At 42.9% G+C, this 144179-nt stretch overlaps 1 protein-coding gene and 1 long non-coding RNA gene across 3 annotated transcripts; both read left to right on the top strand.

The window, feature by feature from the left end:
* The first annotated feature begins 39819 nt into the window (after positions 1-39819).
* LOC132250289 (uncharacterized) lies at positions 39820-53365 on the top strand. The gene is made up of 3 exons (XR_009461965.1): positions 39820-39900; positions 49004-49149; positions 53293-53365. It is a non-coding gene; the product is annotated as an uncharacterized LOC132250289 (long non-coding RNA).
* An 8564-nt stretch (positions 53366-61929) lies between these two features.
* On the top strand, positions 61930-120173 carry LOC102568455 (uncharacterized). 2 transcript variants are annotated; one of them, XR_009461962.1, is made up of 6 exons: positions 61930-62477; positions 64392-64461; positions 68063-68121; positions 77280-77513; positions 107189-107323; positions 119771-120173. XR_009461962.1 is itself a non-coding variant. In XM_019496395.2 (5 exons), exons 1-5 carry the CDS (start codon positions 64272-64274, stop codon positions 119867-119869), a joined length of 717 nt encoding a protein of 238 aa, XP_019351940.2. In that variant the 5' UTR covers positions 64101-64271; the 3' UTR covers positions 119870-120173. The 2 variants fall into 2 exon arrangements, 1 of the variants encoding a protein (XP_019351940.2); XM_019496395.2 differs by lacking the exon at positions 61930-62477 and having other exon boundaries at positions 64101-64461.
* Positions 120174-144179: the final 24006 nt, after the last annotated feature.

Genomic DNA, 144179 nt, shown 5'->3' with positions numbered 1-144179 from the left:
CCGTGCCAGGGCCGCGGGCACTCCTTTCACTCAATGTTTCCTATCTCTGAACTGACTGACTCCCTCCCACATCCCCTCTGCTTTGGCTTCCATCCCATTCACTTGCCTACAAACTCTTTTCCAAGGGAGTTACAAGGAGTAAGGCAGTTGGAAGGCATGAAAGAGGCCCAGCTGCTGTATGGCTAAGTTACCTGTTTGGAAAGTTAAAAAGCAGGCAAACAGCACAGGGTTCCTCCAACCTCCTAGGCATCCTGGACTATCCCAGGGTGCACTGTAATAATCTCACTGATCACAGGTTGGAGTTACTGTGGTTAAATAATCACTGCAGCTCATGTATGTTGAATATCAGGTAAGAAGAAGGGGGCTTACCAGGATGCACAAACTTCTTCATTTGGCTTCAGGATTCTTTGTCATTCCCACAAGTATTGTATTTAAGGCAAGATTCACAAAAGGACTCGAGAAGAATTTAGCTGCTTATTTCCAAGAGAGCAATTCCAAGAAATCTTGACTGATGACCTGGTATGCCCAAGACCTCCTAAGCGCCTAGAATTTTGCCAGAAAATCTACCGAGGTGCCTAAAGCTCTTTTATTACATATGCTCAGAGATACCACTGAGTGAAGCATTTAGATGCCTATCACCCACCTAAAGCTATTAAGGATTCATGGACTAGGTATCTCTTTGCCAAAGCCCCCAGTGATGCCATGTAGGGTAGCCATGCACCAAACTCACCTAATGCCCACTAAGAATGCAAGTGTCCAGTTTCCTTCAAAAACAGGGTGGCAGGATGAGGGGATAAGCGTACCACAACTGCTCACCTATATAAGGAGGGCAGTGATTACACCACTTGAGTGGGAAGTCCTGGTTCTCAACCATTCTTAGCCTGAGAGATGCAATCCTTTATTTGCTGCCTCCCAGGAGTGTGCCTCACCTGCTGACTTGAGTCAGGGGCCTTTGTAAAACTAGGATTCATAGCCCAAATACTGATCTGGATTCAGGCATTTATATTGCCCTTTTGGGTATAGGTGTCTGGCTTGCAGGGTTGCTGTTTTTTTTTTTTTGGGGGGGGGGGGTTAAACACAGCTGGGATAGAGCTGCCACCCACCTTTTTGAAGTGATAGCCTGATGATTAGTGCACTAGCTCAAGCAGTTGGTGACTTGGGTTCTGGGCTTGTCTCAGCCTGATGAGTGTAAACCCACATCCCAGGGGAACAACTTAACCATCCAGTTACAGGCTAGGCTGAGATGAGGAGTCTCCTCTTGATGAAATTATGTCACTGTGTAGCCAAAATAACAAGATTCCCAGTACTTGAGGGAAAGAGTACAAGAGGAGAAGTGACTTCATAGCTCAGTGAGGTGGGTACTGCTCTGGAAGATGGGGATGGGTTCTGGTTTCTGCTCCAGAGACTGATTATGCATTATGCTTTAAAAGGTCATTAGTCAAAATGCATAAACAGTATTGGGAGCAGAGCCCAAGAGCCTCCTTCTTCCATCATATGTCCTCATTACTGGGCTTTCCCTGATCTGAGGAATTTTACATTCAATTCTACATGGCAGCACAGTTTCAACAGAAGGAGTGAAGCACACCTTACCACATTCAATTAATAATGGATGTTTTCTTTCACTACAAATCAGTTTTACTTCATTCTAAATTCTACTAATAGAATTCATTTTCCATCAATATGGGCCAGTTAGTTATGAAGATTAAAGTTCAGACTGTGTGTTGTTTGCAAACAGTTGGTTAGGGCTGTTTACTATTTGGGTTTAGTCCACATTTGCATTGTGCTTGGTCTGTGGACACTTGTCTGCTTTATGATTGGGTGGCTCAAATTTTTCCAAAGAAAGAATGAAGGGGAAAAATGTCTAGTATGAATTTTCAAATGAACAATCATTTGTACTAACATTTGTTAAAATATTTCTTTCAGATTATCAAATAAATAATATATCTTCTCCAGAGCTGAGTGAAATTTGGAGTCTCTGTTCTATTGGAAATTCCAATATTTGTACTTTTTTTTTTTTTTTAACTCTAAATCAAAACAAAAGAGTCAAAATATCAAGATCTTGCAAAAGGAAAAGTTTAGAAAAAATTATTTGAAAGAGTTGAAACATTTTGTTTTGACACTTTCTCAATCAAGATGAAATCCTTCAACATTCCTAAGTTGAAGCATTTCATCTAAGCACATTGCACTGAAAAACAAAGTTGAATTGGCTTGAGTTTGCATTTCATCTGCTTGGAGTGCCTCAAGGGAGTTAGAACAGGTTTCTTTGTCCCCAGTCTATTCCAAGGACCATGATCTTTTGTCAGCCTACTCCTCCCTCAAAACCCTGGCAAAGTGGGGACTGAGGTGCATCTTGTGAAAAATAGTTTCACTAGGAAGCCTGGCCTACAGGAGAGAATGAGAGCATGATGCAAGAAGCTACAGTACACAGAAGCTTCCTGTAACAAGAGACCATGTACCCAATGCAAATGCAATTTAATGTCTAACTGAAAAGCAAAACATATGGGTTCAGTTCAGAAAAATAAAATCCTTTGATCTAGGGCAGTTTGACTTGAAATGAAACCTGTTGTTTCAATTTTCCTGATGGAAAACTGAAAAAGGAAGTTGGCAAAATTCAAATGCACCTATAGAAAATGGTTTTTTTTTGTTTTTTTTTTTTTGTTTTTTTTTGTTTTTTTTGACAATTGCATTTTCCATGGAAAAATAATTTTGATTTTAATTTTGATGTGCAGCTGTGGTCTGCTCAAATCCTTACAAGCAAAACATTTGTAAATACACCTGAACTGTAAAAGAGTTCAGAATTCACAAAAATGCAATTATTTTCCTAATATTTGTCATACTATAGATATAGTATAAAGGTGAAAATGGAAAGGCTTGTACAGAGAGATGCCCACCCACATACAAAAACTCCAAAAGGGATGCTTGTCTTATCTATAAAAAAAGTAGGTACTAAATAATGAAAGATTGTTATACTTCCTTAGGCTTATCATCATAAGGATGCAGCTGGTATGTTGTTAATAACGAGATATGTTTTTGTTCCACAAAAGACCCACCGTTTAAGTTAAAGTAGAGGTGTCTACATCCAGTTGAGACCAGATCTGGTTCATAGAGCCCCTTCATCTGGCCTACTAAGCCAGTGAATTTGGTAGTGTTGTTAGCAAGGGGACTGCAGATGTGAACCATAAGGAACCCCACAGTCCCAATCTGGCTTGGGGTACAGGCTGAGTTTGTCATCCCTGCCTTAAAGAAGGGCGGAGGGGGGGGGGGGGGTGGTTTGATTGACCTAAGTAAGAGACCTTCCAACAGTTTACAAACAATGCATTGTATCATCCTAGACAGTATAAAATCCCTATTTGCTTACAATAAAAAGACTGATGAGGCTGTGTGTTTCTACATTGCACAAAAATCTTCATATTCTGGTCATCAGGTCATAGCGTTGTATGTGTATTTCAAATGAACCCCATGGTCATTTCCAAAAACTGAGGCTAGTGTATGTGTTTAACATGATAAATATCTCATAGAAAAACTCATTAGCCCAATGACTGTCTTTAACACCTTGGATGAACCAGGTCTCTTGGCTCTGTTAATTATGAATTCATACCAGGTCTCTTTTCAGTTCTGAGAGGGCGCAAGCCTGAAAGGCATTTTAAATACTGAACACTGATTATTGAGTGCGTGAATACTTTTGCAGGTAGGCACAATTCATATTGGACAGCCTGGATACTAACTGCCACAGAATTGTATCGTATTTGTCGACAACTAGACAGAGTCTATGCATCAGTCACATAATCTGTAAATCCAGTAGTGGCACCAACAAGTCTTCTTATTACTTTTTTCAGCTCTGGCTTTGTGGCCATGACTTGGTATATAACAGCCAAATGACAGGGCAAATATTGTTCTGAACTAAAATGGAAAATGGAATGGACAATTTTAATGGGAATTTTAACCTTGGGAACCCTGCTGCTGGCTTTTGGGTTTTGTTATCAATGACCATAATTAAGCAGAATTATTAGACTGTATTTAAATTTAAGTCTTAATTCTGGAACCTCCTTCCTTTCCTAGAAACTTTAACTTTTGATTCTGCAAGCCACCTAAACATGGGATTAAGTCTCTCCAGTATGCTCTTAGATGGTTTGCTTACTAGGGATGACTTAAGTATGTGTTTAATATTAAGAATGGATTTAATGCTTTGGTAACTAGCCTGCTAAAATTTGACAAATAGGAAGATAGACAGATGGAGTGATTTAATTCTCTGTTTTCAAGTTTGTACTAAAAAGACACTGGTTAAAGTTTTTAAAAGTGTCTAAGCTTTAGGCGCCTAGATTCCCACAAAGAGTTCATAGGATTCAGACATAAAACTATTCCCACATATACAGAAAAATGGAAAAGAAATAGCATCATCTGATTATTTCTTTTTTTCAGTGACAGTTATAGAGTCACAGAGAAGTAGGACCGAAAGGGACCTCCAGAGGTCATGTAGTCCAACTGCTTGCCTGAAGCAAGATCATCCCTATCCAAGCCATCCCATATAACCATAAACTAAATGCTACATAAGACTACCATTGAACCTGACACAACATAGATTTAACAGCCTAACCTGCCACAGGTAAAGCAGGGGAACCACACCACCCAAGGTCCTGCTTCTATAAATTGTTGTTTATATACTCTCAAGAGGTCCTTGGCAGAATGCCATGCCCCTGTTATAGAGGAAGGCAAAACCCTCTACAATCTGTACCAATCTGGCCATGGAGTAAAATTCCTTCCTGACCCCAAATCTGGTGATTAGTGTGACCCTGAGCAGAGGGGCAAGACACTCTAGCCAGGAACTAGGGGTGTGCAAAATGGGCCATATTCAATTTGGATTCAGCCCAAATTGGGGACAGTGATTCAATTTGTTGATTCAGATCACTATCCCCAATTCAATTCAGCCGAATCTGAATCTGAAGATTTTATGCTGATTCAGAGAATCAGCAATTCGACTGGAGACAGAGCTTTAAATGTTTTTTCTACATACCTTAAGGTACCAGGCACGGTTCATGAATGCTGTAATGCTGAGGTGGATGGAGCATCCCACAGGAGCACAGGGAGCGGCCCCCCCCCCCCCCCCCCCCCCCCCCCCCCCCCCCGGTGTGCCTGGTGCTGGACCTGGAAGTACTTCCAGTCCCCTTCTGCGTCCGCTGCCAAACGTACTCTCTGATTAAAAAATAAATAAATAAAAAATCCCTAATTTCCAGATTAAAAAAACTAACTCAAAATATATATTTTATGATCAAAATGAAACGCCACTAATCTCTCTCTCTATATATATCTATAGTGGTATTTCATTTTGATCATGAAAAAATGTGGATTTTGGATTAATTTTTTTAATCCAAAAATTGGGGACTTTTTTATCAGAGAAAACCAAGGGGTGATCAGTCAGAAATCTTCCAGGTGCTTGTACATGGCCTTTCTTAGTATATGTCCAGTAACTTCCCTGGTGTGGCTAACTCGTTTGTAGCTCCCAGGGTCCTCCTTCTTGCCCCTTTTTAAAAGAGTGGAACTACATTAGTTCTTTTCCAGGCCTCTGGTACCTGGCCTGTCTTCCACACCTTCATGAAGATCATTGCAAAGGACTCTGAGATCTCCTCTGCCTGTTCCTTCAGGAATATTAATTCTTTAAAAGGTAACAAGATATTCTTAGATAAGTGGTAAAAGCATGTAGAAAATTCATTAGATTTAGAAGGAACTTTCTTAATTCATTGTTAGTAACCATGTGATTCCTTTTGTATTATAGAGTCTCCGTAAATTCCGCAGAGCAGTTCTGGTTATCCAGGTCATTCGCAATCTCATTAAAATGTACAGGTAATGTCTGCCTATATCGGAAACTGTAGCAAATGGAAACAACTCTCTGGAATTAACATTAACCTTGGTATCAAATTCAATATGGTATCCTTTAATATTTGATTTGGATGTAACCACTTCTGAAAAGATGCTTAGGCAGCAGGGTAAATTGAGCGAGGGAAAACAATGTGATTAATTTGTACATGATAAAGAGTTCACTCCTCATACCAGATGGGTTTTCTATCTACCCATCAAAAACTGAGAAACATTTGGAAGAAGGAATATATTTAGGGAGTTTAGTTTCTGATCTAGCTTCTTGTGAATGACCTTGGTTTCGCGAGTATGGTCATTATTCAGAATTGGTCTATGAACTGCTTGTGCAAACAAATTCAGACTTGTGATTATGCATATTTATGTGAGTAACCCTTTATTTCTGTTACAATATTGGTCATCTAATCCACATGATGTTTTTTTAGCCTTCATGAGCAGATCCATAGTTCAGCAACACATGTAAATATATTAAGTGTAAGTGCACAGTGAGATTTAAAATAATGAAACTTAATTATGTACTAAATTGGGGCTTGGGCTTCTTGCGGTAACCTCTAGATACTACTTGGGCTTTTGCCAGAATAAATTTTTGTTACTAAGCAAATACTTGTGACAAAATAAGTAACTTCTGAGTGGGTGTGTCTACACCAGACACTTGATTGTGCCATAGAATAGTTTACTATGCAGTAAGCAAGTGTGTCTACACATGTACATGCTTACTGTGTAGTAAATGGCACTAACCATGGGTAAATTTGCTACCTGCAAATGCAAGTAGCAAATTTACTTGCGATTACTTACTGCACAGTAGTGTTTATGTAGACGCCTGACTGGGAGCAAATCTGCTTCTGGTCAACTGGCCACCAGGGGGTGGAAGATTGCTCCCTGTCCCTGGGAGCTGTCTGCTGCTGGGGCAGGCTCTGCTGCCAGAACCCAAGTGAGGACTATGTCCCCCTTCCTTGGCAGCAGGGAGCTCCAAGCCCCTCACTCTAAGACTGTGGCCAGGGAGTGGGTGCTGGGAGATCCTTACCTCTCAGCCCCCACTTCACCATTGTGATTGGATAATAGGGGGCTAGAGCTCCCTGCTGCCAGAGATCAGGATCTCCCAGCACCAACTCTGCAACCACAGAGCTGGCACTGGGAGCTCCCTGCTGGTGAGGGCTGGGGAACCTGTTCTGCACTCAGCTCTGTGATCATGGAGCTGGGTGGGGAACAGGCTCTCCATGCTCTGTCCTTGCTGCTGCTGGACTAGGGGGACATTGCACCCTACCCCCAGGGGGCTGCCTGTTGCTGGGACAGAGACAATGTCCCAGCCCCAGCCAGGACACAGATGTCTCCTGGGCAGCTCCCAGGGGGAACCTAGAGCTCCCCCTGGTGGTGTCTTGCTGCCATTAGCAGCAAATCTGCTCCCGCTTCTCTGCAGATGTAGACACCTGCCCAGAAGTATTTACTTGCAAATAAACTGCTCTTGCATCAAATACACATGTAGATACATCCAAGAAATAGCTGCTTGCTTTACACTTATCTTGTTGTTCTTTTGACCTAGGAAGTTAACTCAGAGTTGCAAGTTTGTTTCCATTAGAAGGAACAATTGATGGCATGTGTCAGGCATTGCTTCAGATCAAACCTGTTTATTTATGAAGACTGTACTGTTTCTCTGAGCACTGTAGAAACAAACAACAGCAGTCAGTTTTCTTGTTCTTGTTTTCTAAGTCTCTTTCCTAACAGTTCTGTGATCCAAGGAGTTTTTGCTACTCCTCATATCCATTCTCATAACTACTTCTCTTCTGTTTTTTTCCTGGCCATAAGCCTCTGTTATAGCTCATAGCTTCCCAAACAATCCTCTAGCCCCTGCATTTGCCAGACCAGATAGTTTAGCCCTATTCAGACTTCTGACTCTCTTGGGCAGTAGCTACTACTATCTGCTGCTTTCTCTTTCTTTTTTTAAAGGGGTTTAATTGCTCCTTTCAGTTAGTCTGGAAGAAGAATTATGAACACACAAACACACCCATCAGCCTTAGGCAGCTCTTTGATTAATGGCAAGCATTAATGCCTCTAGCTTAACAATATAAATTATTTAGTGTTCACCTGAAAGCTGATTTGGAAGGGTATATAATAAGGCTACGTGTGTGTATATATAGCTCGGAATGCACAATGACAAGACCTTATCAGAAATTTTCCATGGGTAAAAATGCAGTTTCCACAAAAAACATTTTTGAAAAATATTGAATTTGCAAGAAGTTTTTAATTTTATGGGAAAACTCCAAAATGACTATTTTGCTTCAGGTTAGTTCTACTCTAGTTGGAATAATCTGTTTTGTTCAATTGATACTGAATGTTTTCATTTCAAACAAAAATGAATTTGATTTAGTTCAGTTGAAAAATTTAAACTTGTTTGCCTTTATTGATCTGGTGCTGAATAGGAGATATAGGTTGGATCACATTTTCAGCTGTTGGCAAGAATGCCTGAAGAGTTAATAGTTCCCAAAATTGCAGTTCCTAAAGTGTATTTCCTTCTGAGTGAACTCTGCGGTATGACCTGGGAGCTGAACAATTCTGGATCCATTAAAGGAAATGTAGTCTGACCTAGAATGGAGGGCATGGAGCATAACATCAGGCTCTTGAACTATAATTCTCATGAGGCAGGGCACTGGAATAGAAAAATGCACTTTAATACTTGCTCAAAATAAAGCATTTATGGTCAGTTCAGTAAGCTCAAATGAAACATTTCCATTCCATCAAAATGTTTCATTCCAATCAGCAATTGTTCTAAAATTCTTGTTTTTTTTTCTATGAAAAAAAAATAAATTTAAACTTTTATATAATTTTTTGGAACAAAAAAAGGTAAAATGTCACAAGTTCTCAGAGAATGAAATTCTGAATTTTGCTCAGCTTTAACCATAATACATTTTTGCAAATATTTTGTGCTTCTGTGTTGATAGTTTTGTTTGCAAGTTGCATACTGATGTGAAGTGCTGTAACGTTTGGGAGCAACATATGATTTTCAAGTTACAAACTGTTATGCTTTATTCCTTAGTTTCTGAGTTCTTTGTGTCGGTGACCATTTTTTATTACCATATTTACCTGAATCCAAGACAACTTTGAATTTAAGACAACCCCCGCAATAATTAGATTACAGAATCTAATTTTTGGAAGGTCATCTTAAGTCTGCACCCCCAACCACTGCAGCAGGGCAACCAGCAGTCAAAGGAAAGCCAAAGGAGAACCAAGTGACCTGACCCCTGCCCTCCCTTCTGGTCCTTGTGTGCCTTCCTGCCTGTGGTGCCTGTACCTCCTGTCTGTCCTTTTCACCACTTGTCCCCCCTCCACCCCCTGCCACCACTGCCTACTTTCTTGTTGCAGTTCTGGTTCTGGCTAGACCCCTGATCTGGCCCAGGGCAAAGAGCACAGAGCACATGCTGCCTGCAGTTGCAAGCCAGACATGCAGAAGCCCCAGAGCCTGCCTCAAAGACAGCCCCAGAATTGCCTGCACTATTGCACGGCCGTGGTGGGGCTGGAAGCAATTCATACTCCTTGCTTCCTGTCCTACCAGCTGGAACTGGAGCTCTGATGAGAAGGTAAGCGATAGTGGTGGTGGCAGAGGGGGTGGCAATAGGGAGCACAGCCTGTGGGTAGACAGGTGTGTGGGGAAGCAGTGGTTGCACCATTCCTCCCCCTTTCCACTTGTACTTGAATGTAAGATGAGGGGCTTCCCCCCATAGGTTGAGTGGGAGGAAAAACTCATCTTGGATTTGAGTAAATATGGTAAGTTAAGTTTATGGGCTTCAGGGCCTGTTTAGGTGATCTAGCTATTAGCACAATACAAATAGGCAGACCCTTAACTACTTAAATAAACATTTACCTGGGGTGATTTAGTCAAGGGTGATCCTGCCTTGAGCAGGGAGTTGAACTGGATGACCTCCTGAGATCTCTTTCAGCCCTACTATTCTCTGATTCTATGTTAATATTGACAATAACTTTATACTGGTCATCATCCCATGATCCTTCTTTTTCCATCTTTCGAAATATCAGTGTGTACATGTATATGTGCTCACACACGTGTATATACACATACATGGGTAATTAATTATGTATCCATACAATAAATAATCCATATTATAATTTGGATCCATTTCTCTCTTTTATATGTAAGTGTTTGTCAGCTTCAAAAGTTCATTTTAGGCCTAGGGATTCCAACAGAAAAGAGTTTGCTAGGATTACCCCTTCAGCCCATATTGACTTTGAGTCTTATGAGATTTCCTGTTAAAGACTACTGAGGTTTTGTGCTAGTTATAGAAAAAAAGCACCAGTATTAAATCAGAAGAAAAGCAAACTTGAAAAACTAAACATCAATACTCTCCAAGGAATCTAAGCAACAAGAGACTCAACATTGTCTGGGGCTGGGAAGCTCAACATTTGATTTTCTTTAAGACCATTGTAGCCACAAGAGGAAAACTTTAAAAAAAAAAAAAAAATAAAAATATATATATATCTTAGTTGTTTTTAAATAACCGTGAAGACATTTTATATTTTTAATTAATACAGATGAGAATTATTATACCCTTAGGTCCTGCTTTTAATGATAGGTCTATGCACAAGCACCTTGGTGAGTTGGGGTCTTCAAAGAGCCCATCCTGAACTCTCTTACTGAAGGCTTTCTAGCAGTGGACCTTTAAATATTCAGTGAAACCTTTTGTGGTGCACACTGTGTTCTGTATTTTAGAAATCACCAAAAATCCAACATGACAGCAATCTATATGTGGGTAGTTAGGACTGGCTCTTGTGGGTATGGCATATTTTCTCACATATCACATGGCCCTAGATAAAGACATGCACCTTATTACTTTCAGAAGATTGAATGTAGAAAAAAAGATTTTTCCAGAATGATGACCACAGCCAAAAGTTACTGCTAGTTAAATAGCAGCTGTGAGGGAGTTAAATCTGATCCCTGCTGCTTGCTGAGCCAGTGAGAAGGGGAAGTCATTTCAGTAGCCATTATAGCTTAGCATCTCCATGTTTCTGTTTCAGTAAACAAAAATCAGCTTCTCTGCTTCAAAAAAGCACCCCAATTTTGGTAGAAGAAGTCCTTGTGGTTTGTGACTAAATACAATATTTTATAAGATGCTGTGACTGTAAACTTTCTCCACGTTATTTTTCTTGGACTTCTTTGCGCTTTACTGAATTATCTCCTGCTAGAGTCTGAATTATTATTTAATCCAGATACATAGTAGATGTTAATCACAAGGAAATTCTACTCTGATCCCTCTTGTGGTCTTCCAGTCCCCTCTTTTCCCCTTCTCCCCTTTCCCCCAAAAGGCTACTTTCACTTGAACTGCGCTAAGGGCTGTTATTTCTAAGCATGACACCTAAATCCAAATATAGACAAAAATGCTTTGCCATTGCAGTTCCCATCGACTTCAGGAAAAGCTATGCTGCAAAAGCACCCCTGAAATAGTTAACTGTTAGAACCGGTCGACAAATGGGTTTTTGCTTTCTTTGGAAAAGTAGATGACAAGTAAATTTTCATTTAATTTGTGTTAATGAAAACAAAATTGGCATTTCATACAAAAAAAAAAAAAAATCAAAGCTCCAAAAATTTAATATCTGGAAGGAGGTGATTATTGTTTTTTCTGCCTTCTCCCCCCCACCTCACCCCCAGTCCAATGTAAAAAAAAAAAAAAAAAAATATGTGTGTGTGTGTGTGTGTGTGTGTGTGTGTGTGTATATGTATGTGTGTATATATATATATATATATATATATATATATATATATATATATATATATATATATAATATGTATATGCTTTTTTGCAAAAAAAAAAAAAAAAAAGATACCCATTTAATTGGAAAACCAATTTCTCATTAAAAAAAAGTTTTGTTGGAAAAGATTTGACCAGCCCTGCTAACTATAAATATAGAAGCTTAACTTTAGTTATTTGAGTTTCAAATATTTGGCTTATGTTTTGTTCCTCAGATTCCCAAATCTTACGTCTCCTTCTGCCTACCTCTGCCTGTGTTCTGGTGAGCTGACCAATCAGCTGCAACAATGACTCAGAGAAATCCAGGGCCAGAGTCTGTGCTACCTATTAAATGTCCAAATAGACTTGGGAAATTCTATTCCACTTTGTTCCACCCTGTTCAAATCCTTGAAAATCCATTACTAATTCTATTTTTTTTTTTTTTATATCAGGAAGAAGTTGGCCTTTAAGATTGAATCACAAAATGCAGTAAGGAGGAATATGACCTGCCCACTTTGGTTTTAACAGTTTTTCAGGGACTTCAGGGAGGAATAGAATTGCCCTTGGGTGCATAAGGACACTTCAGCAGCAAACAGGTCAGATAGAATCTGGTCCCCACTTATTTTTCAGGAGAATCATCATGGGCAATGGAGATGTAGTTTTCAGGCAAACACTGACAGTCAGTTACAATATGGTACTATACTAATTTTCATGCTGTTCAGAGACGTATGCAAAACCTACTGCTTAGTTTGTTGATTCTTGCTGTCCTTTAAAGCAGGACAACGTTTGGGTAAATCTGTAAGTCTCTATTTTGGGATTTAACTTCTATTTTCTTAATCATGTCTGTGGAGATTAAATTTAAGAACAATTGATAAGGAAGAGCTTTATCCAGCTCTCAATTAGATTTATATGCAAGTCGATGGGAGTTGAGAGAATAAGGTTTCCCCTTAGGATACTGCTTAATATAAAGCAAGGTGCTGAGATTAATGTGCTCTTCATTATGTTTTATGGAGATAATTTTGTGTTGGTGTTTATATGGTTGCTGTTGTTCTTGTTCTCATTGCAGGGACTATGCAGCATCTAAAGCTGAATTGCTATCCTTTGCTCAGCTTCAATACACTGGATCCAGCACAGAGACTGAAAACCTCCTCTTTGACTGTGCTTATTTTAAAGCTAAAGTAGAGGTAACTTACACAATGCCAATGCAATAAAGGCATGGTTAATTGAGTTCTAATAGCTTGGTCCAGCAAAGATTTGCAATAGGAATCATTTTGTTGATGGAATAGGAAGGCATCCCTACAACAGAAATAGTTCAATAGGAAACAAATGCTGCATTTTATTACAAAGTTACTCCAGAGGTCTCTGGAAAAACATGTCCTCAAACAGTGTATATAAGACATAGGGTCATAAAATCAATTGTGTCAACCACAAAGTTTGGTGAGCATTATAATTTGCAGGCATGCTGATGTTTGGGTGAACCTTTGGGAAAGCTCTCTAGTCTCTTCTTTCTGTACATTGTTTTTTCTTCATTGGCCCCAACTCAAATCTAAAGACAACTAGAGAATGAGAATCACTCAAAATAATTTGACTTGACAAAGTTATGCTACTACTTGTGGAAAACCTGTATTTTGCATAGTTGCCTTGGGATTGGAGAGAAAGTTCTTTTCTGGACTGAGACCTGGTTAAAAGATAGGAAGCAAAGAGTAGGTCACTAAATGGTCACCTTTCAGGATGGAGGGAAGACAAGGTGGGGTCCTGCAGGGATATGTGCTGGGCCCAGTTTTGGTCAACATTTTCATCAATGACCAGGAAATGGTGGATAGAAAACTGGTCAGATCATCAGGCTCAGAAAGTAGTAATTAATGGCTCAGTGTCTAGTTGGCAGTCAGTATCAAGTGGAGTGCTCCAGGGGTTGGTCCTGGGGCCAATTTTAGTCAATATTTTTATCAGTGACCTAGAAGATGGGGTGGAGTACACCCTCAGGAAGTATACAGATGACACCAAGCTGGGGGGAATATCAGATATGCTAGAGGGTAGGAGTAAGATTCAGAAAGACATTAACAGACTGGAGGACTGGGCCAAAAGAAATCTCATGAGGTTTACTAAGGACAATTGAAAAGTGCTGAATTTAGGATGGAACAATCCCATGTACTGCTACTGACTGGCTAAGCAGCAGCTCTGCAGAAAAGGATCCAGGGGTTGCAGTGGACAATAAGCTGAATATAAGCTTGAATATAAGTCTTGGCATACCCTTGTTGCCAAGAAGACTAATGGCATACAGGACTGCATATTTGGAGTGTTGCCAGCAGATTGAGGGAAATGAATCTTCCCTTGTATTCAGCACTGGTGAGGCCACATCTGGAGTACTGCATCCAGTTTTGGGCTCCCCCCACCACGGGAAGGATGTGGACAAATTGAAGAGAGTCCAGTGGAAGGCAATGAAAATGGTGAGAGTGCTGGGGCACATGACTTCTGAGGACAGGCTGAGGGAACTGGGTTTATTTAATCTGCAGAAGAAAAGACTGAGAAGGAATTTAATAGCAGCTTTCAACTACCTGAAGTGGAGTTTGAAAGAGGATAGAGTTAAACTGTACTCTGTGGTGGCAGATGACAGAACAAGAAGCAATTGTCTCAAGTTGCATCAAGGGAAGTTTAGGTTAGATATTCATAGCAGTGATATTCATAGATGTTAGGGTTGGAAGGGACCTCAATAGATCGAGTCCGACCCCCAATATTAGGAAGAACTTTATTATGAGGAGGGTGGTAAAGCACTGGAACAGGTTGCCCAGAGAGGTCGTGGAATCTCCATCCTTGGAGGTTTTTAAGACCCAGCTAGACAAAGCCTTGGTGGGAGTGATCTAGTTGGGGATGGCCCTGCTTTGAGCAGGATGTTGGACTAGATGACCTCCTGAGGTCCCTTCCAACCCCAATTTTCTATGATTCTAACTGAGGTTAGACAGTGAAATCTCCAAATTTGCAGAAGATGCCAAATGATTCTGGGTAGTCAAACTGTTGGAGAGGAGCTGCAGAACAATATCACCAAGCTAAGTGCATGAGTGGGCAAAAAAAGTGGCAGGTGAACTCAATGTCAACAAGTGCAAGGTGGGGAAAATAACCGTAACTATACAAACGGCTAGATTCGGAATTAGCTGTTACAACTCGGGAAAGAGACCTTGGAATCATTATAGATAGTTTACATGGTGCATCTGCTTCTTGAATACTGCATACAGGTCTGGTCCCCACATCTCAAAAATGATGTAGTAGAACTGGAAAAGCTTCAGAGAAGGGCAGTCAAAGGATCAGAGGCATGGAGCAGTTGCCATACCAAGAGAGACTAAAAAGGTTAAGACTTCAGCTTGGAAAGGTGAAGGCTGATGGGGGGGATAAGATAGAGGTCTATAAAATCATGAAGCAGATAGACCAAGTGAATAAGGAACTGTTGCTCACCAAATCTCAGAGTGCTGAGACTAGGGGGCACTCACTGAAATTAGTAGGTGCCAGACTTAAAACCAAGAAGAGAAGGTACTTTTAACTCAATGAGTAGTTAACTTGTAGAATTCATTGTCACAGGAGGTGATGGAGGCAAATAGCATAGCCAGGTTCAAAAAGGGACTGCTTAAATTAATGGATGATAGATCAATTAATGGCTATTGAACATAATGATTAGAGTTGTTTCCTCTGGCATCTGTAAACCAATAATGGTGGATGCCAGGGAAGGTATTGAATAAGGGATAAATCACTTTAGAGATCTGGCTCAATGCTCTGACTCTATAGCCTCCAATCTTGCCACTGTCAGAGACAGGATACTGGGTTAGATCAACCTATTGGTCTGACCCAGTATAGTTGTCTTGGGCATTTTTAGATGTGTTCTGTGGGTGGCCCCAAGAGCTGCTCTAATTAAAGTGCCACAGCATGTTGTGTCAGTGTCCTCATGCTTCAAAATGGTGGCAGAGGGACTTCAACTAAAGCTTATTGAATGAGCTTTAGTTAAAGACCCCCCCGCCACCCCATTTTGAAGTGTAGGGATGCTGATATACAATAGAGCTGTGCTAGGCTTCGGACTGTGCTTCAGATCCAGAGCAGCTTTGGACACTTTGGCATCTGAAGCAACAAGTCCAGATCGAAGCCCTGGCTTCGTTAGGCTTTCCGAAGTGGTTCGGAGCTTCTGAAGCGCTTCGGAGATCTGGCCACAGGGTATAATGGGGAAACAATGAAATATCTATAACTTGGTTGATTTTTTGTCTGATTTAGATGGAATTTGCAGGGGTTGTAGCCTCCGCTGAGAGCATAAAGGCATAAAGCCTGCCAAGTTTCAAAAATATCGGTGCAGGGGTTTGGGGGGAACTGCACCCCAAATTCTTGAAAGCAAAACTTGTGCCACGTCTATATGTTACAACACATGGGGGTGAAAATGGCAGAGATGGTACCCCCTGGTGAGGCCACAAAGCCTGCCAAGTTTCAAGAAGATCGGTGCAGGGGCTTGGGGGGAACTGCACCTCAAGCTGCCGACAGGCAAAAGTCATGACATACATGACCCTGTGTGGGTTATGGTGCAGTGGGCTGAAAACTGTAGTAGTGGTGGCCCCTGCTCAGGCCATAAAGCCTGCCAAGTTTCAAGGAAGTAAGTGCAGGGGTTTGGGGGGAACTGCACCTCGAGCTGCAGACAAGCAAAGCACGTGACATGGGTGACACTGTATGTGTTAAGGCGCAGCAGGGTGATAGCTGCAGGGATGGTCACCCCGCTGCAGCCACGAAGCCTGCCAGCTGTTGAGGAGATCGATGCAGGGGTTCTGGGGCCTTGCACCCCTAGCTGCTGACAGGCAAAACTTGTGACATGGGTGCTTGTGCAACTGTGTCTGTCTGGGGGGGGGAGGTGAGGGGAAAGTACTGCAGACCTGGCTGCTAAGCTATTGTGTTACCAGTTACCAATCAATCATAATTCACTTTTATGACCAGATTACGAAACGCCTGGACACAGGAGGAGGGTTGGATGTCATATACTTGGACTTCAGGAAGGCCTTCGATACGGTATCCCACCCCATACTGGTGAACAAGTTAAGAGGCTGTGACTTGGATGACTACACAGTCCGGTGGGTGGCAAATTGGCTGGAGGGTCGCACCCAGAGAGTTGTGGTAGATGGGTCGGTTTCGACCTGGAAGGGTGTTGGCAGTGGGGTCCCGCAGGGCTCGGTCCTTGGACCGATACTCTTTAATGATTTCATCAGCGACTTGGACGAGGGAGTGAAGTTTACTCTGTCCAAGTTTGCAGATGACACAAAGCTATGGGGGGAAGTGGACACACTGGAGGGCAGGGAACAGCTGCAAGCAGACCTGGACAAGTTGGACAAATGGGCAGAAAACAACAGGATGCAGTTCAACAAGGAGAAATGCAAAGTGCTGCACCTAGGGAGGAAAAATGTCCAGCACACCTACAGCCTAGGGAATGACCTGCTGGGTGGCACGGAAGTGGAAAGGGATCTTGGAGTCCTAGTGGACTCCAAGATGAACATGAGTCGGCAGTGTGACGAAGCCATCAGAAAAGCCAATGGCACTTTATCGTGCATTAGCAGATGCATGACAAATAGGTCCAAGGAGGTGATACTTCCCCTCTATCGGGCACTGGTCAGACCGCAGTTGGAGTACTGCGTGCAATTCCAGGCACCGCACTTCAAGAAGGATGCGGATAACCTGGAGAAGGTCCAGAGAAGGGCCACTCATATGGTTAAGGGCCTGAAGACCAAGCCCTACGAGGAGAGACTAGAAAAACGGGACCTTTTCAGCCTCCGCAAGAGAAAGTTGAGAGGCGACCTTGTGGCTGCCTATAAGTTCATCACGGGGGCATAGAAGGGAATAGGTGAGGATTTATTCATCAAGGCGCCCCCAGGGGTTACAAGAAATAATGGCCACAAGCTAGCAGAGAGCAGATTTAGATTGGACATTAGGAAGAACTTCTTCATAGTTCGAGTGGCCAAGGTCTGGAACGGGCTCCCAAGGGAGGTGGTGCTCTCCCCTACCCTGGGGGTCTTCAAGAGGAGGTTAGATGAGTATCTAGCTGGGGTCATCTAGACCCAGCACTCTTTCCTGCCTATGCAGGGGGTCGGACTCGATGATCTATTGAGGTCCCTTCCGACCCTAGCATCTATGAACTTAGGGACCAGCTCAATACACAGTTGCTAGCTAATGTAACCAGTTAATTAGCATCAATTAACACCTACAGAACCACAGACTAAGGAGAGAAAATAATCAATACAGACAATCAACTGCCTCAAGACAGAGACAGTCAGTTGCATAAGCACCCATGTCACCCATGTGACCCATGTCACAAATTTTGTCTGTCAGGAGCCAGAGGTGCAGGGCCCCAGAACCGCTGTACCTATCTCTTTGACAGCTGGCAGACTGCGTGGCTGCAGCAGGCTACCATCCCTGTAGCTTTCACCCTGCTGTGCCTTAGGAGACACTGGGTATGTTATGTCACGAGTTTTGCTTGTCTGCAGCTTGAGGTGCAGTTCCTCCCCCCCCCCAAACCCTTGCACCCATCTTCTTGAAACTTGGCAGGCTTCATGCTCTCAGCAGAGGCTACAACCTCTGCAAATTTAATCCAAATAAGACAAAAAACAACAAAGTTATAGATATTTCATTGATTCCTCATTATACCCTATGGCTGGATTTCCAAGGCTGGATCGAAGCAGAAACCCAGTCAAGAGCTCCGGATCGGATCCCTGGCATCTGAAGCAGCTGGATCTGAAGCTGGATCAAATAGTTGCCTACTTACACAGGCCTAATACACAAGACATGGAGGCTGGCTCTATTAATCTTACAGCATGTTGAAGCAGCCTCCCAGCACGTTTATAGGCACTGCTTATGTTCTTAAGACTCTTGAAAGTTAAAACTGACCTAGTAACAGGTTACATAGACCACACTAATATGTACTGTATGTCTTTGTCTGTCAGGCTGAATGATTCAGAGCCGTTCCTACAGTAAAGTATTTAAGCACATACTTAATTTTAAACAATCAGATTCTACTAAGGATTTCCTTCAGGGCCTCTGTAACATCCTTATCAAGGGCTATGTCATACTACCTCTGCAGCCTTGTGTGGTACAATATAATAACGTTTAGCTACTCAGTAGATTTCAAGAGACCTAAAACGTTTTCTTAAAAATTGGTTTAAATGACCATTATATTGGATATTTATTCTCTTGCCCCCCGCCCCACACAATCTCATGCACATTAGCTGGGATCTGGAAAGCATAAGTAATATGCTATTGAGTATTCTAGGTCACGATTAAAAATTCTGTATTCCCCCATCACCTGTTGTAGTATCAGAGAGGGATATTCTTTAAAAAGTTAACAAAACATCATTTCTGTTTTTCTGAATTTTTGTTTGCACAGTAGCTGTCCAGCTGCTTCCCTTGAGTTTGTAGTGCCATTATTTTGCAATATCTAGGACATCTGATCTGAGTTACAATGACAGCTCTCCATGCACAGTGTATGGATCTTGTCTGCTTAAAAAGCAAAGACATGAGAGGCAAAAGTTTCAAAAGCATCACAGAAACTTAGGCTCCTAAGTCCTATGCACCTTCAGAAAACAGGACTTATAAGCCCCTTCCTTTTTTTACTTGCTGAATGCCATAGCCACATGCTGTGTCTTACAGGTATTTTTTATAGTTCTGTTTCAAAGGAAATTTTTGGGATGTATCTGTTGGGATGCCCTGAAGCATGCCTTGTTCACCTATACCCATCACATGCTTCAAACCTGGCTGGTTAGGTTGCTCTGGAGGTTTTCCTAGCTACTCTCAAGCACACCAGAGACTGGGGTCACCTTGGAGAGATACTTTGGAGTTCCTTCACTGACATATCTGCGTTTGGAGCATGTGAGCAGGTGGGAACCTTTCAGCTGAGGCACTCTGCTGCTATAGTGTAGATATATCCTTAAGTATCTTATGTCTTTTAGTCACTTCTGTGCTTTTAAAATTATCTGTACGATAGAAAATGTTAACTCTGTATTCAGCAAGCAAGAAGAGGAGGGGATTGTTTCACAAAAGTTAGACTTCAGGACTGCTGAATTTCAGGAGGTCTCTACAGTTCAGAAGCCTGCTGAATCAGGTGCCTAGAAATGAACAATCCTTAGTGTCATTGCAGCAGGGTGTACTTTGCTCAGTTAATTGATAGCCTTTATCTGAGAAATCTTCCTGGCAAAGTCACAGTTACTGTAAAATAGCTATGACAAGAGCTTATCATTATCAATATACAGCTAATATGTCTTGTACAATGGTTTCAAGTGTGTCACATGTGGGCACATACCCTGTGTTTTATACTATATCCTTCCAGACAATCTTGCCTTAAAAAGAGAGCACTTCAAAGAATCACAGAAATTAGAAATGGAAATGACCAAGGGATATGTTTTAATTATTAATATTAACAGTGATAATAAATAGCCTTTTATATTTTCATAGCGTTTTGCACAAAGAGTAAGTATTGAACTAACCCTGACACCACCCTTGTGAGGGAGGCAAATAGCATCTCCATTTCACAAGGGGATGTAAATTCCAAACTTAATTGACAACAAAGCTGGGAACAGGACCAGGATTCCTGGCACCCATGAAGCCCTGAGTGCACCCTGGCACCCATGTCCACTTGCTAGAGGCAGAGAATGTCCATACTACATGCTCTGCCTCCAGTGAGTAATTTAGACCAAGATTTTCAAAGCCACATGAGAAATTATTTTTAATAGGAACTGTATCTTCCAACTCTCTTTGACTGCTTTGCAAATCTCAGACTCAGTGCATTCCTCTTTCCCATCAGCATCATAAATCAACAATTGCAGCACCTTGCTGGGTCTGGTAATATATTAATTCCAATCCCTCTCATTCTAACTCCCTACTACTTTTCTCCCATGGTTTCCTCTCAGGATTCGCCTCTTGTAATCATTTCCTTGTGCACATTGCCATCCCATCTTCTCTGTGGTCTTTTTTTTTTTTTTTTGACCTCTTGCCTTCCTATTGCATGTTCAGCATCCATTGTCATGTCCCTGTGCAGCAGTGTCATGTGGCCAAACCAGAGCAGGCATCGTCTTTCTACTTGTATCTTCCAGCTCCCCTGATTTTGCATTCTTCTTAGTCAGACATTCCTCATTCAGACTTGTTTCAATTTCCCAACAGTTGCCCTTAGAAAACTCATTTATATAGTCTGTAACCAGATGAAATTCCCCTTCCTTGGAACTTGAGTCTCCTCATCTTCCATGCAATCAGGATGTAATAATCTCTGTACATTGCCAGCTTTGCTTCCCTGGGGATGTTTCTGTCTCAGACTAACTCTTTAACAATTAGTTAAGTTCCCTGCAAGCTGCAACCTTCTTGTCAATTCTTTTCCAGTCTTTTTGTCACTAATGATCACTGAGTCAAGGTATTTAAATTCAACTACAGTGAAGATTTTACTGCTTGATGTAATTGTTCTGTCTATGGGGTACCATTTTTGGCAACAATCATTGTCTTGCTTCTATCTTTACTAATTTGCACCTGGAATTCTTCTATAAACACATCTGTCCTGTCCTTTCTACCCCAAATATTTACATTTTCACTACTCTTACCACTGAGCTGTTCAAATACAATACAACAAAAATTCAGTCACTGCACTAAGGTGACATGCAGAACCCGCTGTGTACAACTGTGAATTCTAGTACTCTCCTCTGACTGGCTTTAAATGTTTCATGAAATATTTCCCATCATTTCTACTAAAAGACTTTTTCTAACTGTCTTTACTAATTCTCTAAGACTGCATTAACATAGTCGATTGCTTTCAACTGCACCCTCTTAAAATCATGTCCATTGGAGAGTCAATAAGAAAGCAATCACACTGAAGTGTGCTTGCTACAGAGGGAGGAAGAGCTGTTGGATCAGTGCATGTGTGTCTGGAACTCGCACAGCTTAAGCCAATTTTCGTGCCCATGGAGCAGTTCATTTCTTGGCAGCTGAATCATGACAAAGCTCCAAGGCTGCAGCAGCCCACAGCCTGCTGTGACTCAGTGACCACAGAACCTAATTTGTGCTGGATAAAGCCCTAAAGAGATTAACTGACTCATAACATATGCTACTTTACCTTCTACAAATGAACCTCAGATACAGTGCCATGTTTCTGATCTCCCTCTAAATTTTGCAAATATGCCATCACTTAGTCACAGATTTGGGGAACCTGGAAAAAAATCTTAATTTATCATTCATGAATTCTTTGCCAGCACTTCAAACAGGAAGCGTTTGTGCATTATCTGCCAGGGATATGACATTTTACATTAGGAAGCCAACAAAAGTGTTTGCATATTAGTTTGATGATACCTCCAAGAAACAACAATGCAGGTGTTTTACCTGAGGCACTGGGAAAGACTGGAATATCACTGATAATGCTGAGAGTGTGTAACAGCTGAAGGACATGCTAAAAGAAAAGAGACTCCCCAAGCCTGTAAGCTCCTAGTATCTGCATAGGTTTGGAGGGCACTAAGTGTGTTTAGCCACTTAAAGGACTAGACCCAGATTGAGGATGGATAATAGTCTATAGGGCTAGGATTTTCAAGATAGCCTAGGAGTTTGGCATCTGGTGAATTTTAATGGGTCATTTCAATGAAGCTTTTGCCATTGCTTTCAATGGGAGTTGGTTCTGGTTGTAAATTCAGCAACACAGATACAAATAAAGATCAACACTCATCATGAATGTACTTTGAAAACGAGCTCTCTCCACCCCCCGCCACCCAAAAGATAAAATGCATATGAAAGAAATTGCTAAATAACTCCTCAAATGATATATCAGTTAATAATTACACAATTATTGAAGGAAGGAACTCTTAATAATATTAGAAAGGAGTTCTTGGATTATTGCAGAATATCCATTGCCAGATTCTCATCCATTAAAATCTTATATGCTTGACACTCTGAGTCCTCCCTGGTTCTTCCTGGCTATCCTTTTAGGATGAGATTTTTTTCCAGAGGGACTAAGGGAGCTAAGCACCAAAATCTCAATGAAAGTTGAACATCTAATTTAGTGATTCTCAGCCAAGGTGCCACAGCACCCTGGGGTGCCTTGAGGTCCTTTCAAGGGTGCCACAGGGTGCCATGCAATATTAGCACTGGTAGGTGTGCAAATATGATTCACAAGTTAAACCTTGAGCTTTCAAACAGGAATGGATAATGTTAAAAACATTCTGACTGGTTGAGTGTTTCTAAGTTGTTTCTGACAGAAGAATTGCAGTGTTATTTTTCTGTAATCAAACCATGAGTAAAAACTAGGAGTTGGCATTTGCTGAGGAGTGTCTGGAGTCTAATGAAGGGTGCCTGGAGCCTAAAAAAGTTGAGAACAACTTATCTGACTCTTTAAGGCTTTGAAAGCTAAGACATAGGCCCTGTACACTGGTGTTAAAAACGTAGCAGACATTCAGCCTAACTTACGTGCATTCTGCAAGCACTTCTTTGAGAAAAAATTGGTATAAAACTATACTAGTGCACGCTATACCAGTGTAGGTGCTGTGTGTCTGCAGCTTAATCTGGGATAGCCACTTGGTCAGAGCAAACTGGTTCTTAAAAGCTCACCCACTGCCTACTGGCGAGATGTTATAGTACTAGATGCAGGACGCTGGTCTTCTGCGCATTCTAGATTCTGGCATAATTTATATCCGTGTATATGTCTGATGTAAATTATACCACTGTAAACATATTGGGTGCCCAGGACCTTTGACTGATATTGACCCTTGATCAGTGCTCAATACTTGATACATCTGAGGAAGACAAATTCCATCCCACACCCTATCATCATGCCTACATGCTGCAACAGTGCTATGTCTCATCATAGGGAGAAAATTTCTCTCTCAGCTCTAAGAAGCAGCTGGCTTATTCCATGAAGCACAAAGACTGATTTCTGAGCTAGCTCATATGGCTACAGACTTTCATGATGCTCACAAAGTGATCTAATCTGTTGTTTTTATTCCTCTTAAATTATATCATTCATTGGCTCTCAGTGCATTGCAATGAACGGGCTGATCAGTCCCTGTAGGTCGCTGACGGGCTCTTTCCTCTTCTTCACAGACAACTATCAGCAGTGAGGCACGAGTCATTCTCTCAGGGCCTCCAGAAAACCGAACATCAGAAGGCATCAAACTGGTATGATTTAAGGAAAGAGAGTTGTATGAATTTAGTATTGAATAACCAAATGCACAAATACCCTTTAGGGAATGATTGACTAGGCTGCAGTACTGCCAAAAAGACTGGGGGATTGTAGTGGACTGTTAAACAATTGAGAGTCAACAGTGTGCTCCCGTTACAAAAAAAACTCAAAAACCCAACAACAACAAAAAGCCAATAGCATAGTAGACTGTATTAACAGGAGTGTGGCCTGCAAGTGAAGAGGAGTGATTCATCCACTCTATTTAGCACCAATGAGACCTGAGCTGGGTTACTGCGTCCAATTTTGGGAATGACACTTCAAAAAGATGTGGACAATTTGGAAAGAGTTCAGTAGGGATCAACAAAAATGGTTAGAGGTCTAAGAAACAAGGAAAGATGAGAAGAATTGGGTTTATTTAATTTGGACAAGACTGAGGGGGGATTTGATAACAGTCTTGAAATCTCTGAAATAGCTTGAAATTCCACAGAAGGTTGAATTAGATGGCCTCCTAAGGTCTCTCCATGTCCTATTTTTCTGTGACTTTATGCAACTCAAATGGACCCCTGATCTTCAAGCTATTGATTCGTATGTACATTTATATAAAGGCCCAACCACAAAGAGCCAATTCTTTAACTGTTGCAAAATTGTCGGAGCTCCTTTGACTTCAGTAGAATTACCCCAGTTTATACAGGTGAGGATTTCTCCCAGTGCTCAAACTTGGACTTAAACATTTGGAGGTTTGGGGGTTCTTCAGCTCTCAGGGGTACCAATTTAGTGATAAGCTCTCTGGTGAAAACCTTAAGGGAAAAATAAAGAGTTTGAAAATATAATTGGCAGAAAGCAGACTAGAAGCAGCTGTCTCAGCAGACTTACTCCATTCAGATCAAACATAGATGTTTGGAAATAACTCACATTCTCTGTATATTTAACTTCAAGCTTTCCATTTGTTTGGAGGCAATCAGAGATTTGTACTCAAACAAGATTATTCTCACTCAGTTTTTATTCATGAAGCACAGTATTCATTCCACACCAATATAGAACTGTCAGTTTGGCACATGTAACATAGGTAGTCTATAGGATAAAAAGTGTTTCTTGTTTTATTTTGCCATCTTTCTGTCAGACATGCCTGAATGCAAATAGAGGCCTCTTTCCCTCCAGAATATGGGTTTCTTCACTAACTTAAGTGTGTTCATTAAGAAAAAAAAGTAAAGTGGTAACTTTAACTTATAGTCGGCGCATCTACATGTGCCCCCAAAGCAGCTTTGTTACTGCACCATCACTTAGTACTTCCTTTTGGAAGTACTAAGTGATGGTGCAGTAACAGCCCATACTGTGATGTGCACATGGTGCAGTTATTTGGAGCTGCTACATCGCTATAGCAATGCACTATAACAAGGGAGTGCATTACTACAGCAAAAGGATTTGTGACATTGCTGTAGCGCATTGCTTGTAGACGCGCCCGCTGTGATAATTATTACTACTACTTTAAAATCTCTAAGATATCTGTGAATTATTGTTGTCATAGGAGCTCTGACATCTGCCGTACAATCTCTAGGAAAGTAGTTCTCTTCCAAGGTTCAGAGCTTTTCCTGTGTTGTTTGTAGAGATTTTCTGTTTTCAGCAAGGGAAACACTTGAAAGGATATAATTTTTGCTCCACCAGCTTTGTTAACCTGATTTTGTTCTTTTCTTTTTAATTCTTCCATCAATGTCTGCTTATTCTTGAGCAGGTGTATACCAAGGTTTTAATTCTAGTATTTGTAGGCTTAAATAATATAGTAACATACCTGCTTATTTTCAGAACTATCTATGGACCCACGTCACATTGTGGCTATTAAGATCAGTTGCAGGGGGAATCCAAAGTGACAAAATGTAATTACCTGAGTTGGAATCTGGCCAAGATGTGCTAGCACCTGCATTCTTCTGCAGCATATCTCTGGGTCCTAGAATTAAACCCTAGGAGGAAAAGACAACTGAGCAATGGTGACATCCTGGACAGTGCTCTGATTTGCATTACCTGCTGTGTGGTGCTAAGCAGCTTTAAGGATACCTTTGCTACCTCAACTCTTATTGACTTCAGTGGGAGGTTAAGGTGTAGAATACCTCGAGTGCTCAGCACCATGCATGATATAGTCCCTAGATTGTAATCCTGAAGGTTATAATTACTCCTTTTACTGGTAAATGAAAAGAGGCTGGAGAGAGCATCTGTTTAGAAGATCAAAGAGATCCTAGGAAAAGAGGAAACTTGTTGTACAAAAGTTTAAGAATCATTGATTTGGCCAAGGTTTACTAAAGTGGCTATGTAATTTTCAGGGACTCAGTTTAAGGAAGCCTACCTTGAGATACTGGAATGGGGATTGATTTCCAAAGAGAGATCTGTGCAATTCACACAATCCATGCCACATGTGCATGGCTGGAAGTGTGAGTGTGGGATTGTGGATTAGATCCCAGCACCCCTTGCTTCTGGTGCAGGGGAAGCTCAGCATCTTCTCCCTCTGCATTGGCAAAAAGCAAGCTCCTGCAGCTAGGAACCCCACAGGCCCCAGCTGCACTGATTCTCCAGCCCTGGGGGTTTCCTGCATCCTGGAGCCTTAGGGATCATGACAGCCATGATCCCCAGGCCACGGGGGCTTTGCACCTCCACAAGCCCTAGGGATCACAGCAGCCACAGTTCCCAGGGCCATGAGCTCTAGAAATCATGGAAGCTACAGTCCCCAGGGCCCAGGGTGTTTTCACTGGGCTTTGTGTAGTCCTGCAGTTGTGAGTCCTGTTAGCTGACTACGTTCCCAGCTGGAGGGAGACCCTACTACACATGAAAATTAAAGCTTGATAGAAACCAGCTATAAAATTAATACATATTTTCAAAGTCTAACTTTTTAGCTGGTTGGAGCTTTATATATATGTATATATATATATATGTGTGTGTGTGTATATATATATATATATATAGCTCCAACCAGCTAAAAAGTTAGACCTTGAAAATATGTATAACTCTCTCTCTGTATCTATATATAAAGACAAGCTACTTTACACCTGTAGTTTGTCTCCAGGTAATTGTACAACCAACCAGTTAATTGCTCAATACCTGTAATGTGTAGGTGGGGGCTTGGAGGTAGAAGAGGACTTAGCTGGAGTGGTTTTGTACTTCAGTGGTTACTGGCTGCCCTAATCTATATCACAGTCCTACCAGCCTCTTCTGTCATTGAAGAGCACAAGAAAGTTCCCTTTTCACCCCTGCACCAGTACTAATGCTAGCATAGATGTGAATTTGGCTTTAAATCTTTCTTCTTTCTACTCTTTTCAAGTCAGATCTTAATGAAGTGCTTAATGCCCCAGTGAAGTGGTGAATACCTTCAGCTGCTTATATGCATCTCTCACAGGAGCAAACCACTCCTGAGATCTTGGCTGCTAAGGAAAAAACATCTATTTTCATGCTTCAGCTCTGTCTCTGAAAACAAACACTCCCGTCACTGCTTCCTAGCCTCCCCAGCTATCTTGGTTTAGATTTTTTTTTTGTTAATAAAACTCATTAACCCCTTTCCCCAATCACTATTTTGTGTACCCAATTAGGCCATGCTGTCGTTAAAGTCAACAGTCAGTACTTTCTCAGAATACCCTGTTCACATCCAGGAGAAGCTGGCACAGCTGGGTTGGTATGAATGGTAAGTTTGCTGTGATGTCATTGGAGATCTTAAAAACAAGAGGATAAATACTGAAGCCTATTTGATAGATATCTTTCATCTGAAATAGGCAAAAGATTCAGGCAGATAAAAAGAGGAGCAGAAATAAGAATCAATGACAAAGTATGTGAAGGATTGGCAGTTCATGGCCAAAATAAGAAGCAAGCACTCTGAAATTACCTAAATAGTCAATAATTGATTAATCAGATGACTCAAAACCACACAGACATTGCATGTGAACTAATTCAACATATGTAATCATTACTGGTATCTTCCTTTTTGCCTTCTCTTACTTATCACTTCGCCTTTTAAATTAAGCCCATTCCTGCGATCAGGTAAGAATATATGGAGCCTTTCCAAAGGGAGTCCAAAATGGATGGTGAGTTTGTCCACACAGACCGCATGTGCACTGTATTACAGATCTGCCACTGTAAACTCATAACAATGGGGATCAGGTTTTCCTATGTGTTCACAGAGCGATAGAAGCAGTGAGTCCTAATTCTGATCTGGGTATTTGGGCACCTCCACACAAATAACAACATTCCCATTATCAGAAAGCAAGAAGGGAAGACCTGGGTAATTATAGGGCAGTTACCCTAACTTCTATTCCAGGGAAAATCCTGGAAAAATTCATTAAGGAGTCTATCTGCAATAAGCTTGCAGAAGGTAGGATTCTGAATGACAGCCAGCATGGCTTCCTTGTGGGCAGGTTTTGTCTTACCAACCTCATCTCCTTTTATGATCAGGTAACTCACCACCTGGATAAGGGAGAGGAGGTTGACTCCAAAACCTTGACTTCCAAAAGGCCTTTGATCTAGTATCCCATGGTGTCCCCATGAATAAATTGGAAGACTGTGGACTGAACTGTGAGACAGCTAGGTGGGTAGGGAGCTGGTTGCAGGGTAGGATGCAGATAGTTCTAATGAACGGATCTGTGTTGTCCTGGTGAGAAGTGGGCAGTGGTGTCTCTCAGGTGTCAGTGCTTGGTCTAGTGCTTTTCAACATCTTTATCAATGATTTGGATGTGGGGGTGAAGAGCTCAGTGGGCAAGTTCATGGATGACACCAAGTTATGGGGAAGCATGGTCACACTTGAAGATAGGCTGAAGATACAGGTGGACCTAGACAGGCTGGCAAGTTGGGCGGATTTGAATCAAATGAAGTTCAGTGTTGAGAAATATAAAGTGCTCCATCTGGGGACAACTCCTCCCCCCCCCCCCCACAAATGAAAGGGACCTGGGGTAATAATAGACCACAGTATGACTATGAGCCAGCAGTATGATGCTGTAGCCAACCAGGCAAATAATACCCTGGCATGCATCAATTGATATATCTTCAGAAAAACAAGGGAAGTGATTCTTCCACTCTACTCAGCATTGGTGAGACTGCAGCTGGAGTACTGCATCCAGTTCTGGGTGGCACAGTTCAACAAGGATGTGGTAAAGCTCAAGAGAGTCCAGAGAAAGGCCACCCATAAGGATAAGAGAGTTGCATGGCAAGCCATATGAGGAAAGGATGAGGGATCTGGGACTCTCCAGTCTGAGAAAGAGAAGGGTGATAGGGGAGGTGATAGTGGCTTACAGCTACATCGGGGCATACATCAAAGGCTTGGTGAACAACTGTTCACCAGGGCACCCATGGGGATAACTAGGAGTAATGGCCATAAACTCCTGAAAGACTGTTTCAGGCTCAACATTAGAAAAAACTTCCTCACAGCCAGGGTGTCCAGACTGTGGAATAAGCTCCACAGAGGTGGTGCAGTCACCTTCCCTGGAAATCTTCAAGAGGAGACTAAACGATCACCTTGCTGGGGTCACCTCACCCCCCAGTTGTCTTTCCTGCCTGGTGCAGGGGGCTGGACCTGATCATCTTGTGAGGTCCCTTCCAGCCTTTAAAATCTATTAATCATTACCATTATTAATATGTTGACATAGCATCTACAAAGCCTGAGTGCAGATAGTACTGAATGTAGTATTAAGCCATAAAAGTAGTTTCCCTTCTGGGCCTTGGTTCCCCACGAAATGGGGATAATAGTGCTGTCTTGCCTCAACTGGAGAATATACTGTGAGAATGTACTGTGGAAATGAAATGCTGAGATACTAGAGTGAAGAGGGATCTATGTATGTACATGTGTGTATATACACATTGCACCTATTGACTAAATAAGGGGTGTGTGTGTGTGTGTGTGTGTGTGTGTGTGTGTGTGTGTGTAAATATAGAAACAGAGAGAGAGCAAGAGAATGCACAAGCTTTCAGGAACTGAAGTTCACTTCCTCTGAAGTGATCTTTGGTTCACAAAGGCTTGTTTTCTATCTATCTATCTATCTATCTATCTATCTATCTATCTATCTATCTATCTATCTATCTATCTATCTATCTATCTATCTATCTATCATTTGGTTAGTCTATAAGGTCAGGTTCACACATTACACTTTTACTGGTATAAATGGTTGGAAACCAGTCTATAACAGAACAGAAGTTTGATTTTAAAAATGGAAGAACCTGGTCTAAGACTTTTTTACCCCCCACCAGAGGTCAAATGTGCGTTCTGTTTGCTACCGATTTTAACTATGCCACTTACAGAAAACCGTGTAGCTTAGATCAATTCCACCTTGGGATTTTTGAATGTCTGTACCTAACCTAAAGGTACGTATCTACCATGCCTTCTAAATGACTTCAGACTAACATGGCTAACTACCTCGCTCTGTAGACAAATTAACATAGATACAGACCTAGATAAAAATAAATCCCCATAAAATAATTTGTTTTGTAAGTGAATTTTCTACTTTTTCAGGGTCTTGACTAATGATCTTTCATTGTCTGGAATACAGAAGTACTGTAGTTTTGGAACTCATTCCCAGTCAGGATTCATTTTTCTTAAAAAAAAAACAAAAAAAAACAAGACATGGGAAACCTCCAGTGGAGAGTTTCCTCTAAATCTTTAAGGGATAATTAAGTCTTTCACTTTTTTATTTCATAATTAAATTTGTCATCCCTTTGTCATCTTCACATTTATGAGCCTAAAAATGACTAGTTAATATTTTTTTCATTAAATGTTGTGTGGCCTTTTCTTCATAGATATAGTTTTTAACACTCTTATTTGTCACTCCAGTGAAGCAGAGTTGAATGAGCTATTTAGCCATATAATAAAGTAACAATGAATGAAGCAAGAGAAGTACTGAACTGGTGCTATTATTTCAACAAAATCTTTTCAGCAATTGCCTTCTCTTCATATAATGCTTTGTACCATAATTTCACTAAGTGACAGTGTGAATGTAATTACTTTGATTCAGAGTGCTGGAATCTTACAGGTAACAAATTATTCTGCCCTCCAATGAGTAATAATTCAATTATTCAGCAGGTTTATAACTGTTCAAAATAGCCTATTCTCATTTCACAAACATCATATTTACTGCCGGAAATAAACTGTTTCTGCGAAGTGAAATATTAGATCTATATATCTCGGTTCATGTAAGCTAACAAATACATCAACACATAACTACATACCTTCAGAATTTTTAACACTAGAGAGACTAAAGAGATGTTGAAACATTCTGTAATCCATTTTACTGGATTTGTGTGTGTGTGTATATATCACATATAGTTTGCCTATTTATTGCTTGGTGCTGTTATTTGTATTAAGATTTTAAACTAAAAATCAAGCAGTGACTGTTTACGTACTGAGCCAGCTTCTTATCTCTATTTTATCCATGTTCAAATGGAATTACTCAAGTGCAACAGAAAGCAAAATTGGGCCAAGTCACTGGGTATAGTTCTTCTCACTCATTTATCACACATATCGAGTCTCACCTTATGGAAATCAATGGACTATAAAACTAGCGTATGCAAGACTGAATGCTCGTTGTATCTTGAAAGAGATCAGTTAGGCATCTGTCTTCAAGACAGGGTTCAAACCATCAAATCCAAGTGATAGTGGCACCTTCCCATAGTCCTAAGGAAGAGTGGGATTTCATAAGCATTTTGTATTGACCTCTTGATGCAGATTACCACTTACCATGCTGACTACTATGAATGCCATTCTTGGGCAACTAACTTATTCCCATGTAAGACAATCTTATCATAAGTCTTATTGTGACCATTATATTAATCTAGTGGGGAAATTCTCTGCACACTGTGGATACTTTTGCCCAAAATATTTGACTCATCTGTTCACAGACATTGAAATTCACTACTGGCTCCAGTCCTGGTCCCATTCAAGTCAATGCCAAAACTATTACTGAATTAATTGAGGTATGAATTTTATCAGGAGTGGAGGCTCCTAAGTCAGAGCTGTAGATCACCCTACAATGATAAGGCAATGCTAAATATTTTGACACCTAAATTATTTTGTGGATTTAGTCATTACCATCTAAAAAAAATGGGAATCAGATTATTAAATCACTTAGGTGTTTTTGAAATTATTAATCTCATGAGTCTGATGTAAGCATATGATTTTATAACTTCCAGGAACTGAGTTCCAAAGAAAGTAAGTTCACTTCCAGATGTACCAAAGTCTTGTAATAAAGGACCATGAGTGATAACTAAAATAAGGCTAGTGATGAATGCCTACAAGGAAAGATGAGAAAAATGAAAAACAGACTACAGAGGAAATTAAACTTTATATCTACAAGTTTGATATCCAAGGACTCAATTCTTCTTTCCAATATTTAGACACCTCTCCACAAGTCTTAAAAAATATCTACTGAAGCATGTGCCTGCATACACGTAACAGATTTTTCCAAGTTTTTGAAAATGCAACCCCTTGTGCTAAGGAAAGGAATAAAGCCCTCAAATGTTTTGACCTGCTAGTATGCAGCAGAAATGGGAATAGAGAACTCAGAAGTCCTGACCTCCAAATCTCTCCTCTAGTGCTTCTTTCAAATTAATGGCACTATGCTCACACTCAAAGGTAAGCATATAGAAAGTCTTTTCATTATTGGGGACCAAGAGCTACCATGTAGTTCTTCAGGGAAAATTCCTTGCATATTGTAGTTGCATTCAAGCAGCGCATGTAGCTCATGTGTTCACAGAGGATAAAACTCACCATTGGGTCAAGTCCTGGTTACATTGAAGTCAATAGCAAAGCTCCCATCATATTAATGGGGCTATTAATTGTCCCACCCATGCAGTTAGGCGGCACAAGGCTTTTTCAGCTTGCAAGACCAATTTTAAGTTGTAGCATGTTTAAAATTACATCATTGCATAGACTTTAAGGCCAGAAGGGATAATTAGTTGACCCTTCTGTATCCTATCCTGTCTGTAGGATAAGGATTAAAAATCACATATAAATCTTATTTTATATATACACGTACTTATAAATATGTCTCTCCACACACACACACTTTATATGCCATATATTTCTACCTAAAATATTATTTAGATAGAATTAAGGCACCTTAATCCAAAATTATAATCCCAACTATTCTTGGGGAGGTGTTACCTAGCCATGTAGGCATCTGAGTTCTCAGTTTTTGACCTTAAAGTTCCCCAAGGCTAGGGACAGAAATTACACACAAACTGATATAAGTGATTGGAAACTGGTTCAAATCTGAAACATCGGAAGTTCAGCACATGTAAACCACTTTCAAAATAGCTTAAAACAGTTTAAGAGAAACCTGACAGGATGTAGTATCAAACTTAATTGATGTAGGTTAAATTGCTTTATTGAACTTCTGACCCAGATCCCCCCTCCAGATACAAATTAACTCTCAGTCCTTCAGCATCCCAGCATGCTTTGCACCTTCCCTGCAAACCCCACCTCACAGGGTGGGCTGGCTAGCCTTGGCCCAAGCTATCTGCTTCAGCTGAGCAGGAAGGCATGCTCTAGCACACTACAAGCATGTATGGCCCAGGCCAGAATCAAAAGTGAATGTCAATTTACTTGCATATTGGTTCAATCTATGCAGTTTAGCCTAACCTGGGAAGATTGAATTAATTCAGCCTCAGGCTTTTTGACTTTCTATACTCACAACCTAACTGGGATTCAGAAGGTGGATGTTCCTCTGTCAAAGACAGCTGAGGGGCTTAGTATAGTAAGCACTCAGAGAATACCGAGCATATTCTTAACAGGGCCCTATGATACCTGAGTGGTTAGTGTATTTGTCTAGGAAGCAGAATGATTAAGTCCAATTCTTTCTTCTGTTTGACAGGATATAAGCTTACTTCTCTGGAGATTCTCTTAACAATCAGACTACCAATGACTGGGGGTGGGGGATACTTTCATCCTCTCTAGCTGAAGTGGTTGTCCTTGCAGAGAAAAAGTTAAGATTTATTGGGCCAGAGAGAGAACAGAAACAAGAAGGGCATGTCCACACATGCAAGCATGTGTGCTTGCAGCTGCTCAAATAGAAGCAGTACAAATTTGAGCTGGTGCTTTTTGCCTCAGTGCACATGCCCAGACATGCACTTTGTTGTGGAGCAAATTGTGCCACTTGGGGCAAAATAACTCTTCCTGGCTCCTCCCAGATCTGCAGCCAGGGGGAGCTAGAGTCTGGGGCTAGCACCTGTGCTGGCTTCAGCAGCTCAGTGCTACTTGCCCTCAGTAGCTTCTGAGGCCCAGCCACTTGGTATCTGGGGACACTAGCCCCTTGTGTCAGCTAGACCGCTGAAGCAGCATCCAAAATTCACTTTTTAAAATACCCCAAAATCTGCATTCTTCCATAATTAGAACAAAAGAGAGAGAGAGAGGGATTGATCAGATGGGCAATGTTTCATTGCTATATTTACAATGTTAAAGCAATTTGGAAGCCTACCAGCGTATCTAGCATCATAGTAAAATAAATCCTAAATGTCTATAGGTTTTAATATTTGCTTTTGGTTTCCTTATCACATGGTGTGTGTGTGTGATGGCGGATGTGGGGTTTGCAGAAGCAGGGTGAGGGGATGTGGGTGTGTCTATGTGGAGGGATGTGGGGAATGCAGGTTGGTGTGGGGGGACTGTGGGTGTGGGGGCTACTTGGGAGGGTGGGTCCCCTGCCCCCCCACAGGGCAGACCCCCCCCCCACAGCACATGAACTGCCCTGCTTCCAGGGTCTCAGTGCCCCCAGGGGCTACAGTCCCCCCTAAGCCTGCCTCCCAGTCTCCAGCCCCCTCCTTGTTCTCCTCATCTTCAGCCCCCTGCTCATTCCCCTGCTTGTCTCCAGCCTCTGGAGGCTGGAGGCAAGCAGGAGAATGAGCAGGAGACTGGAGACAAGCTGCTGACATGAGCTGGAGACATTCCCCTGCTCATCTCTAGCTCCCTGCTCATTCCCCTGCTCGTCTCCAGCCTCGGGAGGCTGGAGACGAGCAGAGAAATGTGCAGGAAGCTGGAGACAGAAGGGGAACATCTCCAACTCATGTCCAGGGACTTGTCTTCAGCCTCCGGCTTGTCTCCAGCCCCCTGCTCATTCTCCTGCTCTCTCTCTAGTCCTCCAGAGGCTAGCGATGAGTAGGAGAATGAGCAGGAGGCAGGAGATGAGCAAGGTAGCAACCAGGAGGCTGGAGACAATTCAGGGATTCCCCTGGTTGGCTGCAGGCTCCTTATCTTTTCTCTGCTCAGCTCCTTCCCCCGCCATCACTCTCCTGCCTGGCTTCAGCCTCCTGCACTGCCTGCAGCTTACCAGAAGCAGCACCAGTGGTTGAGGCTGCTCAGGCCCTCATGAATTCTTTTCTGCATAAGTGAACAGCTTCAGAAGGAGGACAGTCTTTACCCCAGAGTCAACCAAGCCTACTGGTTAGGATACTTCCTAGTGGAATGGTAGTTGGAATCCACTCAAGCAGAGGGGAGAATTGAACTTTGGTCATCCAGTCCTTTTCTGCAGTATTTCCCTTTTATCTTGCTCGCTGTGTCTTCCTGAAGATCATGCTAATGGTTCTGAGGGGCCAAATTCTCCTCATGCTCTGGATAAGGAGCCTGGGTTCCTCCCACAGGACTCTGGATTTCAATCCAGGAATTAAGCATCTAAAAGGTAGATGTTGAAACAGCAACCATTATGTTGTTTAATTTGTTTTTGGGATATGTCTCTAAGAAACTTGGTTACCTTTGTATGTGGATCCTTACATATATTAATCCATTACATATGTGCACACATACGTGTATTAATTCCCTGCCACAACTAATAGGTTGCTTTATGCTGGAGGGGCTTGCTATAGGGTCCACAAGGTTAGCCAGGGTGATAAAACTGTGACAATCATTCTTATAATCTTTTCCTCATGATCAAAGGCAATGACCCTCTTCCTAGTATGATGGAGATAACCCAAATTACAATTCTAGTGAGAACTATAAGGCTTCAGGGAAGTGGATCTGGGATTTAGAATTAAGTGTTTACAAAAGCATGTCACCTGGCAGCATATTGTGCATTTAACTGGAATATAAATATTTCCTTTCACAGGGAAGAGGATGCCTTTGATATAGAAACTCACATTTTTTGCAACTTCACGGGAAATCAGCTTAGACCAGAACATATTCTAAATGAAAAATTCATAAACAAGATCATATTTTAACCAAATATATACATTCTTCTGGGTGTTTTTGAAACACATTTCAGACTCTTCTGAGCCATCCTAGAGGTTTGAGTGTAGATCAATATTTATATATGGTGTAATAGCTTTATTTGTATATTTCAAATGAGTCTAGTAAAAGAAGCAGAAAGGTTTTATTGCTCTTTAATCCATATTTATTTTATAATTGCCTTACATAGAGCAAAATGGAATCTGGTAAGGGGGTGGATTTGTATTTTATGCTGTGAAGTACATAACAGAACAAATTTAGAAGAATTATGAAAGTAAAGACAGATTTGAAGGACATTTGTTAAAAAGGATAACAGTGAGCCTGATCTGGATTTCTTTCTCAGAAAAAACTTCTGGTATTTCATAAGGATTATATATTTTGGCTAAAAATTTTAAACTTGTCCAAAGGAAAAAGTTTCAGATGCATCAAGATGAATTAGGACCCTAATTCACTGAGATTGTAGGCATTAAGGCTAAGTACAGACAGTCAAAAAGCTCAAAGCTGAACCGATTTGATCTTCCCAGGTTAGTCTAAACTGTGTAGATTAGTGGTTCTCAAACTTTTTTTTCTCAGGCCACTTGAAAATTGCTGAGGGTCTCGGCGGACCACTTGAACTTATTTTTGTTCTACAAATCAAAGCACACAATTCATATTGAATATCAGTAGTCTTACCTTACAAGTACAGATATTCTCGATTGTTCCACAACCTTTCTGCGGACGACCTGAAGGGAGCTTGCAGCACCCAGCACTACTTTTCCTGCCCCATGGAGTGAGCTGCTCTGATTGGCTCAGCCCGGGCTAGGTTGGGGCTGCATCTGCTCCCAGCTCCCACCTGGTTTCCCTGCAACACCTACCTCCATCGCAGGCACGTGCCAGGCTTCCTGGCCACCAGCTCCAAACTGTTGTCTATAAAGTTGTCAGGTATCTGGGCTGCTACATGTGTGAGGTTGAGATGCCCAAATGCCTCCAAAATCTTGCCTTATGTAATTTTTTAAAATCAGATATAGGAGATTTTTTTAATATGAGGACCTTCAGTTCCCACTCAATTTCTGCATTTTATCTCCTTTTGCTTTCTTTAACAATGCTATTCTGAATTACGTAATTACTAGTTTCAGTAATTATTGTATTATAATGGTATGGGAGACATCTGAAAGTACCTCAAGATGTCACCAAAACAATACAACTGCGGTTATCCTGCCATTCTTAGCCCACGTTTTTTAAGAAATGAGAGAGAGAGTTTTGTTTGGATAAAAATTCAAGAATTTTCCCCTTATTTTAAAATCTTTTCTGGTTTTTTTTTCTTTTTTTTCCCTCAGTTTTGGGCCAGGAAGAGTGATCATCAGGCAAGGCCACGTTCCACAGAATTTCTATTTGATTCTCTCAGGCACTGCTGTGGTCACTAAGGTGGCTCTCAACCAACAGACTGGAGAGCTTTATGCCAGAACGGTCGCTTTTCTGAAGAAAGGGAAATACTTTGGGGTACCTCAATACTCTCTTTCATGTTTTTTTTTTTTTTCTTTTACCAAATGTTGCAGGATCTCATATCTCACTGCTGTCCTGTTACACTTTTAGCTTCTCTCATTCCTTGGAGTCTCAGAACAACAGAGACTCCCTATGTCTGAAGAAGGGTGATTGCTCCCAAAAGCTTGCTAAGAACTTTTTTCCAACTACTCAGTTGGTCTAAGAAAAGATTTCACATCTACCTAAAGAAACTTGCTTGCCACAGGATCTGATAGAAACTCAGGGAGAGTCTGACCGACTGCAGGTAGCTTCATATCAGACAAAAAAATGAAATGTATATCTGCATTACCAACTTCTAAAAATCTCTCTAGACTTGCCCTGTGAAAATACCTATCTATATGTTTCATTAAGATGCTTTTGCAAATCCCATTAAGGTTAATACCCTCCTAGAGCAAGGGAGAAAACCTCCAGAAATCAACCCAAACAGTTCCACCCTAGATATACTCTGTATATTAAAAAAAGAGATGCATTCAGCATGCTGAATAGAGGTGGCTGAAAATTTTCCACCAAACATAAATTATGTTTTTTTGTATTTACCTTCCTTGGATTTTTTGTAATTGTTTGTAGGAAACTGCACCATTGAATACTTTTGGGGGTTTTTTTCTAACCAAACTCTTCAGTATTATATGGCTGGAACAATTTTGGTTTTTATTTTTGGAATGGGTTGACGTTTTTTATTTTTGTAAATTTTTGCCCTGGGAAGGAAAAATAATCTATTTTGTGAGCAGCTTTAATACTGAAATCAGGAAGTTTTTATTCCCCTTCATCAGTTGTAGTTTGCTGGATTCATAGTCCATGGAAATATATAATAAAATATCATACAAGATGGCTGATGATAAGAATTTCCATCACACACGAAATTCTAGGGACTGGATATATCATTTCACCCCCAAATAAGCTGAAAATTCAAACAAACTCAGAAATGCTAACAAAATATATTCTGAAGTTTATCATGTTCCATTATTTCAACTATTATGTTATTATTTATATAATAATTTAATCAAAATGATAGACAAAATAATGTTGGAAAAAACCCTTTTTTTAAACTTGTTGAAGCATTTCAGTTAGTTCCTCCTAAAAATTGATTAAACCTATATGCACCCATGAAACATTTTTCAATTTCATGGAGTCAGCATTTTCTGATGGAATAGTCTGTCAGTGGAAAAATTTTCAAATGATTATTGATAATTTTGCTCACTCTCCTGTAAAACCAAGCAAATCCAATTTCCAGGTTTTCACTGGAGTGGGGCAGCCAGAAGCTGATCTGGGAATAGAAACCAGGTCTTCTGAGCCCCAGGCCCATACTCTATTCTCTATCCCATATTGCCTTTTCACGCCTCTCTTCTTTTTCACCAGTGTTTGGGGCAGCCCAGTCAGTCTTATTCCTTATCTTGTTCCTGCCTGTGTTGTGGAGTGGTTAGGATAATGTGTGACAGTGCGGTCCTTCTCTCTTTGGTGCTATATAAATAACAAACAAGAAAAAATGCTTCTGTTTCCCTTGTGGTCATGAGGAAAGATAAAGCCTGGAGGCTTAATGCTAGGAAGCTTTATAGATTCATGCCAGAAGGGGCCATTATAATTATCTTGTCTGACCTCCTGCATAACACCAGCTGCAGAATTTCATCCAGTGATTTCTACATGTGGCTTGACAATGTGTGGTTGAACTGAAGCATATCATTTAGCAAATCATTGGATCTTCATTAAAGATTCCAGGCAGTGGAGAATTTACAGGACCTTTCGTAATCCATTTAGAAATATTACGCAGAGGCCCAGCAAAATTTGGGCATAGAAGCAGGCAGAGCATTGCTTATTGGTTTACACAGCATCACTGCTGGGGCAGGAAGCTTTTTATAATGCTTTCTGCTCTGTGAGGGTTGTAGAAAGTAGTTTCAACCCCCAAATATTAGTGGTAATATCTGGGAATTGAGTTTTGGGCCTGAATTCTCCAAAGTGGGAGCTGTTTTCATTAAACACACCCCTTAAAATGGAGAATTTGATGCAGCCCTTAACCTGATATTGCTAAGACTCCAAGTGTGCCAAACAGGACCCTCACCAAGTATTTAATCCAAAATACTCATACCAGAGACCTGAAGACAACGTGCTCTCACCTCGGAAGAGTAAACTTCACTCTCAGAGGAAACCCCTCTGGGTTCAGCACATGTATTATATTATTATTTCTCTCATACAGTTCCAGGCTGTTTGCTTCTTATATTATAGAGATTCCCGTTTACTGACACCCTGCAGCTCTGACTTGGCTGTTAGCTGTGATTTATTCCATTAATATATAGATAGCAATATTCCTTCATTTTAGCTTATATTTTTCAAAGGCAGTTTTATAGACAACCTCTTTAATAATTCACATCTATTGCTTAACTTCTTCCTAGGATGTTGCCATCTTGACTGGTGCTAGGAGAAATGCCACAGTAGTCTGTCATGATACTGTTTCCCTGCTGGCTCTTTCTAGACAGGTGAGTTCTTTCCCTGAGTTGAGAAACCCTGTGTAATTGTGTTACTTTCATTTTATTTTGCCTGGAGCCCAATCCTGCAAGGCCCTGAGCTCCTGGGACTGCTGCTGGCTTCATCTGGAGATGAGGGTAGTCAGTACTTTGCAGGAGACGCACACCTTGCACATTGATATTCAGTGAGCAGATGACTCTCATTCAGTTTGCAATTAGAAGCTGTAGTTGTCTGCCATTAATCCGCGTGACCAGTTCTGGATAGACCTGTTGGTATCAGCAGCATGCGTCTCATAAGCAAGCTTTGCAAGACTGGTCTCATAATCGCTGCAGATGCTCTGTAAAATTGTAAAATAGCAGGTGGGCACAGATCCTGAGACTCTTAGTTATGTGGAGTTTTCCCTTATTCCATGAGTAGCCCCAGTGAACACAATAGGGTAGGCTAAAATGGCAAGCTCTTAATGATATTGGCCAATGAGCCATGACATCAATGGATTAGGGGCTGATCCTGGCCTCATGTGAGCTAGCGTGAATAAGAAGTTCATCAGGCTGTCACTTCCCAGCAGGTAGTAGCTATGCAAGCAGAGTAATAGTTACATTCAATTCCAGGAGGCAGGGAAACATTTTGAAGTATGTTATTGTCAGATTTTGCCTGTGTGCAGCTCCTGTTGACTTAAATGGGAATTGGCCACAGCCCAGTTATGGCAGACTTTCTTCAGGGGATGGTAAATTAGAGAGGAACATGTCAGGGCTGGCAAATAATAAGAGACACTAAGGATGAGGGTTTCATCCTTTTAGGTGCTGTGTATTTCCCCTTCCAAATGCAGTAATGAGAGTTGCAGGGTTATTAAGCTTTAGTAGAATTTAGCTTAGAAAAGAAAAGATCTGCAGGGGGTTGGGTACGAGCAGGGGGCGAGAAGTGGAGAAGGGGGGTTACTCGGGTATCGAGGATTATGAGGGAGGACTGAAAACTGATTAGCACTTCATTTCTGTAGTGCCCTGAAAGGCATGAACAAGAGGCCACTGGGGAATTAATGGCAGGTTGAATTTAGAGCAATAAAAGCATAAAGTCAGCCCATGGAATTCCTTGTCACAGGAGGGCAGAAGGTCAATGCCTGTGGCTGGATATAAAGAGAAGTTGGGTAAATTTATGAGTGATCATAACATTTGTATTTATGTTACGTACCCAGGTGCTGACACCTAAAGAGAAGTTGGGAGGTAGGGATGTCAGGGGTGAGAGTGAATGAGCCTTGCTGTTACACTAATAGGGACCTCAGCAGGAACGGCTGAGCCTATGTGACTAAATCGCATGCTTCTGGATATAAGTTTCTACCTTTTTGACTGTTTTGTTCCCACAAACTCTAATTGTAAATGCATTAGTTTCTGCTTTGGGAGCATGTCCTACGGAGGTGTCCATCAGAGCCTCCTAAACTTAGGGGGGTTTAAGGAAGTTTAAATAGACAACACACTGCTGTAGAATTCACCCCCTCCATTAAAATTAGTAGAAATTTTCCCATTGACTTCAACTTACAGAAGCAAATTCTAAGGGTCTCCTAAGTCACACTCACAGTCACTGAATTCCCTTTGGGTTTACAGAGGTGAATGCCTGCCAATCTCAATGCTGGTGGAGTTCCAGAGTACAGTCCTTCTCTGATCCTTGCCAAGTTCGAAAAAATATCCAGGGGCAAATCTCTACTAAAAGCTTGCCTGCACAAAGAAATTTAGAAAGAAACACAAAATGATCTGGAAAGGCACTTATTTCAGAATAAGAGTCTACATGGGGATCAACTCTAGTGATATTATTGTACTGAGATAGTTCTGTGGGCCAGTTTCCCCATATAATAGAGGTTTTTGATCCAGAGAGCTGCCAAGGGATGCTGTGCCTTCTGGGAATTGTTAGTTTTGGGGGATTTAATATGTTTTAATATACAATTTCAGGACTGAGGCTGATGGTTCTCTAAGCTGTCTTGTTGTTCTCCTTGTCTCTGTAGCAGCATGCTGATATAACTCAGAACCTCCTTTTACAACTGACTCTGGCTCCTCTTACCAATTGATTTTGGAGGACAGAAAATAGCATCCTTATCCCTGCTGTGTTATCTTTAGGAGGACAAGCATCTGGGTAGCACTTTCCATTCACGACATATATTGGGCATAGTTTATTACTGAAATGTGCTGTAAACTCAGCTTCCCCGGCAGCTGTGCCAACTTAGACCATTGGTGAATTTGGCTTCTTCTGTTTGGATTTATTATCTTCCATGTGCCTGGTTCAGAACTATCCATTTTTGGATGTAAGCCTCTGAATTAAACAGAGTTTAGCCTTTTGTCCTGACAAAATTCACCACCATTTCCTAATGACTCTCAGTGCTAAATATGCTTCTGAACACTTCAACAAGACTGTACCACTGGTGATGGTTAGGAAGGGGGATGCACATTATGGTGCCACATTAGAGCATCCCAGGGAAACCACTGTAGTTTGGATGCTCTGCTTTCCTCTATGTTCTGCACTTGAGGCAAGAGGACCATGATGTCCTACTGACTGCTACTAGCAACTAATATGACACCTTTCTCTTTCTGCCATGGGACTGCATTTAGGGTACGGAGCTAGTATGAAGGTCCCACCATCTTCTACTCCCTCCACATCCATCAGTGCCTGGTGCAGACTCAAAAGCAGGTGACTCCTATTTGTGTGGACTCAGGGATGATGAGACCAATGAAGGGAGGCAAGCAGAGGATTCTTACTACCATGTATGACCTTGTACAAGCATAGAAACCAAGACATGACTGACTGGATTCAGTTGTGTCAGTAAAACAAGGTCTGACACTTAGCTCCATGGCATTTTCCTCTCTGTCTGGACATACCTAGAGCTGACTGGGAGAATGCATTTGTGTTCTGTGATCATTTGTGAGCTTCTAGATTTTTTTTTTCATTCAAGGGACTCTCCTCCCTCTATAGAGAAGAGCCAGATTACCAATGGGGACTTAACCATACCTTTTAATGAAAGAACAGTACTGGGAACATAACCAGTATAAACCAGGGGGTATAGGGGACACTACAATGCCCCGAAGGGGCAGGATTCAACAAAGGTTAGACACTTACAATCATTGACGTATTCATCCAGTTGACAAAAGACAGGGTTAACCAAAATATAAAACACAAACAGCAGAACAAACTATACTGGTTGGTGAAATATAAAAGGCACAAAATACAAAATGTCAAATGACAAGGAATATAGGGCCTAGGTATCTGGAGGGGGAGAAAGGAGGAAAACACAATGACACCTTTCCACTGCAACAATAATTTCTCCGTGTTACTTCACTCATCCTAAGTCATCCCAACTGGGACTTGATCTCAGATTTCCCCCATGGTAGGTAAAAAACTACCACACAGCTACCAGTGCTGGTATTATTCCAAGCTGCTAAGGGTCTTTGCCCTCCAGGAGCCCCGGCCTCACATCAAGCTGCCTGGCCTCTGACTGGAGGAGCTGGAAGCAGAGCTGGGAACCTCTCAGGTTGCTGCTCAGATCCTTGCTGGAGCTGGGGAGCCTCTCTTGCTGGCCACAGCCTCTCATAGGGGATCCTGGAGCCCAGAGGGGAGCCTCTCCTGCCGGCCACATGCCGCACTGCTGAGTGTCCAACTGCTGCCTGCAGGTCCCACTCCTTCAGACTCTTCTGGGGCAACTTCTCCCACCCCACTGGCTCAGCTCTTGCCAGCTCTTTGAGAGTCCTTCCTTGTGGTCTCTCACTGGTCTCCCCTGAGTCAGCCATGCTGCCCCTTTTATCCCCCTCGGTGACCCAAGGGGCCAATCAGGGGACATGGAGGGTGAGTCTCTGGGGTCTGATTGGTGAGGAAAGGGAATCCCAAGTCCTCCAATCATCTTTTACCCCTTCAAAACCCCTGGGCCAATCATTACCAGATTGGTGAGGAAAGGGAATCCCAAGTCCTCCAATCATCTTTTACCCTCTCAAAACCCCTGGGTTAAGTCACTACCAGCCAGCCTGTCACACCTGTGGACCAGTAGAAGTGGGGTACTCTTTGCCTCTGTGACAGGATACATTACCACTGCAGCATAGACAAACTCTCTGTTTCCATTGCCTCCTATTCCATATTATAGATAGCCTTTGAGACTGTTGGATATTCTGGGAGTGTGAGTGTCTCTATCCCCAAGACCCATCTTGAAATTCTTCATGGGAAGCCCATTTTCTACCCATCTTTACCTATCACCCTCCCCCACCCCCCGCCCTAATTGCTGCAAGCAGGGAAATGTCTGATGTCTCTTCCTGCTCTCTCCATATATAGACAGCTACTTAATAATCTGCTCTTTCATTGGATGTAGTTCTCAGTCTACATTTATCAGTGGAATATGTGACACTCTAAGTTACTGATAGGTTGGCATGCCATGACACTGACTGTGATAGTTATTTGAGAAGCAGAATAACAGGCAACTAACTGCATGTAAGGAGACAGCCATGTATAGAAATAGCATCTCATTATTCTCCTTCAGTATTGAAGCCCTTAAAATCAAAGGGACTCTGGTTGTATATTTCCCTATTTGCTGTTCTCAGAAGGTGGCCATGCAGAGCTATAATTCATATTAACCAGCAGGGAAGATGCCCTAAGGTTTACACTGGATTTCACAAAGGCAACAGCTTACACCTTGATTAAAACAGTTTGTTTGGATGAAACATCCCTTTAAACAGTACAGTATCCATTTCTGGCGCTGGGAGTTTTTTCTAGTCCAAATTCCTTATAATTTCTATGAATGCTATAGGAATGGGGAAGATTGATGCTGACTCAGTCACTAGCTCATTCATTTTTCTTTTAATAAGGGTTCCTGTTAGCAATGGGCCTGAATAATGTAATAAACCTGCTCACACTTTTGTGCATATATTTTCTCTCAACATCTGCCCCATTCTAGTAGCTGTCAAAAGGTATGGAAGACATATATTAACATGGATCGAGTCCTTGTCCTCATGACAGTGCTGTCCACTATAATACAGAAGATTTCCCTGAACTCTTCAGCTTTACATTTTACCCAGTGAGAGCTGGGGTGGCTTAGGATGCAGTACCAAACCCTTCGGTTTTCTTGCTGCAAGGTTGCCTCTTAAGAGCGTCTCAAATAGGAGACTTACTAGAAGGAAGGTAAAGGAGACTTCTTTTACCTCTCACTCAGTGTGGTTTTACTATTCTTAACTTTAGCAGTCTTTTACGCATTGGATGGTGACCTCAGTGATAGAGTCCTTAATTTGACATTTTCTATTAAACCCTTATGCAATGTTTATCCATATAGCCTCACTAAGATGAAGATGTATTACAACTCACCTATTTTTTCCTCACCTTTTGAACATATTTTTCTTGTGTTCACCACATTTTTGTAGGAGGATATTAATTACAAAGTTAGCATTTACCAACCATCACCAGAAGGCAGAATGGGGTAGCATTTTAGAATCAAACTAATTGAAAAATGCATAAGTTTTCATGAGCTTTCATAGGTGATAGCCTACTTAAAAAATAAAGGACTTGAGAACCACCATGCAATCAGCAGGGATCCAGGTTTTCAGCTTGTTGGGGAAAAACGGGAAAATGTGGATTTACTCCTTTAACAGAGAAAAATGTAGATTTTCTCTTTTCAAGGAGAAAAAACATGGGAAACCACAGGTTTTCCATTGCAAGCTGGCTGAGTTTCAGCCTGCAAGGGGCTGCTTGGGCCTGCAGGGAGTGGGAGGAGGGTGATCGGAGGCAAGGCGCACTATGTGCATGTTCACATGCACATGTATGTGGCAGCCAGGCAGTGGTAGAGAGCAGCTTCTTCAGCTTTCTCCAGGTTAGTCTATGTTGGGGGGAACAAAGGGGCACGGGCCATGGATTGGGAGGCCAGGGGGGCACAGGTGGGGGAGCACATGCTGTCTGAGATTTCTGCATGCACAGTGGGGCGTGGGGCTGTAGCTGGGCTGGACCAGCTCCAGGCAGGCGCTGCCTCCAGGACCATCGCTGCCAAGGAGAGGCAGCTCCTGCCCACCTGGCAGCAGTGGGGCCAAAACTCCATGCTATTGCCTCCACTGCTACTTCTGCACCTCACTGTAGTGGCACAGCACTTCCTCATGCTCTGGCTCCTGCCCACTGGGCCACGGAGGCAGCTCCTCTGCAGATAATCTGACCCAGCTGCAGTCCCACACCCTGCTGTGGGCACGGCAATCTCAGGGGGCATGTGCCCCCCTGCCCCATTTCCTGTGCCCTCCTCCTTCCCCACACACCACACCCTTTCTCACACACTGGGATGCTGGGAGCAGGGCAGTAGGTCTGGAGTGAGGGGCAGTGGCAGGGCCAGGGGGCTGCAGGTTTGGAGTAAGGGGCATCAGCAGGGCTAGGGGCTGTAACTTGGGAGCGAGGGGCAATGGCAGGGGCAGAGCACCGGAATATCAGGGCTGCTCAGCACCACAGAGCAACTGGTGGGATGCTGCAATTGAACCCACATCCTGGTAAGTGAAAGGGACAGGGGCAGGTCTGATTTTCCATGATAGAAAACCCAATATCAAACAGCAAAATGTATAGGTATTTAGAATTTGTTTTATTATAGTGATTGAGGCACTGGTAGACTTCTAAAGTGCTTTAAAATGGCAAATATATCAATAAAACATTGTGTTCAACTGATACTTATACATATATATTGGTGTTTCATTTTAATTGTGGAATAATGTGGATTTGGGGTTTTTAAATCAGAGAATTTGCAATATTTATCAGAGAATTTGCTGTTTTTAAACACAGAGAGAACACCAGGATCCTTAGTGATCAGCATTTTTTCCCTTGTGGTGGCCATTTTTCTCTTTTAAATTTATTTTAATAACCACCTTATTTCTAATAAAAGAGCCGTTCCAATATGTTTACAGCTACAGAAGCCAAATGTTCTGGTCTATTAGTCTTATCCCTCCATTCTTTAATATTGGTACTATATCCAGATTTCCTCCAGTCTTCTGGTAGCAGCTCTGATTTTAATGACTTTATGATCTATGCCAAAGAATATGCTGACTCTTAGCTTAGCATCCCATAGTGAATCCCATCAGGTCCAGGAGATGCTGATTTGATGTATGCTTGTTCCACTAATAAGCTTTGTAGTTTGGATATGGTCCTGGCCTTCTATTCCCCCAGCAAGAGTTGCCTTCTGCTCCATCTGATCTGTTATGCGAATGTTGCTTGTGACTTGAACACACCAGAAAAGTGAAGTTTTCCTCTTTAGTGTCACATAATAGATTAAACTACAGATTCATGAAATCCATTGTCCTGCCTCCCCCCACACAGTGGTCAGGTCAAGAACACCTGCCCCATAAATCATGAGACTAGTGCTATAGATTGGAGGGAGAAATTCCTTTCTGAGATTTCATTACACTTCCCTTAACACATGTAACTGAGACTGATATGATCAGTCATAAGAATTACATACTTAAAACCTCAGCTACACTATTTGACTCTGATCTCCTGAAACAATGGATTTTTTACCTCCCATACCTTTTGCTTGAATGTTACTAGATATTGATTTTGTGGTTTGACCCTTTGTCTTCATTTAATGGAAGAAAGGAAAGATGAATCCATTTTGCATATTAGTCTTGTTCTGGCAGGTCATCAGGGATCAGCATCCCAAACTCTTTTCAGAGCAATGTGAGGCTAGGCTCACCTCTCCACCAGAAGCAACCTGGTTCCCGTTCATACCTGTTCATTTCTTTTGCATTTTAAAAATCTTCCTTCCATGGGCAGCAGACTGGGCATGATATCTTTTTTCCCTGGGGGACAGAGATTCTCTTCCTGTCTTCTAGTGAGATGTTTGTTATCTCTTGCCATTTCCTGTGTCCCACAGGCCGCTGGGCATGGAAGCAGAGAGAGATGGGAAGCGAACATATTCCACATAGACAAAACACCTAATAGCTAAGTGTGATTGGTATCCTGCTACTTGTGGGGACTGGAATGAGCCAAGCCTAACACTATACACACACAGACATAGTTTCATAGTAGCTAGGGTCAGGAGGGACCTGAACAGATCATCTAGCCTGACCCCCTGCCACAGGCAGGAATGAATGCTGGGCTCATGAGACCCCAGACAGGTGATCGTCCAACCTCCTCTTGAATTTGCCCAACGTAGGGGACCATTCTTATCAACACCCCATCTTTCCTTTGACTACTCTCTGTCTCAAGTCTTTCTAAGCTAAATAATGTATGTTGCTTAATTCTTGAAAACTTCCCTTTTCAAGAGACTTATGTTTTCTTATCTCTCCCTGTGATATTTTATCATTCATCTTCAATGCATAAGAAAACTCTGAAAAATAAGAGTTACACCAAACCCAAATCTTTTCCTTGCAGCATTTTTACCTGTGGACTGTAGTGTGACATGAGTTACCTGCCCATGCAAGGAATAAGAAGTAGCGCACCTCCTTGTGCACTATGTGAATGACTTGGATCTTTGGTTGAATTCCATAAGAATAAACTGGTCTCCTAGTGTCCTTACCCATTCTCCAAAGGATTACAAGATGAGATTCCTCAGCCCCACCAACCCCTATCTGCTGGCTAGAGGAGCTCAGCTAGTGCAGAACATAGTGATTTATTCCTGGTATAGGCCACTAGTAAGTGTATTCCTACCCTCCAGGAGCAAACACCATTGTATTTGTATTGGGTGTATCAGAGACATATAGGGCACCTATACATGTGCTCTGGGGTGGAGTTAAAGCATTTTAATTAGAGCAGCTCTCATTAAAATGATTGCAGTGTGTCGTGTATTCAGCCTCCCGCATTTCAAAATGGCAGAGGGGGCGCTTTAACTAAAGCTCATTTGGCGAGCATTAGTAAAAGTGTCCCCGCTGCCATTTTGAAACACGGGGACGCTGAATACATGAGATGCTGCAGCACACGGGAGTGTTTTGATTAGGGCACTCCATCAGACTCAATTAACTCTGCCATGTTCTAATCAAAATGTATTGGGGCACATGTAAAATTGCCAATAGTAACCTCTGGCCCCAGGCGTTGTGCTGAATGTACCCACTGAGTCCATTGAGAAACAGAACAGTTAGCCCCACTGATTTCTTATGTGATCATTGTTTTCAGCATTTAATGAAGACTCCTTTATTTTCCTAGGACTTCTTAAATATATTTCTGAGCCGGGAATCTACTGAGGGGCCAGATTTTATAGATTTCCTGCACAAGACTGAACTTCTTTCAGGATGGCCAATTGAAAAGTTGCCTTACAACAACCCCAGAATTTGTGCTCAGACCTTTTTCAGGTAAATTATTTCAATTAATGTTGTTCCAGTGGAGTCTTTATCCCAGGGCACAGGTACCAAACTGCGATTTGATGCTGTGGCTATTATTTTTTCAGGTCTTGCAAGCCCTGGGGGAGGGGAAGAGGGTGGTGGGGAGGGGGGAGGGGGGTTGAATCTGAAGTCTTTTGAGGTCACTGGAATGACTAACATTTATGTCATTATCAATACATTTTATTACCGTTGACTAATGTAATAGATACAATTATCCAAATTGGTGCCAATGAATAGATTTTGAAATAAAATTGGTTAGAAAGAAATGTAACCCTGGTGCCTCATGATTGTTGTCATTTAGATGCTTCATTTCCCTTCTTTCTGTGAGTGGTGGGTTTTGTGGCTGGACTGCACCTCCCATGAAGCTTCCTGGTTTCCCATCTTGCTGAGCTATTAAAGTTATAGGGGAATTCCATAGCTATTATGTCTATATGTCCTGGATAACCATATATCCTGGATTGGCTGGGACAGTCCTGTATTTCAGTCTGATCCCAGCTTGCCGGTGAAAATTAAAACAAGCATCCTGGGGTGTGGCACAGGATGGCAGGAGCACCAGAAGCCCTGACAGACAGCAAAAATGCCCTAATAGCTTATCTTGATTAGTGGAATGACTATTAAAAAGGGGATTGTTAATACCTGTGAAGAAAACAATGGGTCATTAACAGGCTGTTGACTCCTTAGTTGCCTGAATAGTAATATCAGTGGTGCTCCACCTCCACCTCTCAATGCATCAGTGAAGGGGGGTGTGTGGAGAGGACAATGTCCCAGATTTCACATTGTCCCATATGGTCACCCTAATTATGTCTCACAGGCCATGTCTACGTGCGTTGCTTACTGCACAGTCATTTTTGTGCAGTCATTTCAAGTACTAAATGACTGCATAGTAACACAAGTTGCAGTGCAGCAGCATCACTGAATGGCTTTATAGGTGACACTGTCTGTGCAGTAGCTCCTTAATACTGTGTACTAGCATCACATAAAGCTTCCTGCCACGCAATGTTACTGCGCAGTAGTAACAAGCTACTGCGCAGTCAACGCCTTATGAAGATGCAGCCACAGAAGGTGTAATATAGCTGGGGACCTTAGTCCATAAGAAAGAGTCTTTTAGTATTATATAACTTTGATGGTCTAGGGACAATTCAAAAAAGCAAGATGTATTTGGTAATGCCCTTTACTGGATTAACTGTAGAGCAGGGAGAGGAGTTAGACAAGATTTTAGGCTCAAAATACTCTTCCTGAACCTTAGAAAGACCCAGGAATAGCATTTTGTGCCGGAAAGCTTATCTAACGTCTCTTCCAACTATGCAGTTAATTGAATAAAAGACATTACCAAACAACTCTTGCTTCTTGCATAAAAAGAGGGCAAGATTCACCCTAACAACTCCCCTGAGAAAATGCAGAAGATTTTCGAAATTCAAGTTTTCAGATATTTGGGGCTGAGAGGTATTAAAAATCACAATTTTTCAGGAAAGCCAGCGCAAAAAAAAATGTTTAGTTGAAGATCCAATTTTCTGTCAAAAAAGTCTCAGGGGAAAATTTCAGAACCAGCCATACTTTGAGGCATGAGAAATTTCAAACAGATGTGAGTTTTCCCTAAAAGACATAATATTAATGATTAATCTGGTGAGAGAAATGTTTTAATGTCACACAACTGAAACCACAAGATAAAGATCCAGTTTTACACTTCCCTACAGGACTCTGTCTAATTTTGTTCCATTGCTTCTAATGTTTTATCTTATTTTATTTTAGACACATATATAAAATCAATAGTAAGAGCTGATGTAACACATGTATATGTGAAAAAGAAATTTAAAAATTTCTGTTCTTTCTGTCCCAAACATCAGAACAAGGTGACATTCAGTATAATTTAAAAAAAAAGTGAACTCAAAACTGATAGGAAGAATTTTTTTTTTCACACCCTGTAAAATTAGATTGCAGAAATTATATTGCCACAGAAAGTAATTGGGGTCAAGAATTTTCCAAGAATTGCAAAGGGATTCAACATTTACATTGATAATAAGAATATCCTGAGTTGTTGTAATTAATTCTTACAAACATTTTGGGAAGAAAATTAAACCTCATTCTTCAGGGCTAAAGCCAATCTCTTATTATAAACATTGAATAAAACCTTAAATAAAGGACAGATTATTCCTTGTACAGCTACTGCAATATTCTCACTTTCTCACAAGCGGTCAGCATTGGCTGTTCCCATTCAAAGGTCTGATCCACTGCAGCAATTTCTAGGCTCTTAGGAAAAGATTCCTGAGAGCAAAGAAAAAAAATATCTCGCATTGTGCTCTCTCCTCTCTGCTTTCAGTTAAATACCAAGAATAAAAAGATAACATGTTGAGAAAAAGATCAATAGACACAGTAGTGGAATCGTGTTTGTCTTTTGAAGATTTACTTTGTTTGAATCTTTTGGTCTTTTTCTCTCCTTTCATATTTATTTCAGCTTTATAAAACTAACTCTAACTGATCTTGCTATTGCCATCAAAGGGATAACTAACAGGCAGATTTTTTTTATTAGTATTTGCAGGAAGTTTAATGAATAAATGTCAGGCCTGTTTATTTCTCTACTTTGAAAAGAAGTTACTGAAAAAAAGTTTGAATACTGAGCTCTAGTGATATTTTTCCTTTTCTGGCAATTTCAATATTTGTATCTATCTCCCTGAATATTCTGTTTGGTCCCCTTCTCCCCTGCTTGGGTTTCTTCTACTTTTAGAAGGATCTAAAAACATCTCTCTTTTTCCTACCAATTAAATCTTGGCTTTCTAGCTGAGCCACAGACAGCAGAAGAGCTGATGGTTGATCTGTTCTTTCTTAATCAGGTATTGATTATCCCAATTTATGCCCTGTTTAAAAGGTGCCCAGATAACAACAAAGAATATAAAGTCACAAAGATTAACTTAATTCTCATTTTGTCCATCAGCATCTCATCAGGTCCAGTTCCATATTTAGAGATTATACTGCACAACTGGGAGTCAGATTTGTGGGCTCATTTGTTCTGCTACTGACTTGTGCGATCAAGGTCATCTCACTATAAAGTCAAAACTGGAATAGCTTTTATCTACCAAGAGTGTGTGTGAAGATTCCTTAATGTGTAGGATTTTTCTATAGAATTTCAGGGTATTATATACTGTCATCTTAGCCATCAAGTTTCCAGCTAAGGAATTTCTGAAAGCAGGAGGCTGGACAAAATGACCTCATGAGGTCCCTTCTAGCCCTACTTTCCTGTGCTCCTAAAATAAGTCTTCCTTCAGAATGCATTCCTGGAAATCCTAATTATCCATTGAGACTACTGTCGCAGTTCAGACATTCAGAAACTAACATGTAACCTGCCCTTAATGATGATTTTTCCCACCAACAGCAGACAGACAAATTACACTTGCTTTAATCATTAATGGGAGTGTTGCCATTGATTACAGTGGGAACAGCAATTGTCTCTATAATTTTAAATAGTTTCTGAAATATTGGAGAGAGGTGGTAAAAGTTAGACTTCTTAAGCCATATTCAAACATGATTTTGGATGGGCTAACAACACAAGACCTTCTGCTCAATTTTCATAAGTATTGTGGGTGCTCAGGGCACTTGGAATTCAGGTCTTATTCTGCTAACACCACTGAGCATTGGTTTGCATGCTTACCTGAAGATGTGGAAGTCTGAAAATGTAGACTTAATTAGAGGTCTTGTCTTAATGCTTCTGCTCCCCTTGAAGGCAACAATTGCCTATGTTCATTTGAAAGTTTTGGCCTAAGTTTGAAATGGAGTAAATCACTAAGATTACTAAAGATTCTGCAGGGAACTCTTTTACAAGGCATTCATTTTCCCATCTTTCCTAGAGGAGAAAACTAGAATGGATAGGGATATGTTATTCTTTACTGTCCTTGAATACAATGTATCATGGCTTACTGCCATTTAAGTGATTGTTTTGTTTGTCCAAATTCCAAAGAAGGGCAATAGAAGATAATGCTACTATTTATTTGGAGCTGTTAAAATGACAATCTGATCTGATTTTTCTGAACCTCTTCATTATATTGTACTGTTTTTTATTTTCAGGAAGAGAAATTAATCACTGGAATTGTAAAGTTAATTTTGTGTTCTATTACTTTTTAGACCAGGCACAGTCATTACAAAGGATTCAAAGTCATCATCCAAAATTTATGTGATCAAAACTGTAAGTAAATCCATAGTATTTACCACTAGGGATACATCTTCTCTTCTACTCCTGGTCATCAGAACTTGTGGCTGATTTACTGCTTAGTATATAGTTATTAGTACCCACTTCTGCTGAAAGTGGGAAAGGTCAGATAGCTATGTGGAAAATGCTGAGGCTGCTGCAATAAGTTATATGTTATATTACTTTTTAGAGTACCGTCCTTAATCAACTTTATCCTTGGTGGCAGTCAGCCAGAAAAGTTGTTCAGAACCTGTGTTCTAAATTTAAAATCCTAGTATACTTGTGGGTTGTTATTATTCAGTGTCAAGATTTGCCAACTCACCTGGGAATTGCAATACTTAGCAACAAGTTTGCAGAACTTGATGGACTAGGCAACAAAGGATTCCTTGAAAGTTGGAGACATCTGGAAGTAATAAACCACAACATAGGGAAACATGCATGCATATATTTATGCCTATCTGTCTGTCTGCACAAGACTAGCAGTGACAGTGAGGAATGAAACCAACATTAATCCAACAGCTACTAAGAAATAGGAAAAAGGGTTTTAGACAAAGTTGGTAACAGGAAAGAAGCAACCACAGAAAGTTAAAAACAAAATCTTGAGATGATGCATCCATATTTCTTCCTTGCTAGCCTGGGAAGCTTTTCATCCCAGTACTGAAAACAAATTGCCAGAACCTCAGCTGGTGCAAATTGGAATACTTCCACTAAAGGCAGTGAATTTAGGCTGATAGATACAAGCTGAGAAACTTGCCAAATAATATCCAGGGTCCAATATACCCAAGCTGTTAAATTGAAAGCCTGGGTATGTTCAGAAGGCTCAAATAGAGTCTGGAAATTATGGCATGGCATAGTCTTTGTAACCATCTCTTTAAACTTACATGTGAGAAGAAGCTTCCTAGATTCTGTCTTTGGAGTTTCTATTTTGGTAGGATTTTTTAACAAACTATGCCAATATCTTTTTGATAAATCTCACAAAAGAAGTTACAAGTTTCAGTACTTTGTCTTACTCCAAATGATACTGAAAAATTCTGGCAGATACTTGACCATGTCATGCAACTGTGTTGCAGGTGATGATGATGATGATGATGTTTCTTCTTCCAACACTAATGTCCCATTTTGATACCAGCATTGCTTCTCTGTAGAATAGGTCAGAATTTTTTTGTATTTTTTTTAATTGGATGATGATTTGCAGAAACGTAGACTTTTCACAGTATCAGTTTTGATGAACTTCCATCGTGAAGGTTGCCAGGGTCCAGGGTGGATTTATGGTAATATCTTCCAGAGATAATGAGACATTCCTCCCTCAACATGTGCTAGGGCCTAAAGAGATATGATTCTGCAAAAAAACTGTCCCCACTCAAGTCAATCCTGTTGGTCATCAATGGAAAGAAGGAGTCTATTCCTGTTTGTTGTTTGGGCATGGTATGAATGGATGTTTCTTCCAAATCCCTGGCAAAAGCCCTACCTTGGGGTTTATCCATGGTTTTTCTGAAGACCTTGGGGGTTTATCATGGTTTTTCTGAAGATTTTAAAAAGTTGCATTTTTGGTCTGTATTGGAACAGCCTTCTAGAGAGACAATAGATCACAAAGAAACAAAGAAACAATGAAGCAATATTGGTCAGCAGAATATGCAGTACTCATAGCACATCAGGATGCTAATCATTATTATGTTCTTATAGGAACCATGGGAAAAACAAATTTTAAGGAGGAACTTAAAGGAAACAAATGAAGTAGCAGCACCTGCAACCTAAGGATCAAATCATTCTCAAGAATTAACTCTTATCAGAGCCCACAGCAGAGAAACTCTCCTATTGCTTAACCAGCTCTCTCTCCAAAAGGATTTCCTTTTTACAGAACAAAAGTCCACCACAGTTATAAACTTCCCAACAGTGAACACATCCTTCTACACTCAAAAAAATCTTTGAAGCCTGTGTTTAATAGTGTCATGTGATGATACCCACCACAATATTAATAATTGAATATACTTGCATTTCCAAAATGCTGTGCTAACATTTAGCAATCATCACTATCCATCCTGGGGACAAATTAATGTCAGAGTAGGTTTGCAATTGCACGGCTCATCTACACGAGATGCTTTAACTGAGATTAGAGTAAATTACTGTGCAGTAAGCATCACCCTGTACACGTGCTGATGCTTACTGCACAGTAATTTGCTCTAACCCAGAGTAAATTTGCTACCTGTAAATACAAGTAGAAAATTTACTCAGGAGTAATTACTGCACAGTGCAGCATGTGTAGACAGCTAACTGGGAGCAAATGTGCTCCTGATCAGCTGGGCAGCAGGGGGCAGGAGATTGCTCCCTTTCCTCTAGAGCAGCCTGCTGCCAGGGTGAGCTCCACCACCGGAGCCTGGGTAGGGACAATGCCCCGCTGCCCCAGCAGCAGGGAGCTCCCAGCCTCTATTCTGTGATTATGATCACAGAGTAGGGGCTGAGGGAATCTTACTTCCCAGCCCTGTCTCTGTGATTGGGGAGTGGGGGCTGGGAAATTCTTATCTTCCAGTCCCAGCTCCATGATCACAGAGTGGGGGCTGGGAGCTCCCTGCTGCTGGGGCAGGGGGGACATTGTCTCCACCCGGGCTGTGGTGGCAGAGCCCACCCTGGCAGCAGGCAGGTCTCAGGGGAAGGGTCCAGGAGACAGTGTTCTGGTGTTTCTCTTTTAGTAATTTATTTCATAATCTAGTTGCAGGTCCTGTGAAAGTCTAACATTGTACGTACTCATGAGTAAAGCTGGCTGAGAGCTGGGAGTTTTATTTGCTGGGAAATTGTCTCATAGCAGAATAATAATCTGTTCTAAATGATAAAGAAATTAAACTTAAACATTCTTCAAAAAACGTTGAAATAATTTTTGGGGGGATAATTGAAATACCCCATTTCTATGGAAATTAAATCTTGGTTTTGATTTTTATTCTGAAAGATGTTCTTTTTTAAAAAATATAAAGGAAATTATAAAACTAACTTGGAAGAAAAATGTTGCTTTTTGGAACTGTCAAAACAAAATGTTTTGACATTGTTGGAATGCTTTATGTCATTTTTTTTAAAAGCAAGATTGTTGAAATTGTCACATTCATGCAGACTGTTCTGATTTTGATTGAATGTTATTGTCCAATGGGAAGAAATTCCGGGAGAAAATTTGACTAGTTCTAGTCTTTTGTCATCATATTTCTATTCTTTTGCAACATAATAGTTGCAACAGAGAGGATATGGCTGTGGAAGGAAGAGGTGATGACTTATTAACTTCATCTAGATAGAGCTTGAAGTAGGAAGTTATTTCAGAAAGTAGACCACTGAGGTGATGTATTCATGGGAGCTGGTACTATTAAACTGAGGGACTGCTGTGTTTCATACCAGTTGGGGCTTTTTCTAGTGGGTGGCTTTCTTCTTAGATATAATGAATTACAATGATATATCCCGCAGGTCATGAAGATGGCCAAAACTGTTGCTCACGAACAGGCATCATGTTCTGGTCAACTAGAGATGGAACGGGGGTATGTTTTGCCATTATGGCATGATAATTTTTTTTTTAACATGCCACAGATAAGTTGTGTATTGATTGTCCTTTTGGGCTCTCTATCCTAGAATCACTAGGGCTGGAAGGCACCTCCAGAGGTCACTTAATCCAACCAACTGCCTGAGCCAGGTTCATCCTTATACAAACCATCCTATATAATCCATAATCGAAACTCAGCATAAGACTACCACCAACCCTGACACAACACAGTCCTAACACCATAACCTGCCACTGGTAAAGCAGGGGAATTACAGTGCCAGTGTTCTGCTTCTATAAAATATTGTCAATGCAGGCAGTCTTCAGACTTATGTCACAACTGGATCCTGAAAACCATGTCTTAAGTTGAAACGTCGTAACTTGGAACCAATTTTCCCATAGGAACAATGTTATAAATGGGGGATTGGTTTCTAAACCAAGGCCTGATACCCTGTTTTCACCAAATATAACCCAGAGTTTTGTACTCAATCAATTATAGATGAGTAATATAACTACATTAATGTATTTATATTGTAAATAGCAATCATATTGATTTGAAAGGACTTCTTTGAGGTGACTTTACTGGACTTTTTGAAGAGTTCTTGGCTGGAATTTTCTCAGGAGTCCTGGCTGCAGGTTTTTCTGGAGCCCTGTCCGCTTTCTTAAAGAAAGTGTTCAAGGAAGTTTGGACAGATGTTCTTCAGGGAGATGCAGCAAACTTGTTCACTGGCATGGTGTCATGTTGGATCAAGCGTTGTAAAGTCAAAACTGACATCGGAAAGTTGAAACAGGGTGGCAATTTATAAACATTGCAAGTGCCATTCATTGTAACTCAAAATGTCTTAAGTTGAGGACTGCCTGTATGTTCTCAAGAGATCATAGGTAGAGGGGCATGCTCCCTATGACAGAGGAAGGCATAGGCCATGCTATGGAGTAAAATTCCTTCCTGACCCCAAATATGGTGATCAATCTGACCCTGAGTGGAAATGCAAGACCTTCTAGCTGGGAAACTCTGGCTTTGTTCCCAGCAGGAGCATTGGCACACCCCAAAGTCCCCAGCCTTGGCTGCAGCCAACACCCAATGTATCTGAGGGAAATTATAAAACACCATGACACTCCAAGGTTTAAAAACACCCTCTAGTTTTCTTTTGTTTAATTGTGAGCATTTTGTTATGTGATACAGGAATAGTAACCACAACTCATACCAAGTACATAATTATAAATACTTAGAGAAAAAATTCAATCCAGCATAAAGTTAGGAAATGTTCTGGGCATTAAATATATTTATTGTTTTTAATAATTAGTGAAAAGCCTCTTCAAAAATTGCTCATAACAATGTTAGCTACTAAGACCCAGGTATTTTCAACCTTCTGTCTTGTCACATGCAAAAAGTAAAAGCATTCTGAGCACAATTTCCATGTCATATTGGTAGCCACAGAGAGGACAAAATAGAATCAAAAGAGCAATCATGTTTCTGGCATTGCTATATATTATCGAAAATGACACAAAGTGAGAATTTCAGGCATGAATGCACAACGGAACACCCTACCTCAAAGGCTTGTTAACTGTAATCCTGCTTAAATCAGTTCTGTATCAGTCAGCACCAAACTCCTTCCTCTTATTTATATTTCTTTTTTTCCCCCCTCTGCAATATTTTCTGCCTTTTCTGATTCATACCATTTTCTAAACCTGGTACGAATCCAGGTTTTTAGCATCTTTAAGATAGGTCTATTGACCAGGATACCATCCATATGCATTGGGACCCCAAGTCAGCAACCCTTTAGCACCTGGCTAATTGGAATGACATGACTTCTCTTATTTACTCGAACATATTGCCTGAACTGAAGCACATGCTTAAATTGGTAGCATAACTAAGATGGGGTGACCCGGGCAGCAGCCTCAGGTACTGACTTAGGGGAACGGGGCAGAAAAATACCAGTTGCCACCACAGCCAATTGGCTGCACCACTGGCACCAGCACTGTCTGCTGCCATGTGCATTGTTGCTGCCTCAGGTGCTGAGATCCCTAGTTACACCTTTGCTTGAAATTATTTGCTGAATCAAGGCCTTAATTTTGGAAACACAGTTCTCCACTGGGCTTCTCTAGATTTTGACACTGTGTATTACAAGCCAGGTAGAGCAGCAGCTTTGGATGCCCTGCTGTGCTTAGAACTATCGCAGAGAGGTTATGTACCAACAATTTAATAGATATAAGATTTACTTTCTTATGAAACCACATGAATTGGAAGAATAATTTTCCCCTTCAAGAGGCTTGATCCTTCCAGACATTCAGCTCAGCTATAGATACAGAGCCAATAGGATTATCTTACATGTTTAAAATTAAATATACCTTTAAGAAGCACTTTGCTGAATTAGAACCAAGACACTCAATGCCCCGTTGAGTTTTTATGCCACAAATGGCTACCTTGTTTTCAGGATTAGTTTTAAAAAATCACTGAAGAGCCAAAATAAGGGATTGAATTTATTTGTCAGGAAGCATTTAATCAAGTGTATGTTTGATATGTTGAAAATGTTTAAATACCATTTTTAACAACTAGTGAGTGCCTTCTGAATCAGCCTGGGAAGAATGTTAATTTAAAATGCTGCATTATTACTATTGTTGTTTTATGTTATGATGATATCTAAGAGGTATTCACCCCTGCCTAGCTCACTGTGGCTGTTTGCAAGTTTATGGCAAACTAGAGGGATTAAATACTTTCCTACTCCAAGAGCTTTTGAACTTTTACAAAAAACCTGATGTCTTGAGCAGGATAAAAGTACAGACAAAGAAACGGTGAGGGCCTATTGCAAGAACTGATGAGAGAAGGCACAGGAGGCAGATTTTGGAAGCTGAAGTGGAGAGTATCAGATCTCAAGATGGACCAAGGCAACAACTAATTTGAAAGGGTTAGACAAAGATGCAACAAGGTGGAATGAGGAGATAGAAGGCTGTAGTTAAAGTGGTTAGGTCCTTGAGGCAAAAACAGAGAAAGAGATTGATAGAGAAATAAGCAGTTACTCCTTTTACTTGAGCTGAAGGGAAGTGGTTTGCTTTGTAGCATAGGGCCTACAATACTGTCGAATGGTCTGCTTCCAGTACAGAGGCAGCCTTACAGGTGGGTGACTTCGGTGACTGCACAGGGTGCCATTGTCAGGGGTTGCATGCATGCACGCATGTGCGCGCACACACACACACACACACACACACACACACACACACGTGAACAGCCCCTGCCCTGTGCCACCCAGGCTGATCCTGACCCAGGCAGGAGGAGCAGTGCCCATCCTAGCCTGCCCCTTGCCTCTAGCAGCTGCTCAGGAGGAGCCAGGCTGGGCATGTGTGAATGGGGTGGTACCTGCTCCAGTCCAGCCTGCCTTCCTGCCCACCTGCCTGGCATACCATGTTGCTCTGCTTCCCCACTGGACTATGTCCCTTGTCTCTGCCTGCAGCAGCACCACTGATTTGCAGGGGTGCCAAAATACAAGTTTGCCCAGGGTGCCATTTTCCATAAGGCCAGCCCTGTTCCAGTACATCAGAGGGAAATGAAGCACATGCATCCTAGTTTATGACAATAACACTGGCTACCAAATTCTGGGGTTCAATACCAATAATATAAAGAGTTTCTTGAGCTTTAGTCATTGGTTTCAGTTGTATTATTGCCAGTGTCACTATAACTTAGATCAGGGGATCCCAACATTTATATGCCCAAGGTTACATTTAAACTTAAAAGAAAAATCAACGGGTGCCAATAGGACAGCATTTTTTTGTTGGAATAATGATTTTTACTGAGTGTGAAAATGTGCACAGGCACCTGAATAAACCTTGCAGGGTGCCATGGTGCCACGGGTACCATGTTGGGAACCGCTGACTTAGATTATGCCATTAAAGGCTCCTAGTCCTCACCAGGTTCACCTCCCAGGTTTGCTTTTTCTCCCTGATAACACTCATGGAAACACAAAGCAGATAACTAATGAAAGATTTTTGGCTGTGAACTATGCTCTTAGAAAGCACACTGGATGTTCATATATGGTCTCTTGGCTGCCTACACTCATGCCATCTGTTAGGATGGCATGGTGCCGACACACAATGTGGCATGCCAGTTCCTTTGGGCCAGTGGTGCCAACCAAGAATGGTTTTGCGTGGGCAGCTTGCCGAACAGAGCAAGTGCCATCTCCCTTGGACCTATCCTTTCTTTTATTACAGGATTGCCACATTGTTGCCATATGGCTCTTTAAACCCACTGATAGTTTTGTGCCCTGACACAATCCTTGAACATTTGAGGGGAACATGAGAGGCTGAAGAGCACTTGAATCTGGCAAGCAGATTTTGAAAATAAGCTTCACTGCAGTGCACATCAGGCACAGAAAGGCCTGGGAATGAAATTCTATAGATCCTATGGATACATTAAAACTTAGCTGTCATTTTTACCGTGAAGTCTTTATAAAAAGAGAAAACCCATGTTATTGCATTTCATAAAAGAATTTGTCAGTATCAAATACATAATGACATCAATTAAGCCCAAAGATTCTGTTTCCTGTGAACAATCAATAACTAAATTAAATAGCTATGAGCATAGGGATGAGATACAAATGGAAGACATTTGGGGGCAAGAGTCAGAGAGCAGAAAGGAAAGGAGAAAGGAAGTTTAATGTAGGATTTGAATGTGAAAAGAACTCAGGAACAGGAGAAAAATAGAAAACGTTTTCCAAAATGAGTTTTCCAACCAGTGAAGCCAGAAACACTGATGGTTTGTGTACACCACAGTAGAAAATTACTCAGGCACACAACAGAGGACAGAAGCCTGCTCCCACTGCTGTCCACATGAGTGCATTATCCTTGACAATTGTGATTACTTGAATAAGGGAGATAAACACCAGGTTAAAGCTGAGAAGAGGAGGGAGGGCTTTGAACGGTATAATGTAGCTTAGACTCTGGTAACTGGATACGTCTAAATACAAAGGGAAACATTTTGCATTTGGATGCATAAATTGCAAGGAGGTGCATTCTGCACTGGATTAAGTACGGTTTCCATGATTTCCACATAGAGCAGAAATGATTGGAAAATTATTTTCCTCCCCTGTCCAATTTATTATTTGATTTTAAATTGTTTCCATTTGGTATCAATACAAGCTCAGGCACTTACGATGCCTTTCTTTGCGGGGAGGGAAGGGATGACTCCAGCAGAAGGCATTGAGAGACAGGCATTTCAGAACAACCCATGAGCACAGCATGCTTATGACTGATCAGAAACCTAGAATTAAGTCGGAGATTAAATCAAGGAATGTAAGCGTTTCAACCCTTCTCTGTCAAGTTCAAGGCGAATATTGCCCATTCAGCTATTGGGCAAGGGGGGTGTGCTCCTTCTGGTTCATAGATCATTTTTGATCTATGTTTGGCCATAGGTTTTCTGAGAGCACACCTCAGATTTCCTCATACTTCACAGACTAGAGTCTTTCTATGTCACATATGGCTTGTCCTGGATGGTAGCGACAGCTTTTCCTTCCTTCTTGGACCCGGTGCCTACAGAACTAGGGAGGAGTATGCCTGGTTGGCATCACATATTGCTGACATTTCCCAGATCTTCAGGCTCCTCACAACCTCCCTGGCTATGTAAGTTGGCCAAGTCATGGATCCGCTAAAAGCTGTTAATGCTTTTGGTCACCAACTCTGAAAGATGCTTTACAGACCTTTGGGTATTTCAGAGTGAGAATGGTTGTTGACCTTGGAGGATAACAATAATGCATTTGTGCTAGATTAGCAAACGTGATGATTGCTTTCATAATAGCAATCACAGTTTGAATACTGGTGTTTATGGAGCAAGATCCTACATTGTAGTGGGAGTGTCTGATTTTGCAGGCCTGAGATGCCCAAGTGCAACTCCAACAAGGAGCAGGAAAGCAAACCTCTACGGAGCTGTGCCAGGAACCTGTCACAGCCTTCCAGCACCAAAGCACCTGATCGAGGGAATCTGTACCAATGCAGCAACCTCTGAGTTGCTGTGACCTTTTGGGAACTGTGGCTTACCATCTTGATGTTGGCAAGTGATCTCTTGGGTTCTCAGTCTGCAATGTAGTTCTTCAAGTGGCATGAAATATTCCTGAAATAACAGCTGTTTTTTAGAGAACGGGATTTCCAAATTGCACTATGGTTTTGCTGAGACACTTTAACCCATTGCTTGCTCACCTAAATGAGCAAAGCAAATCCATCATCCATAAAGACTACTACCCTCTGGTTCTGTAGGACCAAAAGGTCAGGTTCTTGGAGTGGGGAGCTCAGGTAAAATATATGATGTCAGGGAGCTGACAGGATTTACTGTTTATATTCTTGGACAACCTCAAACCTTATTCCCTCCGAATAATATTAATGGGGGTGTTGGTGCCCACTGTTATTCTGGTGGCCCAAGTTCTACTGCTCTTAAAACCATACTCTGAGCTTACAGGCCTGAAGAGAAAATTCATCTACACATTTAGCAATTGCAGGTGGTAATGTAATGTGTACTTTAGTAGGCTCAGACTGAAACTACACAACTAGCTGGTTGATAACGAAGCAAGTGTCATACAAATGATTGTGGCTTGCTATATCTTGTACAACATCTGTGAGATTAAATGAAAATATTTTCATTTGGAAGGGCCCCAGGAAACAAATGGTTAGCCATCTACCAGTATATCTGGCCTTGACCCATCCCCTGAAAGGCAGGTAATTAGTCACAGGCTGTGGTTATGCTTAATTCCCTTAAAGGGCCATTCTGCCTTGTGATGGATGTGTATGTATGGATGGATGATCTGGTCTCTGATATTACTGCTCAGTCCTGGTATCATATATCATACATGAGGCTCTGTGGGTGTTGTATTTGTACATTCTTCATCTTCTGATTCTTTGATGCCCAGTGTACACTGAAAGCACGGGGGAAGAATCTAGCTTTCTGAGTACTGATTCCTTACGGGTGATGGAAGAACTGGTCTGTTCAAATTTTCCATTTACATCGGATTTCACATTCCCTCTTTGAGTTGGCCTGTGAAAACATGTCAAGGCTGTAGCATTTTTGGGCTCTATGAGAAGCACCTGCTGGCCCCCTTTTTTCAACGTGATGAAAGGTATGGCGTGGAAAGCATTGTATGATGACAGGGAGAAATAGCAAGCCAGAAAGAGAGACAGACAGAAGATGATAAACATCTGTGAGAGAAATAGGTAATCTGTAACTGAGAGTCTCACAATGCAAACATAATACATTTTTCTAGGTATTTAGGTAGTAATTACCTCATTATGTTTCAACAATGTATTCGTTATTCCTGTTGCTTTTCAGTCCCTGACACTAATTTTTGTAGCTATAATAATGTAGAAATTACAGTACACACATTGGTACAGACCAAACCTGTTTAATTAGCTGCCTGGAAGAGAAAGATAATGTCTTATTATTTGTCTAGGGATAGTCAACTTGTTCTATGTTTAGAGATAATCACCTTCACTCGGGAGTGGGAAGACATCCTGCAATTACACAGAGCTGAAAACAATTCTTTCTTTCAGGGGAGGCTGCGGGTCTTGAAGGCAGTGACACCTTTGAAACCTCGGTTATCATTAAAGTCTTTCAGATACTGTAAGTCTTCATTTTATTGGAAGCTTTATTTTTTTTTTCCTCTTAAACAGTAACAATTGCATTCCTAGTCCACTCATTCTCCAATACAATCTTATAAATTCCATTTAGCTTCAGGATTCATCAGAGATGTCCTTTCTTTGTACACACCTATGAGCCCTTTGTGACTAGTCTCCTCGAATCTGTGCACCTCTTTCCTCCCTTATTTCACAGTCCTTCCACTACATTGTTTTCATGGTTTGTTTCAATCACTATACCCTGAAAAATATTGAGCCTATTTCTAGTTTCACACCAGCATAAGTCAAAAGAAATCAATTAAAGTCAATGGGAGGAAAAGAGTTTTTAGGTTGACAAACGTGACCAGCACAAGAGAAAATGGCTACTGACTGGTTATGAAAACAGCAGATTGGAAAGTAGAATATTTCTACTTACTAAATAGGTAAAGCTTTGGAATGGCTTGCCAAGGCAAATAATAGGGATAAAACCTGAGTTGCTTTAGGATTGAACTATGTAAGTTTGTGGGGAAAAGGGTATGATAGGGTAGGGTATTCTTGGTATAGCAACCTGCGTGGTTAGTATGCAAAAGTCTATATTTGCAAACAGTGACCAACGTTGGCAGGACATTGGCAGTGTCCTAGTCTCATACACACTTATCTAGCACTTTGTTGTTGGATGTTCTTGGTGCTTCTGGTTTTATGTTTTCTAATTGTGTGTGAGGGTTTGAAGTGGTGACTTTGCTTTCAATTGCAATTTTAGGGAGGCCTTCAGTACATGACTACTTACAAGGCAGAGGATTGGACTTGATGGCCTTTGGAGCCCCATCCAGTCCTAGGTTCCTATGGCTTACACCAAATCTTAACCAATCAGCCCCATTAAACCAAATTCCTCAAGGAAGCAGCATGATTCAGAACTGTCACTGGACAAGGACTAGAGAGTTGAAGAAATGTTTTTGGTGGGAATGCCTCAATTTGTCATAATCAAGGAAGAAGGTTTCAGTGCTGATCTGAGAAGACTCTGCTCAGATTTTTTTAAACCTGCCTGTTTTCCTGCCTGCTGTCTTTCTTTGTTCCTTAGCAGCTTGCCTAGCAAACTACTGGGCAACTGGAGGCTTCCCAGCTCCTGGCTTCTTAGTAGCCAAGGCCCTCAGCACTAGGGCAGCCTACCATATGGATAGGTCCAGAGCCAGCATCCCATTCCTTTTCACTGAGAATTTGGAAACGATTAGGGTTTTTTTGTGAGTCAAAATGAGCTATGAAATCCAAAAATCCACCATGGAATTGAACTGTGTTTCTCTGCCCAGCTCTAGTACCTATACCTGGGGTGCAGAAAATGGGTTGAAGAGAGAGCGAACACATCCTGAAGGCAGCACTTGGCATCCACCTGGGCAGAATGGTCTTGTTGATTATTCTTGGAATAAAGTATTTTAGCTATTAGTTTGTATGTGGAAATAGGCTATCCAGTTTTCTTTTTCAGTAAAAGCAGGGTGATACAAAGGAAACTAATAGAGAATCAATTACTGGATGTAAAGCACTTCATACACGTAAAGCATCATATAAATGCAAAATAATGTTAACTATTATTTTACAAGGCTTGGCTTCTGTCTGCATTTACAAAAAGGGAGGGACCAAGCTCTGTTCCACCTTTTAAGTGTCTAAGTGAATGTAATCACAACTTCAGTACTAACATGGTGTAAAAGATATCCACTCTGGGCTGACCTTAATGTGGCCCACACACCTGATCCTGGGGCAACTGCCCACCTACTTGCCTGCCATGCCTTGTTGATAATTGATTAATCAGTGTTAATTAGCGGGAGGCTGCCCTTGTACTGCCCCACTGCTAGGGGGCGCTATCTGCGGCTCCGTTTCCTCCCCTACACCGCAGTCCACACCTCGCTGATGGAACAGTCGTTGACTCAGGTCTGTCACTATCTGGCCCCTTCCTGTTCTCTCTGGGCCTTCCTTCCTTAGATGCACGGTCCCTCCGGTGCTAGGGTTCTCCCTGGCCCCATCTCACTCTGCACCCTCTTCTCCAGGGCCTTACCTACAATGCTGCCCCCTCTTTGAGGCCATCTCTGTGATGCTACGCCCTCTCCTGGGGCTCATCACGCCCGCACTGGGGCTTCCCAATAATGCTGCCTTCTCTCAGGGCTCTCCTTGCCCACACTGGGGCTTCTCAATAATGAACGCTACCCTCTCCTGGGGCTCTCTGTGCCCACACTGGGTCTCCTTAATAATGCTGCCTCCTATCTGGGGCTCACCATGCCCAACTTGGGCTTCCCAGTAAGGCTACCCCCTCTCTGGGGCTCTCTGTGCCCACACTGGGGCTTCTCAATAATGTAGCCCTCTCCTGGGGCTCTGTGCCTACACTGGGGATTCTCAACTGTCTTTCTCTAGGGCTGGGGTCTATGCACCCCCAAACGCTGTGCCCTCACTGGCACTGGAGTCCCCACTTGGCAGTGAGTCCCCTATGAGGCCTCCTCCAATCCCTAATAGCCTCACCCAAACCACCGGTTTTGTAACAACAAAACACAAGCCCCTGAGCTATAACATAAATTGAAGCCACCTGGCTAAAACATCAGTCCAGCCTACCGGGGAACACTCCTTCCCTCAGCAGTGTCAAAACACTGCTCCTGTAGTCAGTCCTCACCCTTCTTCCCTGAGAGAGTTCCTTCCCTTTGGGCCACTGGCAGGGAACTGACTCTGGCCCCAGCCCCTAGGGTTTATAAGGGAGCCAGGCCCTGCCCCTTCTGGTCAGCTGACCTTCCCTGGTTGCTCCGGCAACCCACAGCTGGGCTCCTTAGTCACTGCTAGGGCTCCCTCCTTAGCAGTTTCCCCTCTTCAGGAGCAGGGCACCTCAGTGCTCTGTGAGACACGGCCACATAATCATGTAATTAATGGTGCAATAAACCAGGGAATAAACCACAAAACTGTTACACAAAATATGTCGTAACTTTTCAGCTAATTCCCATTGTGCCTTAAATGGAATGAGAGGCCAGTGCTGACCAGCTATTTGGTGCACCTGAGGCCAGGAGTACCTGTCAGCCAATTGGCACTCCCTTTCTTGAGAGTGAACTGTAGCAAAGGGCTCCCAAACCTGCTCCAAGCCAGGTGCACCAGCTAATTGCCAATGCAAAGGCAACACAGAATTGTAATGCTGGGTTTTTCCTGCACCAGCAATAGGGTGCCATTGGAATCTGATCCCCAAACCTGCAGTTGTGTTTCCTGCCATGTACCTGCAGCATAGCAGAAGCCACGATGGTTGGGGTCATTGATCAGATCCCATTGTGCTTTAACTGAACATCTGTCAGGAGCATCCACTTATATACCTTATAGGTAGAATAGAATATGGTCTGAGATTTTTTTCCCTTTAATTGGAAAATCTCCCGACCATTGCTTTGGAAGCACTGATGTATGTGTATATACATATAGCATGTGTATGTTCATGCATACACATGCATGTTGAGAAAAACAAACTGTGTGTACACACACTAATATACATACTACCACAAATTAGACTTACATTCTACATGTAAAGACTTGATAATGATAGACATATGGAATTCACAGTGTTTGTTATTTGTAATCAGCATTCTTATCAATTACAGCCCGACTCTACTATGAGCCTGCTAGTAATGAAGGATATTCAAATGAAGCCTTGACTAAGGTACAGTATCACATTTCCCTAATTTTATTTAAACACACACCATGGAGAAAAGGTTGAACACATTAACTTGAAAATTAATGATATTTGTAATTTGCAACTTTAAACATATGCCCTAACAACTAGCACTGAAAACTTAATACAAAAAATGTTAATTGTGGCTGGAAGTAGGCCACACTGGGTTGTAGCATTACTACTTTTCAGTTAAAGAGAAGCAATCATTTTTAGCTAACAATCCTAGAGAGACAGCCAAGCACATCCTTTCTTATTCATGAGCACACTTCTCAGTAAGCTACAAGCATTGCTTCACCAGTCTTGTTGCAGGATTTCACGTACATAATAGAGCAAAAAATATTGAACTCTGCACACAATAGGCTATGCATTTTAATAAAACTCCTGTTGAGTTTCCATGAGTGCACAAGAAGAAGGATGGTCTTATGATTAAAATCATCTTGTGGACATCAAGAGATCAGGTACAATTTCCGATTCTCCCTCAGACTTCTTACTGAATATTAATCAAGTCTCTTCATTCCAGTGTGCCTTAGTTTCTCATCTGTATAATAAAGGATGTTAATTTAGGATGCTTAATAGATTTGTATTGAACAAGCTTTATATTCAAAACTGTGTTGTTGGCTAAACTTGATTTTCATATGCTGGCTGTGGAAAAATGTATTTTTTACTCAAAGGGAAAAAACAAACAAAATCAAACCTAAAAAATAATGCAAGGATAAAACCTGGAATACTTTGGCAATACACTGAAACATTTTGTTTTGGAAACACTGCCACCATGCCATATGTTTGCTAGCCAAAGCTGAGGTTTGTTAGCCATGTAGATTCATTCTTATCTCTGGCTTTGGCTTTCCTGTCAGATCATGCTTCCTCAAGATGACACAAGGATTTTAGGTTTTGGGGGACTTGGTACAAATTGTTCCAGTAGTTTGATTTCTGCTGAAAAATCTAATTTTCTCACAGAAACTAATCCTATTTTTCATACCTTTTTTTCACCTTCTGCATCCTTTTTTGTCTGTATGGCTGTTAGCTTTTTTAAGCAAAGCTTGTCTTTCACTCTGTGCTCATCCAGTGTCCAGCAGATTGGAGTCTCCAGTCGTTACTGTAATACCAATAATAATAACTCAGAATGACAATACAAGTAGGCAACGGCTGAAGTTACTAAAAAAATAGTGTATGTAACATGTGCTGCAGGTCCAGTATTTTCTTGCCAGCTGGTGGGATTAAGTAGTTAATAAGAGCACCCCAAGGGATGACAAGGTTGAACGGTTATAAACTCCTGCAAAACTGTTTCAGGCTGGACACAAGGAAGAATTTCTTTACTGTCCGAGCCCCCAAGGTCTGGAATAGCCTGCCACCGGAGGTGGTTTAAACACCTACATTGAACACATTCAAAAGAAATTTGGATGCTTATGTTGCTGGGATCCTATGACCCCAGCTGACTTCCTGCCCATCGGGCAGGGGGCTGGACTCAATGATTTTCCGAGGTCCCTTCCAGCCCGAATGTCTATGAAATGTATGAGTTACACAGTACACTGGAGTTCTTTCTCCATCCCTGCTACTGACTTCCTATGTGGTCTCAGGTAATTCAGTGAAATGCTCTGGGCTTACATTTATCTGTGTATTATCTTCATATATGTATATTAACTATGTATTACTAGAAAAGGAAATTTCTGTCTCTTTAAAAATGTTTCCAAATATTGAAAATTGTTTTGGTGACAAAACATCTCAAAAAACAAAAAAATTATTATTTTTTTTTTCACGAGAGGAAGATCAGAGAAAGTCCATTTTGAGAGAGGTGAACTAGATCATTTGACTTATCCCTGGGGTGCCTGATTCCCGAGACAGCTGTCTTCTGCAGCTATCTGTCTTCTCCAGCACCCTGAGGGGAGGCAGCTCTCTAGGTGGTGGGAAAGCCAGCTGTCTGGGAAGGTGGGCAGCCCTGGGAAGCAGTTTCTGTCAAAAGTTTTGCTAGAATCAGCAGTTATTTTCATGGATAAGTGGGTTTCTGTACGCCTGTATTTAACTTGTGGAACTCACTGCCACAGGACAAAGTTGAAAACTCCAACGAAAGAAACGGGATGCTTATATGGATAACAGCAATATGCATGCCAGTAATTATAGTACTTCAGGCTTAGAGACATTTTGAAGGAATGTTAACGTATATGCTGAGAGAATAGTGAGCTGTGAAGTAGGCTGTCTCTTATGAAAGCTTATGCCTCTGTGAACCAGTTAGTCTCTAAGGTGCCACCCTTCCCTGCCTTATGCTGTGATGAATCACTGTGCCAAGTGGAAATGAACAGGACACAAGAAATGAATGGGACACAACTTCAAAGCTAGCAAGGCAGACAGCAGTGAGCTGTCTGCACAGCTAATCTCCTGGTAAACTTGTAGACTGGTCTGATCCCAGTTCCTGATGTCTTTTTCTGGCTTTTGATCTTGACTTGCTCCTGACTCCTGGCTAGGACCCCAGCCTCTAGGAGTGACTGCCCACATCCAGGTCATTGCTATAAGCTTCAGGCTTAAACCAATCTCTAACTTAAAATATCAGGGTGAATATTAATATGGGCTATTGTGAGGAATCAGTCAGTCTGTGTATGGCTTGGCTTATGACTTCTGGTTGATATTATGAAGTTATTGTTATGAAGCTTGCCGTAGCATGGAAATATCTCTACATCTGTGCTTCCAGCAAGCACCCATTGTACTGAAAGTTTCTGCAGAGCATGGCATTGTGTCACCTGAACTAACTTTTAATGAGCTAATTTGGATCCCTGAAACAGTACAGCTGTTAGCATACTGCTTTGCCTAGGTAAATGTAATCTTTCTCAGAAAGGCTAATTATCTATGCACAGCATCAAACTAATGCAGCCACATTACTTTTGATACCCAAATTAGCCCTTTTAGAGCTCATTTTGGTATCTCTGCATAGTATCACATTATGCCGTAAAGACATAGTTGAAGGGACAATAGTGAGAACCTAATCATGATGACTGTGCTTTGATTGAACAGTGAGTCTGCATGAGGCTAGGATGACTGCACACTAGGAGATGCAATTTTCTCTTTACTACAGATATTAGGGATATGGGTAGTGACAAATTTCTATATATGAAGGAGAGGTGTTGAAGAGTGGGCATATACATTGAGGAAGGTTCCTGGGGACACACAGGAAGCTTGAGGCATGAATAGGACACTGTGGGCAAGAGAAAAGAAGAGACCGGGAGGATTTCTGAGCAGGGAGGAAGCAGTTTAGCTCCAGGACCAGTCAAGGTCTGAGAATATGAGTTGAATTGGAGAGTCCAGGGCTCAGAATATAAACCATTAGTAGCACAGAAGGATCCTGGACAAATCAAGGGGCTCCTGACACCAGCTCAAAGAACCCTCCAGAGTGGGGAGAAATTTGAGGTATGAAAATTCATGTGGGAAGACTTTTGACCCTGAAAAGTTAAACTGTAGCTCAGAAGACCCATCCAAACGGAGGCCATGCTATCAGACTACAGATAAATTTATTCATTAGACACTGTAGTGAAAGTTTGCAGTGGTCACATCACCACCACATTGTACTAGAAACCATGCAGCCATGACAGATACATCCATGCCAGCTGCCTTTGTCCTAAACACACCACTAGATCTACAGCCAAGCTCTGCATTACCCCTGTATCTGTTCTGATCCCACCGCCTGGGGTGCATACCTTAAGGATCTAGAGCAGGAATTCCTACACTTCTAACATGATCCCAAAACCATGGCTACTCAAATTCATAGAGCCAAGACTCATGCCTCACTCTGACTTGCTACAATACTAACCCTGCAACAAGTTCAACAGAATCCCTCTGGTTTCCACTTACAACCCCTAGTTTGAACACATTGGACAAATCATTAATGACCTCCCAGCCCTCCTGGAAAATGATGACCCTCTTAAGGTAACTATGGGGGACTGTAACAGGGAGACCTTGCTCCCTATTACTTGAGTACAGTGAGGAAAGAAACTTACCCCAAGGGCAAAAAAATGGCGAGAAACTCTGATGTCGTCAACTGATGCTGAGAGTGTCTGTTGCGCCCAGAAGACAAGAGACTGATATAATTTACTTACCAGAAATGATGAGGATGAAAGGGGGATGAGTGAGCAGTGTGAATATCCTGGAAGGAGAATCCTGAGCCGTGGTGATTTTGCAACGGTGATAATCTTTGTGCGGAGGTACAAAAGTGACAGAGCTCGGCATTTCATGAGAGCTAAAGGAGCAGAGACGCCGACTGAAACTGATGATTGGTTAACCCCAGCGAAGGTAACAGGGAAGAACTATTGACATTGTTATAAGCTACAAAATTTGATACGAAAACTGTTGATACAAAACTAATTGCTCTAGATACGAGCTGTGGATAGAGACAATGTGGAGAAGTTTCTCTTTTTCTCTTCTTTCTGGGTTTTTGTGTTTGCAATTTATAAGGGCAGTGCTGCGAGCAGAGCACACCTGCAGAAACTGTGAATCATTGCATCTCTCCCAGAGTGAGCAGACCTCAGGGTCACAGTGTCATTAAGTGGGTTAAGATGTGTTTTTCCAAGAACAACAACATCACAGAGTTGCCTGTGTGCTTTTTTTCTTTCTCAATTAACTCCCATCAAGGTGTGGCAGGATGGTAAACTGCAGAAGAAACTCTGAATAATTTTTTTTTGCAACCTTAACTTACCTAGAAATAATACTCACTCATAGGGACAAACTTGTCCTGGCTCACAGACAGCATCCCCAACCTCAAAATGTGTCTCTCCAGCAACAGACTACTTAACTCCTATTTTTACTGAGGCACTAGGCCTTGCACCAGACCCAGATACCTGCTGTGTCCCCTTATCAATACAGGCCATATTCTCACTAGACCAATTAACACTAGCTATAACGTCCAGGGTTCATTCACTTGATTCTTTACCAATGTCATATATGCCATCACCTGCTTACAGTGCTCCTCTGCTACGTACTTTGGACGGATGGAGCAATCCCCATATGACAGAATGAACAGACACCCATCTGATGCCAAGTCCAGCAACACACAAAAGTTTGTGGTAGAACACTTTTACCTCTCAGGATACACCATTGTTGACCTCAGGGTTTTAAAAACAAAAGCATTTTAAAAACTGACTTGAACATGAAATTGCAAAGCAAGAAATCATCCCCAAAGGGAATAGTGTGATGTATGTTCTAAACAGGGACTATGAATTCTTATCCCAGCACCTGGATTAGCTCTTACAAGCCCCATGTCACTGTGGGTTTATTGATTTGTTGTTCTCTTTAAACCCCTCTACCTTTCTCAGTACTGTCCTCCCTCTTTCTTTATGCACCCTCCTTGCCCACCATTCCCAGTTTCCCTGTCTTTTGTATTTAAATTGCTCCTGCTTGATAGCCTGCTCTCTGCATGTCCTTTCATAGCCTCTGATGAAGTGAGCTGTTGCTCATGAAAGTTTATGCATCTCTCATTCAGCTAGCCTACAAGGTTTACCTCTGCCATGCCTTCTTCCTGACTTCAGACTAACATGGCTAACTATCTCTGTTTGCTCATGTCAGATGTCTGGTCACCCAGGCTTCCTCTACTTTTCTTGGGAGAAGCCGTCTGTACAGCCCGTTAACTGGAGGAACAGGGCAAAAATAAAAGTCTGTTACTCTTGACTCCCATTTCTAGAGTGTGGGGTAAAAGGGGAGATGAGCAAAACTGGGAAAGAGCGAAGGAGAGTGAAAAAAAAAGAGAGATGCCATAAAAGCCAGTGGGAGTTTTGCTGCCCACCTTAAAGGGATTATGATTTAGCCCAGTTTGTGGAAATTTTAATGAGTCAAATGAAGTTATCTTAATAGTTTAAGCAAACTAGGTGCAGATTCCCCTTCTTGATAACCAGCGTGCTATGTAACCATACCGTATCACATCCAGTGTCCATTATCCAAACCGTATTATTATCCCCAAAGAGCACTTCTCTTCTGGCAAAGCTGTGTGACAAACTCCTGCCAAAAGCACTCTACAGCTCATGGCAGGATAGATTATGATTAGAGTCAAGTACAGGAACTCTTATGATTCACTTGAAAATTGGTATTAATACATATGCAAACCCATTTGGAAGGTGTAAAAATCAGGCTGTGTTTTTCTAGTTGTACATTATGACACTAGATTTCAGTCTTATTTATTTATTTATTTTCCTCTAGTGGCACTTTGTCATACTGGTTTCAATGAGCTTTAGTCAAGTGGAGAGGGTTGATGGTTCAATCAGTAATGGCAGAATACTGGGCTGTCCTCATCCTTGCTCACTGGAGTCAGTTTGTTGAGTATATGCCGAGGAGGTATTTGATCATTAAGGTGCATTGAAAATTGTTTTAGTTTTTTTTTTTTTAACAATACTGTAGTGTCTAGAGACAGAAACTAAAATTGAGGACCTAAGAGATGAGACACTATACAAATATTCAGGCAATTATCCCTCAAGAGCTTGCAGTTATACAGAGAAGTATATATAAATATAAAGTGGGGACTGGAGGTACAGAGAGGTTAAATAATTTGTCAAAGAAAACAAAGCCAGGAACTAAACCTTCACAACCCAGCCTAGGCTCTAACCACAAGATCTTTCTCTCCAGACCTTTCTCAGAGGGATCATAGGCAGCCTTTCTAAAGAGAGAAAGATCTGAAGACATGGTTCCCAGTTCTTAACACTAGACATTCCACTTACTTCAGTGAGATTGCTGGTGTGAACAAGGACCCAAAGGAAAAAGAATCTGGCTTCTAATTTTTGGTGTGTCAGGTTTTTTCGGCACTCGATCATGAAAAATCAGAGGCCATTCTTAACAATGTGAGCCAAGCAGAGCAGCAAATAGGGAGCAGTAAAAGGGAAGCAATGTGAGCAGCAAAAGGAAAGCAGCCCAAATAAGCAAACACATATTGGAAAGCAGAGTTGTCTGACTTCTGAGTGGCTGGGGGCTGTATGCCGTATGGGCCTCATGCCACATGAGCTGTGACCCCCTAGGTCTCTCTGGCATGCTGTGGGTGCCCTGGACTCCCCTGCTGGGTGAAATATTGGCTGCCCAACCCCACTGGGTCCTGCAGGCCATGCCACCCTACCTCCAGGGAGGGAGCAGGACCCAGAGATCCCAGCTACAACAACAGCAGGAGCCATGGGGGAAGAGGCACCCAGGTGGGAGTTGCAGACAATCAGTTAACTGCTTGTGGTGTGCAGGCAAAATCTGGTCAGACAGCCCTGTTTCAAAATTGCTCTGCAGTTGTTCTCAGTTGTTCTGCAACTTCAGAAGTACCTGAAGTAGCACTGCCTACATTGCTATTGACAATTAAGACATAATCAAGGGTGGCAGTGGAAAAAGAAGTACCCTGTAAGGGTGTGTGAAGCAGGCCCTGTTCGATTCAGAGTCAGCCCAAATCAGGGACAGTGTTTTGATTCGTTGATTCGGATCACTGTCCCTGATTTGATTTCACCGAATCTGAAGATGCTGATTTGGAGATTCAGTGATTTGGACATAGACGCAGCTTTAAAAAAAATGTCTACATACCTCGAGGTATCAGGTGTGGCTCATGAATGCTGCGATGCTGGGGACGATGGGGCATCCTCAGGAGTGCGGGGGGGGGCTCCACATTCTTGGCAGCTAACCTGGAAGTGGACCAGAAGTACTTTCGGTCCACTTCTGGGTCTGCTGGGGAGTACCCTGGGGGGCCCCCCTGAGCCCTTCCGGTTCAGCAATCAGCCATGGGGGGCCCCCGGGTGCCCCTTCCCCACACCCAGGAAGCACCAGTTGTTGAGCCGGGGGAGCACGGGGGGGGGGGGGGGGGCTTTAGCATGCTCCCCAGTGGACCCAGAAGTGGACCACTTCTGGTCCACTTTTGGGTCTGCAGCTGAGCATGCTGAGGAGCCCCCATGCTCCTGTGGGACGCTCCATGTGCCCTGACATCACAGTGTTGATGAGCCACCTGGTACCTTGAGGTATGTAGAAAAAGCATTTAAAGCTGTGTCTATGTCAGAATTGTTGAATCTTTCCAAATCTCTCCAAATCAATTTGGAGGGCTCCGATTCAATTCGGAGAGATTAAAGGGTCCACTGATTCGATTTGGATTCCGAGATTTGGCTGCTGAATTGGGCTGAATCTCTGCCGAATTGAATCAGGGACCAAAGCTTTGCACAGCCCTAGTACCCTGCTACTGGCTGTTGCCATGATCAAGGGGATGGAAACTTGCTTATGATTATTTTCTGCCACAACTGTACCAAACAGAGAATCTAATTTTTAATACTTAACTTACTAAGGATGCAATTCCTGCCAGTGATGACAGCCAGCCCAAGGTTTGGGTATCAAGTGTTTGCAGGTCCCATGTCAGGTTCAAGTAGCTTAGTTTAAATCTTAATCAGGATAGCTGAGTGCAAGTGCTCACTGCTTTCCAGGAGAAAGGGCAGGCAGGCAAAGGCAAGCAAGTCGGGGGAGGAAGGGTGTGGGTCCATGGAGGGGGGCTGGCAGGTCTGGGGGGACTGGTGGGTCGTGGGTGGGGGGCTGGTGGGTTCATAGAGAGGGCTGCTCAGTCTGGGGGAGAGTTGTTGGATGGGAAAAAATAGCCTGGTCAGAGTGAAGGGGGTAAAACCAGCATAGCCCTGGGGCTGTGGATAGTGGCTGGGCTCTCCTAGTCCTGGGGCTGTGTTATGAACACATGCAAGCTGGGTTAACCCTCACTTGGTCAAGTTAGACCATGCTGATCTAAACTTAGTTCTCATCTGATGAGAGATAACTAACATTAAATTGGGTGCGCCCATTTTCTGGTGAACTAAGCCTTGTGATCACTTGCACACCAGGGTATTTAGAGTGCCCTAACCTTGTTTAGGGTGATCTGAATGTAATGCTTCTAGGTTCCCTTACAGTTTACTTTATATCCTGGAAACAGGGATTTATGTGATTGACAAGTCTTGTGTGCTAGACTGTACTTAGGTACAAATGCCACCCGGCCACAGCTCTGTTTGCTGTTCCAGAGATACAATTCCATTTATGAAACCAGGAGAGTTTGTACATAGCAGTCCACACAGGGCTTCATAATAGTGATATATTGCCATCTCCCATCTTGAAATGGCAACATCAATGTCTTTCCAAGGGTCAATTCTAGAACCATTAACTCAAGTGAATTACTTTATGTTTCATTTCAGCAGAGGGAACCTGGGAGTCAGAAGGTTCAGCTGTTCTCAGACACTTTTATTGAAGAAGAATACCTCTTACCAGTGCTTCAGAGGGAGAAAAAAACACCTGAACAGCAATCCACAGCAAGTTGCACCCAAAAGGCTCTGACTTCAGACATGGAAGATAGCACTGAAATGAAGGAAAGAGCGGATGCCACTAAAAAATTCATTCACATTCAGACTCTCCGAGCAGGTGATATATTTGTAAGTATGTATTTAGCCCTCTGATGACCTGAAGGAGAAGATGGGAGATAATTGAAGAATTTGTATCTGTCAGAGAGAGAAAATTTAGACAAAAGTGGACTTGGCATGCTCCCCTCATTTGATACATGTTTTGTGCATATTTATTAGTTGGCCTTTACATTCCTTTTCCTCTAACAACAATTATACAAATAATAAAAATGATAATCACGGTGGGTGGAGAGAGAATTTCCTTGCCTTTTAACAGAAAGGACAGCCTGGTAAAAAAATAAATGGAGCTAATTAGTTGAATATAATTACAAATTCCTTGGAGTTAAAATGTGCTGCATACTGGCAGAAAATGCAATTTGCCATATGGTATCAGAACTATCTGGAGCAAAGTATTTTCCTTTACTATTTTCTGCAGACTGAGCAAGGGCTTGGATTATTTGTGGCTTTCCAAGCATTTGAATTATGCAAGCTAGCTGACTAAATGCCCCAAAGCAGCAGAGAGCCTATCTCAATCACTTCATAATATATATAAAAAAATCTTGTTTTTGCAGAGTCTTTAATAAAAGTCTGTGGTTTCAATTTTCAGCAGGTTTGGGAAACTTTCAGAAACTTTTCCTCAGTAAGGGCCAGATTCTAATCTCTTTATTTGCCACTGACTGTAGCATCTTTTTGCATGGGCAGTCCCACTGACTTCACTAAAACTATTTGTAAAAGACAAATGGTCCTTGTATCGAGTAAAGTTATCAGAATCTGGCAGAAAATGTATATGTATAGGACTACTTGACATGGAAATTGCCCAGAGTGAATAGAAAAGAAAAACAGAGAGAGACAAATCTTTGCTCAGCGCAGCCTCTGGATTACAAAAATTAATCCAAAACAGGAGCTCAGTATGCAACGATGCACTTTCATTTGAATATCATTTCTCATCTCAGATTTCAATTTCAATTAAGAGTGGCCTCCCATCCTTTAAGGGAAATGGAAATAGGACAGTATAAGAAGTTACAGTAGTTAAATGGCCTTGTCACAGAAGAACCTCCAGGCAAGAGCCTGTATTCCATCCCTTTAAAAAATGCAGCTCTGAATTTCTGTCCTTATCAGTGATTCCCCAATGTTCATATTTAAGATAGAAATAAAAAATCTGCTAAAAATTAGCCATCCTGATCTCTGAGATTTATATCTCTCTGTGAAATTGCTCTCCAAGCTCCTAAACTGTCACTGTGAAACAGATACTTAGGGATCTTAGCTAGTACCGCTGGAGTTTCACTTAGACCTGAAATAAGAGATCATTTTCAAGTCATAAAAGTATATTCTGATCTTACAACAGCAAAATTGCCTTAATTAAAGTTGCAGCTCTGTTTTTGGTGTTTTCTTTAATTTAAAGGCCCTGCTAATGCCATTGGATCAATGAAGTTAGCAGTGTCTTTAACTGAGACAACTGGCAGTGAATGTCTTCAAGCTTCATTGCTTAAATAGGATAATTATTGTGCTGTGTAGATTTTCCTCTCGTAAAAAGCAAACGCTGCTTTTGCCGTTACATTTGTCAGGTAGGCAAGTGGATTTTTTTACCGTCCTACCTGTAAATTGAAGGATGAAATGTGCACAGCTAGTTAGAGCAATGATTAGGAATATTGCACTGCTAAACAAGGGAAAAGGCATGGAAGAATTCCCACCGGTGCTGCTGATAACTAAGAGGCAGGAGTTTTTGATAACTGCAGAACGTGCATGCACAAGGTGTGCCAGAATGAGAGATGGGTAAAGCTGGTCAAATGTCTTCATCAATATCTTACAAAAAATTAGATTTTCAACAAATCTATGCAAGCACCTACTTTGAACACTTTCAAGAAACATTTGGATGCTGGGATCCTTTGACCCTAGCTGACTTCCTGCCCCTGGACAGAGAGCTAGACCCAATGATCTTCCGAGGTCCGTTCCAGCCCTAATGTCTATGAAACCTATGAAACAACATTCACAAAAATATCATCCTATTTTACTAAGGATAAAGGAACCTCCAAATCGTTATCCCAAACTTGAATTGAATGTGAATCAAACCTTTTTTTGAGGATTGAAAATGTTTCCTTAAAGGATTTTTTTCCTCACCATATTTTCTTCTTGGCTGCTTTTTGAATGCCAAGCCCCTGACAGAATAAGAAATGAAGGGGACAAAAACACTGTGGACAAGGCTGTCCTTTTGATAATCCAGGAGCAATCTGGATGTGCATCTACATTTCTGGCGGTGTTCAGAATTATCTAGCCATTTTGAAGCCAGTGGCAACACTGCCATTGACTGTAATGGGACAAGATTTACTTGTAGATATGAAAGGTTTGGAAATTGCTGGAGACTAGAGTAAGCTGAGAATGTTCTAGTCAAATACATTTTCAGTGGAGACTGTGATTGTAAAAAAAGAAAATGGAAATTTTGCTTGGGAAATTGAACTCTGGCTGGATACCTTTAGTTTTCCACTGGGAAAACTGAAATAACTGTTCCCCTGATAGCATGCTAGTAATTCTCTTGTATGAAAAAAAAATAGAACAAAAAAAAAAGCCATTCTGCCTCTTACCTCTCATTACATCTCACATCCAGAGAATTGTAAAGAGATCAAAGGCCTGGTCTAAGTATATCTTTTTGTACCGGTCTGACTATCACCTGGGGTTTGATTTTTAGTGATATAATTATACCATTACAAACTGGTATCTATGCAGATATATTGATGAAAGATGCCTTACACTGTAAGCATTTCTTCCTCGTCCTACGCATGAGTAAGCTGTACCAGTCTAAGTTCTCATACAAATGTAACTGTATCCCCACTGTTGGAGTGGAGGGGGGTCTGTGTTGTACTGCGTTAGATGAGCAGCCTGGTTGATGTTATAGACGGTTTTTTGCATTTACTTAATGCATATGAGAATATTGCTTTGGGAGTTGTCTGTTCTCATTTTGCACAGGTGTAAATAACTATACACCAGAAAGAGCAGTGAAAACTGGGCTGAAAGGGATTGATTCTTATCTCAGCCTTGAGAGACTACTGACTTTAGTGGAGTTCCCCCTGATTACACTAAGTCTAAGTGGGGTGGGTATCAAACCTCCTTGTGAGGATGAAGATGCCCTTTAACTTTTCTCCAGCAAACAAAAAATCCTCATATTGAAACATGAGAGCTGATGGTTCTCTGCCCCTGGCAGGATCCAACCCCACGTATTGAAATTTCAAGCAGCCATTAAACGTTGGATAAATCCACTGTTCACTGAACACAGGCAGCGCAGACAAGGCCACTTCTGCAAGAAAATTACCTTTGGCAAGGTTATTTGCAATTTGTATTTCCCAGGTTTGGGAATCCTCTGTGATTAGTTGCAGCAATGATAGAAATGATAGAAATTCTTTTGCAAATCTGTAGTCTGTTGTTTGAATACCAATATCATAGGCTTTCATTGAGCTATATGTTGTGGTAGCTTTGACTTTCCAGATATAAAGAGCTTTCATATGAGCACAATTATGAGCATGGACCGGCGTTACATTTCTAGCAGGAAACATCCCACACTCACTAGAAAATGGAAGCATATAATTTTTTCTGTAGGAAAAATGCCAGGTCTGGGAGAAAGATCTCCCTCTTTTAATTAGGAAGATTGGACCTGTGAGGGGTCTCTTACCTGTGTTTCCCTGCCTCTTTATTTCTACCAAGGACTGGCTTCCTGTACCCTCCCTAAAGTGGGGTACCCCTGGTCTGGGGAAGGGGGAGGAGAGGGGGAATGTCTGCACACTCTCTTTTTTGAGAAGATTTCTCTTTTGAGTAGTATAACACTACAAATGAATGTCTGTTCATTCCTTGCATCTTAACTGTGAAGCACAATATGCAACATGTTGCTTTCTTTACATCTGTCACCACCCTCTGTTGCAATATGAGGAAGTGTATGGTTAGTTATTCCTATTATCTATTTATTTTTAGTTAGTGTTTTGTACAAAGTAAATATGGCATACCCTCATAATTTAATTTAGGTATGGGTATATTATTATTTATTCACTGTGCCATAAAACTCCAGTTGAGACAACTGTGGTAGGCACTGTATAAAACCACTCTCTTCTCTGAAAAGATTGTAATCTAAGTGGACAAAGTAGGGGTGAAAAATTATCATCCATGATCCTCATTTACTGTTCATTTTGGCCCATGTGCATCACACTTATCTACCTTGAATTTAATCTGCTATTTAATGCAAGATCTTTTTGTAGTTCCTCACAGTCTGCCTTGATCTTCACCACTTTGACTAATTTTGTGTGATCTGCAAATCTGGCCACCTCACTACTTACCCTCTTTTCCACATCATTTTTGAATATGTTAAACAGTACTGGTCCCAACAAAGATCCCTGGGGGGACCCCACTGTTTATTGCTTTCCGTCCCAGAAAACTGCCCATTTATAAACACTCGGTTTTTATCCTTAAACCAATATCTAATCCATGAGTGGACCTTCCCTGTAATCTTAAATCAATTACTCATCTAGCTGTATCTGAGCCAATGCATTGTAATAGAGATGTCAAGCCCTTGAGCCAAGATTTCCACAGCAAAGCAATCCCATTAAGTGGGTGGTGAAGTGTCCCTGCAAAACAGCATTGCCTTTAAGAAAGAGAGCATAAGAGCAGGGTGTTGCTGACTTGCTCAAGGTGTAACCAACAGCAGCAAACAGGGATACTCAAGTGCAGAGGAAAAATTGTGATGGAATTTGGTATCCTTAGCCTTTGAGAAGACATAAAACTAAGCATTCATGATCATGAAAATTCTCATAGAACGTCTTACGATCCTGGGAATATAATATGAACCAGTAACAAACTGGTTGCGAAGGTGGGTGACAAGTGGGGTAGCAGCTTTAGTTACTGCCTTTGGGTCGGGGGGGAAGCAAAGACAGCCACCCCTGCAGTTGGCAGCTGATCTCACCTCTGCAGCTGGCAGTGCAGCATCTGGCATTGCCCTGAGCACTGCCACTGCCCAGGGAACAGAGCTGCCCTGTTGTACTTACGAACTCTGGGTGATGACCTGTCCAAATTCCTGACTGCCGTGTGGTGAGGTGAGTGCTTCTCAACCTTGACATCTTTGATTCTTTTTTAAAGGCATGTTAGTTTTCTCATTATATTTTAGCTGGCTCAAGTTGCCACAGCCAGAACTGCAGATCCGGAGTGAGCTGTGGAGTCCATTAAACCCTCTTGATTATGAGGAGCCAGTGACTGCTTTTCAGAAATTGGGATCAAAGAGCAGGGCTATCAGAGATGAGACTGAGAACCCATCTTTTTTTTTATTACTGGCATAAAAAAGATAGCATGCTTTAGGTAGGAGATCATTTTTCCTATCAGTGAAAAATGTCAAAACTGGTGTAAAATATCACGTAACACTAAAAATATACCTGCAAGTTCTGAAGTACCACAGGCCTGACTATAAATGCATATGTCAGGTTTAGGATTCTAGGAAAGTATAGGGATTGAAGGGACCTCATGGCTTGAGGTCACCTGTGTAGTGATACAAGTTATAATTTATAGATACTCCCTAACAGCAGACTGAGGGAGTTGGGACTTGGGAGAGTCCTCAGGGAGAAGATAGTTAGGATTCAGTTAGTAATAAGCAGAGGACAGGTCTTCAGATGCTGCTACTGTTCCACAAATTAAAGTATGTTGTACAGGCATTCATGTATGCCTGTGTTTACTGAACCTGGTAATCACTACAGTCTAGTCTAGCCCTCTGCTCAAGGCAGGATCATCCCCGACTACAGCATGTCTGTCCAACCTGCCCTGAAAATTTCCAAGGATGCAGATTCCACCATTTCTCCATGTAGTCTGTTCCAATGCTTGACCAACGTCATAGTCAGAAACTTCCTCCTAATATCCAATCTAAATTTCTCCAGATGGAACTTGAGGTCATTGCTCCTAGTCCTGTTCCCTACAGCCACAGAGAAAAACCCATCTCCATGCTCTCTGTAATAGCCCTTCAGGTGTTTGAAAGCTGCTATCATATCCCCACCCCACTCATCACCCCAGTCTTCTCTTCTCCAGACTAACAAACCATAGCTCTTTCAGCCTTTCCTCCTAAGTCTTGCTTCCCAGGCCTCTAATAATTTTTGTTGCTCTCCACTAGACTTTCCAAAACTGGACACAGTACTCGAAGTGAAGCCTCACCACTGCTGAACAGAGCAGAAGAATCCCGTCCTTTGATTTGCAAGTGACACTCCTATTGAAGCAATCCAGTATGCTCTTAGGCAGACAAGGTTCCTTGGGTGAATTTGATATCTTTTATTAGACCAACCCAAATGGTTGGAGAATAGTTATTAAGCAAGCTTTCGGGTTCAAAAACCCTTTGTCAGGCTAAGGACGCTGCAGCAGTTGCACAGGAAGAGCACGCAGCAACTGCTGCAGCGTCCTTAGCCTGACGAAGGGTTTTTGAACCCGAAAGCTTGTTTAATAACTATTCTCCAACCACTTGGGTTGGTCTAATAAAAGATATCAAATTCACCCAAGGAACCTTGTCTGCCTATATCCTTAGACCAACACGGCTACAACCTAAACCCCTCCAGTATGCTCTTGACTTTTTTGGCCAAAAGTACATTATTCACTCACATTCATGTTATGGTTTACTGCAGGGATGCCAAACATCTGGCCCCTGGTACTACCTCTGAGTCTGAGCCCAGGGTGAGCAAAATGTGGCCCACGGGCCAGATTAAGCCAGCCAAGCCATTCTATCTGGCCTGTGGGGCCCCTAAAAAATTTAGAAAATGAATATTTACCTGCCCCTGGCTGCCTGTCATACAGCACTCTATGGCTTGCCAAAATTCAGTAAGCGGCCCTCCACCCAAAATAATTGCCTGCCACTGGTGAGCAGACCCACACTGGGCACAGAGTACACTGGACCAGCCCCATGGGCAGGGCTCAGATTGCTCGCTGCATGGTAGGCATGTGTGCTTTGGATCCTAGAGTGTTTGAAACAGGTGGTGTGTGCAGTGCAGTCCTGCCTGGGATGTTAGCACAGATCCCAGAAGTATTATATGCACTATCCACCCTAGGGTGTGTGCCACTCACAGTGCACATCCCGGCACCTCTGGCACCTGCTTCAGCCCTTTCTGGATGTACACTGACTGCAACGCCTGGGAGTGTGACGTGCAGTGCAGGTTCCAGACCAGCTGGAGCCGGCACCATGTGCAGTGTAGTTCCCAGAGTGGGTGCAATGTGTTTCACAGTCTAGCTCAGGCAAGGAACTGCATACAGCATGGTGCCCTCTCTGGGCTGGTTTGGGGTCTGTACTACACACCCCTGGCTGGACTGCACTGCGTGTGGCTCATATTCCAATCACTAGGATCCACACTATATGCAGTGCAGGTCCTAGGCCAACTGGAGTGGATGCTGGATCTCTGGGAGAAGGGGGAAGCAAAAGGGGTCTCTGAGCCTGATCCAGCCTTCAGGCCAGCCCTGCATCACTCATCTGGCCCATGGGGCCTGATGAGTTTGAAACCCTTGCCAAGGTTTACTGTAACCCCCAGGTCCTTCTTTGTGGTACTGCAGCCTTCCCAGTCATTTCCCAGTCTCTTTTTCTGCATACCGTTATACTGTCCCAAGAGCAGGCCTTTGTGCCTTTCCTTGTTGAATTTCATCTAGTTGATTGTGGACTATGTCTCCAGTCTCTCCAGGCCATTGTGGATCCTAGCCCCACTCTTTTTGGCAATGTTCTTGCTAGAAAGGATCCTGCCTGGACACCTAGGTGGAAGGTACCTTGTGTAACTCTGCTATTGCTGCTCCCATCTGAGTTGTATTCATTTATACAGATCAGCATCACTCCTATGACTATCTAACCTACTGATGGGATCTATGCACATTGCCGAAGTATTTAGCAGTAGTGTAACAAGCTGAGTTGGCACCTGGGGCAAATCCTGTAGGAGAGCTGGGGCTGGGCACGTGGTTCTGAGAGCAGGGGGTGTAGTTTTGAAAGGGGGCGCAAGGGACATGTGGGTTCTGAGAACAGGGCTGGGGAGGGCAGTAGCTTTGCACACGCCAGTGAACACCAGTCTCAAATGTTGGCTTAGGCTGCTCTAGAGTGGTGCTACGATCACTGCCCACCCCTGTGGAGTCTGCCCTGGCAACATTGCCATGCCATCACTTCAAAACAGTCCCAGATGAGCTGTTGCTGTCCCATGTGCTCTGCCCACTCTGACTCTGTTGCTCTTTAATCAACAGCACTGGGCACTATTTCAGAAATCCTGGCGTGGCAATGCTGCCAAGGCACAGACTTTGCTGGGGTGAGGGGTGATTCCAGCACTGCCCCCGCTTTCTTGGCACCCCAGGCAGTTCTTCCTCTCACCCATTCCTAGTTATGCTACTGGTATCTAGCCACTTAAACTACCCACATGTGCCAAACAGCTCACAAGAATCAAATGCTCCTGATATTATATAGGGTTTGCCTGAGAGAAGGGCCACTGTTGCTCCTGCTTCACTGAAGGTTGTGCCCAATGATGTGAAGTCACTTTCTCATCTACCCCAGGCTGCTCTTTTGTCCATGATACTGAGTGTGACACTGTGCATTGTCTGGCTGTTGCTTGCGTTACCAGATTTGCCCATCACTTTGGGGTGCGCTCATTTATTAGGGATACATTTCTAGGGTCTCTGTAATTCTATCAATGTGCTGCTTGTGTTACTTGTGTTTCTATATGGAGCTGTATCTCTCCCTTCTGTGAGTTTTCACCTCCAAAGGAGCTATCTTACAGGACTCAGTTTCAATGGGGTTGGGTTCCTCCAACCACCGAATCAGTCACACACATATACACACAGAGTAACAGGGCATGCCTGAGCCAGGCCGAGCTATTCAGCATTGACAGGCTAACACCCTCATATGTTTCCTAGTTTCCTAGTTGGTAGGGTTGGAAGGGACCTAAGCAGATCATCTGGTCCAACCCCCTGCCATGGCAGGAATGAATGCTGGGGTCAAATGACAACGGCTAGGTGTCTACCTAGCCTCCTTTTGAAGACCCCCAGGGTAGGAACCAGCACCACTTCCCTTGGAAGTTGGTTCCAGATCCTAGCCACCCTGACTGTGAAGTAGTGCTTCCTGATGTCTAGCCTGAACCTACTCTCAATCAACTTGTGGCCGTTATTCCTTGTTACTCCTGGTAGTGCTCAGGAGAACAAGAACCTGGTGGTCCCTCTTGGTCAGTTTGTAGATGGCCACCAGATCCCCTCTCAACCTTCTCTTGTGAAGGCTGAACAGGTTCAGGTCCTGTAGCCTCTCCTCGTAGGGCCTGCCCTGCTGCCCCCGATCATGTGGGTGGTCCTCCCCTGGACCCTTTCAATGCTGTCCACATCCCTCCTGAAGTGTGGTACCCAGAACTGGACACAGTACTCCAACTGCGGCCTGACCAGTGTTGCATAGGGGGGGAGGATCACCTGCTCGTGATGCATCTGTGGATGTATGACAATATGCAGTTAGCCTTCCTGACCGTATCTCCACATTGGTGGCCCATGTTAATCCTGGAATCAATAATGACTCCAAGATCCTTTACTGCCTCTGCACTGGTGAGAAGGGAGTTCCCCAGCCTGTAGGTGTGCTGCTGGTTCTTCCTCCCCAGGTGCAGTACCCTGCACTTGTCTGTATTGAAACCTATCCTGTTCTCATCCACCCACCCCTGTAACCTGTTGAGATCTAATTGCAGCCTGTGTCTCTCCTCTAGTATGCTCAATTCTCCCTACATCTTAGTGTCATCCGCGAACTTGAACAAAGTGCTTTTCACCCCTTTGTCCAAGTTGCTGATGAAGATGTTGAATAGTGCGGGCCTGAGGACCGAGCCCTGGGGGACCCCCCTGCCCACATCCCTCCAGGTTGAAAATGACCTGTCCATCACCACTCTCTGGGTGCGGCCCTCCAGCCAGTTAGCGATCCATCTGACTCTGTAGGCGTTGACACCACAGTCGTCTAATTTTTTAAGGAGAATGGGGTGGGAGACAGTGGCCTTCCTAAAGTCCAGAAAGACTATATCCACCGCGACACCTGCATCCAAGGATTTTGTGACCTGGTCGTAGAAGGCCACCAGGTTGGTCTGACAGGACCTGCCTCTAATGAACCCATGCTGGTTGCCCCTAAGCATAATCTCACCTGCTGGCCCCTTGCAGATGTGCTCCTGGATAATTTTCTCAAAGAGCTTCCCCAGGACTGAGGTAAGACGAACGGGCCTATAGTTTCCTGGGTCCTCCTTCCTCCCTTTTTTGAAAATGGGAACTACATTGGCCCTTTTTCAGTCCTCTAGCACCTTGCCAGAGCACCGAGTGCTCATAAAGCTGTGCCAGGGGTCCTGCAATGACCTGTGCTAATTCCCTCAGCACTCTGGGGTGGAGATCATCAGGACCTGTTGATTTGAACACATCTAGTCCCTCCAGAAGTTCCCGGACTAGGTCCTCACTGACCCTGGGCCTGGCTGTGCCTCCTTTGGGACCATCAGGGCTCCCAGTAGAGGGGATGACCTGGTCCATGAACAGAAAAAAGGAGGCAAAGTAATTGTTAAAGAGATTAGCTTTGCCGTCTGGTGGGACCACCAGATTTCATATGCTTTGAACTCAGTTCATCAGGGCAACAATAAAATGCAGTCAGACACAAGCACATGGGTTAGCAGAGCATATCTGAGTCAGGCCGGGTTATTCAGCATTGGCAGGCTGACACCCTCATGTGCCAACTCAGTTCATCCTTTACTTCAGCAGGATGATAATAAATGCAGTTAGACACACATACACACATACTAACAGAGTATGTCTGAGCAGGCTGGGTCTGATCAGCACTTCCAGCTGATACCCTCATGCACCTCAAAACTCAGCACGTCACCATCTCTTGTCACAATGGTCCTAGTAGTAACTAACTTGATGAGCAGACCCCACTGTAGTTTTGGGCATTACAGGGAACTTTGGCTTAGGTAAAAAAGTGTGGCTGCAGAGCAAATGAGGACATCAAGGAGAAGGAAGAGTAAGTGAGGTTCAGAGAGAGTATAGCAACCAGCTTGACCATAAAAGGTATTTATTGCCAGGTATGATGATACCAGTAGTAATAGCGATACAAGAGAGACAAATAAAACAGTTACAATATTACACAGTTTCAATTAAGTATTTGGGGAGGTCTAGCTCAAGTTTGATCAGCAAAAGTCTGGTTTAGAAAGCTGTGCCTGGAGTAAGAGAACAAAAGTCAGGTTCCTGGAGTCAGAGAGAGAGAGAGAAAAAGAGCTGGAGTCTCACCACTCAGCGAAGCTTGAACCAGTTGAGGTTCCCAGGTGTTTGCTGGAGCTTGCAGACAGGCAGAGCCCTCAGCACGACCAGTGGAGGGATTCCAGGCAGAAAAGGAGTGGGCAGCTTTTGGATCCAAGCACCAGGACAGAAACTTGAGCTTGGGTAGGGGTTTTTGAAGAGATCCAACAATGGCTGAAGGGGGAACACTAGATTTGTTAATGGGTAAACACTGGCTCGTATGCTGGATAATAGGAACTGATCACTCCTGGCTATGGGTGGCATTACTCTGAGGGATCTCACAATACAGACAGGCAGATTCAGTGTTTTGGTTACCAATAAAGGAGTCATGACTAGAACTGGTCTAAGAAATGCTGAGCTGGGTGTGTGTAGATGTGGGTTAATTAGCATTTGGAGCAGGGATCCTCCATCATGCAGTGCTCCCCTGCTTCTCTGGTCCCAGAGGTCAGTGTGGTCCTTGCCTTGGAATCTCTGTTCTCCATCCTGAATGCTAATTAAGGTGCTTTCCTGTCCCATCTCCCATCCGGTTCCATCTCCAATGTAAATGAGACCAGGGGAGTTGCTTCACTCCTATCACCCTTGTCTGGAGGCAGGGGTGATGCATAGTGGGTGCACGTGCACCCCAAGCGTGGTGCTGCACCCCCTACAAAAAGGTGCTGCTGACACCACTGGCGGCATCTGTAGGCAGTCTGTGATCCCCGCTGGCTGCTGCCAACACTGCTGGAGGCAGCTCTGGGTGGTCGCCAACCCTTGATCAGCACTCGCCCCCCCCTCCGCTGCTGACAGTGCCGGCAGTGCTTACCAGCACCGCGCTCCCACCACTCCCATTGCTCCTGCCTCCACACTCCTGCCACCACCGTGCCCCTGCAGCCACCGGGGGCACGAGTTGTTCACATCTGGAGGGCTTTAGATGCATCTCCTACTGCATCTTCATTGTCTTCTGTAAGTCCTTCCTCTAATCAGTTCTTGTTTCGGGCAGAGGTGGGGAGGGGGTGAGTCCTTTGTGAGTCAGACAGGCTGCATACTGTGCCAGGGTTCCCCAAGAACACAGAGCTGAGAGGTAACACTTGTCACACTTAGGTACTGTGGGCACGAGCATAGCATGGATACCAACATCTTCAGAAATGCATCCAGCATCATAATAGTGCTATGGCTTTTCCCTTCCTTACCTATAGAGCACAAAAGAAAGCAGGGAGTCTCTACTCTACATAACACTAGCATGGAAAGTCCTGCCCACTGTCCCAGAGCCCTGATGGTCTAGGGACCTGGCAGGAAGATCTATTCCATCAACTCTCCTGATGGGAGGACACTATTTGAGCAAAGACTGCACAGGCTGAACATTTTTGCAGGTACATAGGCAGATAGAAGTCTGGAGCTGAGGCAGCCACCAGTCTCTATGGGCTGGTAGGAGAGTGCACCAAAATGAGCACAAGAATTGGCTGAAGATGATTACAGTATTGCCAGATCTCATCTTTCTGCTGCTGAGTCAGGCTGTTCTGGCCAGATGTGGAACCAGTTCTCCAGCAACATCAGAAACTCCGATCCTAGAGTGAAGCTGAGAGGAGATTTGGGCTAGAGAGCTGAGGGAGAGGAAGCAGCCTGTCCTAGTTTCACAGGAGGGGCTGAGGATGAGGAAAGGAGGGAACAAAAGGATTCTTCCCCCTCACAGATGCCATGTGGTGACTGATGGGTCAGTCTTCTCTACCCTTTGCCCCATCCCTGCAGCACCAAGTGAGGGAAGAATCCCTGTGGATAGATGTGGTTGGTCCCTTCTGCAGCTGTCCCAGTACAACTCTGGGTAATGTAGGAGCAGCAGATGTGTGATTTGATGGAGAGACTCAATTGATGTGGGTACTAGCAGGGTGATATTTCATTTTTGGGCAGAGAGAGGGGCTGATATAGATGGTCACTACATTTATTAATTAGAACTGTGACTTTGGGGAGAAGCTAGAAACTCCATACCATTGGACAGCCAGAGAGAACTCATATTGCAAGGGAAGGAAACATCAGGTTTCCCCTTATAGCTGTTTCCCTCTGTATAAATCATTAAATATTCATTGGAACAAAAAAAGAGAGAGACTGTGTCTACAGTTTCCTGGCCCAGGCAACCAGCTGGGATGTAGTAGACCAAGGCAGTCCACGCTCTGAATCAGATCAAACAGGGACTTGACTCTCAGTCTTCCATCTCCGGCACAGGTGCCTGAGCCACTGTTAACTGAAGTTGTGTTCTCTCTCTTTTGTTTTTTTTTTCCTGAAAGGTTTCCATTTCCTCCTGATGTGCAACAAATCTAATTTTGAAACCTCAGTGTTTTTCACAAAACAGAATTCTTTGTTTCCAGTCAGCCTTTAAGCTAAGCTGCTCTCCCAGAGCATGCACCTGAACTCCCTCTGCACTTCAGTCAAGTAAGGAATTCTTCGTTTTAAGCCTCATGCTAATATGGGACATTGCTGTCAAATGGTTGCACCCTTCCACTTCAGAGGTAGCTGCAGTTCAATGGTAGTTGAAATAGCTCATCTGTATGTCTCATAAAAGGTTTTGGGTTGAAAGTTCGATAAAAATGTGGTACTATTCATTAAAGTTATGATCTAAAGCTCTTCAAAGTAATGGGAGCCTTTTGATTGGGGCCTATTATAATCCCTCCTCACTTCCACAAATTGACAACTCAGATACACAATGATGCGCAGTTCAAGAGGAATTTTTATTTGGACTCCATTTGCTTTTCACCTGTTGTTTACCTTTGACAAAAAAAAAAAAATGTTCCCCACTTGGAGGCAGTCTTAATTAGTAATTAGCAGCAACAAAACTGCTTTCTGAATACATTTGCATTGGTTGGAAGTTGAGAAACCAAATATCTATTTTGACTGGTGATTGGTTGGCAGATGTTTGATCATTCACTTAAAGATGTGAATTATAATTCACTCTGTTGGAGGCTCGAGACAATAATTGTACATAATTTACCTGAGCACCCTACTGTATAATTAGACATTCCAGAGAATGAAATGGTAACTCAATGTCGGAGGCTAACTCAGAGGTTTGAGTATAAGCAGAAGGGGGAGATTTCATTCCTACTTCACAACCGAGCGGCACCTGCTTCTTGAGAAGTAGTTGAAGAGAGAAGAGCCTAATCTATCAGAAAGCGAGAATAATACTGGCTTAAGTTCCTGAAAAAGCCGGCAATTCTTAGTGTGTTTGATCCTTGTTAAATTGTGAAGCTTTAGGCTGAGAATTCAAGAGGCTTGCTCCCACGCAAGTGGTTTAGAGTGCAGCTCATTCACAGCTTGCTCCTCTGTGCGCTGTTCCAAAATATCTACTGAGGTCAGAGCAGAGGGATCTTCATATTTCTTTTCCCCCAAAATAATTTCTCAACAAGCTCAGGAGGCAGCTACCAAAGCCTGATCACTTTTCATGCCCAGGTTAGCAGTGTCAAAATAACATCTAAGCCAGTAATGAACAATCTATTTTGACATATTCCGTATCATAGATAATCCTGTACACCTCCCTTTTCCTTTTATGGCACTAATGTAATGTGCTGGGTTAGTTTATAGAGCAGAGTGAAGTTGAATTTGTGCAGCCGGGGAACAATGAGAGTTTCTTTAAAGGACAAGAAGGAGGATGAAAGTGCATGGGACAGAACTGAGTGGAAGGATAATAACATGAACTGATTAGGTACCCTGTGAGATTCAGGCCCTGTGGATTAATTTACTTCTACACATGAAAAGAATTAAAGATGTGAAACCCGCCATAAAAATTCCCAAGCCCCAAATACTTCATTACAGAAAGAAGATGGAGGGAAGGCTGCAAAATCTCAGCAAAGAATTTGTAATCCTTGTGGGACTAGGGAAGTGAGATGTGGTATGTAATATAGAGATAAAATTTCATGGTGGTCTTTATGGTTTGATCACGATACATGTTTCTGAAATCCCTTATGCTGATGCATGTTAAAAATTTGCAGAAATGAGTTAAGTGGTCTAAATTCTATGATGACTTCATCCTCTGCATGGCTCTTGGGGGCTTTAAATGAAGGAGTTTAAGTGAGAAGAAATTTAGTCTGTGGTCTGCTTTCTGTGTTCAGGAATTACCGTCATTTTAATTAGATCACTCTGAAATTTTGAATGTCATAGGAATCAGATCAGGTATTTATTTTTGTCAATTACTGTACTTTGCCTAAAAAAAAATCACTTCAGGTTTATAAAGCTCAGTTTTGAGTGGTTCCTAAAGGACAAGAATTGAAGCAGAAAAGTCACATAATAAATTGCCAATAATTCCACGGGGGTTTGAAGTCGTGGAGCAATTTCCATTTAAAAGGAATCAGAGATGGTGCAAATGTATGCCAACTGGAAATACACTGCATACCAGAAATGTAATGCACCAAAAAGCATTTTGACCAATATATCAGTAATAGCAAAAAAAAAGGCAGCAAATCCAATATATTCAGTGAGCTCAATGCTGCATGGAGGCATCAAATTACAAATAAGAGAATGGAAATGGCAGTAATCTTCTATATAAGCCTGTAAAGATCAAGTCCAACAGTTGAAATAAATTACACAGAGCAAGTGACAAATGAGGCAGTGCAAAACATCCAATATTCCAACATCACATAACAAAAAGACAAATAGATCTACCAACATCTAGCATGACATGCAGATGATATGAAATGCTGCTTGGTACATGCACTGACAATCCAAAGGCAAAGTTAACAGTACTTATAAATACTGGGCTAAATTTATCTCTGATGTGAGTTAATGAAGTCCATTGGATATTTGGTCCGTATCTATAAAAAAATCATAAAAGAAGTTGAACACATCTCCGCTTTATTTCTCCTAGGTTTTTATTCTTCTGTATAAAAATTAAAATCAGGTTAAGATCTAACTCTGTCCCCAGGCACTTGAACTGTTGTTCAAGTTAAGTTCAATTTCAGAATGTAATATCAGAAGAATCCCACTGGGAGTTACTTAATTTTTGATACAGGTTCAACATATGAGAATACTCATACATCCATTCAAAATCAATCAAGTGAATATAATGTTCATCAGAGGTGAGCAATTTGCATCCCTTGAGTTTGATTCTTATTTCATTTACTTTCATTTTGCACCAGCAACTCCACTGATTTCAGTTTAGCTACTTCTGATTTATATGGGCACAACTCATAAGTGGAGTTGAGAACGTGGCTCATCTTTCCCCTTAGCTGAATTCAAGTGGGTGACCTTGATGTGAAACGCTTTCCATCCTATTAGAGAGGTTAATCAATCTGGAGACTGAAGTAATTTATTTTATTGAACTCAGCTACTTCCAGGTGGGATCTGAAACCAAGTATCAAATACATTGCTGTGACCCACCCAGTTCTTTGTGATGACAAAGTGTTGTGAGAATGGGCTAATAGTAAAAAAAAGAAAATAAAAAACTATGGGTGGTGTTATGGATGCACCCAAAATGCAGGGTTAATGTTGTGGTGCTGTGTGCATCACACCCGTGTTTTTCCAAACTGAATTTATTAGTGTGCTGTTTGGTCTTTCTTTATGGCTAGTGTTAAGCTATGTTTGTTTTATCATTATTTTTATAATCCCATGGCCTTGGGTAAGAATGTGCTTTTGTGTTTTTATAATGGTACTTGAAAGAGGCAATGAGGTGATAATACTAAATCAAGTGTTAGGAATGTTTCAAACCAAACAATACTTTATTCAGAGAGGCATGAGCATCTGACAAAGTAGGCCATAACACATGGAAGCTTATGCCTCTGTGAAAAAAAGTTAGCTTAAAAGGTACCACCACCATGTCCTGCTTTCTGCCTAATTTCAGACTAGCACAGCTAGCCATGTCACACAGCTAAACATGTCTCTCAGATAATAGATATTCACACTTCAGAGAGAAACCCAAGCTCTGAATTATACACCTGGAGTTGGTATGCATACGGATCAGCCATGGAGATGGCAACATGTCTTTGAGCAGAGGCATTCTATCAACCCTGGAAAATGGCAAGATGCACTGCAAAGGGAAAAGACAGCAGGAAAAAAATCCATTTCCAGCAGGGAAGCACCAGAAGGAATCTTAAGCAGAACCCGAGGCAAAGATTTTTGTGGATGCTATATTTTACTTTATTAGACCAATTGTATAGTTTGGAGGGATGTAGACAAGCTTCCAGGTATGGAAACTCAGGAGAATCTTAGAAAAATATGCAACACATCTAGGCAGGAGAACCTCAGTATCAAAGCTTTTCTGTATCCTTATTATACAGTTGGTCCAATAAAAGGTAGTACCCACAAAAATCCTCTTGCTTTTTTATGGACCATCATTTATACAACATCATGGACCATCATAGAATCATAGAAGTAGGGTCGGAAGGGACCTTGTAGATCTTCAAGTCCGCCCCCCTGCCTGGGCAGGAGGGAAACTGGGCTCAAGTGACCCCAGCCAGGTAGGCATTGAGCCGCTTCATGGTTACAACATCATTTCAAGACTACCACATGGAGAGGTTGATAATTTTTCACTCCTTGAACAGAGTAAGTAATAGCAGAAGAAATTTGATTAAAAGTTTACCTATCTGTAGGAAGTGAATTATCATCTTCTAAGCACTTGGAGGAGAGGAAGGTGATCAGGAACAGTCAGCATGGATTCACCAAGGGCAAGTCATGCCAGACCAAACTGATTGCCTTCTATGATGAGATGACTCACTGTGTGGATGCAGGAACAGCAGTGGATGTGATATACCTTGACTTTAGCAAGGATTTTGATATGGTCTCCACCAACATTCTTGAAAGCAAGTTAAGGAAATACAGATTGGATGAATGGACTGTAAGGTGGCTGAATGGTTGAGCTTAAAGGGAAGTAATCAATGACTGTATGTCTAGTTGACCATCAATATCAAGTGGAGTGCCCCAGTTTTGTTCGGTATCTTTATCAACAACCTGGCAGATGGGATGGAGTGCACCTTTAGCAAGTTTGCAGATGATGTCAAGCTGGGGAGAGTAGTAGATATGCTGGATGGCAGGGCTATGATTCAGAGTGACCTAGACAAACTGGAGGATTGGACCAAAAGAAATGTCATGAAGTTCAGTAAGGACACGTGCAAAGTCTGCACTTAGGACAGAACAATCCCACGCACCCGTACAGACTAGGGCTGACTGGCTAAGCAGTAGTTCTACACAAAAGTATCCGAGGGTTACAGTGTATGGTAAGCTGAATATGAGCCAACAGTGTGCCTTTGTTGTAAAGAAAGCTATCATACTAGGCTTTGCCGGCAGATCAAGGGAAGTGATTTTTCCCTCTATTCAGTACTGGAAATGCCACATCTGGAGTACTGTGTTCAGTTTTGGGCCCCCTCTACACAAAGGATGTGGACAAATTGGAGAGAGTCCAGCAGAAGGAACAAAAATGGTTTGGTGGCTGGGGCATATGACTTCTGAGGAGAAGCTGAGGGAACTGGGCTGATTTATTCTGGAGAAAAGAAGACTGAAAGGGGATTTAACAGCATCCTTCAAGTACCTGAAAGGGTGTTCCAAAGAAGATGGAGCTAGACTCTTTTCAGTTGTGGCAGATGGCAGGACAAGGAGCAATGGTCTCAAACTGTAGTTACGGAATTTGAGGTTAGATATAAGGAAAAACTCTCATAGGGTGGGTAGTAAAGCACTGTAACAGGTTACCCAGAGAGGGTGTGGACTCTCCATCCTTGGAGTTTTTTAAGACCCAGCTGGACAAAGCCTTGGCTGGGATGATCTTGTTGGGGATTGTCCAGCTTTGAGCAGGAGTTGGACTAAATGACCTCTTGAGGCCCCTTCCAAACCTAATTTTCTATGATTTTATAGTCTGCACAATACAGAGGTTTCCCAAAGATTGAATAGAAAAAAATATATATTTATGTCATGCTTTATGATAAGGCTCTTGACCTAGGGAGGCCATCTAGTTCCCCCCACTGGGAAAAGCTTGCTTTAGCTGATGAGATGGCAGGGCTGCTAGCAGAGGAAAACATCTTTGAATAAGCTGTTGGATGCAGTTGCTCTTAGAAGTTATTTTTAGATAGAGAAACAGGGTGAGATACTTTTCTGTTTAGTGCTTGCAGCCTGTTTTTCCAAATTTACTAGTTACTTTTTCTTTTGTTTGTGTAATAAAAGCTTTATTTACTGATTATCTGAGGTGAGAAGTCTTTACAGACCAATTGACAATTACAGGCATATAATTTCTGCAGACGTGAAGATCTAAGATAGTTTTCCACCTGAAGTGCAAATAAGATGCCAAATTTATAAGTTTGCAAAGCTTATAAACTGTCAACCTTCCTCTGTTGGAGCAGCAAAGTCTAATCTGGGGTGGGTAAAACTAAAATTTGCTGGGGTAAGGAGGTATTTCAAGGGCAGAATCTAGTCTGTTCCTGCAGAATAGTGGAAAGAGGATTGGGGTTTTGTAGAGGTGTCACCAACACCATAGTCTACTTTGTCACAGGTAGTTTTATTAAATGTTTAGTGGGGAGTGCTAGTGGGATTGTTACTTGGGTTGGTGGATGGGGCAGGGTAGAGGTATGCTGGAGGCTGGGTGTACAGCTGGCTGGTAGAAATGTTTGGGGTGGGGTTGGTTCTGCATGGCGTTGAGGCAGCTGATGCTTTCTACTGAGGATGCTTCTCTTCTTTCCTCCTGCACCCAAACACCTGCCCATCCGTTTAATGGTGCTTCAAAAGATATCTGTAACAGGGCCACCTTTAAGTCCCCACTACAAGGAAGAAGGGGACGAGCTCTGTAAGAGGGATGAATCAGACTGGGAAGCTCTGTCCTTACAACAGGCTGGAAGGATGCCTGCAGCTAGTCAGAGCTTATCCAAAGGATTGAAGGAGGGTCACTAGGGAAAGGCCACTGTGGGAAAGAACCTGGCAGGGACTGAGGGAATAAAGTGGATGGGAATGAGTCCAGGAAGGATAGGTAACAAACCCTGAAGGATGTTACAGAGGAGAGGACCAGCTGCAGGAGACTGCATGCCAGGACCCCCTGAGAGGTCTGGGTCCACAGAGGTGCTATGACCTGTCAGCAAGGCTCTCTTTTTCCCAGGGACCTGCCACTGATAACATCATATAAGTGGAAACTGGGAGTGAGAGAAAGACTTGATTTGTTTGAGGACCATGGGGATTGCACTGTGCTCAGAAAAGGGAGCAATAGTGGGTGGTCACAACATCTTTTTGTTAAAGCTGATTCTACAGACCTCACAAGCACTGCTACTTTTGTCCCTGAATTAAGTATGGACTGAGAAGATGGGAGAGAAGTCCTCTATTGAGCCTAATCTTGTAGTTACATGAGCAAACCTGACACCTCTAAATGAAATGGCAGAGTCTCCACCAAAGTACCGGGCCTATCCCTCCTAGTCTGGTTGCAAATGAGGAAATATGGAGAGAGGATGAGAAGAGCCCTTTAATTCAGTCTATCAGCCTTAAGTAGAGCTTCTAATGGCACTAACCAGTCATGTGGTTCTTTACTGTTGCTGTTCTTTACAAGAAACGTTCCACAAACAATATATTAATGAAAATAACAGAAAAATGTCTAAAATTTCAGTTTTAATATTTCGATGATCACTTTTGAATGGTCAGTGAGGGCCAGTGGCCTTCATCTCACATGTGCACTTAAATTTATCCATGGCTACTTCTACTCAAGTCAAGGGAACTACCCAGGTAAATAAAAACCTCTGTGTTTGCAGGACTGACTGGGGCTGTGGACTATAAGGCCCAGATTATTCAGAGTAAATACAGACAGAGAGTCAAAAAGCTTGAGGCTGAATCTATTCAATCTTCACAGGTCATTCTTAACTGTGTAAACTTAACTGATAAGCAAGTGAACAGACATTCATTTTTGATTTCAGAAATGCAGCCGCATGCCTGCAGTGACCCAGGCCAGAAGCCAAGGGGCACTAGAGCATGCCTCCCTGTTTAGCTGGAGCAGACAACTTGGGCCAAGGCTAGCTGGTCCACCTTGTGAGGTGGGGGGTTTGCAGGGGAAATGCAAAGCATTCTGGGATGCTGGGGGACTGTGAGTTAATTCAAATCTGGAAGGGATTTGAGACAGAATTTCAGTAACCAGACTTAACCTAAATCAGTTAAGTCTAATATTACATCCATCCAGGTTTATCTTAAACTTGTTTCAGCCATTTTGAAAGGGGTTTATGTGCACTGAACTTCTGTTGTGCTACAGAATTGAAGCAGTTTCTGATCACTTACAGCGGTGTATGTGTAACTTCTGTCCCTAGCCTAGGTTCGTAAGCATCGATCTCTCAATGAAATCAGTGGAAATAAGGCTAACTTGAGCTAACTCTAAGGATCTGAGGTATCATGTTGCATAAAGAGCAAAAGATGGCAGTTGGTGATTCATTTTTCCTTGGACAATGTGGCCTCCATATGTGAAGCCTCTAGAATTATGCCAATGCAAGTAAGAAGAGAGTCTGGAACTAGACTGAAGCGGGACTGTTCTCTGTGGTGGCAGATGACAGAACAAAGAACAATGGTCTCAAGTTGCAACAAAGGAAGTTTAGTTTATATATTAGGAAAAAAACTTTTTCACAAGGAGGGTAGTAAAACACTTGAACAGGTTACCCATGGAGGTTGTGGATTCTCCATCCTTGGAGGCTTTTAAGACCCAGCTGGACAAAGCCTTGACTGGGATGATCTAGTTGGGGATGGTCCTGCTTTGAGCAGGGGGTTGGGCTAGATGACCTCCCTTCTAAACCTAATTTTCTATGATTCTAAGAAATAAACCAGAAATATTATAATGGCTTTGTAGAAAACCTCATTTTTTTCTATAACTTCCATGTGAGAGTCTGGTATTTATTAATGAGTAAGAATTTGGGGCTGCCTTACTGTAAAGACAAGGCACTGTTGCACGTAGGTTAGAAGTGAAACTTAAAGAACAGAAAAAAAAGTATTATAGAGATGAAATGGATTGATGCTGCTAATGCTCCAGCATTTCTCCTTGCTAGAAATGAATCTTGTGGGCAGCTCTTATTGCTGCTTCTCTTCTTATAGAAAATTTCTATTTTTAAGAACAGTGCATCCAGCTATTTTTAGTTTTGTGCTAATGGATTGGAAATGCCTTTGAGATTTTAATGCTTCTCGTTTGTAAAGAACATTGGAGCAACTTTAACATGGGGTTCTAATATGACAGGTCTCTGTGTAGTTCCCAGTGAGCCTGACCCCTTCTTCCTAGCAAAATTTCGTCCATTTATATTTTGACAACCCTGACCACATCTGTTTTAGTTCTGTACACAAAAAGCAAGACAGTCTATCGTGTTATTTTCCCTTAATCTAAAGTAAAAAATGAGCGAACAAAGTAAAGTCTCTAGGAGAGACTATACATTATCTTCCATAGCAGGCTGCACAGGTTGAAAACAGAAGGGAATGTTGCTGTAGCCAGGCTGATGTTAAAAATGTAAGGGGGCTATTCACAGCAAATTAAAGTATGAAACCAGGATTTGCAGAAGTGGCTCGTAATTCTGTATGTCTCAGTTTTGAGATGATTAATAGGGTTAAACACCAACCCCGCTACAAAAGGTCCATTAAATGTGTCTCAGGATGGGCCTTCAAATATTGAGGCAAAACTCATTAGCTGTTATCAAGGACCATTTTTTATCCCAGTTCCAAGCTACATGCCTCAGAAAGTCTCTGTCATACTCTGAAGGTCAAGTAGACGGTCACGTCTGCTGTGCATGTGAGCTCCGTTAGGACTGAGACTCTGGGGCAGTCCTCTGCATCCATTGGTGGTGACCAGGACTGACTCCTCACACAACAGGATGCACTTTTCAAGAGCACAGCAGGATTCCTGTGCTGCCACTGGACCAGCTGAAAACTCATTTTATAAGAGATGACAGATTTAACTGGAGAAATGGGCCTGGTCTAAAATTCTACTCTCTGTCATGCTGCTGGCAAGTGAGGACTTTAGGGAATAGTGAATTACTCAAAACAGCTGCACGAGCTATTGCTTTCTCTTGACCAGGCGGGTGGTTTTGGAGGCTTTCTACCCCAGCTACCAGTTACCCTTCCTGCATTACACCACTGGTGCTTCTGCTTGTGTTCTGTCATACCTTCTCCTATCTTCCTGTAGCAACATCGGCAATGCCAAATGCTGGAACTTAATTTTCATTGTGAGAAACTAGCCCAGCAGCTTCCCTTGCAAGGGACGTGGTTTAAATGCAAACTTACCAAGATAGGCAGCAGCAGTCTCAAATGCATTGTGCTGCTCCATATGGTCAACCTCCTGAACCAGAAGATGCAATGCAGCTGACACTGCAGGTGGGCTAACTAGCACTGATACTCAGCAGTGTTTATTAGCCTTTCTCCAGGGTCACACAAACATCTACGCTGCTTCTGTGGGGCAACCTGGCATATGAAGGTGCTACTGACTGGCACAGTAAATTTCTAGTGTGGACTGGCAGGAAAGCCAGGAGTTTGGTGGTATTAGTTATCAGGGACTAATAACTTAGGTGTGGGAGGAATTAACTTTGTAAGAGAGAAAGTTGCTACTCAGAGCTCGATTGCAGAATGTCAGGGAGAGTTTTGCCTGTGGCTGGGATTCAGTTCTTTGTGGTGGAATATCCTGTCAACAGAAAGAGAGAAATTCATGGAATCGTAGAAAATGAAGGTTGGATGGGACCTCAGGAGGTCATCTAGTACAAACCCCTTGCTCAAAGCAGGACAATACACAATTCGATTATCCCAGTCAAGGCTTAGTCTAGCTGCATGTTAACAACCACCAAGGATGGAGATTCCACAGCCTGTCTGCATAGCCTGTTCCAGTGCTTTACCACCCTCCTCATGAGAAAGTTTTTCCTTATATCTAGGCTAAATTTCCCTTGCTGCAATTTGAGATCATTGCTCCTTGTTCTGTCATCTGCCACCACTGAGAACAGTCCAGCTCCATCCTCTTTGGAGCCCTCCTTCAGGTAGTTGAAGGCTGCTGTTAAATCCACTCTAAGTGTTCTCTACTCCAGAATAAATCAACCCAGTTCGCTCAGCCTCTCCTCAGAAGTCATGTGCCCCAGCCCCCAAACCATTTCCATTGCCCTCTGCTGGACTCGCTCCAATTTTTCTACGTGCTTTCTGTAGGGGGGGGGGGAGGGGCAAAATTGGATACTACTCCAGATGTGACCTTACCAGTGCCTAATAGAGGGGAAGAATCACTTTCTATAACCTGCTGGCATCAGTCTTGCTAATACAGCCCAGTATGCTATTAGCCTTCTTTGCAACAAGGACACACTGTTGGCTTATATTCAGCTTATCGTCTACTGTAACCCCCAGTTCTTTTCTGCAGAGCTGCTGCTTAGCCAGTTGGTCCTGATCCTGTCCTGGTGCATGGAATTGTACCGTCCTAAGTGCAGGACTTTGCACTTGTCCTCATGAACCTCATGAGATTTCTTTTGGTCCAATCCTCCAATTTGTCAAGGTCTTCCTGAATCCTAGCCTTACCCTCCAATTTATCTGCTGTTCGCTCCAGCTTGGCATCATCTGCAAACTTGCTGAGGGTGCACTCCACCCCATCTTTCAGGTTGTTGATGAAGATATAGAACAAATCCAGCCCCAGGACCAACCCCTGGAGGACTCCACTTGACACTGGCTACCAACTAGACATTGAGCAATTGATTTCTGCCCTTTGGGTGCATCTATATGTGCAAATGCTTTGGAGTGGGTTTACTATAAAGTAATTTACTCTAGAGTAAACCCACCCCAGGCAGGCATCTACAAAAGCAGGGAAGCAGAAGCAGATTTGCTGCTCATGTCTGCAGTTTGCTCCCACCCCCAGTAGCCCTGCACCAGCCCCGTGCAACAGCCAGGCTCCCCCTGGGTGCTAGTCCGGGAGCTGTCAGGGAGCATTGGGCCAGGAGACATTGCTTCATGCACCCGGGAACTGCCTGCTGTCAGGGCAGGCTCCACTATCAGAGCCCAGGCAGGGACATTGTCCCCCTGCCTCAGCAGCACAATTGCGATTGTGAAGCCAGGCCTGGGAGATTCTTATCTCCCAGCCTCAGCTCCACAACTGCACAGCCAGGGCTGGGAGATAAGAATCTCTGGGCTCTGAGGTCTCGGAGCGCAGCCGTAGTTGCATGGTGGCAGAACCAGGCTGGGAGATAGAAATCTTCCATCCCCCACTCTGCGGTCACAGAGCGGGGGCTGGGAGTTCCCTGCTGCTGGGGCAGGGGAACATTGTCCCTGCTCAGGCTTCAGTAGCGGAGCCCACCCTGGCAGCAGGCAGCTCCTGGGGACAGGGAGTAATTTCCCACCCCCTGCTGTCTGGCTGACCAGGAGCACATTTGCTCCCAGTCAGCCACCTGTGTGTGCCATACTGTGCAGTAATTACTCCCAAGTAAATCTGCTATTTGTATTTATAGCAAGTTTATTTGGAATTAGAGCAAATTATTGCACAATAGATTTGATGTGGCACCAGTTTACTTCCAAGTAAACTATTCATGAGTAAATGGTCCCAGTCCTGTGTCTCCATGTCAAGGAAAGCAGGAGCAGATTTGCTGCTAATCTGCTTCCATTTCCCAGGGCCCTGCAATGGGCACCTGCCACCACTGGGGGCAGCTCCAGGCTCCAGCTGCAGCTGCCAGCCCTATTTAAAAGCCAGTGCCGCTCACTGCTCCCTGGTGTACGTAGCACAGGGACAGCACACAGCAGTGCTCTCCTCACCACCTGTGCCTCCTCCCACCATGGCTGCTCCAGCCTCTGCCCCGGTAGTGATAAGCAGTGCCCTGTGCTCCTGCTGGCCACCACGCTGGCCCTGCTGGCCCACTGCACCACCCACTCTCTGACCTTCAGCCATCTCACCCCTCCCAGCTCCCCCACATGCAGCGACTTCCTGCCTGCTCACGGTGCACTGTCCCAGAGCTGCCACTGCACACTTGCTGCCTCAACCCTGTCTGCTTGGCTGGACCCCAGCAGGGACGCTGACCATGGGCTCCAGGATGCCACCACCGGGGCCACTATTGCCCTCCTGGGCCTCCAGCCTTGTCACCTCTGGGCCCTCCAGGCCAGTCAGGATTGGTGGGTGTACCTAGTCCAGCACACCTGGGACAATGAGCTGTGGCTGGAGGCATTCTGAATGGCCTAGGCCACCTTCTAGGACCTCCTGGGGCAGCTCTGACCACACCTGGAGTGGCAGGACACCGGCATGTGGCCACTTCTCCCCACAAACGCCCAGCTGGCCATTGCCATGCTCAAGTTGGCCACATCCGCTAACCTGCTATACATTGGCCACCCATTTGGTGAGGGCAAAGCCACCGGTGAGAAGGATGTCCTGGGGGTGTGCGGTGTCCTCCAGGATGTGCTGGGGGACACTGTGCTCCACATGCATGACCTTCTACCAGTGGTGGCAGGGTTCCATGCCCTGGGCTTCCCCCAGTGCATCAGGGTCCTGGACGGGATCCACATCCCCAGCACCTGCCTTCTCCATAAAGCTGGAGGGACTTTCACTCCATGGTGCTCCAGGCTGTTGTGGACTACTGCAAGGCCTTCACACATGTGAGCATTGGCTGGGCAGGCAGCACCCACGATGCTCTCATCTTCAGGAACTCTGCCCTGCCGGGGCTGGTGGAGAATGGGTGCTTCGCACCAGAGGATGTCAGACCTGCAGCTGGGCACCGTGGTGCTCCTGCCCCTCATTGGGGGCCCCACCTATGCGCTCCTGCCCTGGCTTATGCAGCACTACTCCACCCAGCTGGACCCTCATCAGGCCCACTTTAACCAATATCTGGGCCAGACCTGCACCTTCATGGATCGTGTCTTCAGGCAACTCAAGGGCAGCTGGCATACCCTCACTGCCTGCCTCAAGTTCACGGAGGACAACCTCCCCCAGGTCACCATCACAGACTACATACTGCATAACATCTGGGAGGCCTGGGGTGTGTGTGTGGGGGGGAGCTCTTCCACGAGGCCTGGGCAGAGGAGGCACAGTGGGTGAAAGACGCCTGGTAATGGGAACACCACCTGCAGTGGCAGAAGTAGTGGTGGCCACCCCCCACTGAGGCCCCAGGAGTGCTGCAGACCTGCCAGTGAGGGCTAGGGCACTGGGTGTGGGAGGCACTGGCCATGCGGCATTGCGATGCCAGGCAGTGGTGATAGGGTGCAGACAGGTTGGGGCAGCTGGTCTGTGGCCTGCCTAGGGGAACACAGGGCCTAGAATTTCCTCAGGCTGCCTGCTGACGTGCCCCAGGGCTAAAAATGCCTGCGGCTTTTAAAGGTCTGAGGCAGGAGCTGCCATAGAGGCAGCCCAGCCCTGCCTGGAGCAGGAGAAGCACCTAGCCCAAAGCCCTGGGGCCAGCCTCAGGCTAGTTGCAGTTTGCATCTACACATGCATTACTGCACAGTAACTAATCATGAGTAAATTTGATACCTGCATTTGCAGATCAAATTTATTCACAATTAGGGGTTTTTACTGCACAGTAAGCATGCACATGTGTAAATGTGTGCTTACTGTGCAGTAAACTATGCTACTGAGCAGTTAAGCATCTCATGTAGACACACCCAGTAAGTGTCTGCACGTGTAGAAAGTGATGCTTACAATGCAGTAATTTGCTCTAAACTTGAGTAAAGCATCTCATGTAGATGAGCCCTTTAAGTCCACCACTTCAGCCAGTTTTCTTTCCATACAGTTCCTTCACCCAACCCATACTTCCTTAGTTTGCTTGTGAGAATGTTGCTGGAGACCATATCTAAATCTTTGCTAATGTCAGGGTATATCGCATCCACTGCTCTCCCTGCGTTCGCAGAGCCAGTCATCTCATCATAAAAGGTAATCAGTTTAGTCAGGCATAACTTGCCTTTGGTGAGTCCATGCTGACTGTTCCTAATCATGTTCTTCTCCTCCAAGTAAGTACCTAGAAATGGATTCCTTTAAGACCCACTCCATGATTTTTTTCAGGGATTAAGGAGAGGCTGACTGGTCTGTAGTTCCCTGGATCCTCTTTCTTCACTTTCTTAAAAATGGGTAGTATATTTTTCAACCATCCAGGACCCCTCCTAATCAACATGAGTTTTCAAAGATACTGGCTAGCAGCTCTACAGTCACATCAGCCAACTGCCTCAACACTGTCAGGTGCGTCATGCCCGGCCCCATGGACTTGTACACATCCAACTTTACTAAAGAGTCCCTAACCTGCTGATGAATTTTATTATGTGAACTGCTAAGTAATTTTAAGTCCAACTGTATGTGACTGGGCTGATTTATCTACACTGTGATTTCACTTTAAAATCTGCTGAGCCTACAATAATCTGTGGTAGAGCTCTGTACAGCCAAGTAGAAAACCCATGCTTAATTCCCAATCATGACCTCTCCCTGCATCAACAAGTGGTGAGAATGAGTATGCTGTGGAGGAAATGCTCGAAGAGTGTGTCAAGAGTTGTCCTTGGCATCTCATTCCACTGAAGGAGGCATTCATATATAGTCCAAGTTTCCTTCTTTCTCAGAAGTGGGATGCTTCAGAGGGCCCCATGCAAGAGAGTAGGAAATATGGTTACGTTTCCCAATATATCTTATTTTTCTCCACACTGAAGCAAATGGTGTTGCACCAATGCACTGGCCATCAGAGATTGTCCTTACCTTGTCCTATGAATATGCATGGTCACTATTATTTATAAAGGAATTTGGCAAAATAATTTATTTTTTAAAGGAAGTTCATGGTTACATTTGTATTCAGGACAATGTAAGTAGCCCTTGATGAAGTAGTGTAATATTCATGTGCTGTTTTACAACAAGCTGTACAGTCTGTATTTTGTTTTCTATTTTAGTTTCAGGCTGCTGCTGTTGACCATCACAGCTGCAACCAAAATACAGCTACTGACCATGGTCTATGAGTGCCTTCCACATAAAACCATTATCAGTAGTAGGGTCCCTTAGCAGATTTTCCAGTCCCTGGCACTTTTTCCCTTTTTTGGATCAACAGTCTGTATGGGTTAGATTTAAAAAAAAATTTTGACAGGTAGAATTTTCTGGTTTGTGTAAACTCATGAAATTCCCATGAATTATAAAAACAAACAAAAAAACCCCTTTTCTCTTTTTGCAAGTAAACATCCCACACTTGCATCCAGGCAGGCAGGCTAATCTAGTGGCCAGTCTCCTATCCTGGGTATCAGGAAAGGTGGAGTAAATGTGATTCTTCTATTTTCTTTTCTGCTACCACTCTGTTGTGTGGCCTTAGATGTATCACTTCATCTCTCTGTGCCTCTGTTCTCCCTCCTGGCTTTTGTACGCCTTCCCTATTTAGCTCAGTGAGGCAAGAACCATCTTTTTATGTATTTGTACAGTATGTAGCATAATGGGGGATCAATCATTGTTAGGAAAAGATGGAGAAGATAATGACCCACTTATGATAGATATAAGTCACGTCACTGGTGGAATGCGCTCAGATATAATGGAGTTGAGGGCAATGTAAAATCTATTCAGGATGATATAGGATAGGTGTTACTGCCATATAAATAATAATATGCCAATATTTTTGTAGGGTCTGGTATATGTAGTCTTTGAAGATGCACTTAGCATGACCTTGGTTTCTGATGGAGCTGAGTGCATTGTGGTATCAAAGGAGTTCTTCAAGAAGCACATGAATGAAGACTATCGCCAAAAATTATGCACAACTGTAAGTCTTATTAATCTAGAGCTTCTTGCATTGAGACCACAGCAATTATCTAGAAATGTTACAGGTTACCCTGGGGTAATTCAGATACTTTCAAACATCAGAGTGCTTGCTGAACCATGCTCACTGCAGATGTTTGGTTATGAAGTCTTATCCTTCTGTGTCAAGCCATTTTCCTTGCTGCGCTGTAACTATAGACCCAGAATACAAGTTCTGCAAAACAGTGCATCTAGAAATGATGGGCAAGGGCTTATAGAAACAATCTGTTTGTGCTGGCCAGTGGTACAGACTCCCTGACACAGTACTGGTATTTTTTAGCATTGTATATAATAAGGCAGTTGGCATGCAGGTAAAGTAAAAATGTCTGCAGTTAGAAGGGGTCATTGTGCTTGTATATTAGGTCATAAAATAGGAACAAAACCCTTTTAGCCCAGGAACATAAAATATTGTGATTTGAAAGCAATCAAGATTGCTTGGATTCCAGGAGTAAGTTATTCCTTTAGAGGGAGTTTTAAAAAAAATATAAAAAAAGACTTGCTCTACACATATGACATAGGGCACACCATTTCTGATATCCTTGTGTTTTTAGCAATGGACATCACAAATTACTGGCTACTGGAGATTTATCTCCTTCAGACACATGTACAAGGTGCACATTTTCTTCCTGGATAGCATAGTGTATGGCCCTGTTCTGTCTTTACAATACACGTACTGTGAAGGGGCCACAGGGGTAGAGGAGGATTCAGGGAAGTGGGGATACACAATATGCAAAGCCCTGCTGCATATACCCACCCTGCTGCTCTGACAGGCTGCTATGAAGTCGCAGAGCCACTAGAGGGCCCACAAACTATTTAGATTATAAATTTTAGATCGGTCAGAGCTGGGGAAGGGACCTTCTGGATCATCTTGCCCAGTACAAGGCTTTCACCGGCATACAGCCATATAGCTGTGTTCATAAGTGGATCAAGCTCAAGCTTAAAGCTAGTTAGGACTCTTGTCCCCATTTCTCATAGTGGTAGGCTCACTTTTTTGAGGAGTTAGAAACCTCCGTCATATTTCCAGTATAAATGTTGTTCGTGGACAGTTATTCTTCAGCCAGCTTGAACAGGAACCTCAAGAATATCAGGGCTGACAAGATCCACTCAGACCTCCCAGAAAGATCAGATAATACGATCACGATCAGATAATACCACAACGCTTATCCCATAATCACAAATATCTGTGATAATTTCCCTCACTGAAGTTTTTCTTCCCTCACAACTGACATATCTGAAGAGAGGATGAACTTATGCTTATACACTATAGTACAGAAAAGAAGAAAAGAGCCACACCTTTTTTAAAAAAAGTTTTAAAAGATATCCTCAGAGGGATGAGAATATTTAGAATCGTTCTTTCCAGTGTGTGGTTTCAGGCACTGCTGTTCATGAAATCAGGTAGGATGTAGGATAGCTATTTACAGTGTCCTGTGTGAAGTAGCTATTGCAGTGTTGAACCTCATAGGATCATAGGGAAGTAGGGCTGGAAGGGACCTCACAAGGTCACATCCTGTCCAGCCCCATGCTCAAGGCAGGAGCATTCCTGATTAAACCATCCCAGCCAAGTGTCTGACTTACCTGCTCTTGAAATTTTGAAGCATGGAGAATCCACATCTCTGGCTAACCTATTCCAATGCTGGACCACCTTTGTAGTCAGAAAGTTCCTGCCATCTCCATCCTCTCTATAATCGCTTTTCAGGTATTTGAAGACTTATCAAATCCCCCCTCAGTCTTCACTTCTCCGTGCTAAATAACCCTAGTTCTTTCAGCCTTTCTTCATAAATCTTGCCTCCCAGATCCTTGATCATTTTGCCTTCTGGAAAAAAAGTATATTGTCATAAATCTGACTAAACATTTTCCAATAATAACTAAAATAATTAGAAAGAGAGAACACTCCTTTGGATGGATTTGATCATTTAGAATTGTGGGGGGGAAAAGATGTTCCAGTTGCTCAACTCTCAAGAAAAGAATCTGTCTGTTCTCTTCCACTGAGGTATTTGCAACCGAGAAATACTTTTTCTTTAAGGAAAAAAGAAAAAAAACCAACAACTGTTAGATCATAGAAAAATCCACAGCAGGACAAAACCCAAACAGGATTAATTTGTAAGCAGGCAGGCAGGCAGGAAGGAAGGATTATTTTGTACAGAATGTTGTTTATCATGGTGTTAGCAGGGGGAACTCAGAAGAACACATCCAGGTATCCTTTTTTGGGCATATCAGATTTGCCTAATGAATTTTTAAAGTAATTATTCCATCAGTTCTATGTCAGGAAGCTCAGGAATACCAGAGCTGGCAATATCCACTGAGACTTCCCAAAAGGAAAATAGTCATACCCAGTCTCTAAAGTTTGGGGCTAGCATCCTAACCATGGAACCCTGCACCCTAACCATGCACCAACCCTAACCATGCACCCTGTCTTTATGTTTCCATATATTTTGATCATTTCCTCTCATTTGGCACGTCAGTCTGCTTTCTTTCTGAGTATTACCACACATTCCAGTTATTGTCATCCTCAGTTGCATCCATCCCTTTCAATTGAGTGTTACACCTCCTTTGAATGGGGGTGTAAATTAAGAAAAGATTCAATTTCAACTACATCAGTACAGCCAGACTGATTACAGGACTGGAACCTAACTTAGCGTGAAGTTACACATTACATTTTCATAGTAAGAGCACTTAACAAGTATCTGTAGGTTAAAACTCCTTAACTCATGCTAAGTGCCCTCTCAGCATCTCAAAATTAGCCACTTCAGGCAAGGGTTAACTCTGGGCTGTGCTATCTAGTTCCTGTTAGGGTAACTTCAGTCTACTTCAAGGAGATAAACTGAGCAATTTGCAGTCCTTCAGCATCCCAGGGATGCACTGCTCCCAGCCTCCTCCGGCCTGGACCAGGGACAGAGTCTAGGTGTCCTGGCTCCTATCTATGTCCCTGCTCACCAGCTGTCTAGTGGCAAGTCTGAGCCATGTAGGCAAGAAACAATACTAACCCTTAATGTGTGACTACTCACAGCACCTTCTAACTTTAATAATGCTTAACATTGCACAGATTTAGTATGGTCTAAGTGTAATGTGTAACTTCACCCTTATATCAATGAGGAGCCACAGCCCTATCAGGTATCTACCCCCATGCGTTTGATTGTAGGAGCAGGTTCCTATGTTGTAAGTAATTTTGATGTATGGTTTATTTTGCCTTTGTACAACACCTTGCACAACAGGACTTTGATGCTGGCACATATCTCTGAACACTAATGGAACCAGATACCACATAGCAGAAATAATTTGGAAACCACAACTTTTTTACATTTCAGTGAGCAAAGAGAGGGAATGTGCTACTTGATAAAAATGTTAAGAAGCAGGGCTTATAATAGCAGAAATGGCTGGTGGAGAAAGATCAGAGATGTGTGCATATGAAATAAATATTTTATGGAGTGGCTGATCTTGCTCACACCCACTCCTAACAGTTCTTACTCTTAAAAATCCTTTCCCTAACATTGCTGGAAAGCTGTGCACCTCTTATGCTTTCCATTTGCAATTTCACTGTCCTGCTGAATAACCCGATGTTCACCTTCACATTCCTGGCAGGCTTTAATGTGTTTGCTTACAGAGTAATTAACTGTTCTGTATTCATTACTTCCCAGCTCTGACTTACATTTAGTCTCTTCAATGCAATTACCCTACCATATACAGTCTGTCAAATGAGCTACACCAGGCCTGTCCAAATTGTATTAAACAAGGGTAAATATGTGGTCAATTACACTATTACATGTAAGATTGGTATCAGTCCTTAGGAGCTGCTCTTGATCCTTTTGTTCTTTCCAAGCGATAAATCCCCCAACATACTCCTTTTATCAGAAATGTGTTCTGCCTGCTATTAACAGTGAGTTAATTGAGTACAGAATAAACAAGATAAACAGAAAGCTCTCCATTAAAAAAGCATTCAGCGGCTGTGACAAAAAGTAACTTAAGATATAAAGAAACTTACAATAAGTTGGAAAGGGATTTATAACATGCTCACTATTCTGCAATAACTGTTCATATGCTTGCTCTTACCCTGGGTCAGGAAACAAGACCAAGCTATCATGGGTCATCTTTCAGTTAGTACAGGGTAAAAACAACTACATGGACACCTATTGTGAAGCAGCTGAGGTCTCCCACTGCAATTTTTTCATTTGTTCTTACAAATAGACCCCTCTGATCTCTCCTTCCATTCACTGTGTTCTATAATATTTGGGAAATCCTACAGGGCAAGACTGGGTGAATTTCTCCCTTAGCAAAAACTGTGACCAGAAGGAGGAATGTGTAGTTTTGCCAATCCCTAACATTCAAAAGATCACATCTGGCCTAAAAAAAAATCAAAATCTCTGACATTACCTTAAAAATCATGAGGGGTTTTTTTAAAGATATATTTTTGGCTCCTTTGTCTGCCTTCTGCTTTCTGAGTCTTTGTGGTCCATCAGATCACATTTTAAATCTTTTCACTGTAACCAGGAGGGCTAGAAATGTACCAGCTTTTTTAGATGAAACTCAGCTTGTCATGTAACCCCTTACTGAAAAAAAATTGATAACTACCAAGAATATTTAGGAGCCCTCTTTGGCCCTTTATAATGAAGGCTAGAGAGGTTTTAAGGGTCTGAAAACACTGTTCTTATGTTTCTGTATCTGACCAGGTACACATAAAAATATTGTAAATTGTAGGAAATGCATCTTCCACCCATAGAAATCAGCCCAGGGTGCAGAAATGTGGCCTATTAACACCGATGTAACTTTACATATGTTTGTACACTGATGTAAGCTACTCTGGTGCCCAGAAAAAAACAGATGACCAGCTCTCCAAAGCTGGTTGCCTCTAGTCAACGCTTCATGATGCCTCATAACTAGGTGGTGGGGGAGTTGAATAAATGCCTGTTTTCGCTGAGCAAAAGGCTATCCCAGATTGAAGCTGGCTTGAACTATTCACACCTAGGTAGTACACGAGTCTAACTGACCCAGGAGTCTTATTACTCTGAATTTTTTGAGGTGCATCTTTACCTCAGATTAAAGAGACCAAAACCTGTATGGGGCTGCATGTTGTATATCCTCTCCACATCTATGCTGGTGTAAAAATAGCAACATACATATACATCATGTATCCATATCCAAAAATGCTCCCACTGAGCTCACCGATCCTAAGGTATGGGCTCTGTAGGTGTTGCTTGGACATGAGCAGTCCCATTTGTGTTTACAGAGACAGAGCTTTATGGGGTGCTTTGATGCAATCCCCAAATCCAGGTAATGTTTAGCAAAAAACAGAGTGAAAACTCTAGTCTTACATCTGATTCTGTTCTCTGGGAATAAGCCACTCTTTCAACCACTTCCCACTGTTTCTGAGCTTACTCTGTAAGCAGCAATCGCTTTGCCAGAACAGGACAAGAGAAAGGAGCCAGAAATGTGTCTCCTTGCTGTGCTGTAACCACAACCCTTTAACAGTAGCTAACCACATTAAAATGAAATTTTGTAAAATAAGCCATAAAACACAAAGAAATAAAGGCAATCATATAAATAGTTCATATTGGGTTGAAATAACATCTAATGTGTTTCCTCCTAAAGTGAATTCATATTGTCAGATTTAACAACCTTTCATAAACTGGATTTACACTTAAAGGGCTAAATTCTCTCTTCAATTAATTTAAAGTCAAGGGAGTTTGCTATAGTGTCAATGAGAAGAGAATTTGACTCCAAATGCCTGGAGGCCTTTATTGAGAGTCCTGCTGATGCATACCAGGGTACTAAAACAATGTTATGTTCATCTAAGCATAGCTTTAAAATTAGATGGCAGTTAAGATAAACCCTCTTTTATTCTGCTGATTTGGAAAATCAAATTGCATGCATATATTGAAAGGAAAGATGGGAATTAAAAGTCAACGAGGCTTTATTGCATCACGGATAATTATTTCCCACTGTTATAGCATTATTTTACCCTTTAGAGACAGAAAATGATACAGGCTATTTTACCAACACTGTAGTTTTATGCTTCTACTGTAGCTTAGAAATGGGCTAAATACACTAATTCTACTAATGGACCCAAGATTTTGGCTCTGACTTTTACAAAGTAGGCCAGTGCCTTGTACATCACCTTCCCTTGACATCAGAAAGGTAGATCAAAGATACCTGGTTTGGCTGTATTGTTCAGTGTCCAGTTTAAAGACACAGAACTAGTAAGTACCCTTATTTGCTATTTTTCATAACACAAGAACAAAGAGAACTCAGAGAGAGTGTAGAAGGGAAAAAGATAAGCATTGAAAGAAAAAAATATTTTAATGTATAATTAACTTGTTAGGGTGCTTGTACATGTGATGCCATTACCATGTACACGTGATAAAAATGTCACTTTGTATGGCTTAATGGTGTCATGCTGTACACATGCAGGAGTTTTGGGGGTTTTCATAGTTTCATAGTTGGTAGTGTCGGAAATGACCTAAGCATATCATCTAGTCTGACCCCCTGCCATGGGTAGGAAAGGATGCTGTGGTCAAATGACCCCAGCTAGGTGGATGTCTAGCCTCCTTTTGAAGACCCCCAGGGTAGGGGTGAGCACCACTTCCCTTGGAAGATGGTTTCAGCTCCTAGTTGTCCTGTCAGTGAAATAGTGCTTCCTGATATCCAGCCTGAATCTACTCTCAGTCAACTTATGGCTGTTGTTCCTTGTTACCCCCGGTAGTGCTCGGGGGAACAGGGACTCTCCCATTGCCTGCTGGTCCGCCTTGGCTAGTTTATAGGTGGCCACCAGATCCCCTCTCAGCCTTCTCTTGTGGAGGCTGAAAAGGTTCAGGTCCTGTAGCCTCTCCTCGTAGGGCCTGCCCTGCTGACCCCTGATCATATGATTGGCCCTCATCCAGACCCTCTCGATGCTGTCCACATCCTTCCTGAAGCGTGGCGCCCAGAACTGGCTGACCAATGTCGCATAGAGGGGGAGGATCACCTCCTTGGACCTGCTTGTGATGCATCTGTGGATGCACGACAAGGTGAGGTTAGCCTTTCTGACCGCGTCCCCACACTGTCGGCCCATGTTCATTTTGGCATCAATAATGACTCCAAGATCCCTTTCTGCCTCTGTGCTGACAAGAAGGGAGTTCCCCAGCCTGTAGGTATGCTGCTGGGTCTTCCTCCCCAGGTGCAACACCTTGCACTTGTTCATATTGAAACTCATCCTGTTCTCATCCGCTCACCTCTGTAACCTGTCAAGATCTAGTTGTAGTCCCTGCTCAGAAAAATGGAAGCAAAGAATCTGTTAAAGTGGTTAGCTTTGTCATCTGGTGCTACCACCAGATTACCAAGCATGTCCTGCAGTGGCCCCACATTATTTGGCACCTTCTTTTTATCCTCTATGTATTTAAAAAAGGACTTCTTGTTATCTTTGATCCGGGCCGCTAGTCCCAGTTCCATCTCTGCCTTAGCCCTCCTAACAGCCCCCCTACAATCTCGAGCCACAGAGGTATAATTTTAAATGAGGTTCCATCATTGCAAACTAAACTGCATCCTGATGTAGGTGAGTTTGCAATGATTCATTGCAGCTATCAGAGGCGGTGCCTGCTGAAGTGGTGAGGGGCCCGATCTATTTTTTTTTGGCGGAGTCTGCCCACTGCAAGCTGCCGGCAGACTGATTGGCCCCTGAGCTGTGGGACCCCCAGCCCTTCCCTCCCCTGTGGCAGCACCCCCCAGGGCCACCCAGCTGGGCTGCTAGCAGGCTGGGACTGCCCCAGCTCAAGGCCAGGGAAGAGTTGGAATGGACTGGGTGCTGCCTCTGAGCTGGGCCAGCCGGCAGCCCACTAATAGCCTGTCTGGGCAACCCTGGCGGGGGGAGGTGCTACCACCGTGGAGGGAAGGAGGGAAGGACCGGGGCCCCCTTCAGCTCAGGGGCTGCTCAGCTCACCCCTGGCTGTAGGCAGGCTCTGCCAGGAAAAAAAAGAAAGGGTTGGGCCCCTCGCCATAACAGTGACGGAAACCCCTACATTAAAATGGTGGGTTTCAATTAAAAACCCACCGTTTCAATTTAGGGGGCACAGAATGCAACCCTAAGGACTAACCCTCCCCCTCCCCCCCTTCCAATGTGTACAAGTGCCCTAGCATTCCCTGCCATGTGGTACTGCTGAGGCCAAGGACAAAGGCAGAGTTGCAAAATTATTAGAAAGTCACATGAATAAGAGTAATCATTGAAAATTAGACTAGCTGAAATAAAAGGCCAGGGATTTTCAAAGAGACTCAGTGAAATTCACTTGAGTACCTAACTCCCTTAGGGTTTGATAATTTAAGCCAAAATATGTACAAGAAAAAGAATAAAAAGTTATAGCCACTAATCAGCAGGTATTGGAAAAAAATCCCTATACTTCTGTGGCCACATTCACTGTCATAGCCAAGATACCTGGCACAAGTCATTGTTCCAGGTAGCATATTATACTAACATATTGTTTGGATCTAGTACTGCTACTCCTATGTTTCTATATAATCCTGGCCTCCATCATGTTCAAAACTATTTGTTACATTTGTAAACACCCATTTCTACCTTCTTCAGCTTCCTTAAAGCCTAGAAAAAAACAAACAAACAAACAAAAACGATTGGCAGGTGTTATCCGTATCTTATGCTTAGTGCAGCTACAAGCCATTGCATTTAATCTCATAATTAGACTTCTTTAGAGATGCAATTTGTACTGCCTGGTACATAAATCAGCCAAAATCAATCCCAAAGAAATTCTGTGGTTTGCAATGGTACCCATTTATTACACTCATTTATTTCAAAAGCTTTCTCTTCTTATTGCCTTTCTTTTCCCTCTATAGTCTCATCACCACATCTACAGCAAGAACGATTTCCTCAGACTTTGCCAGATTGAAGTCTATAGATAAAATTAAATTGTCAAGGAAGCTCTATTTTGCAGTATTTAGTTCTCTTGTGGAAAAGAAAAGCCCCCAAACCTAGTAAGACAGTTAAGCATTTGCCATGATAGTGCAAAGAATATAGATAATTTTGTAATTAAATGTTCATTCATGCCTTATTATGTGAATTTCAGGATACCTTCCTAGTGGCCCAGAATATTTAAATTTATGGTAGCATTGCCGCAGCATATTGGACAATTGTAGACTAGTGTGATCTTGTAATAACAAATGCCACAGATACAGCGGCATAATCTAAGAACCCAGAGGACAGGTTAGTTTTCTTCACCATGCATTTATTTGCAGTGAATACTGTTCAATATGCTCAAATCATTTATTATTCTTTTGCTCAATTTTTATTATATTGTAAGTTTAATAATCTGGCACTTTCAGCCATACATTTTCAAGCACTTTGCAAAAAAATTATCCCCAGTTTACATGTGAAGAAACAGGGCATGTCTGAACTGCACAACGCCATGCTGGAAAGAGTGGTAGAATGACTTGCTCAAGGGCAAATGGCACATCAGTGGCAGAGAGGAACAGACTCAAGTCTCCTGATTCCTACTCCTGTGTCTCTGTGCATCATGCTGTTGCTCACTTGTCCTGCCTCCCAACAGTTGAAACAGTGGATGAAACAGTAAAATAGTAGACACTCAGGCTGAAAACAAGATTCCACATCCTTTGAACCAATTTCTTGTTTTCCCATAATTTGTTAGTGAGCATATTGTTATTTAACAACATACCTCACCAGTGGCCCTGTCACAAGGGCTGATGGATCATATGACAGGCCAGTGAAGTGACCTCTCAGCAGATGTGGTGAGAAATCATCAGCCCTGATCCACCCCTCTACAACTGAGGCTGAAGCAACATAAAGAGCTCCAAGTGTTGTGGTTTTACCTGGAAGAAGATTCTCCTAACATAGGCATGCAATAGAGCACCTACAAAGTTACCTTCCAAAGCTCTCATTGCCAGCCCCATCACAGAGGAGTGTTAGGCATGGCCTTTTAAAGAACTGATTCTTTATGAGATTCGCTATGAGTTCCCCCATTCCCCTGCTGCTTGAGATCAAGTAAACCTTGTAGCAGGAGCCAATAGGTGGGCACACCGGGAGAATAGTCAATTCTTGTACACAAATATATTATATGAGTAAAAACAATAAAAGAAAAGCCTTATAAGAACGTCATAAGTAATGTATCTGGTACTACCTAAAACTGTTCCAAAGATATCTAGAGCTGGCTGGATAGTCAGGACACGTGTTGATCAATTCTGCTTCTGTCCGATGTTCCTGCCCCTGCTTCTTTGGAAAGCCATCTTTTATACACGCTATCTCCAGTTATTATCCATATACAGATATCTGAAAGATGAATACACTCTGTTCATTTATTGGTGAGGACCAGAGATCCTGGTGTTCTCTGTTTAAAAACTGAAAATTCTCTGATTAAAAAACCCCAAATTTGCATTTTTCCATGATTAAAATGAAATGCCACTATATATACATACTGGTAGGCTTCCAAATTACTTTAAAATTGTAAATATGTCAATAAAACATTGTGTTGGACTGATATGTACATATCTCTGGTCCTAACCAACAAATGAACAGAATATGTTAATCTTTCAGATATCTGCGTATGGCATCAGGAATGAATATGTATAAAACTTGGAGATAGCATGTATAAAAGATGGCTTTCCAAAGAAGCGGGGGCAGGAACATCAGACAGAAGCAGAATTGACTGACACGTGTCTTGACTATCCAGCCAGCTCTAGATATCTTTGGAACAGTTTTAGGTAGTACCAGACACATTACTTAATGTTCTTATAAGCCTTTTCTCCTATTGTTTTTACTCATAATGCATTTGTGTAAAAGAAGTGACTACCCCCGGTATGCCCACCTATTGGCTTCTGCTACAAGATTTAACTAATCTCAAGCAGCAGCTGGAACGGGGGAACTCATAGCTCAGTGGTAGAATTGATACTCTGTGTGTGTGTGTGTGTGTGTGTGTGTGTGTGTGTGTGTGTATTGCTTAACCAGATTTCCAGGTGTCTCTCACTCCCAACCCACAGTTTTTGCAGCCAGGGAGCAGAGAGGGCAGGAGCAGCTCTGGACTGAACAGCTCCCATCGGGAGCAAATTTGTTCCCAACAGGCGCACGTTCAAATGTGTGCAGGGCTGCAGGTTAATAAACCTGAATTTTCTGTGCAGAAAATTCAGGCATATTTATTGCACATGTAGACATGCCCACAGTGTCTAGTTTTAATGCACTCTCCTCATGGCATCCTTATGAGGCAAGAAAATACTTTTATTCCCTTTCCTACAGGACAAGGGATATAGGCTTGGTTATGATTTCACCTGGCATAATTTAAACTAGGACTGCATTTCCTACAGTCTGTAGATTTACAGCCCCTTTGTGTCTGCAGATTTACAGCCCCAAATCACCTTCTAAAGGAGGCAGCAGAGCATGACTGACTGGTCATGTGCTGGTTACAGCAATGTGCTAGGAAGTGAGAGCATCTCTGGTTCAGACTCCCTCTGTGTGAAGGAGACCTAAATTCAGCACCACTACTTTCTCAAGGGAGTGCCATAGCCACTGACTTATAGGGGCAAAAGAAGCATATGCACATCCTTTTTCTGTTCCTGTGCCTAAATCTGGTAGCTATGGGTTCTGGTATACTCCATTTTCAGGTGTCTAACCCCAGCAGGTGTCCACAAGGAGTGTCCATAGTCATCCATGCACACAGCACTGCATCCAAGGATAGAACTCCCCTGGGTGGGTGAATACCAAAAATGCCCTGTAGATGACCAGAAAGCAATAGCACATTGACCCTAGTGTTCAGCCTCTTGCCCTGGGGAGGAGTAGGAGTTCAGATGCATCTCTGTGTATAGCATGGCCTACTGGTTCACTGTAGTCATTTCCCTATTGTCCTGTGGAGCGGACCATCTGTCTTCATCAACCAAATATGCATCCTAATCACCTAATTCTCCCACCTGTCTCAGGCAAGGTGCCTAATTTTTAGGCTGAACTGTGCCTACCTGGAGGAGAGAATAATTTGGATCTGGCCCCACGTGCTCAGTCAATTCAAACATGTCATCTCACTGTCTGGCTTTGTAACAAATAAAGCAGCATTCTGAAGCCTCGATTAAAACTTGGAAAACACCCACTGTAAAACTTGGATCCAACCAGGTATTTGGAAAATGCACTAAAAGATAGAAGTTCAGCATTTAATGCAATCCTAAATGCTTTCATATACACACTGGTATACTGCACATGGGTTTGGACAGATTTTTGCACAGCAATCACTATAATGCAAATCTTGGGATGGATTAATAGTCCAGCTGTATTTATCTACTTCTTTGCTGAGCAAGTTTGCATTTCAAGCCCCAGTGATCAATGATACTTTGGTGTAGTCATATCAAAGCAGTTTATGCCTCACTCTACTTACTGTCACAAGATTAACTGTGGATGGCTAATAGAGATTACACAGTATATTTTACCGTCAGCATTTATGCTTTCCAGGTTCAGCCTTATCCTTCTAAAGAGATGCTACAAAGAAAGATGCAGGACTATATCAATTGGAAAGCTTACAAATCTTTGCTGATCAATGGACCACATTAGCCATTGGGAAACTGATGGGAGCTCCAGGAATTCAGAAACTTTAGAAAACATCAAGCCCAAAGTATAATTTAATATTTCTTTAAAAAAAAAATCTTGCCTGGTGGGGCTGAGGAAGACTGTTACTCCTACCACAGCTTGCATTTGCTTCTTCGGTGTACGTGCTTGCAAACAAGTGTCTGATGCCAGAAATGTGTCGTTGTTGTTTTCAAGTAGTTTCTATAAATGCTTCCGTGGAGAAGTGCATTAAAATTGAATGTGTCAGTATTTCATCTCATTCTGACTTTAATAAAAGTATAAGCATTTATTAAATTGTGTGGAAGCCATTTTCAATTAAAATATAGCTTAAAAAAGGGGAGAGTGGAGTCTTTGGAGATGACCCAAGTGGGAAGGGAGTCACACACTTGATTGTCATCTGGAATCAATTTCACACTTGGGGAAAAATGCTTTAGCCAGGGAAAGATCATCCATCAGCAGGAGGTAAACCGCAGGCAGCTGCGGAGGGAGAAAGAAAGTAAATCCCATCTGGAGTAAAATATTCAGGAGCCAGAGTGCCCTTCACTGTGGCAAAATTAAACCCTCTAATGTAAATAGTGAATGTTGTTGTGTGGGCAACCAGGGCAATCATGGAAAAATTACAAGAATATATATAGATGTCCAAATCCTCCTGTTCTTAACTTGGGTCTTAAACAGGCGCACAGCCACTTGGCTACAAGAATAGCCTTGTCTACAAGCTTTTGCCCACATTTTCACAGCTATTGAATAAAGTATTGCTTTATATGTTAAGGTAAATAGTATTAATACCTATTTATACTACTGAAGAGGTTCAAGCATCATTCCAAGGGCTATTATTGGTTGGAGCATTTGTTACCAGTCTGCAGAGCTGGTAGGCTATATGATACCAATTCCTTTTTATTTCCAGTTGCTAAGTGATGTTAAAGGGTAGTAAACATTCACTTGCTGGTTTCCCAAGATGCCACAGGGAGGTTACACAATTGAAAGTAAAAGGGGAAGTGGTCTGGGTGGTAGTGGCTAAGAGGTGGTTCCACTGAAATTGGCTTTGAGAAATCCAGTAATGATGAGTTCATGCTCTGTTAACTCAGGGACCATGACACAGTAAGCATCAGCATTGGAGTGAAATTTAGAAAATTTGTGAGGATGCAGGCTGGGGATAAAGGCAGTTTGTTAGGGCTACATCTGATAGCAAAAAGATCTAGAATCTACAGTCAGGATTTCATTCAAAGTAAATATGCCTGAGCTCTTTTGGTGCATACGAAAGATTAAACAAGCCCAATGACAAGACCAAGCAAATTACATGAATAGATAGCTGAGAAAACTTCCCTAGTTGGCTCTGTAGGCATGACTTTCTCCTGACCTGCACTTTTCCAGATTTTCCATCTTAAAGCAGGGGTTACATTGAGTGACAAAAAAACCAAAAACCTCCCACAGGTTTGCTGTGCTGCAAGGCAGGAGAATGAATTATTTCTTCAAAAATAATTTCAGCAGTTGCAAAGAAGCAAATTAAGTGAACTGTATTACTGTGGTGTGGAGAAACCCCGACTGTTAAGCTGTCAATTGTCACTGAAGACAGTGGACATTTAAAGAACTAAGGCCTATAGGCATATCTGGAAGACAGAGAAACAAGCACAAATAGAACATGATAATTTATTTAGTATTGAATGTACATGTGTATGGAAAACAGAATTGTAAATCAGGTTTAGTAATAATGGGGCATAATGCTGAACAACTGTAAACAGCAATGCCAAAAACAAAGACTAAAAACCAAGGGGGCATGTCCTCAACCATTTTGCACTGATAATGGCTGCTAATAGCAGCCTGCAAAAAACTTATAGGAGAAAAATATGTTAAACCCTCCTAGTTTTTCTTTCCCCCAAAAAGAAAGGTGGAGAGAAGGAATAGTGATCAAGCAAACCTGGTATGTCCATGGCCTGGATATGAGCACTGAAAATAAAAGGCCAAGATCCACAGCTGTCAATCATGTTCGCAAATGATTAGGAACTGCTGGAGCATGATGACCCAATTCTGGACTATGCTCAGGATCACTGATGTGAAAACATGCCCTGCCCACTTCCACTCTGCACACCAAAAAATGCCAGGCAGGTGCCAATGTATGGCTCCTACTTAGTGCTGGCTATGCTGGTGCTCAGCACACGTAGCACTGAGGCTGACAATTCACATTGGGCACACTCTGGACATGCACCATAAAGGGGGCTACCTGACAAATTATCCCTCCTTGGCACACAGGGAGGAGTAAGCTGGTAGGAGATCTTTTCATGGCAGTGCTCCTCATCCATGCCCAATTTAGTATAGAAAGTTGCTTAGTTGCAAACGTTCTGCTACTGCTCGAAGTAGAGCCACGTGTCAGTGGCCAGTCCACTGAGTAGCCAAGAATGCAAAATTCATGGGCTCAGGGAAAGTATAAGCAAGTGGGAGCATGGTGATGGCAGTCCCTTGGGAACAGGGAGACCTGGAGTGATATTCCTATTCCACAACGTAAGATTCCCCTTTCCTAGTGAGTAGCCTCATCACTGGGCTACAGAGCCATGCTCCCTCTTGCTTCTTTTCTCTCAGACCCCCCCAAGAATCTTATATTCTTGCCACAGTGCCAGAGCTGAAGTAGGAAAGGAGGAGAGTGTCTTATTTCCACCTAGTCTGCAACCTGCTGATTACAGTATTCTCATGAAAGATGCAGGCTTGACCTCCCTCAAGCCCAGCTTTCCCACTTCCAAGAACCTATTAAATAAAAGATAAGCAGTTACTTCGCTGCATTTACAAGTGAAAGTGGCTGGGGGTGGTTGTGCTTTGGACTCAACATGATGTCATAGATGTGTGCTGGGCATGATCTGAGCACATCCACTGGAGAGAGTCACTCAGGAGACTTAAGCATGGTGGTGCCTACTTTCTGCATCCCAAGCAGGCCTACCTGAAACAGGCACTGAGACATTCAGCTCAGCCACGATGGTGGCACCACGGAGCCTGCACTGGGATGGAACTATTGCTCCCAAGAAATCTTCTTAGGTACTTGTGGATTTCCAGGAACTTAAACAGTTAGACACAGGCTTTTTCAATATCCCTTATGGACCTGGGCACCCAGTGCCGTAGCAACAAAGTTTGGCACCTGGGGCAAAGCCTGCAGCGGCAACCCACTCTCACCCCATGCACAGATCCAGGGGCCACATGCCCTCCCATGCTTGCCCAGGAGCCTACGCAGCAGCAGCAGCTGCTTTTACCCCCGCAACCAAGCTTCTCGCAGCTCTGTCCTGTGCCCCACGCCGTGCCCTAGCTGGGCAGCACCTATTGGTACCATTTCACTTTGGCATCTGGGGTGGTCACCCCACTCACCCCTGCTTGCTATGGTATGGTAGGCACCTATATCCTACCAACATTGCACTTAAGTGTATAAAAGCTTTTTTTTTTTGCACTGGCTTTTAGTATCCTAAAAGCCACTTTTAAAGTGGATCTCAACTCCCATTGAAATCAATAGGATTTGGACAGTGGAGCAGGGGCAGCAGAGCTCTGGTCCATGTTCAGTATCTAACCCCCATCTCTGGTCCATGTTTAGTATCTAAACCCCTTTGAAAACCTGGCCCAAGATCACTCCTGAAATTGGAGAGTCTGGTCAAATTTTACCTCCTGCTTTGAGCATAATATCAATACCATGGCAGTTGAGTGATTTGCACATCAGGGTTTGAGTCTGCTGTAGAAGAGTGATTATGAGTAAAAAGAAAAAGAAGAAGGGTGTCTTGCTCTAATAGATTTTTGCAAGCAAGACCTTAAAAACATAAATCCATGCAATTCTTATAGAGGAGCTGAGTATTTATATTTGCAAATGCCTATGTGGACAATAAATCTAACTGTGTGGTATTAACATGCAAACACATTTATTGATTTCTCTTGTTTTGGAGCCTATACATTTACATTGATTTACCTTCCTGCCACTTTGCTTGTTTCTTTGTTTTTAACCAGGTCAATCTGTTTGCTGGTCCTATAACAGATTTTAGAAGTAAATTTGAATTTAGCTCCTGTCCTGTAAAGTTGTTGCTCACAGAACAAGGAGAATTGCATAGTTATTTGTGAGCAATGTAATTTGCTAGCTTGCTGTATCAGTCTGTTACTTGGCAATACAATGTGGAAAGCAGTAGGGGTGAATGCCACTATGAAAAATTGCCATAAAAATACTGCCTATTACTAGATTGGCAAAGTGATGAACCTATTATTAAGCCACTATTTCCATCTTTGTGCCTCCATGTTTCCACCTAAATAATCATCTTGTACAAGCTGATCACTCTTTCTGGGACATAATTGATCAATTAGACAATTTTCCTATGGAAGCAGGTTTACATGTAAGATATACTCAGTCCTATGGCCTGTCACAGCAGTGAAAGTTATGCCATTTATGCAGATGATGTAGTGCTGCATTTGCAAGCACTGCCATTATGTCATGTAGCTCCAGGCTAATAAAAATGACTGAGAAATGATAAAATCACTGTTCTGGTTTGTCATAGGCTCCAAAATGAGACCCCTGTGTTTGCCATTCAAATCATTCCTTGTGAAACATTTGTCAGTGTCAGAGTCAAGGCTGTTGAATTCAATGTCCTCCAAATGAGAAAGGAAAAATGAAGTTTCATTCAAGTCTTTTTATTATCTGTAGCAGCCCCTTTTACAAATGTCTAAAAAACAGATTCTAAATTCTAGGCATTTTTGGGTTTATCTGTCCTATTGGTAACTGAAATTCTAATTAATTACTTTTAAGAAAACTTATCTTTAGTTAAGGCAAAAATCCTGTGCCCAGATTGCATGAGGAATCAAATTGCTAAGATTCTGTCATTCCTGCAAGCACAGATCTTCCATTAACATCCACAGTACTTCTGTTCAAGGAGGAGAAGATAAAAGTAGTAAAGGAAAAAAACCCATACAAATACAAGGGCAACAGTTTCCCTCTTACACCAGTCTAGCAACAAGCCATACAGTTAAGAGTACTCCATAATGGGAAGGTGTGTTTATGGAAGAGACTGAAGAAATCTGCTTTCATCAGATTTAGCAAAGTATCCAATTTTGAAGCAAATGTAATGAAAAAATGCCACAACAGGCTAATCTGTATTAAATTACTGTTTGTCCACCTGGATTCTAGGCAACTCCTGGGAATCTGTGAGGAGACGCACACACCTGACATGCAATTAGGAACATAGTAGGGGCTTATCCAGCTTGGGTTTGGGTTCATCTGCTGTCTCATCAAATACACCAGTGCATCTTAACATTGCTGCCTTTCTGAGTGCAGTTAATTAACATAAGATAACACTCAAAGTGGCATGCACACATGGTTGCATTCTGCTAGACATTCAACCATAGCATAGGGTTTCCAACCCATTTATTTCTTGTAAAAGCCTTCCTTTAATTCACCCAGTGGGCAGCAGCACAACTCAGTCCTCTCACAACTGGTCTATATGTCTGTTGTGCTTGGGAGATTGAATTGCCAATGTCACATGTTTCTTGCAGTCAACAAATGAGGAAGCCAGTAAATCAAGTGCCAGTATTTTATCTGACTTGGCATTAAAATGCTGCTCAGCTCTAAAAAGTGACTGTAAAAATGGCACCATGGGGTTCCATGTTTATCATCTCTTGATGGCTTCCATATCAAATGAGATCAGATGGTTTCTCTATTTGCCAACTCTGCAAACTCCAACTGGGCTCTGAAAGTCAAGCTGCGTTTTGTTTTTTGAATTTTTTTCCCAGCTCACTCTTCATCACCAGACACATAAGTTATTTTGCAGTCGCAGATAAGTTAGCAATGCATTTAATAAAGAAACAGAATTGGAAAGGACCAACATTTAACTCCCTGATTTCATAGATTTCATAGACATTAGGGCTGGAAGGGACTTCAGGAGATCATTGAGTCCAGCCCCCTGCCCCAGGGGCAGGAAATCATCTGGGGTCAAAGGATCCCAGCAAGATAAACGTCCAAATGGAGTTTGACGTTAAACGTTAAAGGAGTCCAGAGTAGGTGCTTACACCACCTCTGGAGGCAGTCTGTTCCAGGCCTTGGGGGCTCAAACAGTAAAGAAGTCCCTCCTTATGTCCAACCTGAAACACCCTTGGAGGAGTCTGTGAGTGTTTGACCTTGTCATCCCTTGGGGTGCTCTGGTGAACAGGTGTTCCCCCAGATCCTGATGCACTCCCCTGATGTACTTATAGGCAGCTACCAGGTCCCCCCTGAGCCTGCACTTTTCCAGGCTGAAGAGTCCCATAGCTCTCAGCCTCTCATCATAAGGCCTGTTCTCCTGCCCTCTGATCATGCGCGTGGCTCTCCTCTGGACTCTCTCAAGCTTCTCCACATCCTTTTTAAATCGTGGAGGCCAGAACTGGATGCAGTACTCCAGCTGTGGCCTCACCAAGGCCATGTACAGCAGGAGGATGACATCCCGGGATTTGCTTGAGAAACAACTATGGATACAAGCCAGAGTTTTGCTCACTTTACCAGCTGCAACATCACATTGGTGGCTCATATTCATCAAGTGGTCAATCATGACCCCCAAGTCCCTTTCGGCTGTGGTGCTAGCAAGCGTAGCACCTCTCAGCCTGTAAGCATGCTGCGGGTTTTTCTTCCCAAGGTGGGGTACCTTGCATTTTTCAGTGTTGAACACCATCAGGTTTTCATCTGTCCATTTTCTGAGCCTGTCAAGGTTGGCCTGGATCACCATCCTGTCCTCAGCTGTGGACTCTCTACCTCAAAGTTTGGTGTCATCAGTGAACTTGGCCAGTCTGCTTCTCATACCGATATCCATATTATTAATGAAGATGTTAAAGAGTATAGGCCCCAAGGACAGAGCCTTGAGAGACCCCACTGGTCATGGCGCATCATAATGACTGACTTCTATCAGCTATCACTCTCTGGGTCCGACCTCAGAGCCAGTTCCCCAGCCAGTGGACTGTAATGTAGCCGAGGCCACAGTTGGCCAGTTTTCCTATGAGATGATCATGAGATACTAGATTGAAGGCTTTTTTAAAATCAAGATATATGACGTCAGTCTCTTCTCCCTTATCCAGGTGATATGTCACCTGGTTGTAGAAGGAGATGAAATTGGCCAGGCAAGACCTACCCACAACAAACCCATGCTGGTTATCACTCAGGATGTTGCCATCAGCCAGTTTGTCAAGAATGGTTTCTTTAATAATTTTTTCCAAGATCTTCCCCGGGATAGAGGTCAGGCTGATGGGCCTGTAGTTCTCCGGATCTACTTTCCTCCCTTTCTTAAAGATAGGTACCACATTGGCCTTCTTCCAGTCTTTGGGCACTTCGCCAGAGTGCCATGAGTTCTCTAAGATCTGTGCCAGTGGCTGAGCTATGATGCCTGCCAGCTCCTTGAATACCCTGGGGTGTAAACTGTCTGGGATGGCTGACTTGAAGGTGTCCAGCCTCTCAAGGTGTTCCTTCACATGGTCTACACTGATGAAGGGTGACAATTCTCTCTCATCCTGGCTGTCCTGCGCTGTATTGAGCAGGGCTGTCCCTTGGGGCTAGTGAAAAAACCAATGCAAAATACCCATTAAGCAGGTTGGCTTTTTCTTGGGCATTGGTTGTCAGTTGTAAGGGGTCTGCTTACCTCCCGCAGGGCTGGAGGAGCCGAAGAAACTCCACGCGCCGGCGCTGCCGGCGCAGGTCGTCAGCCGGGCATTTATCCGGCTGTGGCTGAGCGGCGGGGGCGGGGCACGCTGGCCGGGAGGAACAAAAGGTGGCCCCGCCGAAGCAGCAGGGCGGCTGAAGGGAGAGAGCTGGAGCGCGGAGCCCCAGCGAGCAGGGGATCAGCCGCCACCCGCAGAGTGCGGGACGCCGCTGTGTAGAGGCGGAGCAGGCTGCGAGCAGCGCAGCGGAGCACCCAGGAGTGAGGAGACAAGGGGAGAAGTCAGCCCCAGAGGTAGGGCAGCAGCCAGGGGGGAACCCGACACCCGAGGCAGCAGCTGGCATAACAGCTATCCCGAGAGTGGGGCCAGCTGTAGCCGACGGCGCGGGTAACTGTGGCTGGGACTATTGGGGAAGCAGAGAGGACGTCTGCATCCCAAGGAAGGAGGGATCAGGGCAGCACCCCCACTGGGTGAGGCATACCCGGCCCGAAGACCACCGGTAGTGGCTAGGGTGACCGAGCCAAGAGAGGACGAGATGAGGACGGGTTGGAAGCCAGGACAGGAAGACCTGAGGTGGCGTATGGCCGGGGTGTAGGGGAGGACGGAGCCCCGAGAGTACCCGCGAAGAGGCGTGCCGGCACCAGGGGATACCCCAAGGGAAGACCCCCCACTGAGAGAGTCATCAAAGTCGTGGCAGGCGAGTTCTGGGGTCCCCCTTTATACCAGCCGGGGTAAACCCTGGGGCGTACCAACGAAGCCCGGCGGTCCAAGATCTCGAGTCCGGGCGAAGGCGGCGCACGAACTCCTAGTCGAACGGAGGCGGGTACACCTTGCTTTTCCTCCGGCTCCCCACATATCTAAAAAAGGACTTTTTATTGTATTTGATATGTGTAGCCAGTTGGAGTTCAGTCGCAGCCTTGGCTTTCCTGGTTTGCTCCCTACAGGTCTGGACCAGTGCACAATACTCCTCCTTGGAGGTGGATCCAGCCTTCCATCCTTTATAGGTTTTTCTTTTTAGATGCAGGAGGTCCACTAGTTCCCTGCAGAGCCAAAGGGGCTGCTGTGCCCTTTTGATATTGCAGGCAAACATACTATATACACTCCCTTTCACCAGTTGATCAAAATCCCTCTTAAAACTACCATATTTACTTGAATATAAGATGACACTGGGCGTGTCTACACTTGCATTAAAGCACCCCTAAATAATGCGCATTAGCTTAATGCACATTAAGCAGGTTTAGGTAGGCATCTACATGTGCAGGCATTAAAGTGCATTAATGCTGTGTGTGGACTGACTTAGGACTAATTTTAGTCCATTAATGTGCTTTAATTTGTCCACTTGTTCATTAATGTGCTTTAACTCTTTGCCGCTAAATTTGATACCTGCATTTGCAGGTATCAAATTTAGGAGTGAATCATTTAAATTTGTCTTTTTTAAAGTGCATTAAGGGCACAAACATGCAGACACATGCCATAATGTGCCTTAACTTTAGGCTAATGCACTTTAAAGCATCTTGTGTAGATGTGCCCACTGATTATAAAATGATTCTTTAATAATTAAATTCTATATATGGAAAATTTATATAACTGATATAATTTTTTAGGTATAGAGCCTAGTTATTGTTGGTCTATCTTGAATTTTTTGTCCTCCTACTGTTACACCAGGGACAATAAATCTCAGGGAATCCGGTAGCCAATTTGCCCTCTGTTTCTCCCCCAAATTCTTCCCTTCTACATCCCTTTCCCCTTTCCCCTTTACTTTCAGATCCTGTTGTCCCTGACCATATGGAAAAGAGGAGCAGATTTGAAAATGCTTATCTTGAAATAAACATAACTGTAACAATTTGCATATAGTACCCATAGATTTAGTTCATCCAGAATTGATGGATGTTACCTCTTTTGAAACTGCTGCAAGTTTTAGCACAGATACTCCATAAAGACACTTTTAAGTAGTACATTGACACCTACTCATGTATAGTATATAGTACAAACTTGTGGGTGCATCTACGCATTCATTAATCTACCATAGGTACTGCACATTTAGTTTAGTACTTCCTTAATAAAGTACTAACTGCATGTTTTATGTAGTAACTACATTTACTGCACAGCAGGACCGGCACAGTTTTTTGTGATGTTTACTGCACAGTAGCCTAATAATACTAAGTAGTAGCATATTAGCATGGTTTGTGACTGGCATGCTACTGCGCAGAGCTATTAGGCTACAGTGCAGTAAGTATCTAGCGTACATACACCCACTATGCATGATATTAGTCCAAAGCTAAAAGGCTCATGATTTTCCATATAGTACATTGGGCTGGGCCCCATCAGTCAAGTCATAGTGACCCCACAACTCAGCACTGCTTAGTCTGCGTATGTACTCCAGATACCTTCCATAAAGGATCCATGTGCTAAATAGCCTCCACTCCTGACTGGAAATGGGTGTTCTTGTAATGAGTCTTGGGTTCCTCCAAAAAATTATATGCAGATGAAGCACATGGCAACCTGGTCAAGCCCCACCTCATGGAGAGCAGAACCATATTAATCATGTGTGACAGGCTAAGAGAGGGGCTGACAGAGGAATGTTTGATGACCAGTTTGGGACCCTGTTTGATGAAGTCTGCTAGACCAGTGGTTCTAAACCTTTTTTGCCCATCCCATTTGTAAACAGTAGGCTCGGCACTGCTACCCTCTCTAGTACCATGACCGAAAGAGACTTGGGGTCATTGACCAGGATGAACATGAGCCCCTAGTGTGGTATTGCAGCTGGCAAAGCGAACAAAACTCCAGCTTGCATCTACCGACGCATCTCGAGCAAGGCCCAAGATATCTTCCTCCCGCTGTACTCGGCCTTGGTGAGGCTGCAGCTGGAGTACTGCATCCAATTCTGGGCTGCACAATGTAGGAAGGATGTAGAGAAGCTTGAGACAGTTCAGAGGAGAGCCACGTGCATGATCAGAGGGCAAGAGAACAGGACTTACAAAAAGAGTCTGCGAGATATGGGACTCTTCAGCCAGGAGAAGCACAAGCTTAGGGGTGACTTGGTGGCAGCCTATATGTACATAAGGCGTGTGCATCAGCATCTGGGGGAATGCCTGTTCACCAGAGCACCTAAAAGGATGACAAGGTCCAATGGTCACAAACTCCTGCAAGACCATTTCAGGAAGGACATAAGGAAAAACTTCTTTACTGTCTGAGCCCCAAAGGCCTGGAACAGACTCCCCCCAAAGGTGATGCAAACACCTACCCTGGACAATTTTAAGAAACATTTGGATGCTCTGAGCCTAAAGCATAGTTTCCTTGAGGAATGTCCACCCATCCTGGACCCTCAATGCATCCAAGTTCTTAGCTCCTAGCACCCTGCTAACCAAACCCCTGAGTCTATTAAAGTCAGCTTTTTTAAAGTTCAGCACCTGTGCCCTGCTGAGTATAATGCCCACCCTTCACTGGATAATGAATTTAATCATTTGGTGATCACTGTCCCCTAAGTTGCCCCTAAGTTATAGTTGAAAGAATTTCTTATTAATATTTATGGCCAGTTTTTACCCATTTTTTCCTATGCCTGTATTGTCATTTAGCTTACATAGTTCTTTGCCCTGACTGGGGTAACATGCATAGAGCAATCAGATCTATGTTCAGCCTTCTTTTGGCTAGTTTAAACACATAAAGTTCATTTAACCTCCTCAGATGAAATAAACTTTCCATTCCTCTGTATGTTGTAATAGCTCTTCACACCTGTTCCATTTTGAATTAATCTTTTTTTGGACATGGGGTACCAGACAGTAGGAACACAGCAGGAAGTCTCATAAGGGCCATGTTCAACGGTATTAATACTGCCTTGTTACTATTTTAAAAAATTCCTGTGATATATCCTAGGAACACATTTGCCTTTTTTCTTTCCTAGACCACAGTCATCATGTGCAATAGTACACTCAGACCCTTTTCCTCATCAGTAGATTTTAACTGATGAGTTCCCTAGGGAGCTTATCCAAAATGATGATCTGCTTAGTTCCTTAGAGCATAAGCTTGTAACCTACCTCCAACACAATCCTTTCAATGCTCTTGTCTTATCCTCTTTTGCCAGATTCTTAACACTTTTTACAATTCCTGTACAAATCCCAGACTTCTTCATCTTAACTAAGAACTTCCAGTAGGCACCATGTCCAAAGCTTTATTGAAGTCTGGGTAGATTAGATCTATGGTATTCCATTTGCTTAAAAAAAAATCCATTATTTTATCAAAGAAAAACAAGTTAATCTGACACAGTCTATATTTGGCAAACCCATGTTGCATTATCTTATTTTTCACTTGCCTCCAGATCTTTGTTCTTTCCTTTCAAATGTGTTATAAACCTTGCATGCTATTGAAGTCAAACTAATGGGCCAGAAGCTGCTCAGATAAGATTTTTTATTATTATTATTTCTTATATATCGAATAAAATCTGGCTCTACAGTACAAACAGGAGGGAACAGTGATGAGATATAGTGTCAGTAAAGTGCATGCCTGTCTCCGAAAGCATTCAAGGAAAAGATCCCTTTAGGAATGTGTCATTCTTGCAGTCAAAAGTAATTGCAGCATTTTCAGCAATGTCTTTGGTGCCAGTATGATGTTGGGTACAAAGTCAGCAATACAACTGACTAGGACACAGTGACACAACTGGACACTGAGATCAGCAGTGATAGAGCACAGGAAGCACAACTGGGAGTTGGGTCAAGAAAGCAGCTAGCCAAGTTTGGATAAGAAAGTATCTATGTAACTGTACAGAAGCTCTACTTGATTTGAACTGTCCAGTATATTGATACATTGTTATGGCTGGGCATGCTTCCCCTCTCCAGGTCACTGTCACTATTTGGGTCATGACACAGTAATGGAGATGACAAAACAGGAAGACTCAAATAACACCCACCATTGCCTAGCAGTCTCATCTGAGATGAAATGCTGCTTCTGATGTTGCTGCAGTTGCTGTTTTGTCTTGTGAGAAGTGTAGGCTCTTAATTGCTATAGAATGGGTTATAGGGATAAAAAGCCTTTCCTCCACCCAGTAGACATCTCTTGGCCCCTAATACAGGGAAGCTACTTCTCTTCTGTAGCCCAATGACACTGCTCCCTCTTATCATGGAGCAGAAGCTCCACAGGGGCTTGATCATCTGTCTGAAAATGAACAGATGAACAGACACAGATAAGCAAATGAACAGACACACCAGAAATAGTCAGCTTTCTTATTTTAGTAGATCATCATCATCTTCACAGAGGACGTATTGGTTTCTGGCTCTGATAAACACCTTGCTAATTGCTTGCTGCTTCCAATTACTTTTAGAATGACAGCTCCAAACAGCAGGTCTCTGAGGACTGCTGGACTCTTTGGTGTGATGCTTTTCTGTGGTCCCAGGATAACGGTGCCTGTTTGAAGAACTACCTTCATTTTTCTTGTCTGTAGAACCAGCTATGCTTAGGCTAGTGCTGCTGACCTTCGCCGTACTGTAGAGACTGCTTTTACGTTTCAACAGAGCAGAAGAAAGCTCTGATCTTTCTCAAGAGGATCTGTGTTCCCCTTATGAAATTATTACTAATAAACAAGAGGCTTAATTTGAACTTCAAATACTCAGAAAAGAAACAGTACCCAGGCTATATAAGAAGCGGGGATTGAACAGGCCTGTATCCTGAAGGACTTCAGGCAGGCCTCAATAATTAGCCAGACTTGAGGCCTTGGGTATGACAGTATAACAGAAGAGATTCCTAATGGGCTGTTTCTCCATATAAAATAGGATGCAATATTAATAATAAATGCAAGGCTTAATTAGGATCACAAATACTGGAAAAAAGAAATCAACTCCCAGGCCATATAATTATAAAAAATTAGAAGCTCAAATACTTAAGAAATAACTAATGCTAGATTTTTTTTTTCTAACTGGAGGAGTAGCACACTCCATGCTCTGCCACTGAGAAAAGGAGTCAAAATAGCGTCTAAATGATCTAGCTGTGCCCCTCCCAGCTAGGAACTGAACCAGGGACTTCTAACCAGAAAAAAGATCACACAAACTTGAGCTATAACTTAAAGTTTTGTATTTGGCTTCTGTCACACCCTGTATGCTTTTTTCATTGGGTCTTGTCACTGGGAGGTGCTACATATACTGACCAGTGGGGACCATCAGAGACGGTTCAGTCTGCCAGGGAACCAGAAAAGAAACCATACGACTTTAACTATGTGTTGAAAAAAAGCCCTGCATGAAGCTCAGATTTGTATTGTGCAAATCCCTGTTGACATTTTCAATAAACTCAAGAAGAAGTCTTGTACAAGTTTAATATCATTTTTGCTGACATGGAAAGGTCTTTAAAATACACTCTCTTTCCCCCCAATTTGGGTATTGTATCATTTGTGACTTGACATGGCAAAAATGAAGCGTACACTTAGAGATAAGAAAATTTGCTTTTAAATAAATCCCACACATTTCATGATCTCAAATGATCAAGTTCTGATGTTGGCCTAACAACAAATGTTTATTAGCTGCCCATTAATAATGGTAGGCTGGAAATCAGAAGGTTGGTAAGCATGAGACAATTGTGTTTTGGAAATGCCCTTCCAATGGGAGGAGTGAAACAAAAACCAGCTTCTTCTAAGATGAAGCAATATAAATTTCGAAAAGGGACTGGAATGTATGTCTGCCTATGGTAGTAGTGGGCTGGCTTTGATGATCCAGGATGCTTCTTCCACTCCCATATTCCCAGCCACTCACTGCTCATTTAGATAGTTCATGGATTGCTTTAAGGACATCCTAATGAATTAGCGAGCACATATCAAGAAACAAATACACACATTGCATTGTAATACTCTTTACCTTGTCTTTCAAAACTGTGGGGAAAAGTCTAGCAGATGACTGAAAGTGGATATTACTTCAGAATAAACAGACTTGTAAAAAAGCACTTCCGAATACAGGCAGTCCTCATACTTACAGCGGGTTACGTTCCTGGAAAAGGCGCTGTAAGTCAAAAGGATGTAAGTCAAATCTGATTTTCCCATAAAAACAATGTTATAATAGGGGGTTATGATCCTGACCAAGGGCCTGATGCACAATTTTTTATAGAAAAGACCATAAACACCATATTTAAATCAACTATTACATTTTATTTAATCAAATATTCAATTTTACTATAGACCATATTGATTCTCACTGTATAAATAATTACTCACACTGGGATGAAAGGCCAAGAGACAGCAACTGCCAGAGCCCCGCATAAACCTGTGTTGACAGGAGTGGGGAACAAGCAGAGGAGAGCAAGCTAGGGCAGGATGTCAGTGGGGATGGAGCCAGCCCAGTGTTGGAACCAGCATGGCCTGTGACAGCCAGAACCGGAGGGATTAATAAGCAATAATGTGTGCTTCTTGGAGGCATTTGGTATTTTGCCTAAATAGGTAATATTAGTTAATATAAGCTTGTAGGTTTGTAAACTGCAAATGTAACTTGTCTGTCATAAGTTTAACCAAAATGATAAGTTAACCATTCATGGGACTGACTGGTCCCCAGAGGCAAAGCTGTAGCTGTGAGATTAGCTGGCCTAGCGTTTTTTTGCTCAGGGTTCAGCCTTAGCGATAAAAACTGGATCTAACTGCCTGGCACACCCAACACATTCCAGGAAAGCACATCCCAAGAAAGCATATTCAAATGAAGCCTAAAAGGGGTTGGGATTTAGGCAGAGCGATGACAATTTCAAACCTAAAGGTGCTGCATCATAATTTGCTTATTGGATAAACCTGAGTCTGGGTAGTAACCTTTTATGATAATTTTAACACCTTTCAGTCCCATAGGGTAATAACTATAGGGCAACATTGTGAGTGGCCCTGAGGCCAACCTATTAACATAAGACTAGGTATAAAAAACACATGCATCAGGTAACCAGGAGGAAGGAGGGAACAGAACGGTTATTTCTGTCCCACGCCCGGACCCTAGACTCCCGGTGTGAGTGAGGATCAGATCCTGAGCAAGGGACCTTCCCCGGTAATCCCTCTGACACCATTGATCATCAGGGACACCTGACTTTGCTGGAATCACTTGGCGCACACCTGGCATTGAGGGACTATTGATAAGTTGCCAACCCTTGTCTGTCTATTTGTTGTTTTGAACAGTCCAGTGTGGCTAATACCCTCGCAGTGCCCAGTTGGCCTGTGACAGACTGATCTATCTATCTGTTATTATTATCTGTTGTTATTATTTACTATTAGCTCTTTTATACTGCCTTATCTGCTAATTGCATTTATCTTTCTGTTAACTGTTGTGTGTGTGTAAGCTATAATAAATTTGCCTTTATTCCACTCCAGTTTTGCCTCCTCGATCCGAAACTGAATCAAACAGCCCAGTTGGCCTGTGATAAAATTGATACATTCACAGTGCCCAGCTGGCCTGTGACAATGGCCTCAGCACAATGGAGGTGTAGCAGGGCAGCTGGGGCCAGGGCAGTGCACAGGGCAGTGTTGGCTGGAGCACCTGGCTGCCAGCTTCAGCAACAGCTATTTCTGGGCCCCCTCCTGCATGAGGCACTTGCCCCCCGACTTACACTGCTGAGCAGAAGGGAGGAAGCCTTTCTCCGTGGAGCTCAGAGCTCTGCCTGAGAGCCCCACATGCAGCTGCCCTGCCAGGAGGTGAAGCGCCAACCCAACCCTGCTCTCCCCCACCCCAGGGCCACCCAGGCCCTGAGACAGGCTGATGCTCTTGCCCCTCCCTGAGGTCATGGGACCACCATGTGTCCCCAGCCAGACAGGGGCATCCTGCTGCAGCACCCCACCTACCTGGGGAGCAGCACAGAGAGGGTAGGAAGTTTGGGAGCACTCTCCGCCACTGCTTTCTTTCTACCACAGCCACCCCCACCCCCACTGGGCAGGCGATGACCAGGGACCCCTAGGGCTGGGCCTTGATGAGATACCACCCACCCACAGGTCACTGGGGCTCCTCAGCCAGGCATGAGCAGGCACCAGCCCTAGGAGCGCTGCGCCCCACCTCGGCTCGGCCCTGGCCCTGGCCCTGGCCTCAGGTGGCTTTATAGCCACATGGGCCCAGCCTGGCCCCAAGCCCCTTCTCAGCCAGGCACAGATCCCAGGGCAGGCAGAGGTGACCTTGGCAGTGACCGCCTGACCCCGGCACAGGGCTCACCCAGGTACTGCCTCCATGAGTCCCAGAGCAGGTTGTGGAGTGCGGGCCACGGGCTGCGGGCTGCAGGCTGGATGACGTGTGATGCTGGATCCTCGCACTTCCGGCATGCCATAAATGCGAGGATCCAGTGCTGTAAGTAATGACATGGGTGTAAATAGCGGAGCGTCGCAAGTGTGGATCATTGCAAGTTAGAGCACTGTAAGTCAAGGACTGCGTGTACTAGAAGAAACCTAGATATTAAAGTCTCATGCCTCAATTCCACATGGCCTACCATTCTTTGGAAAGGACTATGATGTCGGCATCCAAATATGCCAGTAAGGGATATTGCTGCTTTGTCCTACACTCTAGCTATATGAAAGAACTTCTGAGAGCTCCTACAACGGCTCTTCAGCTCTGCCAGAAAGAAAAGATAATATTGCTCCAGCCAGCTGCTGTGTGAGCATACAGTCCAGCGTACACATGCATTCAGACTCATCAGCTTGAATTGCTTCCAAAGAACTATTCATTTTTATGCCTCTAGCTTCTACTTGGAAGAGAATATATGGTCTTTGCTCCTCTCCGCTTCTCCCTGCCTCACCTATAGTAGGATTTTGACCTCTAAAAAGGGAAACTATAATATTGTTACAGTGGCACAAAAACTGGCCCCTATACCTTGCGCTGTTAAAAGCATAAGATATCATTTTGGGTCTCTATGATACTACGTCACCCTATATAGAAAAAAAATATTCTTGTTTTTGTGTGGATACATACACACATACATGCCTTCTAGTTAGACTATTAGCTTATAATGATGGTTATTATTATAATAAGCTGTGGGGGTATAGTATGATGCTTGCCTATATGTACCACAAATTTCTATTACATACTCACACAGGACATACACCTTCAACTCACACTGTTGAGCACTCAGTATCTAATAGTTTTGTTGCCATTCTGAATCTCAGACCAAGTAGAAGATGTCTCTGCTGCTTATGGCATCAGCTTCTTGAGAAGATCCTGTATATGAACATACCTTTTCCTAGACTACTGGACTCTTCTAGTTCTATGGGTTTGTTATTAATATCTATAGATTGTGTGTATCATTTTTTCCTAAAAGGTATTTTAGGACAGCCACTAACCTTTGCATCTGAAACACTGAGCATTAATCACACAGACTTTTCCTAACTATGCTGGCCCTTAAAGAAAGTAAATCAATATGGAAAATATGATATTTGTAATAATTTAGAAAAGTTGAACATGTACACGTCCATGGGACTGGACACCATAAATCCAAGGGTGCTGAGGGAGTTGGCTGATGTGATTGCAGAGCTGCTGGCCATTATCTTTAAAAATGCATGGTGATTGGGAGAAGTCCTGAATGACTAGAAAAGGGAAAGCCTTTAAGAAAGGGAAGATGGAGGATATGAGGAACAACAAACCTAACAGTGTCACCTTTGTCCCTGGAAAAATCAAGCAATCCATTTCTAAGCACCTGGAGGTGAAGGTGATCAGGAGCAGTCAGCATTGATTCACCAAGGGCAAGTCATACCTGACCAACCTGTTTGCCTGCTATGACATGATGACTGGCACTGTAAATGTGGGGGAGCAGTGGACATGATATACTTTGACTTCAGCAAGGCTTTTGTTATGGTTCTCACAACGTCTTCACAAGCAAGCTAAGGAAGTAAGGGTTGGATGAATGGATTGTAAGGTGGACAGACAATTGTCTGGATCGTTAGGCTCAAAGGGTGTTAATCAACGTTTCAATGTCTATTTGGCAACTTGTATCAAATGGAGTGCCCCTGGGGTTGGTCCTGGAGCCAGTTTTGTTCTATATGTTCATCAACGATCTGGAAGATGGAACAGAGTGCACCTTTAGCAAGTTTGCAGATGACACCAAACTGTGGGGAATAGTAGATATGATGGATGGTAGGGCTAGGATTCAGAGAGAGCTAGAAAAATTAGAGAACTGGACCAAAAGAAATCTCATGAGGTTCAACAAGGACAAATGCAAAGTTCTGGACTTAGGATGGAACAGGCTGTGGACCAACTCGCTAAGCAGCAGTGCTGCAGAAAAGGACCTGGGGGTTACAATGGACAATAAGCTGAATATGAGCCAACAGTATGCCTTTGTTGCAAAGAAAGCTAACAGCATAATGAGCTGCATTAGTAGGAATTTTGCCAGAAGATGGAGGGAAGTGATTATTCCCCTAGTCAGCACTGGTGAGGCCACATCTGGAGTCCTGTGTCCAGTTATGGGCCCCCCACTACAGACAGGATGCAGATAAATTGGAGAGAGTCCAGCAGAGGGCAATGAAAATGATTAGGGGGCTGGGGCACTTGACTTCTGAGCAGAGGCTGAGGGAACCGGACTTATTTAGTTTGGAAAAAGAAGACTGAGAGGGGATTTAATAGCAGCCTTCAACTACCTGAAGGGGGCTCCAAAGAGGATGGAGGTAGACTTTGCTCAGTGGTGATGGATGACAGAACAAGGAGACAATCGTCTTCATATGGAATGGAAAGGATGTGTTTCAGGTTAGAATAAGGTTTCCTGCCTATTACTTTAGTTTCAAATTAAGAGCCAGAGAGTTTGCCAGCAAGAGAAGGAGAAAGTAAATGTTACTGTCATCAAGTGTCATGGCTGTATGCTCTTCTCAGATATGGAGAAGGAAAGAGGAAAAAACTGGTTACACTGTCACATTTCGAAGCAGCAATCATCCCTCATGCTGTGATGAACTTTTCTACCCAGACACTCTTAAATGAATAGAAATCAACTGAATTGAGATCCTTAAAGTGTATTGATCTGCATATAATAATGCAAGTTTGAGAGATTGAAAAAAGACAGTGAAGGGTTATGTAGAGGCTTATGCTAGAACGGATTACTCTCTGGGTTTGGATGCAAATCCATTACAGATGAGCCTATATCCCAAAGTTCAATCCTCATCTAGGGTAACATTTTCAAAAAATGTTTGAGGGCCACCGTTTTAAAGATATTTAGATACCTAAAAACAGGTGGAATCTTTTAATGTATCTATCTCCCATTGATTTCCATTGTAATTAGGTAATTTTTTAAAAGCACATCATGGCTACTTCCAGATGTGCAGTGGCGTACACTTGCAGCAGCAAAAATAGTAGCAGCATAAATTTGTGCCACTATTCTGTGCTGCAGTGTGAGCCCCTCGCACTTCAAGAGGGATGTGGATGGCCTGGAGTGGGTTCGCCATTCGTCTGGTTAAAGGCCTACAGAAAAAACCCTACGTGGACTGATTGGGAGACCTGAACCTCTTCTTATCCTTTTGCGGAGGCTGAGAGGTGATCTCACGGCCACCTACAAACTCCTGGGGGGGTGGGGGGGGAGCAAGAAATAGGGGATACAATGTTTATCAGGGCGTCTGTCAGTGTAACTAGAAATAATGGCCACAGACTAGAAGAGAGCAAATTCAAACTGGACATCAGAAGAAAATTCTTTACAGCAAGGGTTGCCAAAATACGGAATACGCTTCCAAGGGAGGTAGCGCTGTCCTCTTCCCTGGAGGTATTTAAAAGGAGATTGGACAGACACCTGGCTGTGGGCATCTGACCCCAGCACTCATTCCTGCCCAGGGCAGGAGGTCGGACTTGATGATCTAATAGGTCCCTTCTGACCCTAACAACTATGAAATTATGTGCACTTTAGCGAGGGACAAATTGTCCCACTTCGGGCAAACTGCCCTTTCCCTGCCCCACCCAGCTCCCAGAGTGCTGGAGCATCTGGGGCACAAGTGAAATAGAAGAGACACTCTGGCCAGCAACCAGAGCATCTCCCTGGAGAACAGAGTCTCCATTTATTCCAGTGCATGCTAGTGTAAAGTGTGTCACGCCACTTTTTTTCTGTGGTTTTTTTTTTTATTTTTTGCTACTGGGAAATCTCAGCATCAAATTTTGCTCCCTCAATGGTCGGAATACTAGCTGTTTTGGATCTCTTTCTGAGATGCCTAAGTCTTCCCGATTTAGCTGCCTAATTCCGGATTCTGTAGTCCTGTCTGGGGCCGAGTGCCTAAAAACTGGGTGCCTTTGCATGAGATGCTTTACTGTACAGTAGACTAATCTACTGCTCAGTAAAGCATTACCAGGTAACTCTGTGCAGCATATGCACAGTAGCTACTGCGCAGTAACATAGGCTAATGCATGTTTTTCTACTACCTGTAAATACAGGTAGATTTACCACACAGTAGCTATTGTGTAGTAGTGCATGGGGAGACATCTGACCGGGAGCAAGTTGCTCCTGATCAGCCCAGGTAGCAGGAAGCAGGGGAACTGACTCCTCAGAGCAGCTGCCTGCTTTCTAGCCCTTTCTCTGATCAGCCAATCAAAGCCAGGGCTGGGGCATCATCTGATCAGAGCAGGGGAATGGCAGCAGGCAGCTGTTGGGGCAGGGGACACTGTCCCAGTCCCCTCTCCAAGATTGGAGCAGGGGCAGTAGGGGGCAATATCCCATCCTCCACTCTGATCCTGGAGCAGGAGGTGGGCAGCAGGCATCTGCCTGGGGCACGAGTGCAGGGTGGGAGGCAGCTACCCTGGAAGTGGGACAGCTCCCCCCCACCCACCAGAGCCCAGGCCTGACCCTAGTGCCTCTGCCAGCCTGGGACTGGCAACCAGGGGAGCCTAGAGCTCCTCCTGATTGCTGTATGGGAGCACAGCAGAGCAGGAGTAGCCCTGCACTGAATTACTCCTTCAGGGAGCAAATGTGCTCCCGATTGGCACACATGTAGATGCGCTCCCAGGGAAAGCTGACTGTGCAGTATTGTACTGCACAGTAAGCTTTCAGCACAATAATAGCATGTGTAGATGTACATACTCTGTATTGCAATACTTTGGCCACATCTACATGAGATTGCAGTAGTAATGAGCGCTTGTTGCTATTGCACAGTAGCTTTGGGGGCCTTAACTATGACATGATGCTACTGCACAGTCGTAACGAGCTACTGTGCAGTAGGGCTGTGAGAAATGGCACCGTTCTGTTTTGACTTGTGTTTCAATGTTTCAACAGAACAGTGATTTGTTTCAAATTTCATTTCAATTTGAAACCACTGTTTCATTTCGTTTCGCCAAAACAGTTTCGCCGTTTCAACGCTGTTTTGACATTTCGCCCATAGGCTATAATGGGGAAGCTCAAAGCAGCTTATAACTTTGTCATTTGTAGCCTGATTTGGATTAAATATGCAGGAGTGGTAGCTCCTTCTGAGGGCATGAAGCCTACCAAGTTTCAAGGAGATAGGTGCAGGGGTTTGGGGAAAACTGCACCTCTAGCTGCTGACAGGCAAAACTCATGACATGGGTGGGTGACACTGTGTGTGTGTTAAGATGCGCCCTCACTCAACTGACACCAAGGCAGAAAGCAGGGCAGTTCAAACAATGCTGCCTTTTATGCAGTTTTTCCATCCCTCCCCCAGAGCAGTGGGATTGGCAGGGACCTCAGGGAAGGATGACAGTCACTGGCCAGCTACACAGTCAATAATGAGAGCACTCCTCCCTGCCACTTTTCCCCTTTCCCCCTTCCCTCTCCTTACTTTAGTTTCTGTTTCTCTGCAGGCAAGCCCAGCTTGAGCTTCGAAACTCGAAACATTTTGAAAATTTCGAAACATTTCAACTTGCCTCGTTTTGTTTCAACGCTGTTTCGAAGCTCTCTGTTTCATTTTGATTTTGCTGTTTCAAGCTCGAAACAAGTCAAAACAGCATTGAAACAAAACTGCCAGTGAAATTTTGCACAGCCCTCCTGCACAGTAGCTTATTTCCACTGCACAGTAGCATCAGGAAAAAAATCATGCGGGGCTGCTACTGTGCAGTAATGCTGGTTACTGCGCAGTCATTTAGTACTTGGTTATGACTGTGCAGTAACAACTATGCAGTCCACCTCTCATGAAGACACGGCTTATATATAGCAACATCTAAGCCACTTTTAGGAGCTCGTCCATAAGTCCCTGAGCAAGAAAGCACTTTCCTTCCCTGGTATTTTCTTTGGCTACTTTATGAATCTTGGTGTTCAGCATTCTGGCTCTGAATTCATTCTTGGTACCTAACTCCACCAAGCACTATACAGACAACCAGGGAATCCAACATGGGACTCTTGTTTCCACTAGGAGGAAGGGTCCTTTTGTGAATCTAGCCTTATGTACCTTTGAAAAATGGAGTTAAACTTCCTAAAGGCTTGGAGCAGGACACACTTAAATGGGTTTTGTACCTGTGTGGAGCTGTGTGGAGTAGACAGGAGACCCGCTATTCCAGGATAGCTGCTTGCAGTAGGCATTATTACAGCATCTTGCCACTAGTTGTCAGGAAATGCCTAATAGCCTGCTTGCTTAAGTTATAATAACAAATGGTTGCTCAGGGATTGCTCCAGACTCATGGAGCTTGCACTTATGTAATTCACCATGTAGTGCAGTTTACTCTGATTTTTTCTATTGTATTACAACAATTTATTCAAATAAGCAACAGAGCTGAAGGGTCCTACACCATGCATCCATTCCTTGTTGGCACTTGTGTAAAGGCTAATTATATTAGTGTAAATGTGTCATGGGTTTAAGCCCTATCACTTAGGCACTTAAACAAAAATAGTCCTAATCTTTCTCGAGGTTCACTTTTACAGTAGTGGAACTAGTAGTGGGTGACCAAGGCATGAGCCCCGGGTACCAAGTTAAAAGGGGCAGCAATGATGGGGGAGTGAAGGCAGCACTTGCAGATGGGGTTGGAGTGGTACATGGTGGTCAAGACAGCACTCAGAGATGAGGCAGGCTGGCTTGAGGGTAGGTGCTGGCAAATTCAGGCTGGCCACGTCTCACTCCTGGCACTAGGTGATGGCAGGAACTGTAGGGAGTGTTACCACTCTGCTATTGGTGATGCCGACATCTCTCTGCAGTAACAGTGTCTTGCAGCAGACGGGTATACTGGGGTTTGCATCTAGGAGAGAAATCTAATCAGCTACACTTCTGTAGCTTTATTTCTAGTAATAACAATGTATTTTAGGCTTTTTCACATGTGGAGAACATACATACCCGATTCCCCAATCATTCACATCAGTTTATCACATGTACAACGGATGTGAAAGGAGGATCAGGTAATCTATGCTGCACTTGCTTTGCATTGACTAGATACTCCTCAGATTTCTGCTTCCTTCTGGTTAGCTTTTCTCTCCAAGAAATTTTTTGCAGCTGATCTGAACACATAGAACCATAGATATCAGCTTTAAATCATTTAAAAATTGGCTCCAGAGGAACAGTCCATAAGTACAGAGGCATAGGTATTCTAAATGAAAAAGATCGACTGGGTCATAAAGTCTACGACCCAATCTGGAATACTCTCTACCCCAGTGAAAAGTAGACAGTGAGGTGGGGGAGCTGTGGAGGCCGTTGTAATTGAAAGATAATTTCAGGCAAGTGTTGTGCAGCATGAAAAGCTGTCTGCACAGCACCTCTGAAGCAACACAGGGATAGTTAGGGAAGAGAGAAGCATAACTGAACTTTTCTAAAAAGAGATGCTTCACTACAACAATCAGAAAGATCTGAAAGACAAGCAAC

This window comes from Alligator mississippiensis, chromosome 1 (genome assembly GCF_030867095.1).
Source record: "Alligator mississippiensis isolate rAllMis1 chromosome 1, rAllMis1, whole genome shotgun sequence".
NCBI lineage: Eukaryota > Metazoa > Chordata > Crocodylia > Alligatoridae > Alligator > Alligator mississippiensis.
Note: the sequence above shows the minus strand (reverse complement) of the source record. Positions and strands in the feature narration are given on the sequence as shown.

Excerpts from the sequence above, each read along its gene's own strand:
- LOC102568455 (XM_019496395.2), top strand. The coding sequence starts at position 64,272 with ATGTCTTATTATTTGTCTAGGGATAGTCAACTTGTTCTATGTTTAGAG. Across the intron at positions 77,514-107,188 it reads TCCGAGCAGGTGATATATTT|GGTCTGGTATATGTAGTCTT; the intron begins GTAAGTATGTAT and ends ATATTTTTGTAG. Across the intron at positions 107,324-119,770 it reads GCCAAAAATTATGCACAACT|GTTCAGCCTTATCCTTCTAA; the intron begins GTAAGTCTTATT and ends TATGCTTTCCAG.